Source organism: Ascaphus truei (genome assembly GCF_040206685.1).
Source record: "Ascaphus truei isolate aAscTru1 chromosome 23 unlocalized genomic scaffold, aAscTru1.hap1 SUPER_23_unloc_2, whole genome shotgun sequence".
In the NCBI taxonomy this organism is placed as follows: domain Eukaryota; kingdom Metazoa; phylum Chordata; class Amphibia; order Anura; family Ascaphidae; genus Ascaphus; species Ascaphus truei.
Window position 1 is genome coordinate 489,247 of NW_027453863.1, and position 144,179 is coordinate 633,425.

Here is a 144,179-nt window from a genome sequence, read left to right on the forward strand (position 1 = left end):
TTGTCCCATTTCCCCCACCTCTCCCACACCTCCCACACCTCTCCCACTCCTCTTCCACCTCTCCCACTCCTCTTCCATCTGTCCCATTTTTCCACCTCTCCCACACCTCTTCCACATCTCCCACACCTCTCCCACACCTCTTCCACACCTCCCACACCTCTCCCACTCCTCTTCCACACGTCCCCCACCTCTCCCACACCTCTTCCACCTGTCCCATTTATCCCACCTCTCCCACTCCTCTCCCACTCCTCTCCCACACCTCCCACACCTCTTCCACTCCTCTCTCCCCTCTCCCACTCACTCCTATCACTTCTCTAGACACGAGCGCAGCAGGGTGGGGACAATGTCTTGTGCTTTAGGTCACTGTATAAAATGTGTTATGGAGGGTTTGCTGGTTCAAAATAGTTCTTAATGGGAGGGGATGGCCTGGGAATGAAATATATATATATATACCCCTGTAGGGATATGTGCTGAGTTACTGTATGAGGGCTGACTGCAGCTTTAATAGTTCCAACTTCCCTCATCCAAGAGACCTGAGGAAGGAGAGGTCATGTTAAAAAGAACCCCCCCCCCCCATCCTTTCCTTTCAGCTGCTGGCAGACTGGGCTGTGGCACCAGTACATCATCCTCGTGTGTGACAAGGGTTCTCTGTCAAAAGCTGCACCTCAACAGTTACAGCTTCATGGGTTCAGACTATTGAACCGCTAAGTCTGCACAGAACAGCACAGGGGGTCCCATGTCACCCTAAAACAGCCTTGGTCAGGTGGCATGCAAAAACGTGGGGTCTTCCTCTGCCAGGTCATTTCAACCGGTTGTGTCAAAAGGTCACCGGGGTGAGTCACATAAATAAGTCTCGGGGATGGGGGGAGAAGGGTGCTGCTGGTGGGGGTGCTGCTGGTGGGGGTGCTGCGGGGGGGGGGTATTAATCCTTCCCCTGCTCCTTGTTCATTTTCTTCATTTTCATCCTGCGGTTCTGGAACCAGATCTTCACCTGCCTCTCGCTCAGGTTCAGTAGCCGGGCCACCTCGTGCCTGCGGTCCCGCGTCAGGTACATGTTGAAGAGAAACTCCTTCTCCAGCTCCAGGGTCTGGTACTTGGTGTAAGGGCAGCGCTTCTTCCTGGAGGAGCGCGCATGGAGCCAGCTGGCCGAGGGGTTGGCTGGGAAAAGAGTAACAGAGGAACAAGTGACCCCAACTTCAGTGCAATGCGTCACACCCACAGCAACGCGTCACACCCACAGCAACGCGTCACACCCACAGCAACGCGTCACACCCACAGCAACGCGTCACACCCACAGCAACGCGTCACACCCACAGCAACGCGTCACATCCACAGCAACGCGTCTCACCCACAACAATGCGTCACACCCACAGCAATGCGTCACACCCACAGCAACGCGTCACACCCACAGCAACGCGTCACACCCACAGCAACGCGTCACACCCACAGCAACGTGTCATACCCACAGCAATGCGTCACACCCACAGCAACGCGTCATACCCACAGCAACGCGTCACACCCACAGCAATGCGTCAAACCCACAGCAACGCGTCACACCCACAGCAACGCGTCACACCCACAGCAACGCGTCACACCCACAGCAACGCGTCACACCCACATCAACGCGTCACACCCACAGCAACGCGTCACACCCACAGCAACGCGTCACACCCACAGCAACGCGTCACACCCACAGCAACGCGTCACACCCACAGCAACGCGTCACACCCACAACAACGCGTCACACCCACAGCAACGCGTCACACCCACAGCAACGCGTCACACCCACAGCAACGCGTCACACCCACAACAACACGTCACACCCACAGCAACGCGTCACACCCACAGCAACGCGTCACACCCACAACAACGCGTCACACCCACAGCAACGCGTCACATCAACAACAATGCGTCACACCCACAACAATGCGTCACACCCACAACAATGCGTCACACCCACAACAATGCGTCACACCCACAGCAATGCGTCACACCCACAGCAACGCGTCACACCCACAGCAACGCGTCACACCCACAGCAACGCGTCACACCCACAACAACGCGTCACACCCACAACAATGCGTCACACCCACAACAATGCGTCACACCCACAGCAATGCGTCACACCCACAGCAATGCGTCACACCCACAACAATGCGTCACACCCACAGCAATGCGTCACACCCACAACAATGCGTCACACCCACAACAATGCGTCACACCCACAACAATGCATCACATCCACAACAATGCGTCACATCCACAATGCGTCACACCCACAACAATGTAGCACTTACACAACAATGCAGCACATCCACAACAATGCGTCACATCCACAACAATGCAGCACTCTACACTGAATGCCAAGGTGGTGTAAGCTGGACATGTCACTTGCACCCTTCCAGGTGACACCCACACAGTCTAGGGTGGTGTTTTTCAACCTAGGTTCCCCGGGGCACCCCTAAAGTGACCCCTGCAATTATCTGGTCATTTGAAAATTGTATCAAATACAGAAGAATTTACAATGCATCTGATCTCAGACGCGCTATTAGAGAGGGTCGGGGTTCCTTACAATGCCTCTGATCTCAGACGCGCTATTAGAGAGGGTCGGGGTTCCTTACAATGCATCTGATCTCAGACGCGCTATTAGAGAGGGTCGGGGTTCCTTACAATGCATCAGATCTCAGACGCGCTATTAGAGAGGGTCGGGGTTCCTTACAATGCGTCTGATCTCAGACGCGCTATTAGAGAGGGTCGGGGTTCCTTACAATGCGTCTGATCTCAGACGCGCTATTAGTGAGGGTCGGGGTTCCTTACAATGCGTCTGATCTCAGACGCGCTATTAGAGAGGGCCGGGGTTCCTTACAATGCCTCTGATCTCAGACGCGCTATTAGTGAGGGTCGGGGTTCCTTACAATGCGTCTGATCTCAGACGCGCTGTTAGAGAGGGTCGGGGTTCCTTACAATGCGTCTGATCTCAGACGCGCTATTAGAGAGGGTCGGGGTTCCTTACAATGCGTCTGATCTCAGACGCGCTATTAGAGAGGGTCGGGGTTCCTTACAATGCGTCTGATCTCAGACGCGCTATTAGAGAGGTTCGGGGTTCCTTACAATGCGTCTGATCTCAGACGCACTATTAGAGAGGGTCGGGGTTCCTTACAATGCGTCTGATCTCAGACGCGCTATTAGAGAGGGTCGGGGTTCCTTACATTGCGTCTGATCTCAAACGCGCTATTAGAGAGGGTCGGGGTTCCTTACTATGCGTCTGATCTCAGGCGCGCTATTAGAGAGGGTTGGGGTTCCTTACATTGCATCTGATCTCAGACGCGCTATTAGAGTGGGTTGGGGTTCCTTACATTGCATCTGATCTCAGACGCGCTATTAGAGAGGGTTGGGGTTCCTTACAATGTATCTGATCTCAGACGCGCTATTAGAGAGGGTTGGGGTTCCTTACTATGCATCTGATCTCAGACGCGCTATTAGAGAGGGTTGGGGTTCCTTACTATGCATCTGATCTCAGACGCGCTATTAGAGAGGGTTGGGGTTCCTTACTATGCATCTGATCTCAGACGCGCTATTAGAGAGGGTTGGGGTTCCTTACTATGCATCTGATCTCAGACGCGCTATTAGAGAGGGTTGGGGTTCCTTACTATGCATCTGATCTCAGACGCGCTATTAGATAGGGTTGGGGTCCCTTACACTGCATCTGATTTCAGAGTTGATATTAGAGAGGGTTGGGGGGTTCCTTACACTGCATCTGATTTCAGAGTTGATATTAGAGAGGGTTGGGGGGTTCCTTACAATTTCACCCCAAAACCGGTTGGACACCCCTGTTCTAGCTATTTCCCTGAAATGACATCCTGTAGTGTGGACTTTTCCTTGATATGTCTGTGTATTTGGGGCCACAATCTGTTTCCCGATTACCCATAAATCTGCAGCTTGGGGTCATTGTCCCTGAGGAGGATTTCCCGGTAACCGGACACAATATTTATCCCGGGGGAGGGTTTGTTGTGTACATTAAATATACATTTTTTTAAATATACATTTAATACGTGGTAAAAAAAATGCCCCTTTTTACAGTGCCCGGCGGTCACAGACAGGGTGAGGGGGCAGTTTTGCTAGGATGGGGGGGCATTTACTCCCTGAGACCGCACTCAATTACCCGGCTATGAATTCCTAAATACCCAACCTGGGGCAGAAGCGAATTAATTATTTGTCTGCGCGATTAAAGCGTCAGTGTGGCTACAAATTGCGCTGATGAAAGATGATTGCACAGGTCTGTCACTGTGTGCACATCTCGCAATGTGTAAGTGCCATTAAATATTAATAATCAGCAGTTAATAATTAATACTGTTAATACGGCTGCTTATCAGCCCTGACACGCGGGTTTATTTCCACGGGACCGGAGTGGGGATAATTCCTTAATAAACACGAGGTTGGCTGGGAATTGCCTGGCTGATTAATGTCAGTAAGTAGCACAGATAGCGTCTGGTTGTTAGCGGGGCTGGGGCGCTGTATATCACCGCTAATGCCAGCTCGGCCATCGGGATATATCGCACCCTGCCGGAATTACTCACATCTGTGTCATATATCACGATAGAAATGTGCTCGGAGGTTCCCCTTTGGGTTTCCCATGTACACATAAAGGAGGCGTTAGATATTGTTTAGCGCGGCGCAATCTCCGGGTCACGCTAACTTGCTGCTTGTGTCAATGTACAGGGGTATTAAGTATAATGCAGCCGGCACACTTCACTTTCTCCAGCCTTCGTGGTGGTGCCGGTTCTGGGTCCCAGCCCAGTTCAGTATCCCGGTGTAATAGCGCTGTGAAAGTACTTTAATTTGCATGCACCGTACCCCCATACCCCCCATACCCCCATACCCCCATACCCCCATACCCCCCCATACCCCCCATACCCCCATACCCCCATACCCCTATACCCCCCTGTATACTGTTACTACCGATCATTGCACACTGCTTAATACTTAGTGTAGGGTGGGAGCCGGGTGCAGTGTGTAATACACACACATATACACACACACACACACACACACACACACACACACACACACACACACACATATACACACACACACATATACACACACACACACACACATATACACACACACACACACATATACACACACACACATATACACAAATATATACACACACACATCACACACACACATATACACAAATATATACACACACACACATCACACACACACATATACACTGCAAGAGAATATTATTATTATTATTAGTATTATTATTATTACTATTATTATTACTATTATTAATATTATTATTAGTATTAGTATTATTATCTGTCCCCTGCCTGCATCACGTGGAGAGACAGCACTAGAAGAACATGCTATGCAGGGCAGCAGCTGGAACATGCTACATGTGTTGCTGTCACCTTGCCTGTAAAGTTCATGTGTTAGTATGTGAGGTGCCTCACACAGAGAGGGGAGCACCCCCACCCCCACCCCCACCCCCACCCCCTCCCCAGCTGGGTGCTCTGTGCCGGACAGCAGCCGGACACACACAGAGAGGGGAGCACACCCACCCCGCACCCCCTCCCCAGCTGGGTGCTCGGTGCTGGACAGCAGCCGGACACACACAGAGAGGGGAGCACCCCGCACCCCCACCCCCTCCCCCTCCCCAGCTGGGTGCTCGGTGCTGGACAGCAGCCGGACACACACAGAGAGGGGAGCACCCCCACCCCACCCCCTCCCCAGCTGGGTGCTCGGTGCTGGACAGCAGCCGGACACACACAGAGAGGGGAGCACCCCGCACCCCCACCCCCTCCCCCTCCCCAGCTGGGTGCTCGGTGCTGGACAGCAGCCGGACACACACAGAGAGGGGAGCACCCCGCACCCCCCTCCCCAGCTGGGTGCTCGGTGCTGGACAGCAGCCGGACACACATAGAGAGGGGAGCACCCCCACCCCCCTCCCCAGCTGGGTGCTCGGTGCTGGACAGCAGCCGGACACACACATGCCCCTGCTGCTGCCGCTGCTGCTGTGTCCGGTCTCCGGCCGTGTGCTGGTCACTTCCTCACTTACTTGGATCTGGCCTGGTGCTGCTGCCTTTGTCCTCGCTGCCGGCACCCCCTTTACTCTCCGGGAAGCTGGGCCTGGGGCCGGTTCCGGCTCCGTCTCTTCCCGCAGAACTTTCTGTGCTGTACTCTGGGCTCCCCAGCTGCGGCTCAGCCTTCACTGCCCCCTGCCCCGGGGGGGGTCCACTCTCTGCCCGGGGCAAGGGCTCCAGCCAGCCCCGTAAGTACCTGCCCTCTGAAGTGGGGGCGCCCTGCTGGATGTAAGGGTGATACACAGAGGGCAGAGGAGCAGCAGGGGGAGCAGCAGCAGTGTGGGGGTTCAGGGGAGCCCACGTCGCGCTGAACACAGGAGCTTTGGGCTGGAAGCTGCAGGAAGGGAAGTCCAGGTGGTCAGTGTGTCCGGGCGGCCGGGGGCTGGGGTACTGGCCGGAGAAGACCTTGGCTGCAGGAGACTCGTCGCTCTCATGGCTTATTATAGAGTCCACATAGTAGTTAGTGAGGGTAGCAGATATGGCCATGCTGAGGCATCATACAAAGCGGAGCTGCGAGGCAGGCAGGAGGAGAGGAGGAAGAGGAGGAAGAGGAGGAAGAGTGGGGGGCTCACCCGGCCCCAACTTCCCAGCCAGCAAAGTGCAGGCGGGTGTGAGCTCCCTGGCAGAGTGATTGGTCAAACTTTCTCTCCCTGAGCTGGATAAGGCGCCAGTGAGAAGTAAATCAGCCAGGAAAGGGGCAGCCCAACCTGTCACCCCCTCATTCAGATCAGGGGGGGCTTTGTTTTATGCTCCCCCCTCTCACACCCCGTGCTAATAACCAGTGTGCAACACACACTCACCCCCAGCTTCTATTCTCACAGGGAGTCACAATGAGTTCAACACTTAGTGCACACAGGGGTGGGGGGGCTGGGGGAGAGGGGGGGCTGGGGAGAGGGGAGGGGTGGGGGGGGGGAGAGGGGAGGGGGTGCACTGTGTGTTACCAGAAATGGCTTATTAGTCCAGCCTTTCACACAGTAATATTCGCAGGCTCTATAACAGGAGCGGTCCGGCGCAGGGTGCGAGGGTATGGGATCCGGAACCGGTTTAAGAATGGAAGTGTTCCCGGCTTGCAGTATATTAATCAGGTCCTGTTTTAGTATTGGGGGTCTGATGGTGTTACCTGCCTGCAGTATATTAATCAGGTCCTGTTTTAGTATTGGGGTCTGACAGTGTTACCTGCCTGCAGTATATTAATCAGGTCCTGTTTTAGTATTGGGGTCTGACTGTGTTACCTGCCTGCAGTATATTAATCAGGTCCTGTTTTAGTATTGGGGTCTGACAGTGTTACCTGCCTGCAGTATATTAATCAGGTCCTGTTTTAGTATTGGGGTCTGACAGTGTTACCTGCCTGCAGTATATTAATCAGGTCCTGTTTTAGTATTGGGGTCTGACAGTGTTACCTGCCTGCAGTATATTAAGCCGGTCCTGTTTTAGTAGGGTAGCTGCTTGGGGTTTGGAAGTGGGACCTGGCAAATCTTTCCCTTATCCTCTTCATATCTGAAGCTCTTCCAGTAAACCCTATATACCCTAACCCTAATCCTAACCATATATACCCTAACCCTAACCCTATATACCCTAACCCTAACCTTATATACCCTAACCCTAACCCTATATACCCTAACCCTAACCCTATATACCCTAATCCTAACCCTATATACCCTAACCCTAACCTTATATACCCTAACCCTAACCCTATATACCCTAACCCTAACCCTATATACCCTAATCCTAACCCTATATACCCTAACCCTAATCCTATATACCCTAACCCTAATCCACACTGATCCCCACATATTACTGCATTTTTTTTAAGGGCGAAATAGTGGGACAGAACCGGTCCTGTTAGATGTCAGGGCTGCATTCCTCACTGCTGGAGATAGACAAGGCTCCGCCTGCAGGTTTTATCATTCTCTCTCTATAATAAATCTGGGGTCAGGATTAAAACCCGGAGGAACAGGGAATAAAAACTTCAGGCACCGGATGAATGGGATCCGTCATCTGCACTTTATATCTAAATACGTGATGAGTTTATTAGTATCAGCTCCCAGTGTAACCAGGACTGTCCCACACAGGCACATGTAACCAGGACTGTCCCACACAGGCACATGTAACCAGGACTGTCCCACACAGGCACATGTAACCAGGACTGTCCCACACAGGCACAGGTTGTAACCAGGACTGTCCCACACAGGCACAGGTTGTAACCAGGACTGTCCCACACAGGCACAGGTTGTAACCAGGACTGTCCCACACAGGCACATGTTGTAACCAGGACTGTCCCACACAGGCACATGTAACCAGGACTGTCCCACACAGGCACATGTTGTAACCAGGACTGTCCCACACAGGCACAGGTTGTAACCAGGACTGTCCCACACAGGCACATGTTGTAACCAGGACTGTCCCACACAGGCACATGTTGTAACCAGGACTGTCCCACACAGGCACATGTAACCAGGACTGTCCCACACAGGCACATGTAACCAGGACTGTCCCACACAGGCACAGGTTGTAACCAGGACTGTCCCACACAGGCACAGGTTGTAACCAGGACTGTCCCACACAGGCACAGGTTGTAACCAGGACTGTCCCACACAGGCACATGTAACCAGGACTGTCCCACACAGGCACATGTAACCAGGACTGTCCCACACAGGCACAGGTTGTAACCAGGACTGTCCCACACAGGCACAGGTTGTAACCAAGACTGTCCCACACAGGCACATGTAACCAGGACTGTCCCACACAGGCACAGGTTGCATTAATAGCTGTTATTCAGGACACACACTCTGCAGGGACAGAGGCATGGACATGTTACAGACACGTGACAGGTTGTTATTATTATTATTATTATATTATCTGTGTGATGCAGAACTGCTGCAAGCATTGGAAATAAGGGGGGGGGCTAAGGGGGGGACACTGGTAATCACTTTCCCTAATTTCTTTATCTGTCAAACGGTCTTTAAACGTTAAAAACAATATTTGCAGTGAATAAATAGTGTGATTAGATTTAACCATTCGAAATATTCCCAGTAAATAATATTAATTCTCTTATTAGTGTTAGTAATTAAATCACAGCATCATATCCATTCTCCTTTTAGTAATAGTTAATACATCCCAGCATAATATTAATTATTCTATTAGTGATAGTGAATTCATTCCATCATAATATTAATTCTCATATTGGTATTAGTGAATTAATTCAATCATACTATTAATTCTCCCATTAGTCATATTTAATACATCCCAGCATAATATTAATTCTATTAGTATTAGTAATTGCACCCGAGCATAATAGTAATTATAGTATTAGTAATTACATCCCAGCATAATATGAAATCTCCTATTAGTATTAGTTAATACACCCCAACATAATATTATTTCTCCTATTAGTATTAGTTAATACACCCCAGCATAATATTATTTATCCTATTAGTATTAGTTAATACACCCCAGCATAATATTATTTATCCTATTAGTATTAGTTAATACACCCCAACATAATATTATTTATCCTATTAGTATTAGTTAATACACCCCAGCATAATATTATTTATCCTATTAGTATTAGTTAATACACCCCAGCATAATATTCATTCTGTTATTAGAATTAGTAATTACATCCCGGCATAATATTCATTCTCCTAATAGTAATTGCAAATCAGCATAATATTCATTATTATATTAGAATTAATTAATACATCCCAGCATAATATTAATTATCCTACTAGTATTAGTTAATAAATCCCAGCATAATATTAATTATCCTATTAGTATTAGTAATTACATCCTAGCATAATATTAATTATCCTATTAGTATTAGTAATTACATCCTAGCATTATATTACTTATTTTATTAGTATTGGTTAATTGCCAATCCTTTTATAACATGAATGGCTTGAAAGTCACCAGCGAAACCTAAAAGATTTCCGTACTGTGTTTGGGGGGGGCGTCTCTACTCACCCCAAATTCTGCCTCAAACTTTCATATTTTTTATCTTGCCTTAAAAGCAAAAAAAAAAAAAACAATCAATAAATATTGTTCGAAGTTTGGACTTTTGTCCTTGAAAACACATTTTATATTCCGTGAAATATATATATATTATTTTTTTTTCTAAAAACGCATTTTTGGGATCTAAAGAATAACTTTTAGGTATCAAAGCAGTGAGTGCCCCAGAATTATATATATTTATCAGAGTAACAGGCGGAGACCTGGCAAGGGTGTGAGGGTTTTCTGTCCCACTTTGGTTTTGAAGCATTAAGGCCAATATATATATGTATATATATAAGACAGGAGTTTGGGATGTGTTTAATTCAGGACAGGGGGCAAAGGGCAGAGGGCAGGGGGCAGGGGACACGGATAGGGGGCAGGGGGGCATTATAAACCGGAGTCATGTTTGTGGGGATGAGACAGGAAGATTTAGGGCTGAAAGTTACTTTTGACGCTTAAACGACCCAAAGTGGAGATGACAATGTCAGGTTTCCATGCAGATAATCAGATTGTCACACACACAGAGATGGGTTTGGGTTGTGTTTACAAGCACACAAGTTTGTGTTTGCCAGAATTGGTGGAAACCGTTTCCACACCAGGTCCTGAAACAGACACAATCCGGTGTGTTCCTCAGTGTGTGTGTAACCTGCCCATGTAATATACTCACATTATATACACAGCAGCGGTATATACTCACATTATATACACAGCAGCGGTATATACTCACATTATATACACAGCACCGGTATATACTCACATTATATACACAGCAGCGGTATATACTCACATTATATACACAGCACCGGTATATACTCACATTATATACACAGCACCGGTATATACTCACATTATATACACAGCACCGGTATATACTCGCATTATATACACAGCAGCGGTATATACTCACATTATATACACAGCAGCGGTATATACTCACATTATATACACAGCAGCGGTATATACTCACATTATATACACAGCAGCGGTATATACTCACATTATATACACAGCAGCGGTATATACTCACATTATATACACAGCAGCGGTATATACTCACATTATATACACAGCACCGGTATATACTCACATTATATACACAGCAGCGGTATATACTCACATTATATACACAGCACCGGTATATACTCACATTATATACACAGCACCGGTATATACTCACATTATATACACAGCACCGGTATATTCCCAGAGCCACGCTCACTTTAAGATATGTCATTAATTACTAAAGTTACTTATCCAGAGGAAACCAAAACTCTCACCCCTGTCACTGCTCATTAACCCCTTACTCCCAGTAATTAGGGCGCTTACATGTCGTTTCATGGGCTGCGATAGTCACACATTTGGGATATCAATTATTTCTGATCTCAAGAAACCAAAACAAAAAATAACAATATTACCTTTTCCTAATTGTTGTGCCCAAAATTCAGATTTTTCACACCAGGAACGGATCGGGGAATAAGTTTCCGCAGCCCCAGGTCACTTATTATATTTAATACAATGCTGCTTTGTTGACACTTCTTCTTTTTTATTATTATTATTATTATTATTAAATAAAACGTAATATCTGTAAATGTGGAGTTTTGTGCGTTTAGGAAGTAAATTGAGGGTAACACGAGGGGATATAGGGCAGGAGAAAGGGATATAACTCCGGGGTGTTTCTATTTCCACATCCCCCCAGTTTCCTACCCATGCACAGGACATATTACATACAGTCTCTGGCGCCTAAACATATTATGTAGGCGCCAGAGACACAGTCATTGTAGCCCATGTGTTACAGGAATAAATTCCAGCACCGCGATATGTGCCAAAATGTGTGAGTCCTGAGGGGAATAATGTATATTTGCTATTTTTGCTATATTTGGTATATTTGCTATTTTTGCTATTTTTGCTATTTTGCTATATTTGCTATATTTGCTATATTTGCTATATTTGCTATTTTTGCTATATTTGCTATATTTGCTATATTTGCTATTTTTGCTATTTTTGCTATATATACTATTTTTGTTATTTTGCTATTTTTGCTATATTTGCTATATTTGCTATTTTTGCTGTATTTGCTTTCAGTGGTTGTGGTATAACAGAATGACTCGGTCCCAGGCTGGGATCCCCCTGCGATCACACGCATCCAGTGGTTGTGGTATAACAGAATGACTCGGTCCCAGGCTGGGATCCCCCTGCGATCACACGCATCCAGTGGTTGTGGTATAACAGAATGACTCGATCCCAGGCTGGGATCCCCCTGCGATCACACGCATCCAGTGGTTGTGGTATAACAGAATGACTCGGTCCCAGGCTGGGATCCCCCTGCGATCACACGCATCCAGTGGTTGTGGTATAACAGAATGACTCGGTCCCAGGCTGGGATCCCCATGCTGGGATCCCCCTGCGATCACACGCATCCAGTGGTTGTGGTATAACAGAATGACTCGGTCCCAGTCTGGGATCCCCATGCTGGGATCCCCCTGCGATCACAGCATCTGTTGCTTCGGACAAGTAACAGAATAATACAGATTAGAGGTGTGGACAGATCAGGTTATCAGCACTTTGCACATGGAAATATTCCCTGTATTTTCTCTTCACATTCTCAGGTGGGGAACACACTATTATTACACGTTAAGCAGCACAATGGCACAAAGACTTGTGTGCTTCGGGTTATACAACAATATGGGTATAAATACGGCTGCTAATAATTGTGCACCCACTTTATCTGTTTACATTATTCACACAGGACCAGCAGATAATTGTCTTTCCAGTTGTTTCCCAGGCGAGGAAACGTTTTGTTGCAGTGAGATAAATAAGTGGGTTTTATATTCAGACCCAGAAATACTTTGCTTTGTGGTTTATACATGTATAAATGTAACAATGTAACAATGTGTAAATGTAACAATGTATCACTGTATCAGTGTATCAGTGTATCAATGTATCAATGTATCAATGTATCACTGTATCAGTGTATCAGTGTATCGATGTATCAATGTATAAATGTATCAATGTATCAATGTATACAGTATAAATGTATACATGTATAAATGTATCAATGTATCAATGTATAAATGTATCAATGTATAACTGTATAAATGTATAACTGTATAACTGTATAACTGTATAACTGTATAACTGTATACAGTATTTCCACTTTCTTATACAAATCCTTTTTAGAAAGGGACAATCTTTCCCAAACCAAACTCAGAGAGATTCCCATTCATACTCACACAGCCCCTTCTTATCTCAACCACTTGTAGGCTGCTATGTCCCCTTTCAGGATAAGGAACATATCCCAATATTTAATTGTCTCCTTTCAGGATAAGGAAAATATCAGTATATTTAATTGTCTCCTTTCAGGATAAGGAAAATATCAGTTTATTTAATTGTCACCTTTCAGGATAAGGAAAATATCAGTATATTTAATTGTCACCTTTCAGGATAAAATATCAGTATATTTAATGGTCCCCTTTCAGGATAAGGAAAATATCCGAATATTTAATTGTCACCTTTCAGGATAAAATATCAGTATATTTAATGGTCCCCTTTCAGGATAAGGAAAATATCAGTATATTTAATTGTCACCTTTCAGGATAAGGAAAATATCCGAATATTTAATTGTCACCTTTCAGGATAAGGAAAATATCCGAATATTTAATTGTCACCTTTCAGGATAAGGAAAATATCCGAATATTTAATTGTCTCCTTTCAGGATAAAATATCAGTATATTTAATTGTCACCTTTCAGGATAAGGAAAATATCCCAATATTTAATTGTCACCTTTCAGGATAAGGAAAATATCCGAATATTTAATTGTCTCCTTTCAGGATAAGGACAATATCAGTATATTTAATTGTCACCTTTCAGGATAAAATATCAGTATATTTAATTGCCCCCTTTCAGGATAAGGAAAATATCAGTATATTTAATGGTCCCCTTTCAGGATAAGGAAAATATCCGAATATTTAATTGTCTCCTTTCAGGATAAAATATCAGTATATTTAATTGCCCCCTTTCAGGATAAGGAAAATATCAGTATATTTAATTGTCTCCTTTCAGGATAAGGAAAATATCAGTATATTTAATTGTCTCCTTTCAGGATAAAATATCAGTATATTTAATGGTCCCCTTTCAGGATAAAATATCAGTATATTTAATTGTCTCCTTTCAGGATAAAATATCAGTATATTTAATGGTCCCCTTTCAGGATAAAATATCAGTATATTTAATGGTCCCCTTTCAGGATAAAGACAATATCAGTATATTTAATGGTCTCCTTTCAGGATAAAGACAATATCAGTATATTTAATTGTCTCCTTTCAGGATAAAATATCAGTATATTTAATGGTCTCCTTTCAGGATAAAGACAATATCAGTATATTTAATTGTCTCCTTTCAGGATAAAATATCAGTATATTTAATGGTCTCCTTTCAGGATAAGGACAATATCAGTATATTTAATTGTCTCCTTTCAGGATAAGGACAATATCAGTATATTTAATGGTCCCCTTTCAGGATAAAATATCAGTATATTTAATTGTCTCCTTTCAGGATAAAGACAATATCAGTATATTTAATTGTCTCCTTTCAGGATAAAATATCAGTATATTTAATGGTCTCCTTTCAGGATAAAGACAATATCAGTATATTTAATGGTCCCCTTTCAGGATAAAATATCAGTATATTTAATTGTCTCCTTTCAGGATAAAATATCAGTATATTTAATGGTCTCCTTTCAGGAAGGCAGTGTTTGCAACGTGTTCTCTGGGGGAAATAAAGTGTTTTCTGGGAATACAGGGGAAGTTTCCCCTCAGCCCGAGGAACATTGTAGGGAATGAAGTCAACAGGAGAACAACAGCTGGAAACCACAATGCAATTAAATACAACCCTGGCAGAGACCCCCGGCTGCAAAACGGGGGCAAAAATACTGCCCAGTGGAGGATCCATTTGGTGACTTGCTTAGTAAAATTGGGGCATTTTTTAAACTTTGGCAAGTAAAATCCAAGTGTTTGTCTGAAACCGCGTATGATTATGTCAGGGATCCGGGTTCATTACCAGATGTGTCCTTGCAAAGTTTGTATTTAGGATTCCGTTAGAGAAGGTCAGACAATAACCCCACCATATTAGGGGTTAGGCTGGTGTGACTAATTAACCCAGCACTGTCCTGCTCACAATGAAACCCATATCTGGTGTGAAGGATAGTTATATCTGAGTTATATGCTGAGTCTGGAAGTAATATCAGGTATTAATATTCCCATTTACTGCTGAGATATATAGTGTGGTGTGAGAACTCAGACAGCCGCTAGAGGGAGCCCGTTATTCAGATACATTCACGTGGTGCCCAGTGCAGTGTGAGCCTGAAACCCATCTGTCAGTGACATGAATCCGGTGCAAGAGGGAGGATGGCACAGAGGGGGACCCTATTATAAGGTGGGAGAGGAGGGGGACACTATTATAAGGTGGGAGAGGAGGGGGACCCTATTATAAGGTGGGAGAGGAGGGGGACCCTATTATAAGGTGGGAGAGGAGGGGGACCCTATTATAAGGTGGGAGAGGAGGGGGACACTATTATAAGGTGGGAGAGGAGGGGGACCCTATTATAAGGTGGGAGAGGAGGGGGACCCTATTATAAGGTGGGAGAGGAGGGGGACACTATAATAAGGTGGGAGAGGAGGGGGACACTATTATAAGGTGAGAGAGGAGGGGGGCCTATTATAAGGTGGGAGGGGACCTTATTATAAGGTGGGAGAGGAGAGGGACCCTATTATAAGGTGGGAGGGGAGGGGGACACTATTATAAGGTGGGAGAGAAGGGGGACCCTATTATAAGGTGGGAGAGGAGGGGGACCCAATTATAAGGTGGGAGAGGAGGGGGACCCTATTATAAGGTGGGAGAGGAGGGGGACCCTATTATAAGGTGGGAGAGGAGGGGGACACTATAATAAGGTGGGAGAGGAGGGGGACACTATTATAAGGTGAGAGAGGAGGGGGCCCTATTATAAGGTGGGAGGGGACCCTATTATAAGGTGGGAGAGGAGAGGGACCCTATTATAAGGTGGGAGGGGACGGGGACACTATTATAAGGTGAGAGAGGAGGGGGCCCTATTATAAGGTGGGAGGGGACCCTATTATAAGGTGGGAGAGGAGAGGGACCCTATTATAAGGTGGGAGGGGAGGGGGACACTATTATAAGGTGGGAGAGGAGGGGGACACTATTATAAGGTGAGAGAGGAGGGGGACCCTATTATAAGGTGGGAGAGGAGAGCGACCCTATTATAAGGTGGGAGGGGACCCTATTATAAGGTGGGAGGGGACCCTATTATAAGGTGGGAGAGGAGAGGACCCTATTATAAGGTGGGAGAGGAGAGGGACCCTATTATAAGGTGGGAGAGGAGGGGGACCCTATTATAAGGTGGGAGAGGAGGGGGCCCTATTATAAGGTGGGAGAGGAGGGGGACACTATTATAAGGTGGGAGGGTAGGGGGACACTATTATAAGGTGAGAGAGGAGGGGGCCCTATTATAAGGTGGGAGAGGAGGGGGACCCTATTATAAGGTGGGAGAGGAGGGGGACACTATTATAAGGTGGGAGGGTAGGGGGACACTATTATAAGGTGGGAGAGAAGGGGGACACTATAATAAGGTGGGAGAGGAGGGGGACACTATTATAAGGTGGGAGGGGAGGGGGACACTATTATAAGGTGGGAGGGTAGGGGGACACTATTATAAGGTGGGAGAGAAGGGGGACACTATTATAAGGTGGGAGGGGAGGGGGACACTATTATAAGGTGGGAGGGGAGGGGGACACTATTATAAGGTGGGAGGGTAGGGGGACACTATTATAAGGTGGGAGAGAAGGGGGACACTATAATAAGGTGGGAGAGGAGGGGGACACTATTATAAGGTGGGAGGGGAGGGGGACACTATTATAAGGTGGGAGGGTAGGGGGACACTATTATAAGGTGGGAGAGAAGGGGGACACTATTATAAGGTGGGAGGGGAGGGGGACACTATTATAAGGTGGGAGGGGAGGGGGACACTATTATAAGGTGGGAGGGTAGGGGGACACTATAATAAGGTGGGAGAGAAGGGGGACACTATAATAAGGTGGGAGAGGAGGGGGACACTATTATAAGGTGAGAGAGGAGGGGGACCCTATTATAAGGTGGGAGAGGAGGGGGACCATATTATAAGGTGGGAGGGGACACTATTATAAGGTGGGAGGGGAGGGGGACACTATTATAAGGTGGGAGGGTAGGGGGACACTATAATAAGGTGGGAGAGAAGGGGGACACTATAATAAGGTGGGAGAGGAGGGGGACACTATTATAAGGTGAGAGAGGAGGGGGACCCTATTATAAGGTGGGAGAGGAGGGGGACCCTATTATAAGGTGGGAGGGGACCCTATTATAAGGTGGGAGGGTAGGGGGACACTATTAAAAGGTGGGAGAGAAGGGGGACCCTATTATAAGGTGGGAGAGGTGGGGGACCCTATTATAAGGTGGGAGGGGACCCTATTATAAGGTGGGAGAGGAGGGGACCCTATTATAAGGTGGGAGAGGAGGGGGACCCTATTATAAGGTGGGAGAGGAGGGGGCCCTATTATAAGGTGGGAGAGGAGGGGGACACTATTATAAGGTGGGAGAGGAGGGGGACCCTATTATAAGGTGGGAGAGGAGGGGGGCCCTATTATAAGGTGGGAGGGGGACATTATTATAAGGTGAGAGAGAAGGGGGACCCTATTATAAGGTGAGAGAGGAGGGGGACCCTATTATAAGGTGGGAGAGGAGGGGGACCCTATTATTAGGTGGGAGAGGAGGGGGACCCTATTATTAGGTGGGAGAGGAGGGGGACCCTATTATAAGGTGAGAGAGGAGGGGGACCCTATTATAAGGTGGGAGAGGAGGGGGACCCTATTATTAGGTGGGAGAGGAGGGGGACCCTATTATTAGGTGGGAGAGGAGGGGGACCCTATTATTAGGTGGGAGAGGAGGGGGCCCTAACCCAATCAGACAGGATGTGCTTTCTCTTTCTCACAGTGCTGCTGGGCTGTTTCTTGTGGTCGAAACGCAGCTTATTCTCCTCAGGTGACCGAAACAATGTCACATTATTACCATCATTTATTTATGTAATTTACAATAATTATTTATATGTCTGCATATTTTTATTCATTTATTTAATGTGTTACCCGGATGTAATACAGTGAGAGTTACCCCTCGTTCTCACGCGTGTCCTGGGCACAGAGTTACGGTGACAAATAATACATATGCAGCTCGCGGCTTCCCTGCGGGAGCAGGCACCAGACTTGTTAAGAAGGTATGGTAGTCTGTTCATGGACAAGTCGGGACGGGCTCACCTCACTGGTCATCCGGTCAACACTGGTGAGCCGAGGCCCCTTTGTAAGTACCGTCCCGAGTGTCTGTGTAGGGAAAGCGGAGCACGAAGAAGGTGATTGTGGAGATGTTGGCGATGGGGGTGATCTCCAGGTCGCATAGTCCATCGGCCTCGCCAGTGGTCTTTGTCCCCAAAAAGAACCACCCGGTTCTGGGTGGACTACCGGCAGTTAAATGCCCAGACAGCGTCAGGTGCTTATCCCGTGCCCCGGATGGATGAGCTGTTAGGCGAGCTCGCCAGGGCAAGGTATCTGACCACCATGGATCTGAGCCGTGAGGACCTGGCAGATCCCATTGACCCAGGAGGCGCGGGACAAGTCGGCCTTCATCACCCGAGTGGCTTGTACAAATTTTCAGTCATGCCATTTGGGATGAAGAACGCACCGGCTACCTTCCAGCGTCTGGTCAACCGTCTGCTGGCCAGAATGCAGGTGTATTCCCGGTCGTACTTGGACGACTTAGCGGTGTTTAGTAATTCCTGGGCTGACCATCTTACCCACGTAGCGGCAGTCCTAGCCCGCATCCAGGAGGCCGGGCCCACGCTAAAGCTGGCCAAGTGCCAGATAGGGATGGCAGAGGGTGTGTTCCTCAGTCACAGGGTAGGCGGGGGGCATCTCAAGCCTGAGCCCGCCAAGGTGGAATCCATTGTGGGGGGCCGGTTCCCAAGACCAAGAAGCAGGTGCTAGCCTTTGTGGGGACTGACAGGTATTAGCACAAATTTGCACCCCACTACAGTGCCGTGGCCAAACCCTTGACCGGCCTGGCTAAGAAACGGCTCCCTCGCACGGTAACCTGGTCACCGGAGTGTGAGGGTGCTTTCTCAGCTCTGAAGGCTGCCCTGGCAAGCGCTCCGATCCTGGCAGCTCCCGACTTTGACAAGCGGTTCCTGATTCAGACTGATGCCTCGATCTTTGGTATCGGTGCCGTGCTGAGTCAGGTGGGGGCCGGTGGGGTTGAACACCCCATCGTGTCCCTGAGCCGCAAGTTATTAGAGCGGGTGGCTGCTTAAGCCACAAATGAGAAGGAGTGCCTGGCTATAGTCTCGGCCCTCCGGAAACTCCAGCCGTATGTGTATGGCCAAGCTTTTACGGCCATTACGGACCATAATCCCCTGAGCTGGTTGCAGCGGGTCTCTGTGGATAACGCCAATCTGCTGCGGTGGAGTCTGGTCGGAGAGGAGAATTACTTCACCGTACAGCACAAGAAAGGGAGTGAGCATGGCAATGCCGATGGACTTTCCCGGCAAGAAAACCCGGGGACGGCTAAACTCTGACCTTCAAGCGCCACGCTTGGGGATGAGCCCGTTGTGGTCGCTACCCCAGAGCTCCCCGCTTAAGGGGGAGGTGTGACGGTAGGGGTAAATGTGACGGCTTTTAATAAAGGTCAAGCCTGCCATTACCCCTACGGGTCAGTAATACATCTGTATTATGGTTGTGTCATGATAATGTCATGGGATATCGGGGTTAATGAGCTACAGTCTGAGTTTGTGACAAGCCTAGGCTGGTCACAGGTGGGTGCTGGGCTTCCAGAGAGGAGGGGTACCGATGGGTGCTGGGCTTCCAGAGAGGAGGGGGACCGATGGGTGCTGGGCTTCCAGAGAGGAGGGGGACCGATGGGTGCTGGGCTTCCAGAGAGGAGGGGGACCGATGGGTGCTGGGCTTCCAGGGAGGAGGGGGACCGATGGGTGCTGGGCTTCCAGAGAGGAGGGGGACCGATGGGTGCTGGGCTTCCAGAGAGGAGGGGTACCGATGGGTGCTGGGCTTCCAGAGAGGAGGGGTACCGATGGGTGCTGGGCTTCCAGAGAGGAGGGGGACCGATGGGTGCTGGGCTTCCAGAGAGGAGGGGGACCGATGGGTGCTGGGCTTCCAGAGAGGAGGGGGACCGATGGGTGCTGGGCTTCCAGGGAGGAGGGGGACCGATGGGTGCTGGGCTTCCAGAGAGGAGGGGGACCGATGGGTGCTGGGCTTCCAGAGAGGAGGGGGACCGATGGGTGCTGGGCTTCCAGAGAGGAGGGGTACCAATGGGTGCTGGGCTTCCAGAGAGGAGGGGGACCGATGGGTGCTGGGCTTCCAGAGAGGAGGGGTACCGATGGGTGCTGGGCTTCCAGAGAGGAGGGGGATCGATGGGTGCTGGGCTTCCAGAGAGGAGGGGTACCGATGGGTGCTGGGCTTCCAGAGAGGAGGGGGATCGATGGGTGCTGGGCTTCCAGAGAGGAGGGGTACCGATGGGTGCTGGGCTTCCAGAGAGGAGGGGTACCGATGGGTGCTGGGCTTCCAGAGAGGAGGGGGATCAATGGGTGCTGGGCTTCCAGAGGAGGGGGACCGATGGGTGCTGGGCTTCCAGAGAGGAGGGGGACCGATGGGTGCTGGGCTTCCAGAGAGGAGGGGTACCGATGGGTGCTGGGCTTCCAGAGAGGAGGGGGATCGATGGGTGCTGGGCTTCCAGAGAGGAGGGGTACCGATGGGTGCTGGGCTTCCAGAGAGGAGGGGGATCGATGGGTGCTGGGCTTCCAGAGAGGAGGGGTACCGATGGGTGCTGGGCTTCCAGAGAGTAGGGGGACCGATGGGTGCTGGGCTTCCAGAGAGGAGGGGGATCGATGGGTGCTGGACTTCCAGGCCCGATGGGTTGTATATGGCTGATAGAGTGGAGATAAGGGCCGTGTCTGGAAACGTGGGTGTAAAATATGGCCGCCCTGTGACAAGGGTCTGTAACATGGGGGTTTCTCAGCTAATGAGGCTCAACCTAATCATTATCAAAGATTTCCTCCTCACAGTCTGGACAAAACTGAAGTGTGTGACTCTCACTATACTCAGGTACTCTGACTGACACAAGTTATATATGTGTGTGTTACTGTGTGTTACTGTGTGTTACTCTCACTATACTCAAGTACTCTGACTGACACAAGTTATATATGTGTGTGTGTTGCTGTGTGTTACTGTGTTACTCTCACTATACTCAGGTACTCTGACTGACACAAGTTATATATGTGTGTGTTACTGTGTGTTCCTCTCACTATACTCAGGTACTCTGACTGACACAAGTTATATATGTGTGTGTTACTGTGTGTTACTGTGTGTGACTCTCACTATACTCAGGTACTCTGACTGACACAAGTTATATATGTGTGTGTTACTGTGTGACTCTCACTATACTCAGGTACTCTGACTGACACAAGTTATATATGTGTGTGTTACTGTGTGTTACTGTGTGACTCTCACTATACTCAGGTACTCTGACTGACACAAGTTATATATGTGTGTGTTACTGTGTGTTACTCTCACTATACTCAGGTACTCTGACTGACACAAGTTATATATGTGTGTGTTACTGTGTGTTACTGTGTGACTCTCACTATACTCAGGTACTCTGACTGACACAAGTTATATATGTGTGTGTTACTGTGTGTTACTGTGTATTACTCTCACTATACTCAGGTACTCTGACTGACACAAGTTATATATGTGTGTGTTACTGTGTGTTACTGTGTGTTACTCTCACTATACTCAAGTACTCTGACTGACACAAGTTATATATGTGTGTGTTACTGTGTGTTACTGTGTTACTCTCACTATACTCAGGTACTCTGACTGACACAAGTTATATATGTGTGTGTTACTGTGTGTTACTTTGTGTGACTCTCACTATACTCAGGTACTCTGACTAACACAAGTTATATATGTGTGTGTTACTGTGTGTTATTGTGTTAATCTCACTATACTCAGGTACTCTGACTGACACAAGTTATATATGTGTGTGTTACTGTGTGTTACTGTGTGTGACTCTCACTATACTCAGGTACCCTGACTGACACAAGTTATATATGTGTGTGTTACTGTGTGTTACTGTGTTACTCTCACTATACTCAGGTACCCTGACTGACACAAGTTATATATGTGTGTGTTACTGTGTGTTATTGTGTTACTCTCACTATACTCAGGTACTCTGACTGACACAAGTTATATATGTGTGTGTTACTGTGTTACTCTCACTATACTCAGGTACTCTGACTGACACAAGTTATATATGTGTGTGTTACTGTGTGTTACTGTGTGACTCTCACTATACTCAGGTACTCTGACTGACACAAGTTATATATGTGTGTGTTACTGTGTGTTACTCTCACTATACTCAGGTACTCTGACTGACACAAGTTATATATGTGTGTGTTACTGTGTGTTACTGTGTGACTCTCACTATACTCAGGTACTCTGACTGACACAAGTTATATATGTGTGTGTTACTGTGTGTTACTGTGTATTACTCTCACTATACTCAGGTACTCTGACTGACACAAGTTATATATGTGTGTGTTACTGTGTGTTACTGTGTGTTACTCTCACTATACTCAAGTACTCTGACTGACACAAGTTATATATGTGTGTGTTACTGTGTGTTACTGTGTTACTCTCACTATACTCAGGTACTCTGACTGACACAAGTTATATATGTGTGTGTTACTGTGTGTTACTTTGTGTGACTCTCACTATACTCAGGTACTCTGACTAACACAAGTTATATATGTGTGTGTTACTGTGTGTTATTGTGTTAATCTCACTATACTCAGGTACTCTGACTGACACAAGTTATATATGTGTGTGTTACTGTGTGTTACTGTGTGTGACTCTCACTATACTCAGGTACCCTGACTGACACAAGTTATATATGTGTGTGTTACTGTGTGTTACTGTGTTACTCTCACTATACTCAGGTACCCTGACTGACACAAGTTATATATGTGTGTGTTACTGTGTGTTATTGTGTTACTCTCACTATACTCAGGTACTCTGACTGACACAAGTTATATATGTGTGTGTTACTGTGTTACTCTCACTATACTCAGGTACTCTGACTGACACAAGTTATATATGTGTGTGTTACTGTGTGTTACTCTCACTATACTCAGGTACTCTGACTGACACAAGTTATATATGTGTGTGTTACTGTGTGTTATTGTGTTACTCTCACTATACTCAGGTACTCTGACTGACACAAGTTATATATGTGTGTGTTACTGTGTTACTCTCACTATACTCAGGTACTCTGACTGACACAAGTTATATATGTGTGTGTTACTGTGTGTTACTGTGTGTTATTGTGTTACTCTCACTATACTCAGGTACTCTGACTGACACAAGTTATATATGTGTGTGTTACTGTGTTACTCTCACTATACTCAGGTACTCTGACTGACACAAGTTCACACAAGCGCGCGCGCACGCACGGCCGCACACACTATAGAACGGCCCTTACAGGGAGTAAAACTGGGAGGTCACGTGGGGGTCTCCTGATAAGTGGGCGGTGCTTGTGACGTCAGAGGACGGTGCTTCCTCATTTCTGACAGTGAAGGAGCAGCAGCAGCAGCGTGACGTATGCACTGTGTGTATATAACTACTGTGTGTGCACTGTGTGTATATATATATATATATATATATATATATATATATATATATCTACTGTATGTCTGTATATACTGTGTGTGTATATATATATATATATATATATATATATAACTACTGTGTGTCTGTATATACTGTGTGTGCACTGTGTGTATATATATATATATAACTACTGTGTGTCTGTATATACTGTGTGTGTACTGTGTGTGTATATAACTACTGTATGCCTGTATATACTGTGTGTATATATATATATATATAACTACTGTGTGTCTGTATATACTGTGTGTGTACTGTGTGTGTATATAACTACTGTATGTCTGTATATACTGTGTGTGTATATAACTACTGTATGTCTGTATATACTGTGTGTGCACTGTGTGTATAACTACTGTATGTCTGTATATACTGTGTGTGCACTGTGTATATAACTACTGTATGTCTGTATATACTGTGTGTGTATATAACTACTGTATGTCTGTATATACTGTGTGTGCACTGTGTGTATAACTACTGTATGTCTGTATATACTGTGTGTGTATATATAACTACTGTATGTCTGTATATACTGTGTGTGTATATATATATATATATATATATATATAACTACTGTATGTCTGTATATACTGTGTGTGCACTGTGTGTATAACTACTGTATGTCTGTATATACTGTGTGTGTGTGTATAACTACTGTATGTCTGTATATACTGTGTGTGTATATATAACTACTGTATGTCTGTATATACTGTGTGTGTATATATATATATATAACTACTGTATGTCTGTATATACTGTGTGTGCACTGTGTGTATAACTACTGTATGTCTGTATATACTGTGTGTGTATATATATATATATAACTACTGTATGTCTGTATATACTGTATGTGCACTGTGTATATATAACTACTGTATGCCTGTATATACTGTGTGTGTGTATATAACTACTGTATGTCTGTATATACTGTGTGTGTATATAACTACTGTATGTCTGTATATACTGTGTGTGTATATATATATAACTACTGTATGTCTGTATATACTGTGTGTGTGTATATAACTACTGTATGTCTGTATATACTGTGTGTGCACTGTGTGTATATAACTACTGTATGTCTGTATATACTGTGTGTGTATATAACTACTGTATGTCTGTATATACTGTGTGTGCACTGTGTGTATATAACTACTGTATGTCTGTATATACTGTGTGTGTATATAACTACTGTATGTCTGTATATACTGTGTGTGCACTGTGTGTATAACTACTGTATGTCTGTATATACTGTGTGTGTATATATAACTACTGTATGTCTGTATATACTGTGTGTGTGTATATAACTACTGTATACTGTATATACTGTGTGTGTATATATATATATAACTACTGTATGTCTGTATATACTGTATGTGCACTGTGTATATATAACTACAGTATGTCTGTATATACTGTGTGTGCACTGTGTGTGTATATATATATATAACTACTGTATGTCTGTATATACTGTATGTGCACTGTGTATATATAACTATTGTATGCCTGTATATACTGTGTGTGTATATATAACTACTGTATGTCTGTATATACTGTGTGTGTATATATATATAACTACTGTATGTCTGTATATACTGTATGTGCACTGTGTATATATAACTACTTTATGTCTGTATATACTGTGTGTGTATATAACTACTGTATGTCTGTAGATACTGTGTGTGCACTGTGTGTATATAACTACTGTATGTCTGTATATACTGTGTGTATATATAACTACTGTATGTCTGTATATACTGTGTGTGTGTATATAACTACTGTATGTCTGTATATACTGTGTGTGTATATAACTACTGTATGTCTGTATATACTGTGTGTGTATAACTACTGTATGTCTGTATATACTGTGTGTGTATAACTACTGTATGTCTGTATATACTGTGTGTATATAACTACTGTATGTCTGTATATACTGTGTGTATATAACTACTGTATGTCTGTATATACTGTGTGTGTATATAACTACTGTATGTCTGTATATACTGTGTGTGTATATAACTACTGTATGTCTGTATATACTGTGTGCGCACTGTGTATATAACTACTGTATGTCTGTATATACTGTGTGTATATATATAACTACAGTATGTCTGTATATACTGTGTGTGTATAACTACTGTATGTCTGTATATACTGTGTGTGCACTGTGTGTATATATAACTACTGTATGTCTGTATATACTGTGTGTGCACTGTGTGTATATATAACTACTGTATGTCTGTATATACTGTGTGTGCACTGTGTGTGTATATAACTACTGTATGTCTGTATATACTGTGTGTGTATATAACTACTGTATGTCTGTATATACTGTGTGTGCACTGTGTGTGTATATAACTACTGTATGTCTGTATATACTGTGTGTGTATATAACTACTGTATGTCTGTATATACTGTGTGTGCACTGTGTGTGTATATAACTACTGTATGTCTGTATATACTGTGTGTGCACTGTGTATATAACTACTGTATGTCTGTATATACTGTGTGTATATAACTACTGTATGTCTGTATATACTGTGTGTGTATATAACTACTGTATGTCTGTATATACTGTGTGTATATATAACTACTTTATGTCTGTATATACTGTGTGTGCACTGTGTATATAACTACTGTATGTCTGTATATACTGTGTGTATATAACTACTGTATGTCTGTATATACTGTGTGTGCACTGTGTGTGTATATAACTACTGTATGTCTGTATATACTGTGTGTGCACTGTGTGTGTATATAACTACTGTATGTCTGTATATACTGTGTGTGCACTGTGTGTGTATATAACTACTGTATGTCTGTATATACTGTGTGTGCACTGTGTGTGTATATAACTACTGTATGTCTGTATATACTGTGTGTGTATATAACTACTGTATGTCTGTATATACTGTGTGTGCACTGTGTGTGTATATAACTACTGTATGTCTGTATATACTGTGTGTGCACTGTGTGTGTATATAACTACTGTATGTCTGTATATACTGTGTGTGTATATAACTACTGTATGTCTGTATATACTGTGTGTGCACTGTGTGTGTATATAACTACTGTATGTCTGTATATACTGTGTGTGCACTGTGTGTATATATAACTACTGTATGTCTGTATATACTGTGTGTGCACTGTGTGTGTATATAACTACTGTATGTCTGTATATACTGTGTGTGCACTGTGTGTATATATAACTACTGTATGTCTGTATATACTGTGTGTGCACTGTGTGTGTATATAACTACTGTATGTCTGTATATACTGTGTGTGTATAACTACTGTATGTCTGTATATACTGTGTGTGCACTGTGTGTATATATAACTACTGTATGTCTGTATATACTGTGTGTGTATAACTACTGTATGTCTGTATATACTGTGTGTGCACTGTGTGTGTATATAACTACTGTATGTCTGTATATACTGTGTGTGTATATAACTACTGTATGTCTGTATATACTGTGTGTGTATATAACTACTGTATGTCTGTATATACTGTGTGTGTATATAACTACTGTATGTCTGTATATACTGTGTGCGCACTGTGTATATAACTACTGTATGTCTGTATATACTGTGTGTATATATATAACTACAGTATGTCTGTATATACTGTGTGTGCACTGTGTGTATATAACTACTGTATGTCTGTATATACTGTGTGTGCACTGTGTATATAACTACTGTATGTCTGTATATACTGTGTGTGTATATAACTACTGTATGTCTGTATATACTGTGTGTGTATATAACTACTGTATGTCTGTATATACTGTGTGTGCACTGTGTGTGTATATAACTACTGTATGTCTGTATATACTGTGTGTGCACTGTGTGTGTATATAACTACTGTATGTCTGTATATACTGTGTGTGTGTGTATATAACTACTGTATGTCTGTATATACTGTGTGTGTATATAACTACTGTATGTCTGTATATACTGTGTGTGTATATAACTACTGTATGTCTGTATATACTGTGTGTGCACTGTGTGTGTATATAACTACTGTATGTCTGTATATACTGTGTGTGCACTGTGTATATAACTACTGTATGTCTGTATATACTGTGTGTGCACTGTGTGTATATAACTACTGTATGTCTGTATATACTGTGTGTGTATATAACTACTGTATGTCTGTATATACTGTGTGTGTATATAACTACTGTATGTCTGTATATACTGTGTGTGCACTGTGTGTGTATATAACTACTGTATGTCTGTATATACTGTGTGTGCACTGTGTATATAACTACTGTATGTCTGTATATACTGTGTGTGCACTGTGTGTATATAACTACTGTATGTCTGTATATACTGTGTGTGTATATAACTACTGTATGTCTGTATATACTGTGTGTGTATATAACTACTGTATGTCTGTATATACTGTGTGTGCACTGTGTGTATATAACTACTGTATGTCTGTATATACTGTGTGTGCACTGTGTGTGTATATAACTACTGTATGTCTGTATATACTGTGTGTGCACTGTGTATATAACTACTGTATGTCTGTATATACTGTGTGTGCACTGTGTGTATATAACTACTGTATGTCTGTATATACTGTGTGTGTATATAACTACTGTATGTCTGTATATACTGTGTGTGTATATAACTACTGTATGTCTGTATATACTGTGTGTGCACTGTGTGTATATAACTACTGTATGTCTGTATATACTGTGTGTGCACTGTGTGTGTATATAACTACTGTATGTCTGTATATACTGTGTGTGCACTGTGTATATAACTACTGTATGTCTGTATATACTGTGTGTGCACTGTGTATATAACTACTGTATGTCTGTATATACTGTGTGTGTACTGTGTGTATATAACTACTGTATGTCTGTATATACTGTGTGTGTATATAACTACTGTATGTCTGTATATACTGTGTGTGTATATAACTACTGTATGTCTGTATATACTGTGTGTGCACTGTGTGTATATAACTACTGTATGTCTGTATATACTGTGTGTGTATATAACTACTGTATGTCTGTATATACTGTGTGTGTATATAACTACTGTATGTCTGTGTGTGCGCGCTGTGTATATAACTACTGTATGTCTGTATATACTGTGTGTGTATATAACTACTGTATGTCTGTATATACTGTGTGTGCACTGTGTGTGTATATAACTACTGTATGTCTGTATATACTGTGTGTGTATATAACTACTGTATGTCTGTATATACTGTGTGTGTATATAACTACTGTATGTCTGTATATACTGTGTGTGCACTGTGTGTATATATAACTACTGTATGTCTGTATATACTGTGTGTGTATATAACTACTGTATGTCTGTATATACTGTGTGTGTATATAACTACTGTATGTCTGTATATACTGTGTGTGCACTGTGTGTATATAACTACTGTATGTCTGTATATACTGTGTGTGCACTGTGTGTATATAACTACTGTATGTCTGTATATACTGTGTGTGTATATAACTACTGTATGTCTGTATATACTGTGTGTGTGTATATAACTACTGTATGTCTGTATATACTGTGTGTGTGTGTATATAACTACTGTATGTCTGTATATACTGTGTGTGTATATAACTACTGTATGTCTGTATATACTGTGTGTGCACTGTGTGTATATAACTACTGTATGTCTGTATATACTGTGTGTGCACTGTGTGTATATAACTACTGTATGTCTGTATATACTGTGTGTGTGTATATAACTACTGTATGTCTGTATATACTGTGTGTGTATATAACTACTGTATGTCTGTATATACTGTGTGTGTATATAACTACTGTATGTCTGTATATACTGTGTGTGTATATAACTACTGTATGTCTGTATATACTGTATCTCTCCCTCCTCTCACGTACATGTCTGTGTCTCCCCTCTCTCCCCCCTCTCACGTACATGTCTGTGTCTCCCCTCTCTCCCTCCTCTCACGTACATGCCTGTGTCTCCCCTCTCTCCCCCTCTCACGTACATGCCTGTGTCTCCCCTCTCTCCCCCCTCTCACGTACATGTCTGTGTCTCCCCTCTCTCCCTCCTCTCACGTACATGCCTGTGTCTCCCCTCTCTCCCTCCTCTCACGTACATGTCTGTGTCTCCCCTCTCTCCCTCCCCTCACGTACATGTCTGTGTCTCCCCTCTCTCCCTCCTCTCACGTACATGTCTGTGTCTCCCCTCTCTCCCTCCTCTCACGTACATGTCTGTGTCTCCCCTCTCTCCCTCCTCTCACGTACATGTGTGTCTCCCCTCTCTCCCTCCCCTCACGTACATGCCTGTGTCTCCCCTCTCTCCCTCCTCTCACGTACATGCCTGTGTCTCCCCTCTCTCCCTCCTCTCACGTACATGCCTGTGTCTCCCCTCTCTCCCTCCTCTCACGTACATGTCTGTGTCTCCCCTCTCTCCCTCCTCTCACGTACATGTCTGTGTCTCCCCTCTCTCCCTCCTCTCACGTACATGTCTGTGTCTCCCCTCTCTCCCTCCTCTCACGTACATGTCTGTGTCTCCCCTCTCTCCCTCCTCTCACGTACATGTCTGTGTCTCCCCTCTCTCCCTCCTCTCACGTACATGCCTGTGTCTCCCCTCTCTCCCTCCTCTCACGTACATGTCTGTGTCTCCCCTCTCTCCCTCCTCTCACGTACATGTCTGTGTCTCCCCTCTCTCCCTCCTCTCACGTACATGTCTGTGTCTCCCCTCTCTCCCTCCTCTCACGTACATGCCTGTGTCTCCCCTCTCTCCCTCCTCTCACGTACATGCCTGTGTCTCCCCTCTCTCCCCCTCTCACGTACATGTCTGTGTCTCCCCTCTCTCCCTCCTCTCACGTACATGTCTGTGTCTCCCCTCTCTCCCCCCTCTCACGTACATGTCTGTGTCTCCCCTCTCTCCCCCCTCTCACGTACATGTCTGTGTCTCCCCTCTCTCCCTCCTCTCACGTACATGTCTGTGTCTCCCCTCTCTCCCTCCTCTCACGTACATGTGTGTCTCCCCTCTCTCCCTCCTCTCACGTACATGTCTGTGTCTCCCCTCTCTCCCTCCTCTCACGTACATGTCTGTGTCTCCCCTCTCTCCCTCCTCTCACGTACATGTGTGTTTCTCCCCTCTTTCCCTCCTCTCACGTACATGTGTGTTTCTCCCCTCTCTCCCTCCTCTCACGTACATGTCTGTGTCTCCCCTCTCCCTCCTCTCACGTACATGTGTCTCCCCTCTCTCCCTCCTCTCACGTACATGTCTGTGTCTCCCCTCTCTCCCCCCTCTCACGTACATGTCTGTGTCTCCCCTCTCTCCCTCCTCTCACGTACATGCCTGTGTCTCCCCTCTCTCCCTCCTCTCACGTACATGCCTGTGTCTCCCCTCTCTCCCCCCTCTCACGTACATGTCTGTGTCTCCCCTCTCTCCCCCCTCTCACGTACATGTCTGTGTCTCCCCTCTCTCCCTCCTCTCACGTACATGCCTGTGTCTCCCCTCTCTCCCTCCTCTCACGTACATGTCTGTGTCTCCCCTCTCTCCCTCCCCTCACGTACATGTGTGTGTCTCCCCTCTCTCCCTCCTCTCACGTACATGTCTGTGTCTCCCCTCTCTCCCTCCTCTCACGTACATGTCTGTGTTTCTCCCCCCTCTCCCTATATACTGCGCATGCTTCAGGTCCCTGGATAGAGGGTGACAGTGACGGTTGTCATTGTGTGAGTGCTGGGCCTCTCGCAGCATGGATCCCGTGTCACACAACCTGTCCGACTGCCCCCCGACCTCTGCCACCCTGCCGGAAATCGGCAACTTCTCCCAGGTAACCTTCGATAGAGTGAGAAAGTTCCACGAGCCTGGGACCGATGTGACCTGTTACTTCACCCTGAGCCACCTCTTCCAGCCCCGGAAGAATGACTGGCTCGGTATCTTCAAGGTGAGTTACTCACCGGGACACGGCTAGTGCACGGATAGTCACGTGACCCGCGCTGTGTGTATATACCGCCTGACCGTTAGCCATGTGACCCGCGCTGTGTGTATATACCGCCTGACCGTTAGCCATGTGACCCGCGCTGTGTGTATATACCGCCTGACCGTTAGCCATGTGACCCGCGCTGTGTGTATATACCGCCTGACCGTTAGCCATGTGACCCGCGCTGTGTGTATATACCGCCTGACTGTTAGCCATGTGACCCGCGCTGTGTGTATATAGCGCCTGACCGTTAGCCATGTGACCCGCGCTGTGTGTATATACCGCCTGACCGTTAGCCTGGTGACCCGCGCTGTGTGTATATACCGCCTGACCGTTAGCCATGTGACCCGCGCTGTGTGTATATAGCGCTTGACCGTTAGCCACGTGACACGCGCTGTGTGTATATACCGCCTGACCGTTAGCCACGTGACCCGCGCTGTGTGTATATACCGCCTGACCGTTAGCCATGTGACCCGCGCTGTGTGTATATACCGCCTGACCGTTAGCCACGTGACCCGCGCTGTGTGTATATACCGCCTGACCGTTAGCCACGTGACCCGCGCTGTGTGTATATACCGCCTGACCGTTAGCCATGTGACCTGCGCTGTGTGTATATACCGCCTGACCGTTAGCCATGTGACCCGCGCTGTGTGTATATACCTATATCTGCGCTTTTCTCTCCTCCTGAGGTGGGCTGGAAAACGACCCGTGAGTATTTCACCTTCATGTGGACGCCGGCGCCGAGCGAAGACGGGAACGCCGAGAAGCAAATCCAGTTCAAAGGTCAGTGTCTGCAGTATAATGTCCCATCCAGTGACCCAGAGCCGCAGGGACTGACCCCGTGTCTGTGTGTGGGAGGGGGGGGCGCTGTGATTAGTACATTAGTGGGACGGTGAGATCAGACTGACCCCGTGTCTATGTGTGGGAGGGGGCGCTGTGATTAATACATTAGTGGGACGGTGAGATCAGACTGACCCCGTGTCTGTGTGTGGGGGGGGGCGCTGTAATTAGTACATTAGTGGGACGGTGAGATCAGACTGACCCCGTGTCTGTGTGTGGGGGGGGGCGCTGTGATTGATACATTAGTGGGACGGTGAGATCAGACTGACCCCGTGTCTGTGTGTGGGAGGGGGCGCTGTGATTAATACATTAGTGGGACGGTGAGATCAGACTGACCCCGTGTCTGTGTGTGGGAGGGGGGGGGCGCTGTGATTAGTACATTAGTGGGGCGGTGAGATCAGACTGACCCCGTGTCTGTGTGTGGGAGGGGGCGCTGTGATTAGTACATTAGTGGGGCGGTGAGATCAGACTGACCCCGTGTCTGTGTGTGGGAGGGGGCGCTGTGATTAGTACATTAGTGGGGCGGTGAGATCAGACTGACCCCGTGTCTGTGTGTGTGGGGGGAGGGGGCGCTGTGATTAATACATTAGTGGGGCGGTGAGATCAGACTGACCCCGTGTCTGTGTGTGGGAGGGGGCGCTGTGATTAATACATTAGTGGGGCGGTGAGATCAGACTGACCCCGTGTCTGTGTGTGGGAGGGGGGCGCTGTGATTAGTACATTAGTGGGGCGGTGAGATCAGACTGACCCCGTGTCTGTGTGTGGGGGGGGTGCGCTGTGATTAGTACATTAGTGGGGCGGTGAGATCAGACTGACCCCGTGTCTGTGTGTGGGAGGGGGGCGCTGTGATTAATACATTAGTGGGACGGTGAGATCAGACTGACCCCGTGTCTGTGTGTGGGAGGGGGCGCTGTGATTAGTACATTAGTGGGGCGGTGAGATCAGACTGACCCCGTGTCTGTGTGTGGGAGGGGGCGCTGTGATTAATACATTAGTGGGGCGGTGAGATCAGACTGACCCCGTGTCTGTGTGTGTGGGGGGGGGGGGGGCGCTGTGATTGATACATTAGTGGGGCGGTGAGATCAGACTGACCCAGTGTCTGTGTGTGGGAGGGGGCGCTGTGATTAATACATTAGTGGGGCGGTGAGATCAGACTGACCCCGTGTCTGTGTGTGGGAGGGGGCGCTGTGATTAATACATTAGTGGGGCGGTGAGATCAGACTGACCCCGTGTCTGTGTGTGGGAGGGGGGCGCTGTGATTAGTACATTAGTGGGGCGGTGAGATCAGACTGACCCCGTGTCTGTGTGTGGGGGGGGGGCGCTGTGATTAGTACATTAGTGGGGCGGTGAGATCAGACTGACCCCGTGTCTGTGTGTGGGAGGGGGCGCTGTGATTAGTACATTAGTGGGGCGGTGAGATCAGACTGACCCCGTGTCTGTGTGTGGGAGGGGGCGCTGTGATTAGTACATTAGTGGGGCGGTGAGATCAGACTGACCCCGTGTCTGTGTGTGGGGGGGGGGGCGCTGTGATTAGTACATTAGTGGGGCGGTGAGATCAGACTGACCCCGTGTCTGTGTGTGGGAGGTTGGGGGCGCTGTGATTAATACGTTAGTGGGGCGGTGAGATCAGACTGACCCCGTGTCTGTGTGGGAGGGGGGTGCTGTGATTAGTACATTAGTGGGACGGTGAGATCAGACTGACCCCGTGTCTGTGTGGGAGGGGGGTGCTGTGATTAGTACATTAGTGGGGCGGTGAGATCAGACTGACCCCGTGTCTGTGTGTGGGAGGGGGCGCTGTGATTAATACATTAGTGGGGCGGTGAGATCAGACTGACCCCGTGTCTGTGTGTGGGAGGGGGGGGGGGCGCTGTGATTAGTACATTAGTGGGGCGGTGAGATCAGACTGACCCCGTGTCTGTGTGTGTGGGGGGGGGGCGCTGTGATTAATACATTAGTGGGACGGTGAGATCAGACTGACCCCGTGTCTGTGTGTGGGAGGGGGCGCTGTGATTAGTACATTAGTGGGGCGGTGAGATCAGACTGACCCCGTGTCTGTGTGTGGGAGGGGGGTGCTGTGATTAATACATTAGTGGGGCGGTGAGATCAGACTGACCCCGTGTCTGTGTGTGGGGGGGGGGGGGGGGCGCTGTGATTAGTACATTAGTGGGGCGGTGAGATCAGACTGACCCCGTGTCTGTGTGTGGGAGGGGGGCGCTGTGATTAATACATTAGTGGGGCGGTGAGATCTGAGTGGATGGGTGGGACACACACGTACAGTTTGGGGTCTTACTAAGTGCACAGACCCCACACAGGCTCAGGACCGCGCTATAATGGGAGCTGCCATTACATATGTTTTTTTGGCTAACCCCTTGGTGACCCCTCACAAACCCCCTTATTGGGAACCCCGGTGGTGCCCCCTTGTGTTGGTAGGCAGTAATACACTCTCCAGCCCCTTGACCGCGGACGGGTTGGCTGAGCTCGGACCCGTCTCCCGCCGGCGGCCGCCGGGGTAACTGTGTAACGTCATATCTTGCAGCTTACTATCTGCCCAAGGACAAGGAAGACTATTACCAGTTCTGCTACGTGGACCAGGACGGCGTGGTGCGGGGCGCCAGCATCCCTTTCCAGTTCTGCCGTGAGATGGAGGAGATGGAGGAGGAGGAGGACATCCTGGTGGTGACAACTGAGGTCTTCTTCTGTCCCTAGTCCTCTTGGCTTCCGCACTGGGGAGAAAGCCCGGTGTGTCTCGCCCGAGTCCTATGACCAGTCGTCTCTCTCTCGTTGTCACAGGAGGAAGCGAGGAAAACCAAAGAGCAGAGTAAGAAGTTGGTGGAAGAGAAACTCGAGTTGAAGGTCAGAGTCCCAATGTGGGGGGCTCCCTCTGTACCCCAGACTTTAGGCTCTGGAAGGCTGTTTCACTTGTAGGCTCCGGTTGACTGTTTCACTTGCAGGCGAAGGTGCTGGCGCTGGAAGGGGACCTGAGTAGACTCCAAGACCAGGTTTCTTCACTGCAGAAGGACCGGGCGTATCACACGGGGAAGGTGGAGGCCCTCCATGCAAAGCTGCTGGCCAGTGAGGAGCATCACCGGAGGCTGGAGCAGGAGAACAAGGTAACGCCACAGGAGAGGCAGGAGAACAAGGTAACGCCACAGGAGAGGCAGGAGAACAAGGTAACGCCACAGGAGAGGCAGGAGAACAAGGTAACGCCACAGGAGAGGCAGGAGAACAAGGTAACGCCACAGGAGAGGCAGGAGAACAAGGTAACGCCACAGGAGAGGCAGGAGAACAAGGTAACGCCACAGGAGAGGCAGGAGAACAAGGTAACGCCACAGGAGAGGCAGGAGAACAAGGTAACGCCACAGGAGAGGCAGGAGAACAAGGTAACGCCACAGGAGAGGCAGGAGAACAAGGTAACGCCACAGGAGAGGCAGGAGAACAAGGTAACGCCACAGGAGAGGCAGGAGAACAAGGTAACGCCACAGGAGAGGCAGGAGAACAAGGTAACGCCACAGGAGAGGCAGGAGAACAAGGTAACGCCACAGGAGAGGCAGGAGAACAAGGTAACGCCACAGGAGAGGCAGGAGAACAAGGTAACGCCACAGGAGAGGCAGGAGAACAAGGTAACGCCACAGGAGAGGCAGGAGAACAAGGTAACGCCACAGGAGAGGCAGGAGAACAAGGTAACGCCACAGGAGAGGCAGGAGAACAAGGTAACGCCACAGGAGAGGCAGGAGAACAAGGTAACGCCACAGGAGAGGCAGGAGAACAAGGTAACGCCACAGGAGAGGCAGGAGAACAAGGTAACGCCACAGGAGAGGCAGGAGAACAAGGTAACGCCACAGGAGAGGCAGGAGAACAAGGTAATGCCGCAGGAGAACAAGGTAACGCCACAGGAGAGGCAGGAGAACAAGGTAACGCCACAGGAGAGGCAGGAGAACAAGGTAACGCCACAGGAGAGACAGGAGAACAAGGTAACGCCACAGGAGAGGCAGGAGAACAAGGTAACGCCACAGGAGAGGCAGGAGAACAAGGTAACGCCACCCGTACCCGCCCCATACCCGCAGCCTCCCCCTGCCACCCGTACCCGCCCTATACCCGCAGCCTCCCCCTGCCACCCGTGCTCGCCCTATACCCGCAGCCTCCCCCTGCCACCCGTACTCGCCCTATACCCGCAGCCTCCCCCTGCCACCCGTACCCACCCTATACCCGCAGCCTCCCCCTGCCACCCGTACCCGCCCTATACCCGCAGCCTCCCCCTGCCACCCGTACCCGCCCTATACCCGCCGCCTCCCCCTGCCACCCGTACCCGCCCTATACCCGCCGCCTCCCCCTGCCACCCGTACCCGCCCTATACCCGCAGCCTCCCCCTGCCACCCGTGCTCGCCCTATACCCGCAGCCTCCCCCTGCCACCCGTACCCGCCCTATACCCGCCGCCTCCCCCTGCCACCCGTACCCGCCCTATACCCGCCGCCTCCCCCTGCCACCCGTACCCGCCCTATACCCGCCGCCTCCCCCTGCCACCCGTACCCGCCCTATACCCGCAGCCTCCCCCTGCCACCCGTGCTCGCCCTATACCCGCAGCCTCCCCCTGCCACCCGTACTCGCCCTATACCCGCAGCCTCCCCCTGCCACCCGTACCCGCCCTATACCCGCAGCCTCCCCCTGCCACCCGTACCCGCCCTATACCCGCAGCCTCCCCCTGCCACCCGTACCCGCCCTATACCCGCCGCCTCCCCTTGCCACCCGTACCCGCCCTATACCCGCAGCCTCCCCCTGCCACCCGTACCCGCCCTATATTCACGTTGTACTCCCCGCTCTCCTGCATAAGGTGGAGCTGGAGAAGCAGGCGCCGGTGTCTGAGCAGCTGCAGCGCGTGACGGAGGAGAACGAACAGTTACACAGTTCCCTGGCTGCACAGGTGAGTCACATCCTGACCGCACTCCCGCGCGGCCGCACTCCCGCACTCCCGCACTCCCGCACTCCCGCACTCCCGCGTGGCCGCACTCCCGCACTCCCGCGCGGCCGCACTCCCGCGTGGCTGCACTCCCGCACTCCCGCACTCCCGCGTGGCTGCACTCCCGCGCTCCCGCACTCCCGCGCTCCCGCACTCCCGCGTGGCCGCGCTCCCGCACTCCCGCGTGGCTGCACTCCCGCACTCCCGCGCGGCCGCACTCCCGCGTGGCCGCACTCCCGCACTCCCGCACTCCCGCGTGGCTGCACTCCCGCGCTCCCGCACTCCCGCACGGCCGCACTCCCGCACGGCCGCACTCCCGCGTGGCTGCACTCCCGCACTCCCGCGCGGCCGCGCTCCCGCACTCCCGCGTGGCCGCGCTCCCGCACGGCCGCACTCCCGCACGGCCGCACTCCCGCGTGGCTGCACTCCCGCGCTCCCGCACTCCCGCGTGGCCGCACTCCCGCACTCCCGCACTCCCGCACTCCCGCACTCCCGCACTCCCGCGCTCCCGCGCGGCCGCACTCCCGCGTGGCTGCACTCCCGCACTCCCGCACTCCCGCGTGGCTGCACTCCCGCGCTCCCGCGCTCCCGCGCTCCCGCGCTCCCGCACTCCCGCGTGGCTGCACTCCCGCACTCCCGCGCTCCCGCACTCCCGCGTGGCTGCACTCCCGCACTCCCGCACTCCCGCGTGGCCGCACTCCCGCACTCCCGCACTCCCGCGTGGCTGCACTCCCGCGCGGCCGCACTCCCGCACTCCCGCGTGGCCGCACTCCCGCACTCCCGCACTCCCGCGTGGCTGCACTCCCGCGCTCCCGCACTCCCGCGCGGCCGCGCTCCCGCACTCCCGCGCGGCCGCACTCCCGCACTCCCGCGTGGCTGCACTCCCGCGCTCCCGCGTGGCTGCACTCCCGCGTGGCCGCGCTCCCGCACTCCCGCGCGGCCGCACTCCCGCACTCCCCGCGTGGCTGCACTCCCGCACTCCCGCGCTCCCGCGTGGCCGCACTCCCGCGTGGCCGCACTCCCGCACTCCCGCGCGGCCGCACTCCCGCGCTCCCGCACTCCCTCGCTCCCACACTCCCGCACTCCCGCGCGGCCGCACTCCCGCACTCCCGCACTCCCGCACTCCCGCGTGGCTGCACTCCCGCACTCCCGCACTCCCGCGTGGCTGCACTCCCGCACTCCCGCGCTCCCGCACTCCCGCGCTCCCGCGCGGCCCGCACTCCCGCGTGGCCGCACTCCCGCACTCCCGCACTCCCGCGTGGCTGCACTCCCGCGCTCCCGCACTCCCGCACTCCCGCACTCCCGCGTTTCTCTCTCTCCCTGAGACACGGCAGAGTTGGGCCTCGTACCTGTGATCTCCTCCTTTGTGAAGCTCAGGGAAAGTCTGCGTGTTACACGGGTGTGTCACACTCCCGCGCAGGGAAAGTCTGCGTGTTACACGGGTGTGTCACACTCCCGCGCAGGGAAAGTCTGCGTGTTACACGGGTGTGTCACACTCCCGCGCAGGGAAAGTCTGCGTGTTACACGGGTGTGTCACACTCCCGCGCAGGGAAAGTCTGCGTGTTACACGGGTGTGTCACACTCCCGCGCAGGGAAAGTCTGCGTGTTACACGGGTGTGTCACACTCCCGCGCAGGGAAAGTCTGCGTGTTACACGGGTGTGTCACACTCCCGCGCAGGGAAAGTCTGCGTGTTACACGGGTGTGTCACACTCCCGCGCAGGGAAAGTCTGCGTGTTACACGGGTGGGGGGGACGTGTCCTCTTCTCTCTGCAGAAACAGGGAGTGCTGGACATGGAGCAGAGACTGGCGCAGGCGCAGGAACAGCAGCAGTCGGCGCAGGAGCGAGCACTCGCACTACAGCAGCAGCTGGCTCAGCAGCAGGTAACCCTCCGGGACATGAGCTGGTGCCTGCAGGGAGCACGGGGCATGGCGTAGAGACCGAATCCCACAGGGAGGGCCCAGACTGGGCAGCCATTGCTATGAACCTGGGAAAGTCGCTCCCCCCTAGTCACAGGACATAGTGTGAGGGGGAGCCCTTTCTGTAACGCACGCCCTACAGGACATAGTGTGAGGGGAGCCCTTTCTGTAACGCACGCCCTACAGGACATAGTGTGAGGGGAAGCCCTTTCTGTAACGCACGCCCTACAGGACATAGTGTGAGGGGAGCCCTTTCTGTAACGCACGCCCTACAGGACATAGTGTGAGGGGGAGCCCTTTCTGTAACGCACGCCCTACAGGACATAGTGTGAGGGGAGCCCTTTCTGTAACGCACGCCCTACAGGACATAGTGTGAGCGGGAGCCCTTTCTGTAACGCACGCCCTACAGGACATAGTGTGAGGGGGAGCCCTTTCTGTAACGCACGCCCTACAGGACATAGTGTGAGGGGGAGCCCTTTCTGTAACGCACGCCCTACAGGACATAGTGTGAGGGGGAGCCCTTTCTGTAACGCACGCCCTACAGGACATAGTGTGAGGGGAGCCCTTTCTGTAACGCACGCCCTACAGGACATAGTGTGAGGGGAAGCCCTTTCTGTAACGCACGCCCTACAGGACATAGTGTGAGGGGGAGCCCTTTCTGTAACGCACGCCCTACAGGACATAGTGTGAGGGGGAGCCCTTTCTGTAACGCACACCCTACAGGACATAGTGTGAGGGGGAGCCCTTTCTGTAACGCACACCCTACAGGACATAGTGTGAGGGGGAGCCCTTTCTGTAACGCGCGCCCTACAGGACATAGTGTGAGGGGGAGCCCTTTCTGTAACGCACGCCCTACAGTACATAGTGTGAGGGGGAGCCCTTTCTGTAGCGCACACCCTACAGGACATAGTGTGAGGGGGAGCCCTTTCTGTAACGCACACCCTACAGGACATAGTGTGAGGGGGAGCCCTTTCTGTAACGCACGCCCTACAGGACATAGTGTGAGGGGGAGCCCTTTCTGTAACGCACGCCCTACAGGACATAGTGTGAGGGGAAGCCCTTTCTGTAACGCACGCCCTACAGGACATAGTGTGAGGGGAAGCCCTTTCTGTAACGCACGCCCTACAGGACATAGTGTGAGGGGGAGCCCTTTCTGTAACGCACGCCCTACAGGACATAGTGTGAGGGGAAGCCCTTTCTGTAACGCACGCCCTACAGGACATAGTGTGAGGGGGAGCCCTTTCTGTAACGCACGCCCTACAGGACACAGTGTGAGGGGGAGCCCTTTCTGTAACGCACGCCCTACAGGACATAGTGTGAGGGGGAGCCCTTTCTGTAACGCACGCCCTACAGGACATAGTGTGAGGGGGAGCCCTTTCTGTAACGCACGCCCTACAGGACATAGTGTGAGGGGGAGCCCTTTCTGTAACGCACGCCCTACAGGACATAGTGTGAGGGGGAGCCCTTTCTGTAACGCACGCCCTACAGGACATAGTGTGAGGGGGAGCCCTATCTGTAACGCACGCCCTACAGGACATAGTGTGAGGGGGAGCCCTTTCTGTAACGCACGCCCTACAGGACATAGTGTGAGGGGGAGCCCTTTCTGTAACGCACGCCCTACAGGACATAGTGTGAGGGGGAGCCCTTTCTGTAACGCACGCCCTACAGGACATAGTGTGAGGGGGAGCCCTTTCTGTAACGCACGCCCTACAGGACATAGTGTGAGGGGAAGCCCTTTCTGTAACGCACGCCCTACAGGACATAGTGTGAGGGGAAGCCCTTTCTGTAACGCACGCCCTACAGGGCACAGTGTGAGGGGAGCCCTTTCTGTAACGCACGCCCTACAGGACATAGTGTGAGGGGGAGCCCTTTCTGTAACGCACGCCCTACAGGACATAGTGTGAGGGGAGCCCTTTCTGTAACGCACGCCCTACAGGACATAGTGTGAGGGGGAGCCCTTTCTGTAACGCACGCCCTACAGGACATAGTGTGAGGGGGAGCCCTTTCTGTAACGCACGCCCTACAGGACATAGTGTGAGGGGGAGCCCTTTCTGTAACGCACGCCCTACAGGACATAGTGTGAGGGGGAGTCCTTTCTGTAACGCACGCCCTACAAGACACAGTGTGAGGGGGAGCCCTTTCTGTAACGCACGCCCTACAGGACATAGTGTGAGGGGAAGCCCTTTCTGTAACGCACGCCCTACAGGACATAGTGTGAGGGGAAGCCCTTTCTGTAACGCACGCCCTACAGGACATAGTGTGAGGGGGAGCCCTTTCTGTAACGCACGCCCTACAGGACATAGTGTGAGGGGAGCCCTTTCTGTAACGCACGCCCTACAGGACATAGTGTGAGGGGAGCCCTTTCTGTAACGCACGCCCTACAGGACATAGTGTGAGGGGAAGCCCTTTCTGTAACGCACGCCCTACAGGACATAGTGTGAGGGGAAGCCCTTTCTGTAACGCACGCCCTACAGGACATAGTGTGAGGGGAAGCCCTTTCTGTAACGCACGCCCTACAGGACATAGTGTGAGGGGGAGCCCTTTCTGTAACGCACGCCCTACAGGACATAGTGTGAGGGGGAGCCCTTTCTGTAACGCACGCCCTACAGGACATAGTGTGAGGGGGAGCCCTTTCTGTAACGCACGCCCTACAGGACATAGTGTGAGGGGGAGCCCTTTCTGTAACGCACGCCCTACAGTGCTGACGCAGGGATATCCTGGACACCTGACCTGTTGATTGGCCGCCCCTGGCCTCGGGAATAAAACGTGTCCGGATATCGCTTTCCTGCAGAAAGAAAACCTGCTCCTGCTGCGGAGACTGGAGACGGGAAATCACAGCGTTATCGTGCGGAGCATGGAGCTCGACGACCTGAGAGCGGAATGTCAGGTAAATAGCGCGCGTCTCGCCGCAGCGGATACAGCGCCGGCCCCCGGGAAAGGGCCGATCCTTTCTCTGCGCGTCTCGCCGCAGCGGATTCAGCGCCGCCTCACCCCGGGGAAAGGGCCGATCCCTTCTCTGCGCGTCTCGCCGCAGCGGATACAGCGCCGGCCCCCCGGGAAAGGGCCGATCCCTTCTCTGCGCGTCTCGCCGCAGCGGATTCAGCGCCGCCTCACCCCGGGGAAAGGGCCGATCCCTTCTCTGCGCGTCTCGCCGCAGCGGATACAGCGCCGCCTCACCCCGGGGAAAGGGCCGATCCCTTCTCTGCGCGTCTCGCCGCAGCGGATACAGCGCCGCCTCACCCCGGGGAAAGGGCCGATCCCTTCTCTGCGCGTCTCGCCGCAGCGGATACAGCGCCGCCTCACCCCGGGGAAAGGGCCGATCCTTTCTCTGCGCGTCTCGCCGCAGCGGATTCAGCGCCGCCGGCCCCCGGGAAAGGGCCGATCCCTTCTCTGCGCGTCTCGCCGCAGCGGATTCAGCGCCGCCGGCCCCCGGGAAAGGGCCGATCCTTTCTCTGCGCGTCTCGCCGCATCGGATACAGCGCCGCCTCACCCCGGGAAAGGGCCGATCCCTTCTCTGTGCGTCTCGCCGCAGCGGATACAGCGCCGGCCCCCGGGAAAGGGCCGATCCCTTCTCTGCGCGTCTCGCCGCAGCGGATACAGCGCCGGCCCCCGGGAAAGGGCCGATCCCTTCTCTGTGCGTCTCGCCGCAGCGGATACAGCGCCGCCTCACCCCGGGGAAAGGGCCGATCCCTTCTCTGTGCGTCTCGCCGCATCGGATACAGCGCCGCCTCACCCCGGGGAAAGGGCCGATCCTTTCTCTGCGCGTCTCGCCGCAGCGGATTCAGCGCCGCCGGCCCCCGGGGAAAGGGCCGATCCTTTCTCTGCGCGTCTCGCCGCAGCGGATTCAGCGCCGCCTGACCCCGGGGAAAGGGCCGATCCCTTCTCTGCGCGTCTCGCCGCATCGGATTCAGCGCCGCCGGCCCCCGGGGAAAGGGCCGATCCCTTCTCTGTGCGTCTCGCCGCAGCGGATACAGCGCCGCCTCACCCCGGGGAAAGGGCCCGATCCTTTCTCTGCGCGTCTCGCCGCAGCGGATACAGCGCCGCCGGCCCCCGGGAAAGGGCCGATCCCTTCTCTGCGCGTCTCGCCGCAGCGGATACAGCGCCGGCCCCCGGGGAAAGGGCCGATCCTTTCTCTGCGCGTCTCGCCGCAGCGGATACAGCGCCGCCGGCCCCCGGGGAAAGGGCCGATCCCTTCTCTGCGCGTCTCGCCGCAGCGGATACAGCGCCGGCCCCCGGGAAAGGGCCGATCCCTTCTCTGCGCGTCTCGCCGCAGCGGATACAGCGCCGGCCCCCGGGAAAGGGCCGATCCCTTCTCTGTGCGTCTCGCCGCAGCGGATACAGCGCCGCCTCACCCCGGGGAAAGGGCCGATCCCTTCTCTGTGCGTCTCGCCGCATCGGATACAGCGCCGCCTCACCCCGGGGAAAGGGCCGATCCTTTCTCTGCGCGTCTCGCCGCAGCGGATTCAGCGCCGCCGGCCCCCGGGGAAAGGGCCGATCCCTTCTCTGCGCGTCTCGCCGCAGCGGATTCAGCGCCGCCGGCCCCCGGGGAAAGGGCCGATCCCTTCTCTGTGCGTCTCGCCGCAGCGGATTCAGCGCCGCCTCACCCCAGGGAAAGGGCCGATCCTTTCTCTGCGCGTCTCGCCGCAGCGGATACAGCGCCGGCCCCCGGGGAAAGGGCCGATCCTTTCTCTGCGCGTCTCGCCGCAGCGGATACAGCGCCGCCGGCCCCCGGGGAAAGGGCCGATCCTTTCTCTGCGCGTCTCGCCGCAGCGGATTCAGCGCCGCCTCACCCCGGGGAAAGGGCCGATCCCTTCTCTGCGCGTCTCGCCGCAGCGGATACAGCGCCGCCTCACCCCGGGGGAAAGGGCCGATCCCTTCTCTGCGCGTCTCGCCGCAGCGGATACAGCGCCGCCTCACCCCGGGGAAAGGGCCGATCCCTTCTCTGTGCGTCTCGCCGCAGCGGATACAGCGCCGCCTCACCCCGGGGAAAGGGCCGATCCCTTCTCTGCGCGTCTCGCCGCAGCGGATACAGCGCCGGCCCCCGGGAAAGGGCCGATCCCTTCTCTGTGCGTCTCGCCGCAGCGGATACAGCGCCGCCTCACCCCGGGGAAAGGGCCGATCCCTTCTCTGTGCGTCTCGCCGCATCGGATACAGCGCCGCCTCACCCCGGGGAAAGGGCCGATCCTTTCTCTGCGCGTCTCGCCGCAGCGGATTCAGCGCCGCCGGCCCCCGGGGAAAGGGCCGATCCCTTCTCTGCGCGTCTCGCCGCAGCGGATTCAGCGCCGCCGGCCCCCGGGGAAAGGGCCGATCCCTTCTCTGTGCGTCTCGCCGCAGCGGATTCAGCGCCGCCTCACCCCAGGGAAAGGGCCGATCCTTTCTCTGCGCGTCTCGCCGCAGCGGATACAGCGCCGCCTCACCCCGGGGAAAGGGCCCGATCCTTTCTCTGCGCGTCTCGCCGCAGCGGATACAGCGCCGCCGGCCCCCGGGAAAGGGCCGATCCCTTCTCTGCGCGTCTCGCCGCAGCGGATACAGCGCCGGCCCCCGGGGAAAGGGCCGTTCCTTTCTCTGCGCGTCTCGCCGCAGCGGATACAGCGCCGCCGGCCCCCGGGGAAAGGGCCGATCCTTTCTCTGCGCGTCTCGCCGCAGCGGATTCAGCGCCGCCTCACCCCGGGGAAAGGGCCGATCCCTTCTCTGCGCGTCTCGCCGCAGCGGATACAGCGCCGCCTCACCCCGGGGGAAAGGGCCGATCCCTTCTCTGCGCGTCTCGCCGCAGCGGATACAGCGCCGCCTCACCCCGGGGAAAGGGCCGATCCCTTCTCTGTGCGTCTCGCCGCAGCGGATACAGCGCCGCCTCACCCCGGGGAAAGGGCCGATCCCTTCTCTGTGCGTCTCGCCGCAGCGGATACAGCGCCGCCTCACCCCGGGGAAAGGGCCGATCCCTTCTCTGCGCGTCTCGCCGCAGCGGATACAGCGCCGCCGGCCCCCGGGGAAAGGGCCGATCCCTTCTCTGCGCGTCTCGCCGCAGCAGATACAGCGCCGGCCCCCGGGAAAGGGCCGATCCCTTCTCTGCGCGTCTCGCCGCAGCGGATACAGCGCCGCCTCACCCCGGGGAAAGGGCCGATCCCTTCTCTGTGCGTCTCGCCGCAGCGGATACAGCGCCGCCGGCCCCCGGGAAAGGGCCGATCCCTTCTCTGCGCGTCTCGCCGCAGCGGATACAGCGCCGCCTCACCCCGGGGAAAGGGCCGATCCTTTCTCTGTGCGTCTCGCCGCAGCGGATACAGCGCCGCCGGCCCCCGGGAAAGGGCCGATCCCTTCTCTGTGCGTCTCGCCGCAGCGGATACAGCGCCGGCCCCCGGGGAAAGGGCCGATCCCTTCTCTGCGCGTCTCGCCGCAGCGGATTCAGCGCCGCCTCACCCCGGGGAAAGGGCCCGATCCCTTCTCTGTGCGTCTCGCCGCAGCGGATACAGCGCCGCCGGCCCCCGGGGAAAGGGCCGATCCCTTCTCTGCGCGTCTCGCCGCATCGGATACAGCGCCGCCGGCCCCCAGGAAAAGGGCCGATCCCTTCTCTGCGCGTCTCGCCGCATCGGATACAGCGCCGGCCCCCGGGAAAGGGCCGATCCTTTCTCTGCGCGTTTCGCCGCAGCGGATTCAGCGCCGCCTCACCCCGGGAAAGGGCCGATCCCTTCTCTGCGCGTCTCGCCGCAGCGGATACAGCGCCGCCTCACCCCGGGAAAGGGCCGATCCCTTCTCTGCGCGTCTCGCCGCAGCGGATACAGCGCCGCCTCACCCCGGGAAAGGGCCGATCCTTTCTCTGCGCGTCTCGCCGCAGCGGATTCAGCGCCGCCGGCCCCCAGGGAAAGGGCCGATCCCTTCTCTGCGCGTCTCGCCGCAGCGGATACAGCGCCGGCCCCCGGGAAAGGGCCGATCCTTTCTCTGCGCGTCTCGCCGCAGCGGATACAGCGCCGGCCCCCGGGAAAGGGCCGATCGCTTCTCTGCGCGTCTCGCCGCAGCGGATACAGCGCCGCCTCACCCCGGGGAAAGGGCCGATCCCTTCTCTGCGCGTCTCGCCGCAGCAGATACAGCGCCGCCTCACCCCGGGGAAAGGGCCGATCCCTTCTCTGTGCGTCTCGCCGCAGCGGATACAGCGCCGCCTCACCCCGGGGAAAGGGCCGATCCCTTCTCTGCGCGTCTCGCCGCAGCGGATACAGCGCCGCCTCACCCCGGGGAAAGGGCCGATCCCTTCTCTGTGCGTCTCGCCGCAGCGGATACAGCGCCGCCGGCCCCCGGGAAAGGGCCGATCCTTTCTCTGCGCGTCTCGCCGCTGCAGATTCAGCGCCGCCTCACCCCGGGGAAAGGGCCCGATCCCTTCTCTGTGCGTCTCGCCGCAGCGGATACAGCGCCGCCTCACCCCGGGGAAAGGGCCGATCCCTTCTCTGCGCGTCTCGCCGCAACGGATACAGCGCCGCCGGCCCCCGGGAAAGGGCCGATCCTTTCTCTGCGCGTCTCGCCGCTGCAGATTCAGCGCCGCCTCACCCCGGGGAAAGGGCCCGATCCCTTCTCTGTGCGTCTCGCCGCAGCGGATACAGCGCCGCCTCACCCCGGGGAAAGGGCCGATCCCTTCTCTGCGCGTCTCGCCGCAGCAGATACAGCGCCGCCTCACCCCGGGGAAAGGGCCGATCCCTTCTCTGCGCGTCTCGCCGCAGCGGATACAGCGCCGCCGGCCCCCGGGAAAGGGCCGATCCTTTCTCTGTGCGTCTCGCCGCAGCAGATACAGCGCCGCCGGCCCCCAGGAAAAGGGCCCGATCCCTTCTCTGCGCGTCTCGCCGCAGCGGATACAGCGCCGCCGGCCCCCGGGGAAAGGGCCGATCCTTTCTCTGCGCGTCTCGCCGCAGCGGATACAGCGCCGCCTCACCCCCGGGAAAGGGCCGATCCCTTCTCTGTGCGTCTCGCCGCAGCGGATACAGCGCCGGCCCCCGGGAAAGGGCCGATCCCTTCTCTGTGCGTCTCGCCGCAGCGGATACAGCGCCGCCTCACCCCGGGGAAAGGGCCAATCCCTTCTCTGTGCGTCTCGCCGCAGCGGATACAGCGCCGCCGGCCCCCAGGAAAAGGGCCCGATCCCTTCTCTGCGCGTCTCGCCGCAGCAGATACAGCGCCGCCTCACCCCGGGGAAAGGGCCGATCCCTTCTCTGTGCGTCTCGCCGCAGCGGATTCAGCGCCGCCTCACCCCGGGGAAAGGGCCCGATCCCTTCTCTGTGCGTCTCGCCGCATCGGATACAGCGCCGCCGGCCCCCAGGAAAAGGGCCCGATCCCTTCTCTGCGCGTCTCGACGCAGCAGATACAGCGCCGCCGGCCCCCGGGAAAGGGCCGATCCCTTCTCTGCGCGTCTCGCCGCAGCGGATACAGCGCCGCCGGCCCCCGGGGAAAGGGCCGATCCTTTCTCTGTGCGTCTCGCCGCAGCAGATACAGCGCCGCCTCACCCCGGGGAAAGGGCCGATCCCTTCTCTGCGCGTCTCGCCGCAGCGGATACAGCGCCGCCGGCCCCCGGGGAAAGGGCCGATCCTTTCTCTGCGCGTCTCGCCGCAGCGGATACAGCGCCGCCTCACCCCGGGGAAAGGGCCGATCCCTTCTCTGCGCGTCTCGCCGCAGCGGATACAGCGCCGCCTCACCCCGGGGAAAGGGCCCGATCCCTTCTCTGCGTGTCTCGCCGCAGCAGATACAGCGCCGCCTCACCCCGGGGAAAGGGCCGATCCCTTCTCTGCGTGTCTCGCCGCAGCAGATACAGCGCCGCCTCACCCCGGGGAAAGGGCCGATCAAACAATCATTTCTCTGTCTCTGTAATAATAATAATACTTTTAATTCATATAGCGCTGTTCTCCCAATGGGACTCAGTGTCACAATGACAGTATAGCGCGCGGTGCGCAGCACGTAGGATTGTTACAGGCACGGTCCCTGCCCCGCAGAGCTTACACTCTGTTTCTGGTGCCTGAGGCACAGGGAGATAAAGTGACTTGCCCAAGATCACAAGGAGCCGACACCGGGAATTGCACCAGGTTCCCTGATTAACACTCATTGTCGTTATCAGAATCAGTGAGCAGCGCCTTCCCCCTGAGTGTATGGGTGCGTGTGCAGATATGCATTTGGGGAATGGGTATACTGTCGGTTAGAAAGAAGGCGCAGGTGTGTAACACAATACTGTTTACTGAAATATTTTATTTATTTATAAAATGTGTTACCAGGAAGTAATACATTGAGAGTTACCTCTCGTTTTCACGTATGTCCTGGGCACAGAGTTATGATGATAAATACATAGTTACATTACGTAAAAAGGGTTATTATACATTATATACAAGACATTGCATGCTCAGTAAGAGATAATACAGCTGAACCCAGTTATAACGCGGTGCTTGGGGTCCACATAATGCGACCGCGTTATAACCGGGATCGCGCGGGGGTGGGGGGGAAATGGCCACCGCGATCAGGGGTTCGCCGGAGGGGGAGAGCTGGGATAACTCTCCTCGCTGTTTCTGAACCCGGCGTCTCAGCGGCAGCATTTACCCAGCGCAGAAGCTCATCCGTGTGCACGGAACTTATCCAATCTTCCCAGGGAATGGAATATCTGCTAGGTATGGCTTCAGGTGTGTAATTTTCTTTTAAATATAGTATTATTCTTTGGTATTATTATTATTATTATTACTTAGTATATATCAATCTCTTGCTGGCTCACATGAACCTGTCCTGATTGAGCCTCCCAGATACGTGGCAGCTTTACCTTTTGTAATAACATTCACTTTACCATCGGAGAGTGGCGCTGCAGCAGGCGCTGCCTTCTGAAGCCCTTGCAGCACCCGGAGGGAATTGCTTAAGTCAATTATGTTCTGCGTATTTCCTCAATAGCTCAGAGTGCGATATGAGCACCGCTGTGACACGCAGATTACTGCAACATCAAGACCCTGCAGCAAGAAGCCAGGGCAACCAGGGGTTAACTCCACTGATGGCGGTGTGACAGCCAAACGTTTGTAAAGGTGCGGGGGTTCACGTTATAAAAAAGAACTGATCTCCCTATTCCTGCTGTTGCAGGACTGATATAATTCATCTTGTAAAAAGAGGGGGCGGGGACCCGTACCCCTTTTATTTACCAGGGTGCTGCTTTTCTGAATGGGGGCACTTTAGTGCTTATTCTTTGGCTGTCGAAGCTTTGTGACCAAGCAAAAAAAATAAAACAGGGAAGGGTCATCAGGCGGTCTGTGCTCCTGTACGTAACCGTGAGCCATAAAAGGGATATCAGGCGGTCTGTGCTCCTGTACGTAACCGTGAGCCATAAAAGGGATATCAGGCGGTCTGTGCTCCTGTACGTAACCGTGAGCCATAAAAGGGATATCAGGCGGTCTGTGCTCCTGTACGTAACCGTGAGCCATAAAAGGGATATCAGGCGGTCTGTGCTCCTGTACGTAACCGTGAGCCATAAAAGGGATATCAGGCGGTCTGTGCTCCTGTACGTAACCGTGAGCCATAAAAGGGATATCAGGCGGTCTGTGCTCCTGTACGTAACCGTGAGCCATAAAAGAGATATCAGGCGGTCTGTGCTCCTGTACGTAACCGTGAGCCATAAAAGGGATATCAGGCGGTCTGTGCTCCTGTACGTAACCGTGAGCCATAAAAGAGATATCAGGCGGTCTGTGCTCCTGTACGTTACCGTGAGCCATAAAAGGGATATCAGGCGGGTCTGTGCTCCTGTACGTAACCGTGAGCCATAAAAGGGATATCAGGCGGTCTGTGCTCCTGTACGTAACCGTGAGCCATAAAAGGGATATCAGGCGGTCTGTGCTCCTGTACGTAACCGTGAGCCATAAAAGGGATATCAGGCGGTCTGTGCTCCTGTACGTAACCGTGAGCCATAAAAGGGATATCAGGCGGTCTGTGCTCCTGTACGTAACCGTGAGCCATAAAAGGGTTATCAGGCGGTCTGTGCTCCTGTACGTAACCATGAGCCATAAAAGGGATATCAGGCGGTCTGTGCTCCTGTACGTAACCATGAGCCATAAAAGGGATATCAGGCGGTCTGTGCTCCTGTACGTAACCGTGAGCCATAAAAGGGATATCAGGCGGTCTGTGCTCCTGTAAGTAACCGTGAGCCATAAAAGGGTTATCAGGCGGTCTGTGCTCCTGTACGTAACCGTGAGCCATAAAAGGGACATCAGGCGGTCTGTGCTCCTGTACGTAACCGTGAGCCATAAAAGGGATATCAGGCGGTCTGTGCTGTACGTAACCGTGAGCCATAAAAGGGTTATCAGGCGGTCTGTGCTCCTGTACGTAACCGTGAGCCATAAAAGGGATATCAGGCGGTCTGTGCTCCTGTACGTAACCGTGAGCCATAAAAGGGTTATCAGGCGGTCTGTGCTCCTGTACGTAACCGTGAGCCATAAAAGGGATATCAGGCGGTCTGTGCTCCTGTACGTAACCGTGAGCCATAAAAGGGATATCAGGCGGTCTGTGCTCCTGTACGTAACAGTGAGCCATAAAAGGGATATCAGGCGGTCTGTGCTCCTGTACGTAACCATGAGCCATAAGAGGGATATCAGGCGGTCTGTGCTCCTGTACGTAACCATTAGCCATAAAAGGGACATCAGGCGGTCTGTTCTCCTGTACGTAACCGTGAGCCATAAAAGAGATATCAGGTGGTCTGTGCTCCTGTACGTAACCATGAGCCATAAAAGGGACATCAGGCGGTCTGTGCTCCTGTACGTAACCATGAGCCATAAATTCGTCTCCCTATGACCGGCTGTGTTGTAGCTATGGAGGATGGGCCCCCCACCTCCCCGATGGAGGGCAGTAAGTGTGTATGTAAGAGGTGGGTCTCGGTGACTTGTGACTCTGATTGTGTTTACGGAGCACAGACGCCTCATGCCACGAGCACTGCAAAGAGATCACGCTCAAACTTAGCAAGAGGCAAGCAGAGAAAAACAGTGTGTGTGTGTGTGTCTCTCTGTCTCCGTGCGTGTCCGTCAGCAATAAAGCATCGAATAGATTTGAAAAAAAAACATTGCAGATGTTCTAAATCGGGAGCCAAGCTCAAATCGCGCTATAACGGGGTTGAGCTGTATATGTTATAGGCGTATGTAACAGTTACAGATAATATATGTTATAGGCGTATGTAACAGTTACAGATAATATATATTATAGGCGTATGTAACAGTTACAGATAATATATGTTATAGGCGTATGTAACAGTTACAGATAATATATGTTATAGGCGTATGTAACAGTTACAGATAATATATGTTATAGGCGTATGTAACAGTTACAGATAATATATATTATAGGCGTATGTAACAGTTACAGATAATATATATTATAGGCGTATGTAACAGTTACAGATAATATATGTTATAGGCGTATGTAACAGTTACAGATAATATATATTATAGGCGTATGTAACAGTTACAGATAATATATATTATAGGCGTATGTAACAGTTACAGATAATATATGTTATAGGCGTATGTAACAGTTACAGATAATATATGTTATAGGCGTATGTAACAGTTACAGATAATATATGTTATAGGCGTATGTAACAATTACAGATAATATATGTTATAGGCGTATGTAACAGTTACAGATAATATATATTATAGGCGTATATAACAGTTACAGATAATATATGTTATAGGCGTATGTAACAGTTACAGATAATATATGTTATAGGCGTATGTAACAGTTACAGATAATATATATTATAGGCGTATGTAACAGTTACAGATAATATATGTTATAGGCGTATGTAACAGTTACAGATAATATATGTTATAGGCGTATGTAACACTTACAGATAATATATATTATAGGCGTATGTAACAGTTACAGATAATATATATTATAGGCGTATGTAACAGTTACAGATAATATATGTTACACGCGTATGTAACAGTTACAGATAATATATATTATAGGCGTATGTAACAGTTACATACGCCTATAATATATATATTATATGTAACTGTTACATACGCCTATAATATATATATTATATGTAACAGTTACAGAGAATATGTTATAGGCGTATGTAACAGTTACCGATAATATATGTTATAGGCGTATGTAACAATTACAGATAATATATGTTATAGGCGTATGTAACAGTTACAGATAATATATGTTATAGGCGTATGTAACAGTTACAGATAATATATATAGATAGGTGTATGTAACAGTTACAGATAATATATGTTATAGGCGTATGTAACAGTTACAGACCAGATTAAACTGTGAGACAGCTTTAGTTATGAAAGAACTTAGACTGGAGGTGGATGTGAGAGTCTCTGGTAGGTTGTTCCAGTTTTGGGGTGCACGGTAGGAGAAGGAGGAACGGCCGGATACTTTGTTGAGTCTTGGGACCGTGAACAGTCTTTTGGAGTCTGATCTCAGGTGATAGGTGCTGCGTGTGGTAGGGGTGAGGAGCTTGTTCAGGTAGCTGGGTAGCTTGCCCAGAAAGTATTTGAGGGTGAGACAGGAAAGGTGAACTTTGCGCCTAGGCTCGATTGATGACCAATCTAGTTCTTTGAGCATTTCGCAGTGATGTGTGTTGTAGTTGCATTGGAGAACAAAGCGGCATATTGAATTGTAGAGGGTGTCACGTATAGAATGGATGCATAGAGCAGAGGTGAATACAGCTTAGGAATGTAACAGTGCATGTGGGATATATATATATATATATATATACGCATGCTGGACATGTCACGGGGATCATTGTTCGGGTCTCTTATTCTCTGTAGAGAAAGAAGGAAGAAATTGATGAACTTCACAGTCTCCTTTCTGAAAAACAATTGTCAGCTCCTGGGTCACAGAACACACAGCTGTACTTCCCCAACCCGTACCGTGGTATGTACTCCCCCCGCCCCCCTTCCAACCCGTACCGTGGTATTTACTCTCCCTCCTCCTTGTGACGGGAGCTTTGTGACAGGCTATGAATAATACACCACCAAATATATAACTGGGTTGAACCGGACGAGACTTAGATATGATAAAATATAATTTATTCCTTGAAAAAGGTGAACACATGAGATATACAAATAACAGGCAAAATATGGACACTTACTTAAAGGTTAGGACAAGAAAAGCCATCAGGATACAGTATGGGCCATTTCTTCCATAATTCAGATGTTGGCATCGCAGCAATACATGAAGATCATGCATGAAGACATTTGAGTAAGGGATGACTCTGACTTATATACCATTTCAACCCTTCTCTTGCACTCAAGGCGCTGAGCTGTCTAGCAAAAATCTCTTTGAAGGAGATTTTGGCTTCCCTGTAAGTGTGAAGACCGACACTTAAAAACAATCAGCCCCTTTGTTCTTGCCCTTAGCATAAACAATCAGGACAGTTAGCTTTTGATCACCGGGCTATGTTAATTCCTCAGGATGCCCTTCCTGCCTGATTTAACATAGCAGATGGAGTCTGCATTTTTTAGAGCAGATCCAAAACCCCATATACATTTTAATACCTACACATATTAAAATACCCGGTTCTGGTAGGTCCAGCGGGTCCAAACTTTCCAGATCTTAATGCCAGAAGTGGTACACTATAGGGTCCAAATTTCAGCCCGCTACGACCTTCGGAACCGGAGTTATACAAATATCACATAAACCGTTTCATATTTTATTATAAAAATCTCCGCTAAAAAGAAATCTCAGCGTTTCACTAAATCCCCATTGAAAACAACGGGCTCCGCCGCCGTGGCTTTCAATGGAGCAACTCCGCCGTTGTAGTCAAAGGAGTTTCCCGCCATAGACTTTCAATGGAGGAACCGCCGCCATTGAAGTCTATGAGAAAATCCACAGATCTTTACCTTCATCCATACTCCGTCTGGTTGGTCTGAGGGAGCTGGGAAGGGGCATGCATTAAAGCTGGAACCTTGGCTCTATGCCACCCAAATCCCATCCCTCTGGTCATTCCAGAACCGGAGATATGGACTTACACTTTTCAACATTTTACACTTAGTCGTTTTTTCGCCATGCGGCTTTTCCCCATTGGAATCAATGGCCGGCACCGCCATTGACAATGCATGGCGCCCGCCGCCATTAGATTCAATGGTGCGACCCTCCTCCGCTCGACCCTTTACGGGGGTCCCTCATTCCCGGACCCGGTGTGGATCGTGTGTGGGGGTTCCTAGGGGTTAGGGACAAAAAGAACTTTATTCCCAGGGGCCCTAGAACCCAAGATTCCCACGCCAATTGTCGTTGAACTTGACCGTAGCGATTAAACTCTCTTAAAAGACATTGTATCCGCTTTTGCGGGCTGCGGTTTGGATGGCTGCCAACCTGTTCCTCGAGGCCGGCGTCGAGGAATCTCCATTGAAGTCAATGAGCCCATTGACTTACAATGGGAAACCGCCGCTCCTCCTCTCGGACGCCACCTGCTGGTCGTCGCTGGAAAACAGGTCCAAAACCGCTACTTCTGCCATTAGAATGCATGGAGGCTCAATGGCGACCTATGGACGGCTGCAAAATGGAGCCTGAAAAGGCGGGAAAATTACACAAAGGGCTATAATCACTATTTTTTAACATTAACCTCTTCCCTCCCGCATCAACCCTAGTGTATGTGTGAGTGCAAACACCAGGATGACACGATACATTTACACAGGGGAATAAACATTTGGATATTGAAGCGAGGCAAAACACATTACTGGACCTCAGTCCAGTTAACCCCTTGCTTCCCAGGTGAGAGTAGAGGGTGGCCAAATGGGGTGTAACCCCTTTAATCCCGGGCCAAATCCTCTCTATCTTGACACTCCTTCCAACCCGTACCGTGGCACAAATTATTTCCACCACTCCACGGCATAGCTGGCTACAGTAATGCGTGGGATTTCCTAGCCACGAGTCCGTGCCACGGAGACAATCTTCCCAATGTGTAATGTTACTGTAGTAATATATTCTATTTTACATCCTGACCAATGAGAAGCCGGCGTTATCCGCGTCAATGCTGTGGTGTTTAATGTGGCTCTGTCTGTGTCTTATTCTAGAACATCGACCCAGTTACCCCGACAGTGAGGTGAGCGCGTCGCAGAGATCGCGCAGTGAGGAGAGCGTGGCGCAGAGATCGCGCAGTGGGGAGCGCGGCGCAGAGATCGCGCAGTGGGGAGAGCGCCCGTCCACACACAGAGCGCAAGCCTCCCTCCACAGCGTGCTCCCCCCCGCCCCTCCACAGCGTGCTCCGCCCCTCCACAGCGTGCTCCCCCCCGCCCCTCCACAGCGCGCACGCTCCCAAACAGAGCGCGCCGCCCCTCCACAAAGCACTTCCCCCAGATCCCCACAGAGCACTCCCCCTGCCCCCACAGAGCGCGCGTGCTCCCCCTCACCCCCCCACAGAGCGCTTCCCCAACCACAGAGCGCTTCCTCTCACCCCCCACAGAGCGCTCCCCCTGCCCCCACAGAGCGCGCGTGCTCCCCCTCACACCCCGACAGAGCGCTTCCCCAACCACAGAGCGCTTCCTCTCACCCCCCACAGAGCGCTCCCCCTTGCACCCCCACAGAGCACTTCCCCCCCCCCCACAGAGCACGCGTGCTCTCCCCCGCCCCTCCACCCCACAGAGCGCTCTCCCCCCCCCCACAGAGCACGCGTGCTCTCCCCCCCCCCCCACAGAGCGTGTGCACACGGCACGCCTGCACCTTTCATGCATTGTCCTGTCCCCTCGTTACCTGCAGGAACATCAGGGACCAGGAAGCAGCAGCAGCGGCAGCTCCCGTTCTCCCGGGACCCGCGAGTGTCCTCAGTGTGGGCAGCTGTTCCCCGAGCGTGACCTGCAAGTGTTCAACGATCACCTCTTGTGCCACGAACTGGACTCCGACGCCCCGCCGCTGTCACGTCCGTGATCCCTGCCCGGTGCTCTCTGGCCGCCCGCCCGCCGACGGCTCCGAGATGTGTCGTCTCCTCCTGTCTCCTGCACTATGGTTAATGGTTTTATTTACCTCTGGGAATGTGACTTTGTTTTCAGTTGTAGATATTATAACGTTCATTGGGACCACCAGCTTATCCTAATCACTACGGGGAGGGTCCTAACCCTAACCAGCTTATCCTAATCACTACGGGGAGGGTCCTAACCCTAACCAGCTTATCCTAATCACTACGGGGAGGGTCCTAACCCTAACCAGCTTATCCTAATCACTACGGGGAGGGTCCTAACCCTAACCAGCTTATCCTAATCACTACGGGGAGGGTCCTAACCCTAACCAGCTTATCCTAATCACTACGGGGAGGGTCCTAACCCTAACCAGCTTATCCTAATCACTACGGGGAGGGTCCTAACCCTAACCAGCTTATCCTAATCACTACGGGGAGGGTCCTAACCCTAACCAGCTTATCCTAATCACTACGGGGAGGGTCCTAACCCTAACCAGCTTATCCTAATCACTACGGGGAGGGTCCTAACCCTAACCAGCTTATCCTAATCACTACAGGGAGGGTCCTAACCCTAACCAGCTTATCCTAATCACTACGGGGAGGGTCCTAACCCTAACCAGCTTATCCTAATCACTACGGGGAGGGTCCTAACCCTAACCAGCTTATCCTAATCACTACGGGGAGGGTCCTAACCCTAACCAGCTTATCCTAATCACTACGGGGAGGGTCCTAACCCTAACCAGCTTATCCTAATCATTACACGTTCGCTATAAATACGTACGGAAGAATGTACACCTTTTGTAATTAAATAAATATATTTTATCCCAATCGCTTTGGGCTGAGATTAGACTGATCACTTATAGAAATGTGGTTGAGACTAATGTGTGTGTGTGTGTGTTTGTGTGTGTGTGTGTGTGTGTGTGTGTGTGTGTTTGTGTGTGTATCCGCTACACCAATCACGTGGTGCAATATGGAATAACACACTATCACTAATCTGCCTGGCAACACACGACAGGAGATATGAGATTGGATAAGAGAAACAGATACAATGTTGAAACAAAGTGTCAGATTGAGAGACACAGAGAGAGTCCTACTGCCACTCTGAGACAGAGAGACAGGCAGCCCAGGTGACAGTGAGGCAACAAAGAGACAGCCTGCCACACTCACCGATGGTGAAAGAGGAAACTTGTATAAGACTGCTAGCCAAGGACAAAGAGAGTGAGAGACAGCAGCAGGAACACATTTTCTACACACACAGAGAGACAGAGAGACACACACACACAGAGAGACAGACACACACACAGAGAGAGAGAAGAGCCCAGAGTAAGAGAGACACAGAGAGAGACAGAGACACACATAGAGAGAGAGAAGAGCCCAGAGTAAGAGACACAGAGAGAGAGAGAGAAAGACACACAGAGAGAGACACACACACACAGAGAGAGAGAAGAGCCCAGAGTAAGAGAGACACAGAGAGAGAGAGAGAGAGAGAGAGAGAGAGAGACACACAGAGAGAGACACACACACACAGCCCAGAGTAAGAGAGATCCAGAGAGACACACACAGAGAGAGAGAGAGAGACACAGAGAGAGAGAGAAAGACACACACACACACAGCCCAGAGTAAGAGAGATCCAGATGTTTGCTCGGCTGTAAAGGCACCACGGGATAACCGACAGCCGGGAGACCTGTTCCTCGCCAATATACCACCCTAACCCGCCTGCAACGTGACTACCCACCGGCTTCCAGTAAGAGCTCCAGGGCCGGGCCGCCATTTTGGTTGCTACATTGGACACTGGGACTATATAAGGGACAATAGTGCAGCGTCCTCCTCTTGTGTATTATCTATTGTGTTAAGGTGCGAGGGCTTTCTCTAAGAGTAGGGGCCACGGGCCACGGTTACACCGAACCATAAAGCACTTCTTAATGTATAAGTCTGGTTCCTGTGGTCTGGAGGATCTGAGTATGGGGCATTAAGGGAGGATGGAATCAGCTCCCCTCCCCCCCCCACTACACACCCTGATACAGGGAACCCCCCCACACCCTTATACAGGGAAAAACACACCCACATCCTGATACAGGGAACCCCCCCCCCCCACCCTGATAACCCAGGGAAAAACACACCCTGATACAGGGAACCCCCCCACATCCTGATACAGAGAACCCCCCCACACACAACACCCTGATACAGGGAACCCCCCCACACCCTGATACAGGGAACCCCCCCACACCCTGATACAGAGAACCCCCCCACACACCACACCCTGATACAGGGACCCCCACCACACCCTGATACAGGGAACCTCCCCCCCACATCCTGATACAGGGAACCTCCCCCCCACACACACACACACCCTGATACAGGGAACCCCGCCCCCCCACACACACACATCCTGATACAGGGAACCCCCCCACAACCTGATACAGAGAACCCCCACCCACACCCTGATACAGGGAACCCCCCACACACACACCCTGATAACCCAGGGAAAAACACACACCCTGATACAGGGAACCTGCCACACACACCCTGATACAGGGAACCTCTTCCCCCCCCCCCCCCCACACACACACACACACACCCTGATACAGGGAATCTCCCCCCCACACACACACACACCCTGATACAGGGAACCTCCCCCCCCCCACACACACACACCCTGATACAGGGAACCTCCCCCCCCACACACACACCCGGATACAGGGAACCTCCCCCCCCACACACACACACCCTGATGCAGGGAACCTTCCCCCCCCCACACCCTGATACAGAAAACCCTCCCCCCCCCACACCCAGAGAACCCTCCCGCCACACCTGGACACGGAACCTCCCCCCACACCCTGATACAAGGAACCCCCCACCCGCTGATACACGGAACACGCCTGTGACGATAGCCTCCACAGGTGCATTAATATTACACAAAAATAACTGGGTTTGAACTGAACGAGGCTTAAGATATAATAAAGTGAGTTTATTCCTTAGGATAGGTAAACACACGAATAATACTGTAACAGTCAAGAAGTACACTTACTTAGGGGTTGGGGAATGAGAAGTTTAATGTAGCATTTCTCTTCAGCAATCAGGTAATCATCAGATGATAAATTGAAGACTAACCACGAACAACTAAGGATATGTGGGGAACAGCGGTTTATATATCTTTTGTCCCTCTATCCTTAACCTTAAGTACCTGTGATTGGTTTCCCATTATCTCCAGCCAATCTTTGATGGGGGAACACATTTTAGGACAGGCCCCCCTGCTAGCTGGCACATGCGCAGTAGAACTCTGGGGTCTCATTTCTGTAACCCCCCATAGGCAAATGGAATGCCAGCCAGTCTACCCATCTGGATCTCTAGCAAGATAACCTTTGTTGGAAGGTGATAACTGGGACACTTGGAGACTGCTCTGGTTTGAGCCTCCTCCGCCCTTAAATCATCAGGGAGGGTGACAAGACCCTTTGCACAACACTTAAATCCCAGACATTGGGGCGCCTCTTGGGCCATCTGCTATCCTGGTGGACAAAGGAATTGCCTCTGAGTCTTTGTCCATACCTTTGGACACAGTGTAAAACATAAAACATAAACGTATTAAAATATCCGGTTCTATTGGGTCTAGCAGAACCAAACCTCCCAGTTCTCATGGCCGGAACTGGGACACCATATGATCCAAAAAGCGACTTGCTACGACCTACGGAACCGGAGTTACACAAATGCACATTAAATAATTTTTCATTTTAATACAAAAATCTCCGCTAAAAAAGAAATCTCAGCTTTTCACTAAATCCCCATTGAAAACAACGGGCTTCTCCGCCATAGACTTTCAATGGTAAATTGCCGCCATTGAGGTCAATGGGGTTTTTCCGCCATTGAAGTCTATGGGAAAAGTCCCGAACTTTCAAGGGGGTCCACACCCCGTCGGGTTGGTCCAGGCGGGTCAAGGATGGTTCTGCAGTGATGCCGGAACAGTGACTGCAGACACCCCAAACCTTGATCCGCTGGGCCCTCCGGAACCGGAGATATGGAGTACCAAAATACAGCATTTCACACTTAGTCATTTTTCTGAGCCGTTTCTGCCGCCGCCGGCAAAGCCTATGGCGCGACCCGTTCTTCTCGGTTCGACCCTTATCGGGGGTCCAGGATTTGGGGACCCGGTTGTGGTCGAGTGGGGGGATGCCTAGGGACTAGGGACAAAAAGAATTTTATTCCTAGGGGCCCCTAGAACTGTTTATTCTCACGCCACTTGACGTTGACCTTGACTTGTAAGTGATCAAAGCTCTCCTATTGAAAATGTATCCGCTTTGCGGTTTGCGGTCTGGACGGCAGCCAACTTGTTCTTCGAAAGTTACCTCGAGGAACCTCCATTGAAATCGATGGGCCCATTGACTTTCAATGGGAAACCGCCGCTCTCCCTCTCGGACGCCACCTGCTGGTCTTTACAGGAAACAGGACTAAAACAGCAAGATTCTCCATTAGAATGCATGGAGCCCTAATGGCGGCCAATGGGGACCTGCAAAATGGTGCCTGAAAAGGCGGGAAAACTTCACAAAGAGCTATAATCATTAAAGGACTATTAATCCTTGTGCTCCCGGATGGATCCCAGTGTGTGTGTGATGCAGACACTGATTAAACCAGACATTACAGGGGAACAGGGAAATACACATGCACATGTCATTACAGGGGTTAAATCATTGTTCAGGGTCTTAGCCCAGTTAACCCTTTGACTCCCGGGTGAGGTCAGGGGATCGCCAAATGGGGTGTAACCCCTTTAATCCCGGGCCACCCCCTTTCTCCCTCTACACCCCCCACACCCTGATACAGGGAAAAACACCCCCACACCCTCATACAGGGAACCCCCTCACACACACACACACCCTGATACAGGGAACCCCCCCACACCCTGATACAGGGAACCCCCCCCCCACACACACACACACACCCTGATTACCCAGGGAAAAACACACACCCTGACACAGGGAACCCCCCCACACCCTGATACAGGGAACCTCCCACACACCCTGATACAGGGAACCTCCCCCCCCCCCACACACACACCCGGATACAGGGAACCCCCCCCCCCACAACGCTGATACAGAGAACCCCCCCCCCCCCCACACCCTGATACAGAGAACCTCCCCGCCCCCCCCCCCTCCACACCCTGATACAGAGAACCTCCCCGCCCCCCCACACCCTGATACAGAGAACCTCCCCGCCCCGCCCCGCCCCCCCCAACACCTTGATACAGGGGAATGAGGGGTTATATTTGTAATACGAACGCGGCTCTGGAAATGAAGACATTGCAGCAAGTTGTTGGTGCGATTTGTCTCTAAGCCGGTGACAACCAAATGTACCTCTCATCCCGTGACCTCTCCCCCTCTCCGTGTCACCAACCGTGTCTCTGCAATCTCCTCCTCCATGTCTCCCCGCTACCTGAGGCTCAGGCTGAGTCTGCGCTAGCGCTGAGTGCCGGGTGTCCTGCTTGTACGCGCGTGGGGAGGGGGGCGGGCATTGCGGGTAGCTGAGCGCGCGGGTAAGTATAGGTTTTTTGTTTACCTAAGCGCTGGTCGCAGGTGAGCGGGGACTTACATATATCTATAGGTGAGAAAACAAGAAAGAGAAGCCCAGAGAGCAGCTCTCCGTATACCATATGGCAATATCAAAATGTATTTATTGAATGTCACAGAAAGATAAAATCGCGGCGTTGTTCCCCTGCGCGCAGCCAGAGGCCATCTGCTGACCGCTGCGCCGAACAGAACAATTGGGAACAGCGAATGAAGCCAGGGATTAGGTGACAAATATCCCTGGGCACAGGTAAATGTCCTGAGGGAACTGCTCATGGGTATACACTGACGCAGTATCCCTGACCGGCTACAAGCAAATATCCCCCACACACGGGATAAATACGCAAGGGCTGAAATCCTAACAAGGATATAAAGTCTCCGCCGCCCCGGGAGACTTGTGCTTTCTTGGTACAGTGAACACAAGAAAAAAACCTCAATAGCAATAGTTTCCGGTCACAGTCATGTGTAGACATAATATGAGCGAAGTCCAGATCCTAATACACACAGTGCAGGGTGTGTAATGAACACAATGAGCCGTCCTGTAAGCATGAATAGGAGAATCAAAAGGCACATATAGCAGCAGTGTCAGCAGGCACATATAGCAGCAGTGTCAGCAGGCACATATAGCAGCTGTGTCAGCAGGCACATATAGCAGCAGTGTCAGCAGGCACATATAGCAGCAGTGTCAGCAGGCACATATAGCAGCAGTGTCAGCAGGCACATATAGCAGCAGTGTCAGCAGGCACATATAGCAGCAGTGTCAGCAGGCACATATAGCAGCAGTGTCAGCAGGCACATATAGCAGCAGTGTCAGCAGGCACATATAGCAGCAGTGTCAGCAGGCACATATAGCAGCAGTGTCAGCAGGCACATTACACGTCCCAAGAGGGGGGAAACCAGGGTATCCTGCCCAACTCCCCCACTCCTACGCATTTCGGCACCGAGCCTCCACCTGGGGATGCTGGGGTATGCAGGGTAGTAAGCACTGTTTACAAGGCAGGAATTTCATGCCAAACAATCAATGCACACCTGATAATTTAGACCTTGTACATACCTCCTCAGTAGTAGCTGGGGACGCTATGTAACACCCCCTAACATCCTCACCCCCAAACCTTAATGCAATCAGCTGTGTGGCTGTACCAATCCCCACGCTGTGTAACACCCCCTAACATCCTCACCCCCAAACCTTAATGGGACCAGCTGTGCGGCTGTACCAATCCCCACGCTATGTAACACCCCCTAACATCCTCACCCCCAAACCTTAATGGGACCAGCTGTGCGGCTTTACCAATCCCCACGCTATGTAACACCCCCTAACATCCACACCCCCAAACCTTAATGGGATCAGCTGCGCGGCTGTACCAATCCCACACTGTGTAACACCCCCTAACATCCACACCCCCAAACCTTAATGGGATCAGCTGTGCGGCTGCACCAATCCCCACGCTGTGTAACACCCCCTAACATCCCCAACCCTAAACCTTAATGGGACCAGCTGTGCGGCTGCACCAATCCCCACGCTGTGTAACACCCCTAACATCCCCACCCCCAAACCTTAATGCAATCAGCTGTGTGGCTGTACCAATCCCCACGCTGTGTAACACCCCCTAACATCCTCACCCCCAAACCTTAATGGGATCAGCTGTGCGGCTTTACCAATCCCCACGCTATGTAACACCCCCTAACATCCCCACCCCCAAACCTTAATGGGACCAGCTGTGCGGCTGTACCAATCCCCACGCTATGTAACACCCCCTAACATCCTCACCCCCAAACCTTAATGGGACCAGCTGTGCGGCTGCACCAATCCCACACTATGTAACACCCCCTAACATCCTCACCCCCAAACCTTAATGGGACCAGCTGTGCGGCTGTACCAATCCCACACTGTGTAACACCCCCTAACATCCCCACCCCCAAACCTTAATGGGATCAGCTGTGCGGTTGTACCAATCCCACACTATGTAACACCCCTAACATCCCCACCCCCAAACCTTAATGGGATCAGCTGTGCGGCTGTACATATCCCACACTATGTAACACCCCCTAATATCCCCACCCCCAAACCTTAATGGGACCAGCTGTGCGGCTGGACCAGTCCCCACGCTATGTAACACCCCCTAACATCCTCACCCCCAAACCTTAATGGGACCAGCTGTGCGGCTGCACAAATCCCCACGCTATGTAACACCCCCTAACATCCGCACCCCCAAACCTTAATGGGACCAGCTGTGCGGCTGTACCAATCCCCACGCTAACACCCCCTAACATCCTCACCCCCAAACCTTAATGGGACCAGCTGTGCGGCTGTACCAATCCCCACGCTATGTAACACCCCCTAACATCCGCACCCCCAAACCTGTCACTCTGTACATGGGGTGTCACTCTGTATATGGGGGGGTCACTGTACATGCGGGGGTCACTCTGTACATGGTGGGGTCACTCTGTACATGGGGGGGTCACTATGTAAATGGGGGGTCACTGTACATGGGAGTCACTGTGTACATGGGGGTCACTGTGTACATGGGGGGTCACTGTACATGTGGGGGTTACTCTGTACATGGGGGGGTCACTATGTACATGGGGGGTCACTGTAAATGGGGGTCACTGTGTACATGGGGGGTCACTGTACATGTGGGGGTCACTCTGTACATGGGGGGGTCACTATGTACATGGGGGTCACTGTGTACATGGGGGGTCACTGTGTACATGGGGGGGTCCCCTCACACATGGGGAGGCGGCTTTTCTGGGTCCCAAGCATCCACTGAGATAATGCAGTACGAGTCTGACCCCTGCTGGCAGCTTCTGGGAAATGCAGCTCTGACTTCCCATCATTTACACAAAATGAAAAAGAAAAGTCACGTTTTGGTTCATTTATTGAGCACAAAAATGTCTTTCCCCTGGAGACTCTGCTGGCGAGCACTGCCTGACATTGTGTGACACTACCTGACATTGTGTGACACTACCTGACACTGTGTGACACTATCTGACATTGTGTGACACTACCTGACACTGTGTGACACTATCTGACATTGTGTGATTCTATCTGACACTGTGATACTGTGTGACACTGTGTGACACTATCTGACATTGTGTGATTCTATCTGACACTGTGATACTGTGTGACACTGTGTGACACTGTGTGACACTATCTGACATTGTGTGATATTATCTGACACTGTGTGATACTGTGTGACACTATCTGACACTGTGATACTATGTGACACTGTGTGACACTATCTGACACTGTGATACTGTGTGACACTACCTGACACTGTGTGACACTGCCTGACACTGAGTGACACTGCCTGACATTGTGTGACACTATCTGACATTGTGTGATTCTATCTGACACTGTGATACTGTGTGACACTGTGTGACACTACCTGACACTGTGTGACACTACCTGACACTGTGTGACACTGCCTGACATTGTGTGACACTACCTGACACTGTGTGACACTGCCTGACATTGTGTGACACTGTGTGACACTATCTGACACTGTGTGACACTGCCTGACACTGTGTGACACTGTGTGACAATATCTGACACTGTGATACTGTGTGACACTGCCTGACATTGTGTGATATTGTGTGACACTGCCTGACATTGTGTGACACTACCTGACACTGTGTGACACTGCCTGACACTGTGTGACACTGCCTGACATTGTGTGACACTACCTGACACTGTGTGACACTGCCTGACATTGTGTGACACTGCCTGACACTGTGTGACACTGCCTGACATTGTGTGACACTACCTGACACTGTGTGACACTGCCTGACACTGTGTGACACTGCCTGACATTGTGTGACACTACCTGACACTGTGTGACACTGCCTGACATTGTGTGACACTGCCTGACACTGTGTGACACTGCCTGACATTGTGTGACACTGCCTGACACTGTGTGACACTGCCTGACACTGTGTGACACTGCCTGACACTGGTGACACTGCCTGACACTGTGTGACACTACCTGACACTGTGTGACACTACCTGACACTGTGTGACACTGCCTGACACTACCTGACACTGTGTGACACTGCCTGACACTGTGTGACACTGCCTGACACTGTGTGACACTACCTGACACTGTGTGACACTACCTGACACTGTGTGACACTGCCTGACACTGTGTGACACTGCCTGACACTACCTGACACTACCTGACACTGTGTGACACTACCTGACACTGTGTGACACTGCCTGACACTGTGTGACACTGCCTGACACTGTGTGACACTACCTGACAATGTGTGACACTACCTGACACTGTGTGACACTGCCTGACACTGTGTGACACTGCCTGACACTACCTGACACTACCTGACACTACCTGACACTGTGTGACACTGCCTGACACTGTGTGACACTACCTGACACTGTGTGACACTGCCTGACATTGTGTGACACTACCTGACACTGTGTGACACTGCCTGACACTGTGTGACACTGCCTGACACTACCTGACACTGTGTGACACTACCTGACACTGTGTGACACTGCCTGACACTGTGTGACACTGCCTGACACTACCTGACACTACCTGACACTACCTGACACTGTGTGACACTGCCTGACACTACCTGACACTACCTGACACTGTGTGACACTGCCTGACACTGTGTGACACTACCTGACACTGTGTGACACTGCCTGACACTGTGTGACACTGCCTGACACTGTGTGACACTACCTGACACTGTGTGACACTACCTGACACTGTGTGACACTGCCTGACACTGTGTGACACTACCTGACACTGTGTGACACTGCCTGACACTGTGTGACACTGCCTGACACTACCTGACACTACCTGACACTACCTGACACTGTGTGACACTGCCTGACATTGTGTGACACTACCTGACACTGTGTGACACTACCTGACACTGTGTGACACTGCCTGACACTGTGTGACACTGCCTGACACTGTGTGACACTACCTGACACTGTGTGACACTACCTGACACTGTGTGACACTACCTGACACTGTGTGACACTGCCTGACACTGTGTGACACTGCCTGACACTACCTGACACTACCTGACACTACCTGACACTGTGTGACACTGCCTGACACTGTGTGACACTGCCTGACACTACCTGACACTGTGTGACACTACCTGACACTGTGTGACACTACCTGACACTGTGTGACACTGCCTGACACTGTGTGACACTGCCTGACACTACCTGACACTGTGTGACACTACCTGACACTGTGTGACACTACCTGACACTGTGTGACACTGCCTGACACTGTGTGACACTATCTGACACTGGGACACTGTGAGACACTATCTGCCGAGGTGTGACACTACCTGACACTGTGTGACACTGCCTGACACTGTGAGACACTATCTGCCGAGGTGTGACACTACCTGACACTGTGTGACACTACCTGACACTGTGTGACACTGCCTGACACTGTGTGACACTATCTGTCACTGGGACACTGTGAGACACTATCTGCCGAGGTGTGACACTATATGACACTGTGACACTAGCTAACACTGTGTGACACTATCTGATGCTGTGTGATACTATCTGACACGGGATGGCACTATGTGACGTGGTGAGTATGACACCATAGTGCTGAGTGACGCTGTGTGACGCTGTGTATAACGCTATGCCCCCCAGGCGCCGCACCCTCTCCCGTGGCGCTGTGTCTCACACGGTACAGACACGGGGACGCTCTGGCCGGCACTGCTCTCTATGGCTCTGTTATGTTCCCCGGACTGATCGGCAGCTTCCGGCTTCCAGCGGAAGTAAACAGACGCTCTGGCCGGAGCCTCTATGGCCGCGGGCGGTTCTGTGTCCCGGAAGTGAGTGCGCAGCGGAATGGCGGAGAGTCCGGCTGCCGGGGCCTCCTTACCGGGCGCAGGCGGGGTCCCCTTACCGGGCGCGACCCCCGGGGAGAGCTCCGCGCTGGGGGGAGCGCCGCCTCTCAGCGGCCTGCAGGCGCCCCTCCCCCCCGCCACCTCCTCCTCCGTGTGGGACCCGACAGCCAGTGCGGACTGGGACCGGGAGCGGGCGTCAGCGCAGTGCGTGCTGCGGATCAAGCGGTGAGACCCCCGGGACACCCCAACACTACCCCTCCCCCCTACTCCAGGTCACCCCCAACCCTACCCCGGGACCCCCCTCCCCTACTCCAGGTCACCCCCAACCCTACCCCGGGACCCCCCTCCCCTACTCCAGGTCACCCCCAACCCTACCCCGGGACCCCCCTCCCCTACTCCAGGTCACCCCCAACCCTACCCCGGGACCCCCCTCCCCTACTCCAGGTCATCCCCAACCCTACCCCGGGACCCCCCTCCCCTACTCCAGGTCACCCCCAACCCTACCCCGGGACCCCCCTCCCCTACTCCAGGTCACCCCCAACCCTACCCCGGGACCCCCACCCCCCTACTCCAGGTCACCCCCAACCCTACCCCGGGACCCCCCCCCTACTCCAGGTCACCCCCAACCCTACCCCGGGACCCCCCCTACTCCAGGTCACCCCCAACCCTACCCCGGGACCACCCCCCTACTCCAGGTCACCCCCAACCCTACCCTGGGACCCCCACCCCCTACTCCAGGTCACCCCCTACCCCGGGACCCCCACCCCCTACTCCAGGTCACCCCCAACCCTACCCCGGGACGAACACCCATCATACACCGGGACCCCCCCTTATACTGGGGGCATCAGCGCAGTGCGTGCTGCGGATCATGCGGTGAGATCTACAGTACCCGCAACCCCGGGACCCCCATCATATACCGGGACACCCCCCTAACCCCAGGACCCGCCTACCCTAGGACCCCCCCTTCTCCCCGGGAACCCCCCTACTCCCTGGGACCCCCATCATACACAGGCACCCAACGCGTCGCCCCCCTGCACCCAACGCGTCGCCCCCACACACTGTTGGATTCAAACCCATTTCAGTTTGTATCGGTTTTCTGCTGTTTCTAGTTCAATCTTTGGCTGATTTGTGCTTTTTCACAGGGATATTATGTCCATTTATAAGGAGCCTCCTCCTGGGATGTTTGTGGTGCCAGATCCCCATGACATGACAAAGGTAGAGGGGACACTGTGATAATCTGAGACAATGTGCAATGTGAGGTGTGTACCTGATGACTATCAGGGAGGGAGGGGTGTGTGGGACCGGTTTGGGTGAGATAGATTACCACAGAATGTGTGAGACGGCTGTGGGGAGATTGTCATTGGGGGGGAACGGGTTGTGCGTGTTTGGAACATTCGGGTGGTGAGGATTAGACAGCAGGAACATGGTGACTCGGGGTATGTTTCGGTCCTGGTAATACCGGCTGTGGTGGGGATTGGACGGCGGTGACTTTGGGTGTGTCGGTCGGTCCTGGTAATGCTGGCTGTGGTGGGGATTGTAGGAACGCTGTGACTCGGGGTGTGTGTCGGTCGATCCTGGTAATACTGGCTGTGGTAGGGATCGGGGTGTGCGTCAGTCAGTCCTGGTAATACCGGCTGTGGTAGGGATTGGGGTGTGCGTCAGTCAGTCCTGGTAATACCGGCTGTGGTGGGGATTGTAGGAACGCTGTGACTCGGGGTGTGTGTCGGTCGATCCTGGTAATACTGGCTGTGGTGGGGATCGGGGTGTGCGTCAGTCGGTCCTGTTAATACTGGCTGTGGTGTTTATTGGACGGCGGTGACTCGGGGCGTGTGTCGGTCGGTCCTGGTAATACTAGCTGTGGTGGGGATCGGGGGGGGGTGTCGGTCGGTCCTGGTAATGCTGGCTGTGGTGGGCATTGGACGGCGGTGACTCGGGGCGTGTGTCGGTCGGTCCTGGTAATACCGGCTGTGGTGGGGATCGGGTCGTGCGTCGGTCAGTCCTGGTAATACCGGCTGTGGTGGGGATCGGGGGGGGGGGTGTCGGTCGGTCCTGGTAATGCTGGCTGTGGTGAGGATTGGACGGCGGTGACTCGGGGCGTGTGTCGGTCGGTCCTGGTAATACTGGCTGTGGTGGGGATCGGGGCGTGTGTCGGTCGGTCCTGGTAATACTAGCTGTGGTGGGGATCGGGGGGGGGGGGGGTCGGTCGGTCCTGGTAATACTGGCTGTGGTAGGGATCGGGGTGTGCGTCAGTCAGTCCTGGTAATACCGGCTGTGGTAGGGATCGCGGTGTGCGTCAGTCCTGGTAATACCGGCTGTGGTGGGGATTGTAGGAACGCTGTGACTCGGGGTGTGTGTCGGTCGGTCCTGGTAATACCGGCTGTGGTGGGGATCGGGGCGTGCGTCGGTCAGTCCTGGTAATACCGGCTGTGGGGGGGATCGGGGGGGGGGGTGTCGGTTGGTCCTGGTAATGCTGGCTGTGGTGGGGATTGGACGGCGGTGACTCGGGGTGTGTGTCGGTCGGTCCTGGTAATACCGGCTGTGGTGGGGATCGGGGCGTGCGTCAGTCAGTCCTGGTAATACCGGCTGTGGTGGGGATCGGGGGGGGGGTGTCGGTCGGTCCTGGTAATGCTGGCTGTGGTGGGGATTGGACGGCGGTGACTCGGGGCGTGTGTCGGTCGGTCCTGGTAATACCGGCTGTGGTGGGGATTGGGGCGTGCGTGTGTCGGTCGGTCCTGGTAATACCGGCTGTGGTGGGGATTGGGGCGTCGGTCGGTCCTGGTAATACCGGGGAGATGTGTTGCTGTCCCGCACCCTGTTGGTTCTTTTCAGTAGCGAGGCTCCTGTTTTGCAGATTCACGCGCTCATCACCGGCCCGTTCGATACGCCATACGAAGGAGGCTTCTTCTTGTTCCTGTTTCGCTGTCCTCCAGATTATCCAATCCACCCGCCTCGCGTCAAACTGATGACAACCGGGAACAATACTGTGAGATTTAATCCCAATTTCTACCGTAATGGCAAAGTCTGCCTGAGTATTCTAGGGTAAGCTCCTGCCGTGCGCGTGGCAGCGTCTCTGCGTCTCCGCGTCTCCGCGTCTCTCTCACTGTGTCACTTGCGTTTGTGTTCCTGGGCCGCGCCAGAGACGGCTGCTGCTGCGGTTCTGCTGTTGCACAATGGCAGCTGCATCTTCTCCTACACACAAGACTGGGGGTGTGGGCCCCCGGCCCCTGGTTACCCGGCCCCTGGTTACCCAGCCCCTGGTTACCCTGTCTGGCCAGCGATATCATTGTGTTTCTTTGGGGTTGTAGGACTTGGACTGGACCTGCGTGGAGTCCGGCTCAGAGCCTGTCCTCAGTGCTTATCTCCATCCAGTCCCTGATGACGGAGAATCCTTACCACAACGAGCCCGGCTTTGAGCAGGTAACGAGCCTCGTTGTGTTGGGGGGTTCCTCGCTGCTGTGTGTCTGCACATTGTATCGCTTGCCTTATTGGTGCTTGTTGTTGTTGTGTTTTTTTTGAAGGAAAGACATTCGGGGGACAGCAAGAACTACAACGAGTGCATTCGTCACGAGACCATTAGAGTGGCCGTGTGTGACATGTTAGAGGGGAAGTGTCAGTGTCCCGAGACCTTACGGTATGTGGGGATACGCACGGTCGGGTTGTGGCGCTGTCGGATGGGGGGATCCTGGAAATCCCAAAGTAGAAACGGACCCTCTCCTGGGAAGACTTTCTTTTCATCCAGTCCCGAAGCTGAGCCCTAAAGACCTCAAGTCTGTCTCCCCAAGACATGATTAGGGCGGCGGGGGAATAATGACGTCTGCGCCCCGATAACCCATATTCTACTCATTGAGTACTGACACTAGCAGTGAGTGTGTTGGACAGCGCCCAGTGTGTGGCGTGCGGCGGGCGGCTAAGAACAGGGACAGGGCTGGTATTGTCAGACGGTGTTTGGTGGAGCTGGGGGAATGAAACTCATCAATATGGGGGACGAGAGGACACACTAGGAAGGTTAGAGTAAGGAACGCTGCTTGTGTTATCTAAGGAGCTTTAAATGCTGCGGTTTCATTTCTCTCTCTCTGTTGCAGGAGCGTTATGGAGAAATCCTTTATGGAATATTATGATTTTTATGAAGTTGTTTGCAAGGACAGATTTCACCTCCAAGGACAAAATATGCAGGTAAATGTTCTGTGCCGGGCTGTACGTGGGGATTACAGACTGAAAGCCCCTCCCTGGGAGTTCCTGTAATGTTCTGTGCCGGGCTGTACGTGGGGATTACAGACTGAAAGCCCCTCCCTGGGGGTCCCTGTAATGTTCTGTGCCAGGCTGTACGTGGGGGTTACAGACTGAAAGCCCCTCCCTGGGAGTTCCTGTAATGTTCTGTGCCGGGCTGTACGTGGGGATTACAGACTGAAAGCCCCTCCCTGGGGGTCCCTGTAATGTTCTGTGCCGGGCTGTACGTGGGGATTACAGACTGAAAGCCCCTCCCTGGGGGTTCCTGTAATGTTCTGTGCCGGGCTGTACGTGGGGGTTATAGACTGAAAGCCCCTCCCTGGGGGTTCCTGTAATGTTCTGTGCCGGGCTGTACGTGGGGATTACAGACTGAAAGCCCCTCCCTGGGGGTCCCTGTAATGTTCTGTGCCGGGCTGTACGTGGGGGTTACAGACTGAAAGCCCCTCCCTGGGGGTCCCTGTAATGTTCTGTGCCGGGCTGTATTTGGGGGTTATAGACTGAAAGCCCCTCCCTGGGGGTCCCTGTAATGTTCTGTGCCGGGCTGTACGTGGGGATTACAGACTGCCCCTCCCTGGGAGTTCCTGTAATGTTCTGTGCCGGGCTGTACGTGGGGATTACAGACTGAAAGCCCCTCCCTGGGGGTCCCTGTAATGTTCTGTGCCGGGCTGTACGTGGGGGTTACAGACTGAAAGCCCCTCCCTGGGGGTTCCTGTAATGTTCTGTGCCGGGCTGTACGTGGGGGTTATAGACTGAAAGCCCCTCCCTGGGGGTCCCTGTAATGTTCTTTAACAGACTGTACGTGGGGGTTACAGACTGAAAGCCCCTCCCTGGGGGTCCCTGTAATGTTCTGTGCCGGGCTGTACGTGGGGGTTATAGACTGAAAGCCCCTCCCTGGGGGTTCCTGTAATGTTCTGTGCCGGGCTGTACGTGGGGATTACAGACTGAAAGCCCCTCCCTGGGGGTTCCTGTAATGTTCTGTACCGGGCTGTACGTGGGGATTACAGACTGAAAGCCCCTCCCTGGGGGTTCCTGTAATGTTCTGTGCCGGGCTGTACGTGGGGGTTATAGACTGAAAGCCCCTCCCTGGGGGTTCCTGTAATGTTCTGTGCCGGGCTGTACGTGGGGGTTACAGACTGAAAGCCTCTCCCTGGGGGTCCCTGTAATGTTCTGTGCCGGGCTGTACGTGGGGGTTATAGACTGAAAGCCCCTCCCTGGGGGTTCCTGTAATGTTCTGTACCGGGCTGTATGTGGGGATTACAGACTGAAAGCCTCTCCCTGGGGGTCCCTGTAATGTTCTGTGCCGGGCTGTACGTGGGGGTTACAGACTGAAAGCCCCTCCCTGGGGGTCCCTGTAATGTTCTGTGCCGGGCTGTATTTGGGGGTTATAGACTGAAAGCCCCTCCCTGGGGGTCCCTGTAATGTTCTGTGCCGGGCTGTACGTGGGGATTACAGACTGAAAGCCCCTCCCTGGGGGTCCCTGTAATGTTCTGTGCCGGGCTGTACGTGGGGGTTACAGACTGAAAGCCCCTCCCTGGGGGTCCCTGTAATGTTCTGTGCCGGGCTGTATTTGGGGGTTATAGACTGAAAGCCCCTCCCTGGGGGTCCCTGTAATGTTCTGTGCCGGGCTGTACGTGGGGATTACAGACTGAAAGCCCCTCCCTGGGGGTCCCTGTAATGTTCTGTGCCGGGCTGTACGTGGGGGTTACAGACTGAAAGCCCCTCCCTGGGGGTCCCTGTAATGTTCTGTGCCGGGCTGTATTTGGGGGTTATAGACTGAAAGCCCCTCCCTGGGGGTCCCTGTAATGTTCTGTGCCGGGCTGTACGTGGGGATTACAGACTGCCCCTCCCTGGGAGTTCCTGTAATGTTCTGTGCCGGGCTGTACGTGGGGATTACAGACTGAAAGCCCCTCCCTGGGGGTCCCTGTAATGTTCTGTGCCGGGCTGTACGTGGGGGTTACAGACTGAAAGCCCCTCCCTGGGGGTTCCTGTAATGTTCTGTGCCGGGCTGTACGTGGGGGTTATAGACTGAAAGCCCCTCCCTGGGGGTCCCTGTAATGTTCTTTAACAGACTGTACGTGGGGGTTACAGACTGAAAGCCCCTCCCTGGGGGTCCCTGTAATGTTCTGTGCCGGGCTGTACGTGGGGGTTATAGACTGAAAGCCCCTCCCTGGGGGTTCCTGTAATGTTCTGTGCCGGGCTGTACGTGGGGATTACAGACTGAAAGCCCCTTCCTGGGGGTTCCTGTAATGTTCTGTACCGGGCTGTACGTGGGGATTACAGACTGAAAGCCCCTCCCTGGGGGTTCCTGTAATGTTCTGTGCCGGGCTGTACGTGGGGGTTATAGACTGAAAGCCCCTCCCTGGGGGTCCCTGTAATGTTCTGTGCCGGGCTGTACGTGGGGGTTACAGACTGAAAGCCCCTCCCTGGGAGTTCCTGTAATGTTCTGTGCCGGGCTGTACGTGGGGATTACAGACTGAAAGCCCCTCCCTGGGGGTCCCTGTAATGTTCTGTGCCGGGCTGTACGTGGGGGTTACAGACTGAAAGCCCCTCCCTGGGGGTCCCTGTAATGTTCTGTACCGGGCTGTACGTGGGGGTTACAGACTGAAAGCCCCTCCCTGGGGGTCCCTGTAATGTTCTGTACCGGGCTGTACGTGGGGATTACAGACTGAAAGCCCCTCCCTGGGGGTCCCTGTAATGTTCTGTGCCGGGCTGTACGTGGGGATTACAGACTGAAAGCCCCTCCCTGGGGGTCCCTGTAATGTTCTGTACCGGGCTGTATGTGGGGATTACAGACTGAAAGCCCCTCCCTGGGAGTTCCTGTAATGTTCTGTGCCGGGCTGTACGTGGGGATTACAGACTGAAAGCCTCTCCCTGGGAGTTCCTGTAATGTTCTGTGCCGGGCTGTACGTGGGGGTTACAGACTGAAAGCCCCTCCCTGGGGGTCCCTGTAATGTTCTGTACCGGGCTGTATGTGGGGATTACAGACTGAAAGCCCCTCCCTGGGAGTTCCTGTAATGTTCTGTGCCGGGCTGTATGTGGGGATTACAGACTGAAAGCCCCTCCCTGGGGGTCCCTGTAATGTTCTGTGCCGGGCTGTACGTGGGGATTACAGACTGAAAGCCCCTCCCTGGGGGTCCCTGTAATGTTCTGTGCCGGGCTGTACGTGGGGGTTACAGACTGAAAGCCCCTCCCTGGGGGTCCCTGTAATGTTCTGTGCCGGGCTGTACGTGGGGGTTACAGACTGAAAGCCCCTCCCTGGGGGTCCCTGTAATGTTCTGTGCCGGGCTGTACGTGGGGATTATAGACTGAAAGCCCCTCCCTGGGGGTTCCTGTAATGTTCTGTGCCGGGCTGTACGTGGGGGTTACAGACTGAAAGCCCCTCCCTGGGGGTCCCTGTAATGTTCTGTACCGGGCTGTACGTGGGGATTACAGACTGAAAGCCCCTCCCTGGGGGTTCCTGTAATGTTCTGTGCCGGGCTGTACGTGGGGGTTATAGACTGAAAGCCCCTCCCTGGGGGTCCCTGTAATGTTCTGTGCCGGGCTGTACGTGGGGATTACAGACTGAAAGCCCCTCCCTGGGGGTCCCTGTAATGTTCTGTGCCGGGCTGTACGTGGGGGTTACAGACTGAAAGCCCCTCCCTGGGGGTCCCTGTAATGTTCTGTGCCGGGCTGTACGTGGGGGTTATAGACTGAAAGCCCCTCCCTGGGGGTCCCTGTAATGTTCTGTGCCGGGCTGTACGTGGGGATTACAGACTGAAAGCCCCTCCCTGGGGGTCCCTGTAATGTTCTGTGCCGGGCTGTACGTGGGGATTACAGACTGAAAGCCCCTCCCTGGGGGTCCCTGTAATGTTCTGTGCCGGGCTGTACGTGGGGATTACAGACTGAAAGCCCCTCCCTGGGTGTCTCATCCCGAGACCCCGTAATGTTCTGTGCCGGGCTGTACGTGGGGGTTACAGACTGAAAGCCCCTCCCTGGGGGCCTCATCCCGAGACCCCGTAATGTTCTGTGCCGGGCTGTACGTGGGGGTTACAGACTGAAAGCCCCTGTAATCCCTCTGCGGGTGACTGTTGTTATACAGAGGGAATGCTCCTGTGATCCCCCTGCGGGTGACTGTTGGTATACAGAGGGAATGCTCCTGTGATCCCCCTGCGGGTGACTGTTGGTATACAGAGGGAACACGGCAGGCTAAGCATATTCCTTTCTTTTAGTCTGGGAGAGTTGGTGACACTCGCTATTACTATACAGTGCTGCACGTCTCTGCCGCTCGTTTCTATCTGGATAGAAATCCCGTAATGAATACAATGCTCCTCTCCTGATTACAGCTCCCATTCCCCGCGGGCTCCGATACCTTTTTAATGACCAGCGTGTGATGGGACCCGCGCTCTCGGAGAGTGGGAAGCCTGTTTCCGAGCGTCTCCTGTTGGTCCATACAGAGGTGTCGGAGCCTGCAGGAGAGTGCGCCGCGCTCCCGGGTATAGAGCGTTGCGGATAGATACATCGCCGGCGGCGCAGCTCCTGGCATTCACGGCTTGTTGTGTTTTTCAGGACCCCTTTGGGGAGAAGCGGGGACACTTTGACTATCGGTCTTTGCTCAGCCGCCTGCAGATCATTCAGCAGAAAGTGCGCGAGAAACACCAGCGGGAGAACGTGGTCGTAGATTCGGACTCGAGCTCCTCGGAGACAGAACCAGACACACAGGGAAACTCCAAGCCCTGAACGTCCCACGGGAACGGCGCGTAGTCTTCAGCCCCGCTACGTCGGACACAGCGCTAGATCAGGGGGAGCCGAGTACCACGGGCTGTGCTGAACACAGACAGACTTTGTGTTACACAAAGCCACTTTGCGTTGGCTGCTGTGTGGAGGATGTGCGCTCCGCTCGCTGCTCACCGCCCTGCCAAGAACGGAGGAGACGCCAGCATCTTCTAACCGTGAGGCAGACGCACACGGCCGCCTGAACCCCGGCGCTCGGCACCTAGCGCGGGGGCGGCACTTTCTGACTCCATTCCTGATCTCTGAGGGATGATCATTTATTGGCCCAGACAAACCAAAGATTTTCGTCCTGGCAGACGGCAAAGCGTTACCCCACGAGAGCCCCAGTGTGTGTGCGAGACCTGACAGCAGATACAACCTTTTTAATTGACATTTTCCACCCCACAAAACGCACTTTGTCCTTTAACGCCCGGGCTTTGTCTGTTTAGGAATTATACACGTTCGCTGCAGGAATAAATCAAGGCTTCGAAGTCATTTGTTTCTTAACATTGGCCTGGCTCTGGTGCATGGTGTCTCTAGTTACTGCACGGCGCCAGCATGAGTCACGCCGCCACGTACGGCAGCAGCATACGTCACGCCGCCACGTACGGCAGCAGCATACGTCACGCCGCCACGTACGGCAGCAGCATGAGTCACGCTGGCAGCAGCATGTCACGCCGCCACGTACGGCAGCAGCATACGTCACGCCGCCACATACGGCAGCAGCATACGTCACGCCGCCACGTACGGCAGCAGCATGAGTCACGCCGCCATGTGGACACATGGTCCATGGTTCTTCCGGGCTGGAGAACTGGTGCTGTCCAGCAGAACTCCCAGCCGTGTCTAAGGTTGTGAATGAAACGTTAACCCCGGCTCCGCCAGACACTTGCCCCTATGGGAAGTTGCTTTCAGTGTGTGGTGGCTGTGGAGATCTGGGCTGTAACGTGAGCTACTTTCCCCTAATTAAACAAGCACACGGCTTATAACTGAGGTTCTCTTAGCACCCGGTGTCATGAGATTACACTCACCCTCCTACTATCCCCCACAGCAGGGTGACGCGGTGACGGGTAACACCCGCTTTCTGCACACACTATGTAAGAAGCGTTTGTGAAATCTAGAGAGACTTTTTTTTGTATCTTTATTCCCACAGGATAACAGACATTGACCGTCTCTGAAGCTGCTTCCCGCAGCCGGAGAAGACGTTAGTCCCCTTGGTTTAAACTGAGCCGATATCTCCTCCAGCCTGGGAAATGGTGTGCAGTATAGCGCGTGTATATTGGATCAGGACCAGTGGGGGGGGGGGGGAGGTACGTTCTGCTGTTTAACAGCTTTATGAATATTTGTTTGTTTGTTTTTAGCACTGGTGATATTTTCCATTACGGACACGGCTGTCCCTGCTTGTAGGTCTCCGTGAGGGCGGGGGTTACGGAATAGGTCTCTGCCGTGAGCGCGGGGGTTACGGAATAGGTCTCTGCCGTGAGCGCGGGGGTTACGGAATAGGTCTCCGCCGTGAGCGCGGGGGTTACGGAATCGCCGCCATTGCCTCCTCGGGAGTAATTTGTTGAGAGTAAAGTTCAGTAAAGAGCGCGGGGAGCCAGTAGTGCGCGTCGCCGGCTGTCTGCGTGTCCAGCCACGCCAAACCTTCCTTCAGTAAGTGTTCCTGAGTGGGGGGTAGGGGGAGAGAGAGGTCACTAATCGCAGTATCAGTACCCGGATCCCACGTGCCGTACTAACCCAGGGGCCGGTGCTGTTCTGCAAAACAGCCACGGATTACAAAGTAAGTGAGATAGTATTGGGAACTCTTATCCCGAGGAGGGCGAGACTGGGTAAGCTTTATACACAGGAAGGGCATCGTTATTACAGAGGTTGTGTATATTGCAGTGTGAGATTATTCTCTGTGGCCCTGCGCACAGACTAAACAGTATTGCAATGTGTGATCCTATACACCACAATCTGGGTGCCACTTACAGCACGGTCTTATACCCCGGAGACTCAGAATCTGGGTGTTCCTATATACCGGAGACTCAGAATCTGGGTGTTCCTATATACCGCAGACTCAGAATCTGGGTGTTCCTATATACCGCAGACTCAGAATCTGGGTGTTCCTATATACCGGAGACTCAGAATCTGGGTGTTCCTATACCCCGGAGACTCAGAATCTGGGTGTTCCTATATACCGGAGACTCAGAATCTGGGTGTTCCTATATACCGGAGACTCAGAATCTGGGTGTTCCTATATACCGGAGACTCGGAATCTGGGTGTTCCTATATACCGGAGACTCGGAATCTGGGTGTTCCTATATACCGGAGACTCGGAATCTGAGTGTTCCTATATACCGGAGACTCGGAATCTGGGTGTTCCTATATACCGGAGACTCGGAATCTGGGTGTTCCTATATACCGGAGACTCGGAATCTGGGTGTTCCTATATACCGGAGACTCAGAATCTGGGTGTTCCTATATACCGCAGACTCGGAATCTGGGTGTTCCTATATACCGGAGACTCGGAATCTGGGTGTTCCTATATACCGGAGACTCGGAATCTGGGTGTTCCTATATACCGGAGACTCGGAATCTGGGTGTTCCTATATACCGGAGACTCGGAATCTGGGTGTTCCTATATACCGGAGACTCGGAATCTGGGTGTTCCTATATACCGCAGACTCGGAATCTGGGTGTTCCTATATACCGCAGACTCGGAATCTGGGTGTTCCTATATACCGGAGACTCAGAATCTGGGTGTTCCTATATACCGGAGACTCAGAATCTGGGTGTTCCTATATACCGCAGACTCAGAATCTGGGTGTTCCTATATACCGCAGACTCGGGGTGTTCCTATATACCGCAGAATCTGGGTGTTCCTATATACCGCAGACTCTGGGTGTTCCTATATACCGCAGAATCTGGGTGTTCCTATATACCGCAGAATCTGGGTGTTCCTATATACCGCAGACTCGGGGTGTTCCTATATACCGCAGAATCTGGGTGTTCCTATATACCGCAGACTCGGGGTGTTCCTATATACCGCATAATCTGGGTGTTCCTATATACCGCAGACTCGGGGTGTTCCTATATACCGCAGAATCTGGGTGTTCCTATATACCGCAGACTCGGGGTGTTCCTATATACCGCAGACTCTGGGTGTTCCTATATACCGCAGACTCTGGGTGTTCCTATATACCGCAGAATCTGGGTGTTCCTATATACCGCAGACTCGGGGTGTTCCTATATACCGCAGAATCTGGGTGTTCCTATATACCGCAGAATCTGGGTGTTCCTATATACCGCAGACTCGGGGTGTTCCTATATACCGCATAATCTGGGTGTTCCTATATACCGCAGACTCGGGGTGTTCCTATATACCGCAGAATCTGGGTGTTCCTATATACCGCAGACTCGGGGTGTTCCTATATACCGCAGAATCTGGGTGTTCCTATATACCGGAGACTCAGAATCTGGGTGTTCCTATACACCGCAGACTCAGAATCTGGGTGTTCCTATATACCGCAGACTCAGAATCTGGGTGTTCCTATATACCGCAGACTCAGAATCTGGGTGTTCCTATATACCGGAGACTCGGAATCTGGGTGTTCCTATATACCGGAGACTCAGAATCTGGGTGTTCCTATATACCGGAGACTCGGAATCTGGGTGTTCCTATACACCGCAGACTCGGAATCTGGGTGTTCCTATACACCGCAGACTCGGAATCTGGGTGTTCCTATATACCGCAGACTCAGAATCTGGGTGTTCCTATATACCGCAGACTCGGAATCTGGGTGTTCCTATACACCGCAGACTCGGAATCTGGGTGTTCCTATACACCGCAGACTCGGAATCTGGGTGTTCCTATAAACCGCAGACTCGGAATCTGGGTGTTCCTATATACTGGAGACTCGGAATCTGGGTGTTCCTATACCCCGGAGACTCGGAATCTGGGTGTTCCTATATACCGGAGACTCAGAATCTGGGTGTTCCTATACACCGCAGACTCGGAATCTGGGTGTTCCTATATACTGGAGACTCGGAATCTGGGTGTTCCTATACCCCGGAGACTCGGAATCTGGGTGTTCCTATATACCGGAGACTCAGAATCTGGGTGTTCCTATACACCGCAGACTCGGAATCTGGGTGTTCCTATACACCGCAGACTCGGAATCTGGGTGTTCCTATACACCGCAGACTCGGAATCTGGGTGTTCCTATATACCGGAGACTCGGAATCTGGGTGTTCCTATATACCGCAGACTCGGAATCTGGGTGTTCCTATATACCGGAGACTCGGAATCTGGGTGTTCCTATATACCGGAGACTCGGAATCTGGGTGTTCCTATATACCGGAGACTCGGAATCTGGGTGTTCCTATATACCGGAGACTCGGAATCTGGGTGTTCCTATATACCGGAGACTCGGAATCTGGGTGTTCCTATATACCGCAGACTCGGAATCTGGGTGTTCCTATATACCGCAGACTCGGAATCTGGGTGTTCCTATATACCGGAGACTCAGAATCTGGGTGTTCCTATATACCGGAGACTCAGAATCTGGGTGTTCCTATATACCGCAGACTCAGAATCTGGGTGTTCCTATATACCGCAGACTCGGGGTGTTCCTATATACCGCAGAATCTGGGTGTTCCTATATACCGCAGACTCTGGGTGTTCCTATATACCGCAGAATCTGGGTGTTCCTATATACCGCAGAATCTGGGTGTTCCTATATACCGCAGACTCGGGGTGTTCCTATATACCGCAGAATCTGGGTGTTCCTATATACCGCAGAATCTGGGTGTTCCTATATACCGCAGACTCGGGGTGTTCCTATATACCGCATAATCTGGGTGTTCCTATATACCGCAGACTCGGGGTGTTCCTATATACCGCAGAATCTGGGTGTTCCTATATACCGCAGACTCGGGGTGTTCCTATATACCGCAGACTCTGGGTGTTCCTATATACCGCAGAATCTGGGTGTTCCTATATACCGCAGACTCGGGGTGTTCCTATATACCGCAGAATCTGGGTGTTCCTATATACCGCAGAATCTGGGTGTTCCTATATACCGCAGACTCGGGGTGTTCCTATATACCGCATAATCTGGGTGTTCCTATATACCGCAGACTCGGGGTGTTCCTATATACCGCAGAATCTGGGTGTTCCTATATACCGCAGACTCGGGGTGTTCCTATATACCGCAGACTCGGGGTGTTCCTATATACCGCAGAATCTGGGTGTTCCTATATACCGCAGACTCGGGGTGTTCCTATATACCGCAGAATCTGGGTGTTCCTATATACCGGAGACTCAGAATCTGGGTGTTCCTATATACCGCAGACTCAGAATCTGGGTGTTCCTATATACCGCAGACTCAGAATCTGGGTGTTCCTATATACCGGAGACTCGGAATCTGGGTGTTCCTATATACCGGAGACTCAGAATCTGGGTGTTCCTATATACCGGAGACTCGGAATCTGGGTGTTCCTATACACCGCAGACTCAGAATCTGGGTGTTCCTATACACCGCAGACTCAGAATCTGGGTGTTCCTATATACCGCAGACTCAGAATCTGGGTGTTCCTATATACCGCAGACTCGGAATCTGGGTGTTCCTATACACCGGAGACTCGGAATCTGGGTGTTCCTATACACCGCAGACTCGGAATCTGGGTGTTCCTATACACCGCAGACTCGGAATCTGGGTGTTCCTATACACCGCAGACTCGGAATCTGGGTGTTCCTATAAACCGCAGACTCGGAATCTGGGTGTTCCTATATACTGGAGACTCGGAATCTGGGTGTTCCTATACCCCGGAGACTCGGAATCTGGGTGTTCCTATATACCGGAGACTCAGAATCTGGGTGTTCCTATACACCGCAGACTCGGAATCTGGGTGTTCCTATATACTGGAGACTCGGAATCTGGGTGTTCCTATACCCCGGAGACTCGGAATCTGGGTGTTCCTATATACCGGAGACTCAGAATCTGGGTGTTCCTATACACCGCAGACTCGGAATCTGGGTGTTCCTATACACCGCAGACTCGGAATCTGGGTGTTCCTATACACCGCAGACTCTGGGTGCTACTTACCAGTACGTGTTTGGCTCGTTCTGTCTCCCAGTTTAAACTTGATTTAATTTCACTGACTGTCACAAATCCTTTTTTCTGTGGAAAAAAATATATATATATTTTGCAGCTGAGATGAGCGGAGTCCTGGCGCCCGCTACAAGTAATCTAAATAACCGCGCAAAGACGCCGCGAGCGGGGGACGCGAGACGCCGCGAGCGGGGGACGCGAGACGCCGCGAGCGGGGGACGCGAGACGCCGCGAGCGGGGTCCAGGCGGCCGCTACAAGTAATCTAAATAACCGCGCAAAGGACTCTACGCACAGGTTTTATTTGCAGTATTCCCTAGGGGGGTAACGCCGCGAGCGGGGGGCGCGAGACGCCGCGAGCGGGGGGCGCGAGACGCCGCGAGCGGGGGGCGCGAGACGCCGCGAGCGGGGGGCGCGAGACGCCGCGAGCGGGGGGCGCGAGACGCCGCGAGACGCCGCGAGCGGGGGGCGCGAGACGCCGCGAGCGGGGGACGCGAGACGCCGCGAGCGGGGGACGCGAGACGCCGCGAGCGGGGGGCGCGAGACGCCGCGAGACGCCGCGAGCGGGGGACGCCGCGAGCGGGGGACGCGAGACGCCGCGAGCGGGGGCCGCGAGACGCCGCGAGCGGGGGGCGCGAGACGCCGCGAGCGGGGGCGCTGCACGGATCGGGGTTGTTCTGTCTGCACACGCCCTTTACCTACCTCTGCCAGCTGTAAGACGACGGTGTGGTCCATGTTCAGCTCGGCCGGAACGGACTGGACCAGGTAAGAACCTCCGACAGGAATAATACCAAACCCATTTCCCAGAACCTTTAACTTCTTAATCGCTCGAATGACATCGTCCCTGAAACAGCACAAATGTGTCAGCGTCTGTTCAGAGCGCAAGTACTTCTCCCATTAACCCCGCGGACTGACCGCTCCCCGCGGACACTCAGTGACCGCTCCCCGCGGACACTCAGTGACCGCTCCCCGCGGACACTCAGTGACCGCTCCCCGCGGACACTCAGTGACCGCTCCCCGCGGACACTCAGTGACCGCTCCCCGCGGACACTCAGTGACCGCTCCCCGCGGACACTCAGTGACCGCTCCCCGCGGACACTCAGTGACCGCTCCCCGCGGACACTCAGTGACCGCTCCCCGCGGACACTCAGTGACCGCTCCCCGCGGACACTCAGTGACCGCTCCCCGCGGACACTCAGTGACCGCTCCCCGCGGACACTCAGTGACCGCTCCCCGCGGACACTCAGTGACCGCTCCCCGCGGACACTCAGTGACCGCTCCCCGCGGACACTCAGTGACCGCTCCCCGCGGACATTCCGTGACCGCTCCCCGTGACCCCGCGGACATTCCGTGACCGCTCCCCGTAACCCCGCGGACATTCCTTGACCGCTCCCCGTGACCCCGCGGACATTCCTTGACCGCTCCCCGTGACCCCGCGGACATTCCGTGACTGCTCCCCGTGACCCCGCGGACATTCCTTGACTGCTCCCCGTGACCCCGCGGATATTCCGTGACTGCTCCCCGTGACCCCGCGGATATTCCTTGACTGCTCCCCGTGACCCCGCGGATACTCACTGACTCACGTCCTGAGCGAGCTTCCCTCTCCCCTTCAGGACCTGCTGATGGAGCTCAGTCAGGGTGATGAGGCCTGCAGGGAGGAGGCACGGTAAAGCCCGGGCTCAGCGTTACCTGCATGTTGCAGAGTTGTACAGCCTTTCCTATTCGTGTAAAATCACACAGGAAAGTAACGAGTGGCCTGCTTCCCCCCAGCCTTCCTGTGAGGACAGAGGGGTGTGTGTGTGTGTGTGTGTCTCCCCCCCCTCAGGCTGCACAGGACCCACCCAGGTTTTGTTCCTCGTACAAGACTCGCACTATTTCTGTCACACAATTGTCCCCACTTTTCCTTTCAGATCGTATACATGTCAAGCCCCCAATATTCAATGTCTGAGAACTCAAAATCAATGAAGATACACACACACACACACACAACTGCCCTTATTTCACTCACCTCCGTTGCGGTGTTTCAGAGCCAGACACACTTCTATTATCTGAACCCCCAGCTCATAATAAAAGTCCCCCACTCCGAGCATTTCTGACCAGAATCCTTTCCCAGCTGAAAAAGAACAGGACGCAGAAGCCTTCATCAGCATCAAAGTCTACAGAGGTGTGAAAATGGCGTCCTTGTGTCGGCTATCGTAACCACCCTCCCCAGCTATGCAATCACCTTGCAAGGTGAAATTCAAAGCAATAATGTTCCTTGTGTAAAAGGACAGAGAAAATAGATGGTGTAAACTGCTTACTGATTCACACAAGATGCTAGATAAACAACGGAGGACCCCCTCGCCTCCCAGAACAGCTCGGACTCCCAGCTGAGCAGGCGCCTGGGAGAGATTCAGTGCGTATGGGATACTGCTCAACTGAGCAGAGTCAGTGTCGTCCTGGTGTAAACACCTAATGCTTCATTTATCTAGCAGCTTGTGTGATTCATTTACTATCTATGCGTGGTTATCAGTACGCAGTTTACACCGTCTTTTCCGTGTGTCCTTTTACACAAGGAACACTAGGTGCTTTGAGTTTCGCCGTGGAAGGTGTTCTTATGGCTGGGCGGGGTGGTTACAATAACCTCCACTGGAATACGTGTGTGCCTCTGTGATATCAGTACCGGGCGGAGGAGACGGATAGCAACATTCCCCGCAGGGTATGGATTGTCACTCTTATTGACAGAGTATCTTTTGTGCTCTAGTTAGTGTTTATAGCATCCTCCTCAGTCATTCTAACTATGTAGTTTGGGTCTTTAAAGGACTTGTAAACTAATTTGATTAAAGCTTGTTATTAACCATGTAGGAGTCAGGACAAACTCTGCAGTCACGTGCTTAAAATGCAGCATTTGCTTAGCTGTGATCTGTACAATCTTGCCATGTTCTCCCCATACAACCAGAGACGCAAATGTACAGTGCAAAAAAAAGGTGAGACTATTACTCCAGATCTCCCGAGAGAACGCACACACGGCAACGTTTATAATCACACAACCCACGTGTATATATAGTGAGAAGCACCGGAGGTGCGGTCACAGATTCAACGGTGTTACTCTGTGTATGCCACCCCAAGAAGTGAGGGGTTCAGGTAGGAAGTGAATACATTCCCTACCAATTAGATTGTAAGCTCTTCGGAGCAGGAACGCCTTTTCCACAGTGTTACTTTTATGTCTGATGCACTTATTCCCATGATGTGTTATTTATATGACTGTTGTGTGTATTACTGCTGTGAAGTGCTGTGTACATTAATGGCGCTATATAAATAAAGATATACATACATACACCTGTTTAACACCAATACTCTAACCACAGCGCCTAACGGCAGTGAATGTCATATGGAGCTTACACGCCAGCGGATCCACGCCAATCGTTGCGCACATGTCTTGAAACTGGACCCGGAACTGGGGATTTTTGCGAATTTCTTGCTTATGTTTACTGGCAAACTCTTCCAGATTGGTCTTGAACATCTCCAGCTGCCTGGACATCTGAAACAGAAAGGGGGAACCCAGGAGGTGTCTCTCCCTGACCACACAGGGCAGCGGGTACAATACAAACATTTAAAGGGTGTGACGGGCACGGTGTGGCTTCATGTGGGGGCCTGGTTCTTGGGGAAACTACATGAGCGACAGGGCTAAGCAACACTTGTTGAATGCAATGAAGCGGAAGAGGAGACGGGGAGGATATTACACATCCCACAATTAGTCTCCGGCTAATGAAAGAGAGTATAGAAATGCGCACAGAATTGGGAGGCTGTTAAAGTGAAAAGATGGTGGATTCTGCTCACCTGAACCAGCTGATCCTCAGCCAGGACTGTCCCGCGCTCCTTGTACTTAGCCTGGAATAAAAAGGACAGACATGTCCCTGAACTGGGAGAGGAGGGGTCCTACATGTCCCTGAACTGGGAGAGGAGGGAGGAGGGGTCCTACATGTCCCTGAACTGGGAGAGGAGGGGTCCTACATGTCCCTGAACTGGGAGAGGAGGGGTCCTACATGTCCCTGAACTGGGAGAGGAGGGGTCCTACATGTCCCTGAGCCCCACCAACATTTAGCATATACAACAGAAACACTCTGTGGTATAAATCAAACCTAATATATGGGTTAGGGCATGACGGGAAATAGAGGTCAGGGCTGGGGAGAGATTGGGGGTCAGGGCTGGGGACAGATTGGGGGTCAGGGCTGGGGACAGATTGGGGGTCAGGGCTGGGGAGAGATTGGGGGTCAGGGCTGGGGAGAGATTGGGGGGTCAGGGCTGGGGAGAGATTGGGGGTCAGGGCTGGGGAGAGATTGGGGGTCAGGGCTGGGGAGAGATTGGGGGTCAGGGCTGGGGAGAGATTGGGGGTCAGGGCTGGGGAGAGATTGGGGGTCAGGGCTGGGGAGAGATTGGGGGTCAGGGCTGGGGAGAGATTGGGGGTCAGGGCTGGGGAGAGATTGGGGGTCAGGGCTGGGGAGAGATTGGGGTCAGGGCTGGGGAGAGATTGGGGTCAGGGCTGGGGAGAGATTGGGGGGGGCAGAGGTCAGGGCTGGGGAGAGATTGGGGGGGGGGCAGAGGTTAGGGCTGGGGAGAGATTGGGGGGGGCAGAGGTCAGGGCTGGGGAGAGATTGGGGGGGGCAGAGGTCAGGGCTGGGGAGAGATTGGGGGGGGGCAGAGGTCAGGGCTGGGGAGAGATTGGGGGGGGCAGAGGTCAGGGCTGGGGAGAGATTGGGGGGCAGAGGTCAGGGCTGGGGAAAGATTGGGGGGGGCAGAGGTCAGGGCTGGGGAGAGATTGGGGGGGGCAGAGGTCAGGGCTGGGGAGAGATTGGGGGGGCAGAGGTCAGGGCTGGGGGAAGATTGGGGGGGGGCAGAGGTCAGGGCTGGGGAGAGATTGGGGGTGCAGAGGTCAGGGCTGGGGAGAGATTGGGGGTGCAGAGGTCAGGGCTGGGGAGAGATTGGGGGTGCTGGGGAGAGATTTGGGGGGAGAGGTCAGGGCTGGGAAGATTGGGGGGCAGGGCTCAGCCCCGGGTACACGGGCCGCTCACCTCTGCCAGCTTCTTTTTGGCGATCGCACCCGCACCGACCCCTCTCCGGTGCATGGCGGCGCCCGGTAGCTGAGCACAGCCAGGTACTTCCGCGATATGACGTCACCAACGTGCGACACTGACGTCTCCGCGCGCGCCTACAGTATTACGCGTCACTTCCGGAAGTAGCGCCCTCCATCTTTCATTCGGGTAAGACTGGCGGAAAAGGTTGATGACGTGGTGACGTCACCATAAAGGGACCGGTTATCTGAGTCTACACCCCTTGTACTATATCCATGTAACACCCACCCCAAAATCTATCCATCCCCATCCATCTATCCATTCAACCACCCACCCCCATATCTATCCCACCCCCATATCTATCCCCACCCCCCCATTCCCATCTATCACCCACCCCCATATCCATTATCTATCCATCCCCACCCATCTATCCATTCCCCACCCAACCCCATATCTATCTATCCCCACCCCCCATTCCCATCTATCACCCACCCCCATATCCATTATCCATCCCCACCCATCTATCCATTCCCCACCCAACCCCATATCTATCTATCCCCACCCCCCCATTCCCATCTAACACCCACCCCCCCCATTCCCATCTAACACCCACCCCCATATCCATTATCTATCCATCCCCACCCATCTATCCATTCCCCACCCAACCCCATATCTATCCATCCCCATCCATCTATCCATTCAACCACCCACCCCCATATCTATCTATCCCCATCCATCTATCCATTCAACCACCCACCCCCATATCTATCTATCCCCACCCCCATATCTATCCCCACCCCCCATTCCCATCTATCACCCATCCCCCATTCCCATCCATCTATCCATTCTTCAACCAACCCCATATCTATCCCCACCCCCCCATTCCCATCTAACACCCACCCCCCATTCCCATCTAACACCCACCCCCATATCCATTATCTATCCATCCCCATCCATCTATCCATTCCCCACCCACCCCCATATCTATCCCCACCCCCCCATTCCCATCTATCACCCACCCCCATATCCATTATCTATCCATCCCCATCCATCTATCCATTCCTCACCCAACCCCATATCTATCTATCCCCACCCCCCCATTCCCATCTAACACCCACCCCCCCATTCCCATCTAACACCCACTCCCCCATTCCCATCTAACACCCACCCCCCATTCCCATCTAACACCCACCCCCATATCCATTATCTATCCATCCCCATCCATCTATCCATTCCCCACCCACCCCCATATCTATCCCCACCCCCCCATTCCCATCTAACACCCACCCCCATATCCATTATCTATCCATCCCCATCCATCTATCCATTCCTCACCCAACCCCATATCTATCTATCCCCACACCCCCATTCCCATCTAACACCCACCCCCCATTCCCATCTAACACCCACCCCCCATTCCCATCTAACACCCACCCCCCATTCCCATCTAACACCCACCCCCATATCCATTATCTATCCATCCCCATCCATCTATCCATTCCCCACCCACCCCCATATCTATCTATCCCCACCCCCCCATTCCCATCTAACACCCACCCCCCATTCCCATCTAACACCCACCCCCCATTCCCATCTAACACCCACCCCCATATCCATTCCCCACCCACCCCCATATCTATCTATCCCCACCCCCCATTCCCATCTAACACCCACCCCCATATCCATTATCTATCCATCCCCATCCATCTATCCATTCCCCACCCACCCCATATATATCTATCCCCACCCCCCCATTCCCATCTATCACCCACCCCCCCATTCCCATCTAACACCCACCCCCATATCCATTATCTATCCATTCCCACCCATCTATCCATTCCCCACTCAACCCCATATCTATCCCCCCCCATATCTATCCCCACCCCCCCATTCCCATCTATCACCCACCCCCCCTTCCCATCTAACACCCACCCCCATATCCAAAATCTATCCATCCCCATCCATCTATCCATTCAATCACCCACCCCCATATCTATCCCCACCCCCCATTCCCATCTATCACCCCCCCCCCATTCCCATCTAACACCCACCCCCATATCCAAAATCTATCCATCCCCATCCATCTATCCATTCAACCACCCACCCCATATCTATCTATCCCCCCCATTCCCATCTAACACCCACCCCCATATCCATTATCTATCCATCCCCACCCATCTATCAGTTCCCCACCCACCCCATAATGATCTATCCCCACCCCCCATATCTACCTCACCCCCATTCCAATCTATCCATTCCCCACCCATCTATCCCCAACCCGTCCATCCCCACCCATATCTATCCACCCCGTCCATCTATCCATCCCCACCCACCCTTTCCCATCTATCCCCAATCCATCTCTACCCATACCCATCTATCCATCCCCATACATCTATCCCCAACCCGTCCATCCCCATCCATATCTATACACTCCCATCCCCACCCACCCGCACCCATATCTATCCACACCCATCCATCATCACCCACCCATCTATCTATCCCCACCCATATCTATCCACCCCCGTCCATCTATCCACCCCCACCCACCCATTCCCATCTATCCCCACCCATTCCCATCTATCCTCACTCATCTCTACCCATACCCATCCATCCCCATACATCTATCCCCAACCCGTCCATCCCCATACATCTATCCATCATCACCCACCCCCACCCATATCTATCCACTCCCATCCATCACCACCCCACCCATCTATCCATCCTTACCCACCCATCCTCACCCATATCTATCCGTTCCCATCCACAACCCACCCATCTATCCATCCCCACCCATTCCCATCTCTTCATCCCCACCCATCTATCCATTACCACCCATCCCCACCCAACCATTCCCATCTAACCACTCTCATCTATCCATCCCCACCCCACCCACCCCACCCATCTATCTATCCATCCACTCCCATCAATGTATCCATCACCACCCACCCATCTATCCCCACCTACCCCCACCCATATCTATCCACTCCCATCCATCCCCACCTACCCCCACCCATATCTATCCACTCCCATCCATCCCCACCCATATCTATCCATCCTTACCCATCCATCCTCACCCATATCTATCCATTCCCATCTATCCATCCCCACCCACCCATTCCCATCTATCCTCACCCATTCCCATCTATCCTCACCCATTCCCATCTATCCTCACCCATTCCCATCTATCCTCACCCATTCCCATCTATCCCTAACCCACCCATCTATCCATCCCCACCCACCCATTCCCATCTATCCCCACCCATTCCCATCTATCCATCCCCACCCATCTATCCATTGCCACCCTTCCCCACCCATATCTATCCATCCCCACCCATCAATCCATCCCCACCCACCCATTCCCATCTATCCATCCCCACCCATCTATCCATTGCCACCCTTCCACACCCATATCTATCCATCCCCACCCATCAATCCATCCCCACCCACCCATTCCCATCTATCCATCCCCACCCATCTATCCATTGCCACCCTTCCCCACCCATATCTATCCATCCCCACACATCAATCCATCCCCACCCAACCATTCCCATCTATCCATCCCCACCCATCTATCCATCCCCACCCATTCCCATCTATCCCCACCCATTCCCATCTACCCCCACCCATTCCCATCTATCCCCACCCATTCCCATCTCTTCATCCCCACCCATCTATCCATTACCACCCTTCCCCATCCATCAATCCATCCCCACCCAACCATTCCCATCTATCCATCCACTCCCATCCATTTATCCATCACCACCCACCCATCTATCCCCACCTACCCCCACCCATATCTATCCACTCCCATCCATCCCCACCTACCCCCACCCATATCTATCCATCCCCACCCACCCATTCCCATCTATCCCCACCCATTCCCATCTATCCTCACCCATTCCCATCTATCCATCCCTACCCATCTATCCCCAACCCACACATCACCCCCCACCCATATCTATCCACTACCATCCCCACCCATCTATCCATTCCCATCCATCCCCACCCATCGATCTATCCCCACCCATCTAACCATCCCCACCCATCTATTTAAACCGACCCATCTATCCATCCCCACCCATCTATCCATCCCCACCCATCTATCCATCCCCACCCATCTATCCATCCTCACCCATCTATCCATCCCGACCTATAGACCGACCCATCTATCCATCCCCACCCATGTATCCATCCCCACCCATGTATCCATCCCCACCCATGTATCCATCCCCACCCATGTATCCATCCCCCACCCATGTATCCATCCCCACCCATGTATCCATCCCCACCCATGTATCCATCCCCACCCATGTATCCATCCCCACCCATGTATCCATCCCCACCCATCTATCCATCCCCCCCCATCCATCCCCACCCATGTATCCATCCCCACCCATGTATCCATCCCCACCCATGTATCCATCCCCACCCATGTATCCATCCCCACCCATCTATCCATCCCCACCCACCTATCTATCCCTACCCATCCATCCCCACCCATGTATCCATCCCAACTCATCGTTCCTCACCCATCTATCCATCTCCACCCATCTATCCATCCCCGACCTATAAACCGACCCATCTATCCATCCCCTCCCATCTATCCATCCCCTCCCATCTATCCATCCCCTCCCATCTATCCCTACCCATCCATCCCCCTCCCATCTATCCATCCCCTCCCATCTATCCATCCCCTGCCATCTATCCATCCCCTCCCATCTATCCATCCCCTCCCATCTATCCATCCTCACCCATCTATCCCCACCCATCTATCCATCCCCACCCATCTATCCATCCCCACCCATGTATCCATCCCCACTCATCGTTCTCCACCCATCTATCCATCCCCACCATCTATCCATCCCCACCATCTATCCATCCCCACCCGTCTATCCATTCCCCACCCATCTATCCATTCCCACCCATCTATCATTCCCCATCCGTCTATCCATCCCCACCCGTCTATCCATTCCCCACCCATGTATCCATTCCCCACCCGTCTATCCATTCCCCACCCGTCTATCCATTCTCCACCCGTCTATCCATTCCCCACCCGTGTATCCATTCCCCATCCGTCTATCCATCCCCACCCGTCTATCCATTCCCCACCCATGTATCCATTCCCCACCCGTCTATCCATTCCCCACCCGTCTATCCATTCCCCACCCGTCTATCCATTCCCCACCCGTCTATCCATTCCCCACCCGTCTATCCATCCCCCGCCCGTCTATCCATCCCCACCCGTCTATCCATCCCCCACCCGTCTATCTATTCCCCACCCGTCTATCCATCCCCCACCCGTCTATCCATCCCCCACCCGTCTATCCATCCCCCACCCATGTATCCATTCCCCACCCATCTATCCACCCCCACACACTGTTCAACTCTCTACTCCCTCTCTCCTCCCCATGTCACTGCTCCCACTCCCTCTTTCCCCTCATCTCACTGCTCCCGCCCATGTCTCCCAACCCCCTCTCCTCCTCCCCCTTTCTGCCTCCCCCATCTCCCTCTCCCCACCCCCTTCAGCCTCCTCCTCCCCACCTTCCCCCCCCCCTCCTCCTCCTGTCCCCCTCTGCTCCCCCTACCCCTGTCTCTCTCCTCCCCCTCCCTGTTCCCCTCTCTCCTCCCCCCCTCTCCTCTCATCCCCCTGTTTGTCCCCCGCCCCCCCCATCCTCAACCCCCCCGCCCCCCCCATCCTCATCCCCCCCCGCCCCCCCCCATCCTCATCCCCCCCCCGCCCCACCCCATCCTCATCCCCCCCCCCGTCCTCATTCCCCCCCCCTGTCCTCATTCACCCCCCCACCGTCCTCATTCCCCCCCCCCCCTGTGCTTTAGGGAGACATATCGTTACTTTATACAGAGAAGCCAGAGATGGGAATTTGAAACTGCAGATATTTTATTTATTTGACACTGTAAACACGTTACATCAGAGCGTCAGCGTCAGGCGTCCGTCTGCAATGGCGCAGGTCCGGGGATCGCTGGAGGAGCCGGTGGTCACGGGAACCTGCGGAAACAAACCATTCGTTTTTACGTAAGGTGCCACGTCTCCCACACTGTCCCACGTGAAGCAGGTTCCATATGTTACACTTTCACACTAAAACGTGGCTTCATATCAAAAAGAAGACTGGGTGGCAATCTAAGCGCGCGTGCGGAGAAATGATGCTTAAAACTCATGTCAGTTTGCACCATTCTGTGGCCATCAGCAGATCCGGTAACTCCTGACACACCGCGGCCTTCGTATCGGACTGGAAGCTGCGCGGTGATATGTAACAATCAATCCCTCCCAATACAGTCAGAGCGCCGCTTATCTGTGCGTGTGCGTGTGCGGGCAGCCGGAAACTAGCGGCGCGAGCGTGGCAGCGTCACTGGGGATTTGTACAGTACACAGAGAAACTACTCGTCTCGTTCTCTGTATAGCAACACAAAAACACGGCGAGTAACGCACCAAGCTCAAAGCGTGGGACTGACTAGGATTCAGGAGTGACCTAGAACAGATCCAACTTTGGAAATCATTGAAAATTCAGAAGTATGCGGTGTGTGTGTGTGTGACTATGTGTGTGTGACTGTGTGTGTCAGTCTGTCTGTGTTTGTCTGCGTCTGTGTGTGTGCGTGACTGTGGTGTTTGTCTGCGTACGTGTCTGTGTGTGTGTGTGTATGTGTGTCAATCTGTCTGTGTTTGTGTATGTGTGTGTGTCAGTCTGTCTGTGTCTCTCGTTGTGTGTGTGTTTGTGTCATTTGATCCATTTACCTTTTTCTTTGCTTGTTTTTCAGAAGCCAGGTGAAGAAGTTCCTATTTCCGTCAGTTTCTTCTGGAACATTGCTATCCTGCCGGCTGAAGTCTGGGCCCTGGAGAGCTGCCTCTCTCTTCGTTACGTCAGATGTATTTCTGCGTGAGAATATTATTTATGTATGTTTTTATTTTTACAGCGCCATTAATGTACACAGCGCTTCACCGCAGTAATACACGCGACAATCATATAAATAACCAATAATACAAATAACACATAATGGGAATAAGCGCTTCAGTCATAAAAGTAACATTTAGGAAGAGGAGTCCCTGCTCCGAGGAGCTTACAATCTAATTGGTAGGTAGGGAGAACGTACAGAGACAGTAGGAGGGCGTTCAGGTAAGTGCGTCTGCAGGGGGCCAAGCTTTATGTATCGTGTATAGTATTATCCACGGAGATACTCATATGCTTCCTTAAGCAGGTGGGTCTTTAAAGGTGGATAGTGAGGGTGCTAGTCGGGTACTGAGGGGAAGGGCATTCCAGAGGTGTGGGGCAGTCAGTGAGAGTTTTAAGGCGGGAGAGGGCTTTAGATACAAAGGGGGTAGAAAGAAGACATCCCTCAGCAGAACGCAAGAGTCTGGATGGTGCATAGTGAGAAATTAGGGATGAGATGTAAGGAGGGGCAGAGGAGGGTATAGTGAGATGTAAGGAGGGGCAGAGGAGGGTATAGTGAGATATTAGGGTGAGATGTAAGGAGGGGCAGAGGAGGGTATAGTGAGATGTAAGGAGGGGCAGAGGAGGGTATAGTGAGATATTAGGGGGAGATGTAAGGAGGGGCAGAGGAGGGTATAGTGAGATGTAAGGAGGGGCAGAGGAGGGTATAGTGAGATGTAAGGAGGAGCAGAGGGGGGTATAGTGAGATATTAGGGTATGATGTAAGGAGGGGCAGAAGGGGGTATAGTGAGATATTAGGGTGAGATGTAAGGAGGAGCAGAGGAGGGTATGGTGAGATATTAGGGTGAGATATAAGGAGGGGCAGAGGGGGATATAGTGAGATGTAAGGAGGGGCAGAGGGGGGTATAGTGAGATGTAAGGAGGGGCAGAGGAGGGTATAGTAAGATATTAGGGATGAGATGTAAGGAGGGGCAGAGGGGGGTATAGTGAGATGTAAGGAGGGGCAGAGGAGTGTAAAGCTGTAAAAGTGAGGAGAAGAATGGAGTGTGAGATGCGGGACTTGATCGGAAGCCAGGAGAGGGATTTCATGAGGGGAGACGCGGGGACAGATTTAGGAAAGAGTAGAGTGATTCTGGCAGCAGTTATCATGGTACTATCGGCACAGAGATGTGATATATCTGCGTGTGTTATCATGGTACTATCGGCACAGAGATGTGATATATCTGCGTGTGTTATCATGGTACTATCGGCACAGAGATGTGATATATCTGCGTGTGTTATCATGGTACTATCGGCACAGATGTGATATATCTGCGTGTGTTATCATGGTACTATCGGCACAGAGATGTGATATATCTGCGTGTGTTATCATGGTACTATCGGCACAGAGATGTGATATATCTGCGTGTGTTATCATGGTACTATCGGCACAGAGATGTGATATATCTGCGTGTGTTATCATGGTACTATCGGCACAGATGTGATATATCTGCGTGTGTTATCATGGTACTATCGGCACAGAGATGTGATATATCTGCGTGTGTTATCATGGTACTATCGGCACAGAGATGTGATATATCTGTGTGAGTATGTTATCATGGTACTATCGGCACAGAGATGTGATATATCTGCGTGAGTTATCATGGAACTATCGGCACAGAGATGTGATATATCTGCGTGTGTTATCATGGTACTATCGGCACAGAGATGTGATATATCTGCGTGTGTTATCATGGTACTATCGGCACAGAGATGTGATATATCTGCGTGTGTTATCATGGTACTATCGGCACAGAGATGTGATATATCTGCGTGTGTTATCATGGTACTATCGGCACAGAGATGTGATATATCTGCGTGTGTTATCATGGTACTATCGGCACAGGGATGTGATATATCTGCGTGTGTTATCATGGTACTATCGGCACAGAGATGTGATATATCTGCGTGTGTTATCATGGTACTATCGGCACAGAGATGTGATATATCTGTGTGAGTATGTTATCATGGTACTATCGGCACAGAGATGTGATATATCTGCGTGTGTTATCATGGTACTATCGGCACAGAGATGTGATATATCTGCGTGAGTTATCATGGAACTATCGGCACAGAGATGTGATATATCTGCGTGTGTTATCATGGTACTATCGGCACAGAGATGTGATATATCTGCGTGTGTTATCATGGAACTATCGGCACAGAGATGTGATATATCTGCGTGTGTTATCATGGTACTATCGGCACAGAGATGTAATATATCTGTGTATGTTATCATGGTACTATCGGCACAGAGATGTGATATATCTGCGTGAGTATGTTATCATGGTACTATCGGCACAGAGATGTGATATATCTGCGTGAGTTATCATGGAACTATCGGCACAGAGATGTGATATATCTGCGTGTGTTATCATGGTACTATCGGCACAGAGATGTGATATATCTGCGTGTGTTATCATGGTACTATCGGCACAGAGATGTGATATATCTGCGTGAGTTATCATGGAACTATCGGCACAGAGATGTGATATATCTGCGTGTGTTATCATGGTACTATCGGCACAGAGATGTGATATATCTGCGTGAGTATGTTATCATGGTACTATCGGCACAGAGATGTGATATATCTGCGTGTGTATGTTATCATGGTACTATCGGCACAGAGATGTGATATATCTGTGTGAGTATGTTATCATGGTACTATCGGCACAGAGATGTGATATATCTGTGTGAGTTATCATGGTACTATCGGCACAGAGATGTGATATATCTGCGTGTGTTATCATGGTACTATCGGCACAGAGATGTGATATATCTGCGTGTGTTATCATGGTACTATCGGCACAGAGATGTGATATATCTGCGTGTGTTATCATGGTACTATCGGCACAGAGATGTGATATATCTGCGTGTGTTATCATGGTACTATCGGCACAGAGATGTGATATATCTGCGTGTGTTATCATGGTACTATCGGCACAGAGATGTGATATATCTGCGTGTGTTATCATGGTACTATCGGCACAGAGATGTGATATATCTGCGTGTGTTATCATGGTACTATCGGCACAGAGATGTGATATATCTGCGTGTGTTATCATGGTACTATCGGCACAGAGATGTGATATATCTGCGTGTGTTATCATGGTACTATCGGCACAGAGATGTGATATATCTGCGTGTGTTATCATGGTACTATCGGCACAGAGATGTGATATATCTGCGTGTGTTATCATGGTACTATCGGCACAGAGATGTGATATATCTGCGTGTGTTATCATGGTACTATCGGCACAGAGATGTGATATATCTGCGTGTGTTATCATGGTACTATCGGCACAGAGATGTGATATATCTGCGTGAGTTATCATGGTACTATCGGCACAGAGATGTGATATATCTGCGTGTGTTATCATGGTACTATCGGCACAGAGATGTGATATATCTGCGTGTGTTATCATGGTACTATCGGCACAGAGATGTGATATATCTGCGTGTGTTATCATGGTACTATCGGCACAGAGATGTGATATATCTGCGTGTGTTATCATGGTACTATCGGCACAGAGATGTGATATATCTGCGTGTGTTATCATGGTACTATCGGCACAGAGATGTGATATATCTCCGTGAGTATGTTATCATGGTACTATCGGCACAGAGATGTGATATATCTGCGTGTGTTATCATGGTACTATCGGCACAGAGATGTGATATATCTCCGTGAGTATGTTATCATGGTACTATCGGCACAGAGATGTGATATATCTGTGTGAGTATGTTATCATGGTACTATCGGCACAGAGATGTGATATATCTGCGTGTGTTATCATGGTACTATCGGCACAGAGATGTGATATATCTGCGTGTGTTATCATGGTACTATCGGCACAGAGATGTGATATATCTGCGTGTGTTATCATGGTACTATCGGCACAGAGATGTGATATATCTCCGTGAGTATGTTATCATGGTACTATCGGCACAGAGATGTGATATATCTGCGTGTGTTATCATGGTACTATCGGCACAGAGATGTGATATATCTCCGTGAGTATGTTATCATGGTACTATCGGCACAGAGATGTGATATATCTGTGTGAGTATGTTATCATGGTACTATCGGCACAGAGATGTGATATATCTCCGTGAGTATGATATCATGGTACTATCGGCACAGAGATGTGATATATCTGCGTGTGTTATCATGGTACTATCGGCACAGAGATGTGATATATCTGCGTGTGTTATCATGGTACTATCGGCACAGAGATGTGATATATCTGCGTGTGTTATCATGGTACTATCGGCACAGAGATGTGATATATCTGCGTGTGTTATCATGGTACTATCGGCACAGAGATGTGATATATCTGCGTGTGTTATCATGGTACTATCGGCACAGAGATGTGATATATCTGTGTGAGTATGTTATCATGGTACTATCGGCACAGAGATGTGATATATCTGTGTGAGTATGTTATCATGGTACTATCGGCACAGAGATGTGATATATCTGCGTGTGTTATCATGGTACTATCGGCACAGAGATGTGATATATCGGGATATGCATTGACAGACTCACTCGCTTTTCTTCTCTCTTCTGGCCAATAACCAATCTACAAAGTTCTTCTTCAGCATGTTGTCCACGTTCCTGCTGTAGTCACTGGCCAGGATGGCCTCGGAGTAGCGTTTCTGTAGGGACTGGTCACTATAGCTCCCTATAGCCCTGTAAGAGAAGTGACGGTGTTTATCGGTGAGGCCGGCATCGCGTCGCGCTTGGCGGCGTGTCGCTTAATGCTCGGGTACCTTCGCGTGTTTTCTTCTCCGCGGGTAACGTGGAAGAGTATAAAGGTGAGTAGGATCGGCAGGTACCCAGGGGCCATCGTCTCCTCGGGGCTGAGCGTGTCTGAGAGAGACAGGAACACGGGGAACCGTTGCAATGCAGTAACATTGGGAGTATCATTTAGTACTTGTGAGATTACTCTGGTGACTTGTACATTATAATACGAAATCGGGGGGTGGGGGGGGCAATTTATAGTTAATGTGTTCACCTTTAGCCCAGGGGGCTCAACTCCAGTCCTCAAGCACCCCAACAGCTCAGGTTTTCAGGATATCCCTGCTTCAGCACAGGTGGCTCAGTCAGAGGCTCTGACCTGTGGGGGGGGGGGAGGGCTTGAGGACTGGAATTGAGCATTGTGGGGTTCAGTACTGCTCCTCCATAGCAGAGACCCCACGCAGGGGCCGCGCCCCTAAATCAATAGCCCAATTAATATCTTTTGTGGAATTTTTTTGATTCTTTTTTGGGGGGTCCCAAACCCCTTACGGTTTGGTCGTCTTCATTTGTGCTCTTGGCACAGAATGGGGTTCCCAGAGGGGAGAGGTTTGGGGGGAGGTGAGGTGTGAGGGGGGGGAGGAGGAGGGGGGAGGGGGAGAGAGTTTGGGGGGAGGTGGGAGGTGAGGGGGGGAGAGATTTGGGGGGAGGTGATGGGGGAAGAGAGTTTGGGTGAGGTGGGAGGTGAGGGGGGGAGGCGAGGTGTAAGGGGGGGAACGGGGAGAGGGGAAATTGGTTGTGAAATACTGTTTATGTTTCATTAAAGGAAACTATAAGTGCTGTAAACATGCTACTGACGGGGTAAACATGCTAATAACGGGGTAAACATGCTAATAACGGGGGAAACATGCTACTGACGGGGGAAACATGCTACTGACGGGGAAACATGCTACTGACGGGGAAACATGCTACTGACGGGGAAACATACTAATGACGGGGGAAACATGCTACTGACGGGGGAAACATGCTACTGACGGGGAAACATACTAGTGACGGGGAAACATGCTACTGACGGGGGAAACATGCTACTGACGGGGAAACATGCTACTGACAGGGAAACATACTAATGACGGGGTAACATGCTACTGACGGGGAAACATGCTACTGACGGGAAACATGCTACTGACGGGGAAACATGCTACTGACGGGAAACATGCTACTGACGGGGGAAACATGCTACTGACGGGGGAAACATGCTACTGACGGGGAAAACATGCTACTGACGGGGAAAACATGCTACTGACGGGGAAAACATACTAGTGACGGGAGAAACATGCTACTGACGGGGAAACATGCTAATGACGGGGAAAACATGCTACTGACGGGGAAAACATACTAGTGACGGGAGAAACATGCTACTGATAGGGAAACATGCTAATGACGGGGAAACATGGTGCTGACGGGGGAAACATGCTACTGACAGGGGAAACATGCTACTGACGGGAAACATGCTACTGACGGGGGAAACATGCTACTGACGGGGGGAACATGCTACTGACGGGAGAAACATGCTACTGACGGGAGAAACATGCTACTGACGTGGGAAACATGCTACTGACGGGGGAACATACTACTGACGGGGGTAACATTCTACTGACGGGGTAACATGCTACTGAGAGGTAACATGCTACTGACGGGGGAAACATGCTACTGACGGGGTAACATGCTACTGACGGGGTAACATGCTACTGAGAGGTAACATGCTACTGACGGGGGAAACATGCTACTGACGGGGTAACATGCTACTGACGGGGTAACATGCTACTGACGGGGAAACATGCTACTGACAGGGAAACATACTAGTGACGGGGAAACATACTACTGACAGTGGGTAACATGCTACTGACGGGGGAAACATACTAGTGACGGGGGGAACATACTACTGACAGGGAAACATATTAGTGACGGGGAAACATACTACTGACAGGGGGAAACATATTAGTGACGGGGGAAACATGCTACTGACGGGGGGAACATACTACTGACGGGGAAACATACTACTGACAGGGGGGAACATACTACTGACAGGGGGAAACATACTAGTGACGGGGGAAACATGCTACTGACAGGGGAAACATACTAATGACGGGGGAACATGCTACTGACAGGGGGAAACATACTAGTGACGGGGGAAACATGCTACTGACGGGGGGAACATACTACTGACAGGGAAACATACTAGTGACGGGGAAACATACTACTGACAGGGGGGAACATACTACTGACAGGGGGAAACATACTAGTGACAGGGGAAACATGCTACTGACAGGGGAAACATACTAGTGACGGGGGAACATGCTACTGACGGGGGAAACATACTAGTGACGGGGGAACATGCTACTGACGGGGGAAACATACTAGTGACGGGGGAACATGCTACTGACGGGGGAACATGCTACTGACGGGGAACACATGCTACTTACATAGAGCAGCTACCTGTGAGCCTGAGTATGACGGAGCCGGTAAGACGTGTAACATATATACACACGGTTACTCCTTCCTATTGGCTGTGAGCACACGCCCCCCGGGCCCCGGCTAGCTGACACGCGCTCTCTGCTCCATTAGGGCCCAGTGACCGGGAAGCGTGTTTGCCGTGCGGTGATTATCCGGTGACTTATTAAACAGACCTGAGATTAATAGCAGTAATGGGTTTATTGCCCGGGCATTACAGGCCGGCTTATAGAGGCGAGGCGCCTAATGTCACGTCCCTATCTGCCCCGTATCTTAATGGGACCTCGTTATAAGGCTCTCCTAATCCTACCCGCGCTCGGATCAGCGCAGCAGGACGCCCCCGCCCTGTGCTCCGGGGCGCAGCGCGTCACGCGGGGGACTTTCCAGCGCGAATCCGAGCGGGGCGCTGCTGCTCCTAATCCTACCCGCGCTCGGATCAGCGCAGCAGGACGCCCCCGCCCTGTGCTCCGGGAGCAGCGCGTCACGCGGGGGACTTTCCAGCGCGAATCCCAGCGGGGCGCTACTGCTCCTAATCCTACCCGCGCTCGGATCAGCGCAGCAGGACGCCCCCGCCCTGTGCTCCGGGCGCAGCGCGTCACGCGGGGGACTTTCCAGCGCGAATCCGAGCGGGGCGCTGCTGCTCCTAATCCTACCCGCGCTCGGATCAGCGCAGCAGGACGCCCCCGCCCTGTGCTCCGGGGCGCAGCGTGTCACGCGGGGGACTTTCCAGCGCGAATCCGAGCGGGGCGCTGCTGCTCCTAATCCTACCCGCGCTCGGATCAGCGCAGCAGGACGCCCCCGCCCTGTGCTCCGGGGCGCAGCGCGTCACGCGGGGGACTTTCCAGCGCGAATCCCAGCGGGGCGCTGCTGCTCCTAATCCTACCCGCGCTCGGATCAGCGCAGCAGGACGCCCCCGCCCTGTGCTCCGGGGCGCAGCGCGTCACGCGGGGGACTTTCCAGCGCGAATCCGAGCGGGGCGCTGCTGCTCCTTATTATTATTATTTTAACTTAAGATTGAAGCAGGGGGTCTCCGGGGGTGAACCCCGTTCATTTGAGCTCGGGGACCCCCTGCTTGCGGAGATACTTACCTCCACAGTCGGTGCCGGGGGGCGCTCCACTGGCTGGGGTTCACATAATGGCCGCTTCACAAAGGTCCTGCAGGCCAATAGGAAGCTGTGAGGTCTCCCGGTGCGGCTTCCCATTGGCTCGCGTGACGCGGGATCCTTAACCTGCAGGAGATACCGGCACCCGCATCGGGGGGGGGGGGGGTATCTCGGGGGGTCCCCTGAGCTGAAATTAATGGGGTTCCGGTCTAGAGACCCCCTGCTTCAAACCTAACAAGCCCCCTGCGTGTGCTGCTCCTGTACAGAGCGCCCTGCGTGTGCTGCTCCTGTACAGAGCCCCTTGCGTGTGCTGCTCCTGTACAGAGCACCTTGCGTGTGCTGCTCCTGTACAGAGATCCCTTGCGTGTGCTGCTCCTGTGCAGAGCGCATTGCGTGTGCTGCTCCTGTGCAGAGCGCCTTGTGTGTGCTGCTCCTGTACAGAGCGCCTTGCGTGTGCTGCTCCAGTGCAGAGCGCCTTGCGTGTGCTGCTCCTGTACAGAGCGCCTTGCGTGTACTGCTCCTGTACAGAGCGCGTTGCGTGTGCTGCTCCTGTACAGAGCCCCTTGCGTGTGCTGCTCCTGTACAGAGCGCCTTGCATGTGCTGCTCCTGTGCAGTGCCCCTTGCGTGTGCTGCTCCAGTACAGAGCGCATTGCGTGTGCTGCTCCTGTGCAGAGCCCCTTGCGTGTGCTGCTCCTGTACAGAGCGCCTTGCGTGTGCTGCTCCAGTGCAGAGCGCCTTGCGTGTGCTGCTCCTGTACAGAGCGCCTTGCGTGTACTGCTCCTGTACAGAGCGCGTTGCGTGTGCTGCTCCTGTACAGAGCCCCTTGCGTGTGCTGCTCCTGTACAGAGCGCCTTGCGTGTGCTGCTCCTGTGCAGAGCCCCTTGCGTGTGCTGCTCCAGTACAGAGCGCATTGCGTGTGCTGCTCCTGTGCAGAGCGCCTTGCGTGTGCTGCTCCTGTGCAGAGCCCCTTGCGTGTGCTGCTCCAGTACAGAGCGCATTGCGTGTGCTGCTCCTGTACAGAGCCCCTTGCGTGTGCTGCTCCTGTACAGAGCGCCTTGCGTGTGCTGCTCCAGTACAGAGCGCCTTGCGTGTGCTGCTCCTGTACAGAGCGCCTTGCGTGTGCTGCTCCTGTGCAGAGCGCCTTGCGTGTGCTGCTCCTGTACAGAGCGCCTTGCGTGTGCTGCTCCAGTACAGAGCGCCTTGCGTGTGCTGCTCCAGTACAGAGCGCCTTGCGTGTGCTGCTCCTGTGCAGAGCGCCTTGCGTGTGCTGCTCCTGTGCAGAGCGCCTTGCGTGTGCTGCTCCTGTACAGAGCGCCTTGCGTGTGCTGCTCCTGTGCAGAGCGCCTTGCGTGTGCTGCTCCAGTACAGAGCGCATTGCGTGTGCTGCTCCAGTGCAGAGCGCCTTGCGTGTGCTGCTCCAGTGCAGAGCGCCTTGCGTGTGCTGCTCCAGTGCAGAGCGCCTTGCGTGTGCTGCTCCAGTGCAGAGCGCCTTGCGTGTGCTGCTCCAGTACAGAGCGCATTGCGTGTGCTGCTCCAGTGCAGAGCGCCTTGCGTGTGCTGCTCCAGTACAGAGCGCCTTGCGTGTGCTGCTCCTGTGCAGAGCGCCTTGCGTGTGCTGCTCCTGTACAGAGCGCCTTGCGTGTGCTGCTCCTGTGCAGAGCGCCTTGCGTGTGCTGCTCCAGTACAGAGCGCATTGCGTGTGCTGCTCCAGTGCAGAGCGCCTTGCGTGTGCTGCTCCAGTGCAGAGCGCATTGCGTGTGCTGCTCCTGTACAGAGCGCCTTGCGTATGCTGCTCCTGTGCAGAGCGCCTTGCGATTAGGGAGAGAGAGTCAGACACAGAATTGGGAGAGAGAGGGACAGACACAGAATGGGGAGAGAGAGTCAGACAGACACACAGAATGGGAAGAGAGAGGCAGAGACACAAAATGGGGAGAGAGACAGACACACATAATGGGGAGAGAGGCAGACAGACACACAGAATGGGGAGAGAGAGGCAGACAGACACACAGAATGGGGAGAGAGAGGCAGACAGACACACAGAATGGGGAGAGAGAGGCAGAGACACACAGAATGGGGAGAGAGACAGACACACAGAATGGGGAGAGAGAGGCAGACACACATAATGGGGAGAGAGAGGCAGACACACAGAATGGGGAGAGAGAGACAGACACACAGAATGGGGAGAGAGAGGCAGACAGACAGAATGGGGAGAGAGGCAGAGACACACAGAATGGGGAGAGAGAGGCAGAGACACACAGAATGGGGAGAGAGAGGCAGAGACACACAGAATGGGGAGAGAGAGGCAGAGACACACAGAATGGGGAGAGAGAGGCAGACAGACACACAGAATGGGGAGAGAGAGGCAGAGACACAGAATGGGGAGAGAGAGAGAGACAGACACAGAATGGGGAGAGAGAGGCAGACACACAGAATGGGGAGAGAGAGGCAGACAGACACAGAATGGGAAGAGAGAGGCAGAGACACAGAATGGGGAGAGAGAGAGACAGACACAGAATGGGGAGAGAGAGGCAGACAGACACACAGAATGGGGAGAGAGAGGCAGACAGACACAGAATGGGAAGAGAGAGGCAGAGACACACAGAATGGGAAGAGAGAGAGACAGACACAGAATGGGGAGAGAGGCAGAGACACACAGAATGGGGAGAGAGAGTCAGACAGACACACAGAATGGAGAGAGGGGCAGACACACAGAATGGGGAGAGAGACAGACACAGAATGGGGAGAGAGAGGCAGACACACAGAATGGGGAGAGAGAGAGACAGACACACAGAATGGGGAGAGAGAGTCAGAGACACACAGAATGGGGAGAGAGAGGCAGAGACACACAGAATGGGGAGAGAGAGGCAGAGACACACAGAATGGGGAGAGAGAGACAGACACACAGAATGGGGAGAGAGGCCGACAGACACACAGAATGGGGTGAGAGGCAGACTGACACACAGAATGGAGAGAGAGAGAGACAGACACAGAATGGGGAGAGAGGCAGACAGACACACAGAATGGAGAGAGAGAGACAGACACACAGAATGGGGAGAGAGAGGCAGACACACAGAATGGGGAGAGAGATAGACACAGAATGGGGAGAGAGGCAGACAGACACACAGAATGGGGAGAGAGAGAGAGAGACACACAGAATGGGAAGAGAGAGGCAGAGACACAGAATGGGGAGAGAGAGGCAGACAGACACAGAATGGGGAGAGAGGCAGACAGACACAGAATGGGGAGAGAGAGGCAGACAGACACACAGAATGGAGAGAGAGACAGAGACAGACAGACAGACAGACACACAGAATGGGGAGAGAGAGGCAGAGACACACAGAATGGGGAGAGAGAGGCAGAGACACAGAATGGGGAGAGAGAGGCAGACACACAGAATGGGGAGAGAGAGACAGAGACACACAGAATGGGGAGAGAGAGGCAGACAGACACAGAATGGGGAGAGAGAGGCAGACACACAGAATGGGGAGAGAGAGGCAGACAGACACAGAATGGGGAGAGAGGCAGAGACACACAGAATGGGGAGAGAGAGGCAGAGACACACAGAATGGGGAGAGAGAGGCAGACACACAGAATGGGGAGAGAGAGGCAGACACACAGAATGGGGAGAGAGAGACAGACACACAGAATGGGGAGAGAGAGGCAGACAGACAGAATGGGGAGAGAGGCAGAGACACACAGAATGGGGAGAGAGAGGCAGAGACACACAGAATGGGGAGAGAGAGGCAGAGACACAGAATGGGGAGAGAGAGGCAGAGACACACAGAATGGGGAGAGAGAGGCAGACAGACACAGAATGGGGAGAGAGAGGCAGAGACACACAGAATGGGGAGAGAGAGGCAGAGACACACAGAATGGGGAGAGAGAGGCAGACAGACACAGAATGGGAAGAGAGAGGCAGACACACAGAATGGGGAGAGAGAGAGACAGACACAGAATGGGGAGAGAGAGGCAGACAGACACACAGAATGGGGAGAGAGAGGCAGACAGACACAGAATGGGAAGAGAGAGGCAGAGACACACAGAATGAGAAGAGAGAGAGACAGACACAGAATGGGGAGAGAGAGTCAGACAGACACACAGAATGGGGAGAGAGAGACACAGAATGGGGAGAGAGGGGCAGACACACAGAATGGGGAGAGAGACAGACACAGAATGGGGAGAGAGAGGCAGACACACAGAATGGGGAGAGAGAGAGACAGACACACAGAATGGGGAGATAGAGTCAGAGACACACAGAATGGGGAGAGAGAGGCAGAGACACACAGAATGGGGAGAGAGAGGCAGAGACACACAGAATGGGGAGAGAGAGGCAGAGACACACAGAATGGGGAGAGAGAGACAGACACACAGAATGGGGAGAGAGGCAGACAGACACACAGAATGGGGTGAGAGGCAGACAGACACACAGAATGGAGAGAGAGAGAGAGAGACAGACACACAGAATGGGGAGAGAGAGGCAGACACACAGAATGGGGAGAGAGATAGACACAGAATGGGGAGAGAGGCAGAGACACAGAATGGGGAGAGAGAGAGAGAGACACACAGAATGGGAAGAGAGAGGCAGAGACACAGAATGGGGAGAGAGAGGCAGACAGACACAGAATGGGGAGAGAGGCAGACAGACACAGAATGGGGAGAGAGAGGCAGACAGACACACAGAATGGAGAGAGAGAGACAGAGACAGACAGACAGACAGACACACAGAATGGGGAGAGAGAGTCAGACACACAGAATGGGGAGAGAGGCAGACAGACAGAATGGGGAGAGAGAGGCAGACAGACACACAGAATGGGGAGAGAGAGAGAGACAGACACACAGAATGGGGAGAGAGAGACAGACACAGAATGGGGAGAGAGGCAGACAGACAGAATGGGGAGAGAGAGGCAGACACACAGAATGGGGAGAGAGGCAGACAGACAGAATGGGGGGAGAGAGAGGCAGACAGACACACAGAATGGGGAGAGAGAGACAGGCACAGAATGGGGAGAGAGAGGCAGACAGACACACAGAATGGGGAGAGAGAGACAGACACAGAATGGGGAGAGAGAGGCAGAGACACAGAATGGGGAGAGAGAGGCAGACACACAGAATGGGGAGAGAGAGAGAGAGACACACAGAATGGGAAGAGAGAGGCAGAGACACAGAATGGGGAGAGAGAGGCAGACAGACACAGAATGGGGAGAGAGGCAGACAGACACAGAATGGGGAGAGAGAGGCAGACAGACACACAGAATGGAGAGAGAGACAGAGACAGACAGACAGACAGACACACAGAATGGGGAGAGAGAGGCAGAGACACACAGAATGGGGAGAGAGAGTCAGACACACAGAATGGGGAGAGAGGCAGACAGACAGAATGGGGAGAGAGAGGCAGACAGACACACAGAATGGGGAGAGAGAGAGAGACAGACACACAGAATGGGGAGAGAGAGACAGACACAGAATGGGGAGAGAGGCAGACAGACAGAATGGGGAGAGAGAGGCAGACAGACAGAATGGGGGGAGAGAGAGGCAGACAGACACACAGAATGGGGAGAGAGAGACAGGCACAGAATGGGGAGAGAGAGGCAGACAGACACACAGAATGGGGAGAGAGAGACAGACACAGAATGGGGAGAGAGAGGCAGAGACACACAGAATGGGGAGAGAGAGGCAGACACACAGAATGGGGCGAGAGAGGCAGACAACACACAGAATGGGGAGAGAGAGACAGACACAGAATGGGAAGAGAGAGAGACAGACACACAGAATGGGGAGAGAGAGGCAGAGACACACAGAATGGGGAGAGAGAGACAGACACACACAGAATGGGGGAGAGAGAGAGAGAGACAAAGACACACAGAATGGGGAGAGAGAGGCAGACAGACACAGAATGGGGAGAGAGACAGACACACAGAATGGGGAGAGAGAGACAGACACACAGAATGGGGAGAGAGAGACAGACACACAGAATGGGGAGAGAGAGACAGACACACAGAATGGGGAGAGAGAGACAGACACACAGAATGGGGAGAGAGAGACAGAGACACAGAATGGGGAGAGAGAGGCAGAGACACACAGAATGGGGAGAGAGGCAGAGACACACAGAATGGGGAGAGAGGCAGAGACACACAGAATGGGGAGAGAGAGGCAGACACACAGAATGGGGAGAGAGAGACAGACACAGAATGGGGAGAGAGAGGCAGACACACAGAATGGGGAGAGAGACAGACACACAGAATGGGGAGAGAGGCAGAGACACACAGAATGGGGAGAGAGAGGCAGACAGACACACAGAATGGGGAGAGAGGCAGAGACACACAGAATGGGGAGAGAGGCAGAGACACACAGAATGGGGAGAGAGGCAGAGACACACAGAATGGGGAGAGAGAGGCAGACAGACACACAGAATGGGGAGAGAGGCAGACAGACACACAGAATGGGGAGAGAGAGGCAGAGACACACAGAATGGGGAGAGAGGCAGACAGACACACAGAATGGGGAGAGAGAGGCAGACAGACACACAGAATGGGGAGAGAGAGGCAGACAGACACACAGAATGGGGAGAGAGAGACAGAGACACACAGAATGGGGAGAGAGAGGCAGAGACACAGAATGGGGAGAGAGAGGCAGACACACAGAATGGGGAGAGAGAGAGACAGAGACACACAGAATGGGGAGAGAGAGGCAGAGACACAGAATGGGGAGAGAGAGGCAGACACACAGAATGGGGAGAGAGAGAGACAGAGACACACAGAATGGGGAGAGAGAGGCAGACAGACACAGAATGGGGAGAGAGAGGCAGACACACAGAATGGGGAGAGAGAGGCAGAGACACACAGAATGGGGAGAGAGAGGCAGACACACAGAATGGGGAGAGAGAGGCAGACAGACACAGAATGGGGAGAGAGGCAGAGACACACAGAATGGGGAGAGAGAGGCAGAGACACATAGAATGGGGAGAGAGAGGCAGACACACAGAATGGGGAGAGAGAGGCAGGGACACATAGAATGGGGAGAGAGAGGCAGAGACACACAGAATGGGGAGAGAGACAGACACACAGAATGGGGAGAGAGAGGCAGACACACAGAATGGGGAGAGAGAGGCAGACACACAGAATGGGGAGAGAGAGACAGACACACAGAATGGGGAGAGAGAGGCAGACAGACAGAATGGGGAGAGAGGCAGAGACACACAGAATGGGAAGAGAGAGGCAGACAGACACAGAATGGGGAGAGAGAGGCAGAGACACACAGAATGGGGAGAGAGAGAGAGACAGACACAGAATGGGGAGAGAGAGGCAGGGACACACAGAATGGGGAGAGAGAGGCAGACACACAGAATGGGGAGAGAGAGGCAGACACACAGAATGGGGAGAGAGAGGCAGAGACACACAGAATGGGGAGAGAGAGGCAGAGACACACAGAATGGGGAGAGAGAGGCAGACAGACACAGAATGGGAAGAGAGAGGCAGACACACAGAATGGGGAGAGAGAGAGACAGACACAGAATGGGGAGAGAGAGGCAGACAGACACACAGAATGGGGAGAGAGAGGCAGACAGACACAGAATGGGAAGAGAGAGGCAGAGACACACAGAATGAGAAGAGAGAGAGACAGACACAGAATGGGGAGAGAGAGTCAGACAGACACACAGAATGGGGAGAGAGAGACACAGAATGGGGAGAGAGGGGCAGACACACAGAATGGGGAGAGAGACAGACACAGAATGGGGAGAGAGAGGCAGACACACAGAATGGGGAGAGAGAGAGACAGACACACAGAATGGGGAGATAGAGTCAGAGACACACAGAATGGGGAGAGAGAGGCAGAGACACACAGAATGGGGAGAGAGAGGCAGAGACACACAGAATGGGGAGAGAGAGGCAGAGACACACAGAATGGGGAGAGAGAGACAGACACACAGAATGGGGAGAGAGGCAGACAGACACACAGAATGGGGTGAGAGGCAGACAGACACACAGAATGGAGAGAGAGAGAGAGAGACAGACACACAGAATGGGGAGAGAGAGGCAGACACACAGAATGGGGAGAGAGATAGACACAGAATGGGGAGAGAGGCAGAGACACAGAATGGGGAGAGAGAGAGAGAGAGAGAGACACACAGAATGGGAAGAGAGAGGCAGAGACACAGAATGGGGAGAGAGAGGCAGACAGACACAGAATGGGGAGAGAGGCAGACAGACACAGAATGGGGAGAGAGAGGCAGACAGACAGAATGGGGAGAGAGGCAGACAGACAGAATGGGGAGAGAGAGGCAGACAGACACACAGAATGGGGAGAGAGAGAGAGACAGACACACAGAATGGGGAGAGAGAGACAGACACAGAATGGGGAGAGAGGCAGACAGACAGAATGGGGAGAGAGAGGCAGACACACAGAATGGGGAGAGAGGCAGACAGACAGAATGGGGGGAGAGAGAGGCAGACAGACACACAGAATGGGGAGAGAGAGAGAGACAGACACACAGAATGGGGAGAGAGAGACAGACACAGAATGGGGAGAGAGGCAGACAGACAGAATGGGGAGAGAGAGGCAGACACACAGAATGGGGAGAGAGGCAGACAGACAGAATGGGGGGAGAGAGAGGCAGACAGACACACAGAATGGGGGGAGAGAGAGGCAGACAGACACACAGAATGGGGAGAGAGAGACAGGCACAGAATGGGGAGAGAGAGGCAGACAGACACACAGAATGGGGAGAGAGAGACAGACACAGAATGGGGAGAGAGAGGCAGAGACACAGAATGGGGAGAGAGAGGCAGACACACAGAATGGGGCGAGAGAGGCAGACAGACACACAGAATGGGGAGAGAGAGACAGACACAGAATGGGAAGAGAGAGAGACAGACACACAGAATGGGGAGAGAGAGGCAGAGACACACAGAATGGGGAGAGAGAGACAGACACACACAGAATGGGGGAGAGAGAGAGAGAGACACAGACACACAGAATGGGGAGAGAGAGGCAGACAGACACAGAATGGGGAGAGAGACAGACACACAGAATGGGAAGAGAGAGACAGACACACAGAATGGGGAGAGAGAGACAGACACACAGAATGGGGGGAGAGAGACAGAGACACAGAATGGGGAGAGAGAGGCAGAGACACACAGAATGGGGAGAGAGGCAGAGACACACAGAATGGGGAGAGAGAGGCAGACACACAGAATGGGGAGAGAGAGACAGACACAGAATGGGGAGAGAGAGGCAGACACACAGAATGGGGAGAGAGACAGACACACAGAATGGGGAGAGAGGCAGAGACACACAGAATGGGGAGAGAGAGGCAGAGACACACAGAATGGGGAGAGAGAGGCAGAGACACACAGAATGGGGAGAGAGAGGCAGAGACACATAGAATGGGGAGAGAGAGGCAGACACACAGAATGGGGAGAGAGAGGCAGGGACACACAGAATGGGGAGAGAGAGACAGAGACACAGAATGGGGAGAGAGAGGCAGACACACAGAATGGGGAGAGAGAGACAGGGACACAGAATGGGGAGAGAGGCAGACACACAGAATGGGGAGAGAGAGACAGACACAGAATGGGGAGAGAGAGGCAGACAGACACAGAATGGGGAGAGAGAGGCAGAGACACAGAATGGGGAGAGAGAGACAGACACAGAATGGGGAGAGAGAGGCAGACAGACACAGAATGGGGAGAGAGAGGCAGACACACAGAATGGGGAGAGAGAGACAGACACAGAATGGGGAGAGAGAGGCAGACAGACACAGAATGGGGAGAGAGAGAGACAGACACACAGAATGGGGAGAGAGAGACAGACAGACACAGAATGGGGAGAGAGAGAGACAGACACACAGAATGGGGAGAGAGAGACAGACAGACACAGAATGGGGAGAGAGAGAGACAGACACACAGAATGGGGAGAGAGAGACAGACAGACACAGAATGGGGAGAGAGAGACAGACACACAGAATGGGGAGAGAGACAGTATTGGATGAGCAGAGAGGGAATTGATGGATGGGGGGGAAGGAGAGTATGGAGGGAATGGGGGGAGTGTGAGAATGGAGGGACACAGACACACACACACGGACAGACACACACACACACACACACGTGCGTTCCGTCACACAAGATGGCGACTTCTTCAGAGGTAATGAAAGGACGTATCACGGAGTTTAAATCGCCTGTCAGTGCCCAGCAACAAATGATAGCAATTATAGGGTAATAACCCTTCGTGTGCTGGACTCGCAGCAATAAAGCGGAAGTATAAATAAGCTCGTACATGGGATGTAGAACGCAGCTAATGAGCCGATTTTATTCACTCGCGAGGCACTTATAGTCATTTATCACTTCACACATTGATTGCGTAACACGTTGTGTTTTGGGTTTGCCGCGCGTGTCTCTCGTCACACTGACAGGGGCACACGCGTCACACTGACACGGGCACACGCGTCACACTGACACGGGCACACGCGTCACACTGACACGGGCACACGCGTCACACTGACACGGGCAGACGCGTCACACTGACACGGGCAGACGCGTCACACACTGACACGGGCAGACGCGTCACACTGACACGGGCAGACGCGTCACACTGACACGGGCAGACGCGTCACACTGACACGGGCAGACGCGTCACACACTGACACGAGCAGACGCGTCACACACTGACACGGGCAGACGCGTCACACTGACACGGGCAGACGCGTCACACTGACACGGGCAGACGGGTCACACTGACACGGGCAGACGGGTCACACTGACACGGGCAGACGCGTCACACTGACACGGGCAGACGCTTCACACTGACACGGGCAGACGGGTCACACTGACACGGGCACACGCGTCACACTGACACGGGCAGACGCGCCACACTGACACGGCAGACGCGTCACACTGACACGGGCAGACGGGTCACACTGACACGGGCAGACGCGTCACACTGACACGGGCAGACGCGTCACACTGACACGGGCAGACGCGTCACACTGACACGGGCAGACGCGTCACACTGACACGGGCAGACGCGTCACACTGACACGGGCAGACGCGGCACACTGACACGGGCAGACGGGTCACACTGACACGGGCAGACGCGTCACACTGACACGGGCAGACGCGTCACACTGACACGGGCAGACGCGTCACACTGACACGGGCAGACGCGTCACACTGACACGGGCAGACGCGTCACACTGACACGGGCAGACGCGTCACACACTGACACGGGCAGACGGGTCACACTGACACGGGCAGACGGGTCACACACTGACACGGGCAGACGCGTCACACTGACACGGGCAGACGCGTCACACTGACACGGGCAGACGGGTCACACACTGACACGGGCAGACGGGTCACACACTGACACGGGCAGACGCGTCACACACTGACACGGGCAGACGGGTCACACTGACACGGGCAGACGCGTCACACACTGACACGGGCAGACGCGTCACACACTGACACGGGCAGACGCGTCACACTGACACGGGCAGACGCGTCACACTGACACGGGCTGACGCGTCACACTGACACGGGCAGACGCGTCACACTTACACGGGCAGACGCGTCACACTGACACGGGCAGACGCGTCACACTGACACGGGCAGACGCGTCACACTGACACGGGCAGACGCTTCACAATGACACGGGCAGACGCTTCACAATGACACGGGGAGACGCGTCACACTGACACGGGCAGACGCGTCACACTGACACGGGCAGACGCGGCACACTGACACGAGCAGACGCGTCACACTGACACGGGCAGACGGGTCACACACTGACACGGGCAGACGCTTCACACTGACACGGGCAGACGCGTCACACTGACACGGGCAGACGCGTCACACTGACAAGGGCAGACGGGTCACACTGACACGGGCAGACGCGTCACACTGACACGAGCAGACGCGTCACACTGACACGGGCAGACGCGTCACACTGACACGGGCAGACGGGTCACACACTGACACGGGCAGACGGGTCACACACTGACACGGGCAGACGCTTCACACTGACACGGGCAGACGCGTCACACTGACACGGGCAGACGCGTCACACTGACACGGGCAGACGGGTCACACTGACACGGGCAGACGGGTCACACTGACACGGGCAGACGCGTCACACTGACACGGGCAGACGGGTCACACTGACACGGGCAGACGCGTCACACTGACACGGGCAGACGCGTCACACTGACACGGGCAGACGGGTCACACTGACACGGGCAGACGCGTCACACTGACACGGGCAGACGCGTCACACTGACACGGGCAGACGCGTCACACTGACACGGGCAGACGCGTCACACACTGACACGGGCAGACGCGTCACACACTGACACGGGCAGACGCGTCACACTGACACGGGCAGACGCGTCACACTGACACGGGCAGACGGGTCACACTGACACGGGCAGACGGGTCACACTGACACGGGCAGACGGGTCACACTGACACGGGCAGACGCGTCACACTGACACGGGCAGACGCGTCACACTGACACGGGCAGACGCGTCACACTGACACGGCAGACGCGTCACACTGACACGGGCAGACGGGTCACACTGACACGGGCAGACGGGTCACACTGACACGGGCAGACGCGTCACACTGACACGGGCAGACGCTTCACACTGACACGGGCAGACGGGTCACACTGACACGGGCAGACGGGTCACACTGACACGGGCAGACGCGTCACACTGACACGGGCAGACGCGTCACACTGACACGGGCAGACGCGTCACACTGACACGGGCAGACGCGTCACACTGACACGGGCAGACGGGTCACACTGACACGGGCAGACGCGTCACACTGACACGGGCTGACGCGTCACACTGACACGGGCAGACGCGTCACACTTACACGGGCAGACGCGTCACACTGACACGGGCAGACGCGTCACACTGACACGGGCAGACGCGTCACACTGACACGGGCAGACGCGTCACACTGACACGGGCAGACGCTTCACAATGACACGGGCAGACGCTTCACAATGACACGGGGAGACGCGTCACACTGACACGGGCAGACGCGTCACACTGACACGGGCAGACGCGTCACACTGACACGGGCAGACGCGTCACACTGACACGGGCAGACGCGTCACACTGACACGGGCAGACGCGTCACACTGACACGGGCAGACGGGTCACACTGACACGGGGAGACGCTTCACACTGACACGGGGAGACGCGTCACACTGACACGGGCAGACGCGTCACACTGACACGGGCAGACGCGTCACACTGACACGGGCAGACGCGGCACACTGACACGGGCAGACGCGTCACACTGACACGGGCAGACGCGTCACACTGACACGGGCAGACGCGTCACACTGACACGGCAGACGCGTCACACTGACACGGGCAGACGGGTCACACTGACACGGGCAGACGCGTCACACTGACACGGGCAGACGCGTCACACTGACACGGGCAGACGCGTCACACTGACACGGGCAGACGCGTCACACTGACACGGGCAGACGCGTCACACTGACACGGGCAGACGCGTCACACTGACACGGGCAGACGCGTCACACTGACACGGGCAGACGCGTCACACTGACACGGGCAGACGCGTCACACTGACACGGGCAGACGCGTCACACTGACACGGGCAGACGGGTCACACTGACACGGGCAGACGCTTCACACTGACACGGGGAGACGCGTCACACTGACACGGGCAGACGCGTCACACTGACACGAGCAGACGCGTCACACTGACACGGGCAGACGCGTCACACTGACACGGGGAGACGCGTCACACTGACACGGGCAGACGCGTCACACTGACACGAGCAGACGCGTCACACTGACACGGGCAGACGGGTCACACACTGACACGGGCAGACGCTTCACACTGACACGGGCAGACGCGTCACACTGACACGGGCAGACGGGTCACACTGACACGGGCAGACGGGTCACACTGACACGGGCAGACGGGTCACACTGACACGGGCAGACGCGTCACACTGACACGGGCAGACGGGTCACACTGACACGGGCAGACGCGTCACACTGACACGGGCTGACGCGTCACACTGACACGGGCAGACGCGTCACACTTACACGGGCAGACGCGTCACACTGACACCGGCAGACGCGTCACACTGACACGGGCAGACGCGTCACACTGACACGGGCAGACGCGTCACACTGACACGGGCAGACGCTTCACACTGACACGGGCAGACGCTTCACAATGACACGGGCAGACGCTTCACAATGACACGGGGAGACGCGTCACACTGACACGGGCAGACGCGTCACACTGACACGGGCACACGCGTCACACTGACACGGGCAGACGCGTCACACTGACACGGGCAGACGCGTCACACTGACACGGGCAGACGCGTCACACTGACACGGGCAGACGGGTCACACTGACACGGGCAGACGCGTCACACTGACACGGGCTGACGCGTCACACTGACACGGGCAGACGCGTCACACTGACACGGGCAGACGCGTCACACTGACACCGGCAGACGCGTCACACTGACACGGGCAGACGCGTCACACTGACACGGGCAGACGCGTCACACTGACACGGGCAGACGCTTCACAATGACACGGGCAGACGCTTCACAATGACACGGGCAGACGCTTCACACTGACACGGGCAGACGCTTCACAATGACACGGGGAGACGCGTCACACTGACACGGGCAGACGCGTCACACTGACACGGGCAGACGCGTCACACTGACACGGGCAGATGCGTCACACTGACACGGGCAGACGGGTCACACTGACACGGGAAGACGCTTCACACTGACACGGGGAGACGCGTCACACTGACACGGGGAGACGCGTCACACTGACACGGGCAGACGCGTCACACTGACACGGGCAGACGCGTCACACTGACACGGGCAGACGCGGCACACTGACACGGGCAGACGCGTCACACTGACACGGGCAGACGCGTCACACTGACACGGGCAGACGCGTCACACTGACACGGCAGACGCGTCACACTGACACGGGCAGACGGGTCACACTGACACGGGCAGACGCGTCACACTGACACGGGCAGACGCGTCACACTGACACGGGCAGACGCGTCACACTGACACGGGCAGACGCGTCACACTGACACGGGCAGACGCGTCACACTGACACGGGCAGACGCGTCACACTGACACGGGCGGACGCGTCACACTGACACGGGCGGACGCGTCACACTGACAAGGGCGGACGGGTCACACTGACACGGGCGGACGCTTCACACTGACACGGGGAGACGCGTCACACTGACACGGGCAGACGCGTCACACTGACACGAGCAGACGCGTCACACTGACACGGGCAGACGGGTCACACACTGACACGGGCAGACGCGTCACACTGACACGGGCAGACGGGTCACACTGACACGGGCAGACGGGTCACACTGACACGGGCAGACGGGTCACACTGACACGGGCAGACGGGTCACACTGACACGGGCAGACGCGTCACACTGACACGGGCAGACGGGTCACACTGACACGGGCAGACGCGTCACACTGACACGGGCAGACGCGTCACACTGACACGGGCAGACGGGTCACACTGACACGGGCAGACGCGTCACACTGACACGGGCAGACGCGTCACACTGACACGGGCAGACGGGTCACACTGACACGGGCAGACGCGTCACACTGACACGGGCAGACGCGTCACACTGACACGGGCAGACGCGTCTCACAAGAAAAATAAAACATCGCTATGTTGTTGCAGGAACTTGATACATTACAAGAAAATTTTCTTTTAGGACAAAATGCTTCCCTCATGTTACCCCGGGGGGGGGGGGGGGGGAGAAGAGATCTAACACATCTATTGGTTACAGGGCGCAGAATACAGCCGCACACGCATGTTCCACGACCTCCTGTGATCTGAATGAAGCCGCCCGGATCTCCCTCACGTTCTGCATGAAACATAGAACACGGCTCTTCCGTGTGACACAAGCAGACACCGGATCTGTGTATTAAAGCAAAGCGGTGTGAGGTGAAATACACAGAGCAGCCGTCCCCGGATCAGGACCGGTGTCACTTCTATATCACCAGCGACGATCAAACCTCATCCCCCGGCATTAGCATGCACATGTACCATGAGGCCGGCGGCGCGTGGAACCGCAGAACTGGGTTACTGGATCAGCACCTTGTGACGATAGTTTATCACAGGTTGTAATTTACACCAAATAACTGGGTTTGAACTGAACGAGGCTTAGATATAATAAAGTATATTTATTCCTTTGGATAGGGGAACACACGAAATAATACAGTAACAGACAAGAAGTACACTTACTTTGGGGATGGGGGATGAGAAGTATGTAGCATAGCAATTCTCTCGCAATCAGGTACAATCAAGATGGTATCAGAAGACAAAGGATAAAGGGTGGACAACAGTTTATAAACCTTTTGTAACCCTATCCTTAACATTGAGTACAGGTGATTGGTCTTCAATTACCTCTAGCCACTCATAAACGTGGGAACACATTTTGATACATGCCCCCCAGCTAGTTGGCACAGGCGCAGTTGGCCTCTGGGGTCTCATTTCTGTAGCCCCACATTTGCATCAGGGATGCCAGCCAGTCTATGAAATGGAATTCCTGGCAGGATACTCTTTGTTGTGAGGTGTGTAATGGGACACTTACAGACTGCTCTGGTTTGAGCCGTGTCCGCCCTCAGGTAAACAGTGAGGGTGACAAAATCCTTTGAACAATACATAAGTCCTAGACATTGGGTCGCCTCTCTGGCCATATGCTACCCTGGTATGCAAAGGAATTTCCTCTGGGTTTTATCCCTGCTTTGGGACACAGTATTAAAGATAAAATACAAACATATTAAAATATCCGGTTCCGTTGGGTCCAGCAGGTCCAAACTTCCCAGTTCTCAATGCCGGAACAGGGAAACCCTAGGGTCCAATTTGCGACCTGCTACGACCCTCGGAACCGGAGTTACACAAATACACTTAAAACCGTTTCTCATTTTAATACAAAAAATCTCCGCTGTAAATTAAATCACGTTTTTTCACTAAATCCCCATTGAAAACAACGGGCTCCGCTGCCATAGACTTTCAATGGCAAACCGCCATCGTTGGCGGCTATGGGAATCCACCGCCATAGACTTTCAATGGGGCTGCGCTGCCGTTGAAGTCAATGGGGGTTTTCCGCCACAGCCGGTCAACAGAGATTGGCCGCCATTGGAGTCTATGGGAAAAGTCCCGAACTTTCAAGGGGGTCCATACTCCGTCGGGTTGGTCCAAGAGGGTCAGGGATGGTTCTGCAGCGATGCCGGAGCAGTGACTACAGTTACCCCAAACCCTGGCCCTCTGGACCCTCCGAAACCGGAGGTATGGATTCCTAAATTTCAGCTTTTCACACTTAGCTGTTTCTGCCGCCACTATTGGAACCTATGGCGCGACCCGCTCTTCTCGGTTCGACCCTTATCGGGGGTCCAGGATTCGGGGACCCGGTGGTGGTCGAGTGGGGGGAGGTCTAGGAACTAGGGGCAAAAAGAATTTTATTTCTATGTGCTCTAGAACTGTTTATTCCCACGCCACTTGTCGTTGAACTTGACTGCTAAGTGATCAAAGATCTCTTATTGAAAATGTATCCGCTTTGCGGTTTTGCGGTTTGGACGGCAGCCAACTCGTTCCTGGAAAGCTCCTTCGAGGAATCTCCATTGAAGTCAATGGGCCCATTGACTTACAATGGGAAACCGCCGCTCCTCCTCTCGGACGCCACCTGCTGGTCTTCACAGGAAACAGGACCAAAACAGGAAGATTCGCCATTGAAACACATGGAGCCCCCATGGCGGCCTACGGGACCCAGCACAATGGTGCCTGAAAAGGCGGGGAAATTACACAAAGGGCTATAATCACTAAACAACTATTAACCCTTGTGCTCCCGGATGGATTCTAGTGTGTGTGTGATGCAGACACTGATTAAACCAGATATTACAATAAAGCATGGGAACAGGGGAATACACATTTTCATGTCATAAGGGTTAAATCACATTTCTGGACCTCAGCCCAGTTAACCCCTTGTCTCCCTGGTGAGGTCAGGGGATGGCCAAATGGGGTGCAACCCCTTTAATCCCGGGCCACCCCCTTTCTCCCTCTACACACCTCTAATCCCTAATTTATTCCCAATATAAATGAGGGAAGCGCTGTGGTTCAGTCAGTGAGAGAGAAGGGTTACAAGAGTCCGGCGGTCACTCGTATGAGGGAGAGTATTTTATTTATTTATAACGCGTGTTACCAGGAAGTAACACACTGAGCGTTACCAGGAAGTAATACACTGAGAGTTACCGCTCGTTTTCTCGTATGTCCTGGGCACAGAGTTAGGACAATACACGGTTACATTAAGTGAGCAAGGTTACACATTATATACAAGACATTGCATGCGCAGTTATATACACCTATAATATATATTATCTGTAACAGTTACAGACCAGATTAAAATGTGAGACAGCCTTAGATTTGAAAGAACTTAGACTGATGGTGGATGTGAGAGTCTCTGGTAGGTTGTTCCAGTTTTGGGGTGCACGGTAAGAGGAGGAGGAGCGGCCGGATACTTTGTTGAGCCTTGGGACCATGAACAGTCTTTTGGAGTCTGATCTCAGGTGATAGGTGCTGCATGTGGTAGGGGTGAGGAGCTTGTTCAGGTAGCTGGGTAGGCTGTGGTAATAAAAAGCCCTCCGATTACATGCACTCGCTGGTAGAAATAAAACTCGGGCTGTGGGCCAGGTGTGTACACACACACACACACACACACATCCCAGATGCGTATTGTACAGTCTATGACATTATTCACAATGTTAAAAAATACTTTATTGGGGATTAATAAATAAAATATAGGGACATTACAAAACGACTTGGTATCACAGTAATATTCGGGGAGCGCCGTATCCACAAGCTCTGGTTACAGCAGCTATCAGAAAGAGCGCCATGTCTGGCTATGTCGCAGGGGCTGCTGCTCTATATAGTAACACCAGTGATAGCAACCATTAGTAATCAATAGGTATATGCAAGTGAGGCAGTGAAACTGCCCATAGCTGTGCCACAAGCGGGTACGTGTATGGCTAAGCCGCCGTGGCTACTAGCGTTGGGGAGAACATCGGTAATTGTGGCCACTGGTAATCATGGGTCAGAAATGCTGCCGGCTTTGCCTCACCGCCGGCTTTGCCTCGGTGTAACTGCATTACCTGACGTGACTGACCAGTCACAGGTTCAAATCCCCACATTTTCCTACCTATTCTGACCGGTTAATAATCGCAAATTAGGGACACACACGAGCGCCTCACATTGTCCTCTCACTAAGGTGTTATTATATAACGAGATGTGTGACCGTCTTCCCAGGGAGCTCAGAGGTATAAATGCATGTTACCCGCAGTGTAGGGATTGCTGGGTTGTGGGCTCAAATCCCCTCATTTTCCTATGATAATTAGTATTTTAGTGCCTAATGTGCACAGACACGTTATAGGAATCCCGGGAACATGTCTCCTGTGTGAGGTGCTGGTGGCTCATGGGGCAGAGCAGCAGGTCACAGTGTGTGAGGCTCAGGGGTCTAATCCTGGGACAGGTACTGAGGGGGTTCTAATCCTGGGGCAGTTACTGAGAGGAGGTGGAAAAGAGACATTAATGTAACACAGGGGTGTTGGGGTTATTTTTACCCACCCTGGAGTGGGCACAGGCTGGATATTTTTATGTTCTGCAAAGGAATATTGCAGTTAGGTATGAATTCCTGTTTTTGAAAGGAAAGTGGAGGGGTCAGGGCCCCCCGGGGCAGGTCTGTGCCAGTCCAATGCTAAGTGAGGCCTCAATGCCACACTCGGGGCATTAATCCTCCTCACTTAGAGCTTGGACTGGTACTGACTGGAGATTAGAAAAAAAAAACAACATGATGCTGATTTCCACACATTTTTGGCACTAATATGAGGTGTAAATCAGAAAGCACATTCCCCAACTCCCAATGCATTACAGGAGGGAACCAGCACGGGCACCAAACACCCTTATATCAGGAGGGAACCAGCACGGGCGCCAAACACCCTTATATCAGGAGGGAACCAGCACGGGCGCCAAACACCCTTATATCAGGAGGGAACCAGCACATTCCCCAAACTCCCTTATATCAGGAGGGAACCAGCACGGGCGCCAAACTCCCTTATATCAGGAAGGAACCAGCACGGGCACCAAACACCCTTATATCAGGAGGGAACCTGCACATTCCCCAAACTCCCTTATATCAGGAGGGAACTAGCACGGGCGCCAAACACCCTTATATCAGGAGGGAACCAGAACGGGCGCCAAACACCCTTATATCAGGAGGGAACCTGCACGAGTGCCAAACTCCCTTATATCAGGAGGGAACCTGCACGGGCGCCAAACACCCTTATATCAGGAGGGAACCAGCACGGGCTCCAAACTCCCTTATATCAGGAGGGAACCTGCACGGGCGCCAAACTCCCTTATATCAGGAGGGAACCAGCACGGCGCCAAACTTATATCCATCACCTCTGTCTTCAGACTCATGTCCTGGAGCCCACTGACAGACAGGGACTGTCTCACTGAGGGAGAGACTCCCAGCATGCAGTATGATGAAATGTCTCTCTCTATTCTTCACCAGTACCTCAGTCCGGCCCTTCACAGTATTATTTTTAATCAATCACAAAACCCTCCAACAAATAAAACATTGTGAGCTCATTCACATGTTGCAGCCCTTCCCCATTATCTCTTCTGCTCCTACTGCAGCCAGGGATTCTGGGTAACGACATGCAAAGGAGCACTTTTTCTGCTGTATAGTTTATTACCCCCATTTTAGCTCGTGATGAGAAGAAACAATGGCCCATGATGCTTTGCTGCACTCATTTGCATAGTGAGAATATAGGAACCCAGGTAGCACAGAGCAGTTTGAGCACGTAAGGCGTCCCATACACCCTGTAACTATACTGAATACGACAAGCTAAGGAAACACAATGATCGCCTCTCCCCGAGGTGCCATGTGTTATAAACACAGAGCGTGTGACCATGTTCCCGGGCGGCTCAGGGGGGTGAACGCTTCTGATGATGGGAAACGGCTGATGGATTTGTGGGTTCTAATCCCCCCCACATCTTCCTATTATTATTTTAGTGCCTAATGTGCACAGACACGTTATAGGAATCCCGGGAACTCATCCCCTGTGTGAGGTGCTGGCGGCTCATGGGGCAGAGCAGCAGGTCACAGTGTGTGAGGCCCAGGGGTCTAATCCTGGGGCAGGTACTGAGAGGGGGGTAATCCTGGGGCAGGTACTGAGAGGGGGGTAATCCTGGGGCAGGGGCAGGGACTGAGAGGGGGTAATATTTTTTTGCAGTGAAATACAGATTTTTGTTTTTGAAAGGAAAGTGGAGGGGTCAGAGGCCCCCCGGGGCGGGTCTGTGCCACTCCAATGCTAAGTGGGCCCTCAATCCTCACTTAGAAACCCCAGCCAGTTATTTTAGTGATACAATAGAGGGATACATAGGACTCACACAAGCCTGGCATTGTATAACCTGTCGGTGGCGTGTGGGCTGGTGCAGCGTCTCTCAGTGCGTGAGGTGCAGGGTTTGAATCCCTGACACAGCAGGTAAGTGTGATGCAGGTAAGTGTGATGCAGGTAAGTGTGATGCAGGTAAGTGTGATGCAGGTAAGTGTGATGCAGGTAAGTGTGATGCAGGCCAGACCCAGCAGGTAAGTAGAACGGAATAAGACCCGGCAGGCCTTTGGTGAGACAGAGATCAGAGAAAGGGCTTTTTATTTTGCAGGAAAGCCTAGAGAGAAATGTAACAGTTGTGGGAAAGGAAAGGTGAGCGGGCAGGGCCCTCCGGGACAGGCCTGTAACAGGCCAAGCTCTAAGTGGGGCGTAAGTCTCCCATACACGGGGTAAATGTGTATGGGAGACTTGGGCCCCACTTAGAGCTTGGCCTGGCCTGGCCTGTTACAGGCCGGGGGGGGGGGGGGGGGAATCTCCGCCGTCCCATACTCAGGCCCTGGGGGGAGAAAGAAAAGACAATTACTTCAAGTGACACATTAACCCCTCATGCTCCAAGGGTGCTGAGTGGAAGATAAAGACGCCGTGCACACAACTGTCGCCCACCAGCTGATACTTCATACTGATGTATGAATAGAGAAATATGCTGATTTGGATACATTTTTTGCCAATTATTTGCATTTAATATGAGCTACAACTCAGAAAGTGTGTGTGTGTGTGTGTGTGTGTGTGTGTGTGTGTGTGTGTGTGTGTGTGTGTGTGTGTGTGTGTGTGTGTGTGTGTGTGTGTGTGTGTGTGTGTGTGTGTGTGTGTGTGTGTGTGTGTGTGTGTGTGTGTGTGTGTGTGTGTGTGTACATTTTAAGTTATGGTGGGTGAAAAAGGCAACAAGAAACCTCCACCGTTCGCATATAGCAAATAAAAAGATCACGTGTGGGCACATTCACGTCTTAGGCTGCGTCCATGGTACCTCAGACCGCGCGGACGCACGCTGAGCAAACAGACTGCTTAAGGCAGTGTTCGCGTACATGTGGGCGCGCCGAGGCAGGAGGGGGCGCGCCGAGGCAGGAGGGGGCGCGTCGAGGCAGGAGGGGGCGCGCCGAGGCAGGAGGGGGAGTGCCGAGGCAGGAGGGGGCGCGCCGAGGCAGGAGGGGGCGCGTCGAGGCAGGAGGGGGCGCGTCGAGGCAGGAGGGGGCGCGCCGAGGCAGCGCGCCGAGGCAGGAGGGGGAGCGCCGAGGCAGGAGGGGGCGCGCCGAGGCAGGAGGGGGAGCGCCGAGGCAGGAGGGGGAGCGCCGAGGCAGGAGGGGGCGCGCCGAGGCAGGAGGGGGAGCACGATGCGCGAGAAATCAGTTAAAACTGATTTCTCGCGCGACAGGGCGGTCACGTGAGCGGTTCGCCCAATGAGGCTCTGTGATGTCACTAGGAACGCCCCCCACGGCCCGAGTACTATGGCCAGGGAAAGCACCATGTTCGCAGCCTTAGACAGGTCTGCAACCCTACCCTCCCCCATTATCACCCAGCATACAGCGCTCCCACTGCAGCAAGGGATTCTGGGAAATGCTCATTTGCATGTAATTTCCCAGAATCCCTTGCTGCAGTTGAAGCGCTGTATGCTGGGGGATAATGGTGAAAAGCAGGAGGTTGCAGACCTGTCTAAGGCATTGAATGTGCTCACAAGTGATCTTTTTATTATATATATATATATATATGTGTGTGTGTGTGGCAGGGGGGGGGGGGGTAATAGGACTGGTGGATGTTTTGCTATATGCAGTTGGTGGTAACAAGTCCCTCTCCGAGACCAGCACAATGTTATATGAGGAGATGGGCAGTGGGCAGAACATGTAACCAGCCCAGAAGGGTCCATCACTATCTGACTTAATGCCATGTTTTCCTTTCATATGAAATACTCCTCTCCCCCCCCCCCCCCCTCCAGTACACTAGGGGTTAAGGGGGTAAGAATGTTTCAGCGCTAATGTTAGAAATGCTGCTTTGGTGGCAAAAACCCACCACGTGGGATTGTACAGGACTCATCGGCCAGCCACGGGCTGTTCAGCGCATCACTTATTCTTACTGACAGAGACCAACCCAGTTTCTCAGATATTCTAATGTCTTTGTGATTGCTTAATCTGCCGCCCCCGCCAGCTGCATACAGCCCTTCTCTGTACCTATTAGGGGTCCTCAGTCATCCTGGAACAACCTACCAGAGACTCTCACATCTGCCACCAGTTTAAGTTCTTTCATAACTAAAGCTGTCTCACATTTTAACCTGGTCTGTAACTGTTACATACGCCTATAATATATATTATCTGTAACTGTTACATACGCCTATAATATATATTATCTGTAACTGTTACATACGCCTATAACATATATTATCTGTAACTGTTACATACGCCTATCTATATATATATTATCTGTAACTGTTACATACGCCTATAATATATATTATCTGTAACTGTTACATACGCCTATAACATATTATCTGTAAGTGTGCACGCAATGTCTTGTATATAATGTATACCCTGTTCATTTATGTAACTGTATTTGTAACCATGTATTATTTGTAATTTAACTCAATGCCCAGGACATACGTGAGAACGAGAGGTAACTCTCACTGTATTACTCCCTGGTAACACATTTTATAAAAAAAAAAAATCCCCTACCTGCAAAATGTCCCATTTCTATGGTCTCCCTGAAACCATTGCCCTTCTCCCAATGCACATCAATGGCAGTTTTACTTATTTCTCACTGTATCTCCCTAAAATGAGCTTTCATATCTGGGCTCCCAGCCAACATGGCCCTCGTATATACTTGCATCCGCCCTACTGTACAGACAGCATATACCAGACCAAGACTCACAACCCATCCAGGCACTCAGGGGGTTGAATTAACTTGGGACCCCCATCCCTGCTGAAGGCTTCCTAATTGGCACTCAGACTTACACCAACCCCCCCTATAAGAAAGATTTACCAGGAGAAATCCAGAACGTGACCTCATTCTGCGTCTTACTGTTGTACAGGATTGAGGACAGGGGTCTGATTTATGTGGCTTTGCCGTACTGAGTGAGATTTGGGGGGAACTAGATTAGTGATCTTGGAATAAATGAGTCAGACGCCATTGAAAGTTCAGTGCCCTCCGCAAGGAATGAATGGACCAGTCTCCCAGTGACCCAATAGTATTGGGCTGTGCTGACCACTCTGGGCTTGCATAGGGATTCCATCAGTGACCAGATCATGTTTAATGATGCACTATCCACCTATAATGGCTTAGAATTACCCACTGATTTAGTGTAATAGCTCTGAGGTCAGAGATTAGGTTTATGACCCCATAAAAAAGGGAGAAGGGAACAGTCTCTCTTGTTTGAGATTAACCTGAAGCCCTTTTCATTATTACCCAATGGCTACAGCAAATAAGGGTAATAAACATAACCCAAACCGCTGGTGTGTGAATCTAACCCTTCAGTGTTGCTTCTAGGAAGCGCTACACTGAACAGTATTAACCCTTTACAGCTGCACTCAGAAATGCATTAACCCCCCCATTGTGGCTTTCTGCATAGAGACCATCCTTGGTCTGATTATGGATACAGTGGCACTGTCACACTGCAGTGCTCATTTCATATACACACACACCACCACCCCACCCCCACAGGCCACTGGTGTACACTACAGTAACCACCATCTTTAACCATTCCACTGCCATACAGAGCAACATTTGTAGTCCCTGGCACTAAAACATTTATCCCCACAGCTTCCAAAATAACTCATTGACCATTATGCAATGTGACACTGGTGTATGGATACTACAGATCTAGATGACATTACTCACACTGACATGGTCATTAGAGTAGGTCCATTGAAACCAAGGGCTGGGGAGATTTGGGTAAGTCATCCATCATCCCTAACCCTATGTGTAATAGCCCCAGCTACAGTGTAAGTGCAGAAAACCATCACAACTGAGAAGGAAGAAGCAGAGACCCCAGCATCGCCCACCCCCTCCTCAATAAGCAGACAGGCACCAAGCATGGAGAAGCACCATTTATTTAGGTAACTATGGACCAGGCAGATCTTCTGGGAGCATCACCTGCTTCTTCCTCCTTCAGCAGACAGGAACTCACCATGTCTGCAGGGACCTCCTCACCATCAGCAGGTCCAACGTATGGAGACAGTGACCCAAAGGTTCTTCACAGAGCGGCCCTAACAAAGTGTCACTGCCCCCATCCTGATCCCACCCCCCATTGGGGATATAATCAAAGGAAAGGCCCCTCCGGGTGACAGGATCAGGACAGAGGCAGTGACACAGGCAGAAATCTGCCCCAAAAGACTAAGAATAATGTGTAGGAGAAAGTCACGGCCCAGGAAGCAGGAATCCAGAACTCACCTGTAAGAGAGAGTCAGAAATGTAACAGAGCCAAGCGACTAGTAACACATGGAGCTCAGTAACACCCCCCACCCCCCAATAACACATGGAGCTCAGTAACACCCCCCACCCCCCAATAACACATGGAGCTCAGTAACACCCCCCACCCCCCGATAACACAAGACCCAACGACACATTGATGAACCTAAATGTCTCTGTTAACCACTTACAAGATCATTTTTTTTAAATCCCAACAGGAAAGACATTGAAGTTTGTAATTTAGTATTAAAATGATGCTGCTCATTGTATATTAACCCCTCAAATATGGAAGCAGATTGACAGCAATGTCAAAATAAAGACAGCATCAAAATACACAACACCCACATGCCAATTAGACCCTTACTTAGGAGACTTATTGCAGTGGTGAGGTACAAGCCGGGATCTGTGTCCGCCATTAAACATTATCTAGCACAGACACCGTTCCCTCCTGGTTTATGGCATGCGCAGTGATCACCATCTTTAGATGCCAAATCCAGCCGCCATTTCTCACCCCAAAACAGAGAGTTACCCAGAGACAAAATACATATATAAAAAACAGGTCTATTCAGGCATCATAGAGGCCTGCTTAATGGGGTTCATTTGGGTGTATGGCTGCCCCAGTCTGCAGCTGTGGGGCAGAGAGGGGAGAACACTTCTCCTGCAGGGGCCAGGTAGTCGATTCGAGCTCTAACCCAACAACTGAGCAGAATAAGGAGGACACATTAAAGAGGGAGAAGTTCCTCCTTTTAGCACATATTTGTATTTTTAATAGAGTGGGAACCAGGGGCCTCCCTGAGCCAAACCACTATTTTACCGCTCTAAAGACCAACTGGCTCCAAGATACTTGCCAGGTTAAACTCCCTCAGGGGAAACAAAATGGCTGCCAAATCTCAAGCCAATAGAAAGCAGGAGGCTGTTGCTTCCTAGTGAACAGCCACTTTAAACAACAAGTTAAAGTCACCACAAGTGGAGTTTGCTACACAGCTGACCTAGTTACCCAGAGACAGCACTTTGCCAGTGGGGGAATCCCAATAAGCTTGTGTCCACAGCACCTCCCATTGGATTTAACCATACAAGGAACCAGAGAACACAAGGCAGGCATACGCTGCCCATTACCCCTCAGTTATACACCACAGGGATACAAGGAACCAGAGAACACAAGGCAGGCATAAGCTGCCCATTACACCACAGGGATATACACCACAGGGATACAAGGAACCAGAGAACACAAGGCAGGCATAAGCTGCCCATTACCCCTCAGTTATACACCACAGGGATACAAGGAACCAGACAACACAAGGCAGGCATAAGCTGCCCATTACCCCTCAGTTATACACCACAGGGATACAAGGAACCAGAGAACACAAGGCAGGCATAAGCTGCCCATTACCCCTCAGTTATACACCACAGGGATATACAAGGAAGCCTCAGATATACATATAGACAGTGTGCTGGAGGCCTGACAGCATGGGGACTGGTTTATATCACAGTAACTCACCCAGGCCCCGCAGACACAAGGACCTCTCCCAGTATGATGCGCTCTCCCCTTCAGCCTGTTACAGAAGTGAGCAGAGAACACCATCAACTTCACAATCCCACCCAGCAGCGCCTCTCTGTGCGTGTCAGCGCCTCTCTGTGCGTGTCAGCGCCTCTCTGTGCGTGTCAGCGCCTCTCTGTGCGTGTCAGCGCCTCTCTGTGCGTGTCAGCGCCTCTCTGTGCGTGTCTCAGAGTGTCTGTGCGTGTCTCAGAGTGTCTGTGCGTGTCAGCGTCTCTGCTCCCACTTACCTCCTGCTACAATGGACACCACCACACCGACCTATGTCTGTGCTCTACTGCAGCAAGGCAACCTTTTATACCCAGCACCACCCTCACCTGTGGGTCACATGGGTCTCCTTCCGCCAATAGGAATCCAGCTTTCCACCAATCAGGCTGCATCACAGGTGTATGTAGTATGAGGATAATGTCTGTGAATTCATTGTGAGCTGCTATGGGTCTCACTCTGTCCCCTATACAATACAATGAGAAGCTGGTAACACAGGTAACAATGAGCTGCTATGGGTCTCACTCTGTCCCCTATACAATACAATGAGAAGCTGGTAACACAGGTAACAATGAGCTGCTATGGGTCTCACTCTGTCCCCTATACAATACAATGAGAAGCTGGTAACACAGGTAACAATGAGCTGCTATGGGTCTCACTATGTCCCCTATACAATACAATGAGAAGCTGGTAACACAGGTAACAATGAGCTGCTATGGGTCTCACTCTGTCCCCTATACAATGAGAAGCTGGTAACACAGGTAACAATGAGCTGCTATGGGTCTCACTCTGTCCCCTATACAATACAATGAGAAGCGGGTAACACAGGTAACAATGAGCTGCTATGGGTCTCACTCTGTCCCCTATACAATACAATGAGAAGCTGGTAACACAGGTAACAATGAGCTGCTATGGGTCTCACTCTGTCCCCTATACAATACAATGAGAAGCTGGTAACACAGGTAACAATGAGCTGCTATGGGTCTCACTCTGTCCCCTATACAATGAGAAGCTGGTAACACAGGTAACAATGAGCTGCTATGGGTCTCACTCTGTCCCCTATACAATGAGAAGCGGGTAACACAGGTAACAATGAGCTGCTATGGGTCTCACTCTGTCCCCTATACAATACAATGAGAAGCTGGTAACACAGGTAACAATGAGCTGCTATGGGTCTCACTCTGTCCCCTATACAATACAATGAGAAGCTGGTAACACAGGTAACAATGAGCTGCTATGGGTCTCACTCTGTCCCCTATACAATGAGAAGCTGGTAACACAGGTAACAATGAGCTGCTATGGGTCTCACTCTGTCCCCTATACAATGAGAAGCGGGTAACACAGGTAACAATGAGCTGCTATGGGTCTCACTCTGTCCCCTATACAATACAATGAGAAGCTGGTAACACAGGTAACAATGAGCTGCTATGGGTCTCACTCTGTCCCCTATACAATACAATGAGAAGCTGGTAACACAGGTAACAATGAGCTGCTATGGGTCTCACTCTGTCCCCTATACAATACAATGAGAAGCTGGTAACACAGGTAACAATGAGCTGCTATGGGTCTCACTCTGTCCCCTATACAATACAATGAGAAGCTGGTAACACAGGTAACAATGAGCTGCTATGGGTCTCACTCTGTCCCCTATACAATGAGAAGCTGGTAACACAGGTAACAATGAGCTGCTATGGGTCTCACTCTGTCCCCTATACAATGAGAAGCGGGTAACACAGGTAACAATGAGCTGCTATGGGTCTCACTCTGTCCCCTATACAATACAATGAGAAGCTGGTAACACAGGTAACAATGAGCTGCTATGGGTCTCACTCTGTCCCCTATACAATACAATGAGAAGCTGGTAACACAGGTAACAATGAGCTGCTATGGGTCTCACTCTGTCCCCTATACAATGAGAAGCTGGTAACACAGGTAACAATGAGCTGCTATGGGTCTCACTCTGTCCCCTATACAATGAGAAGCGGGTAACACAGGTAACAATGAGCTGCTATGGGTCTCACTCTGTCCCCTATACAATACAATGAGAAGCTGGTAACACAGGTAACAATGAGCTGCTATGGGTCTCACTCTGTCCCCTATACAATACAATGAGAAGCTGGTAACACAGGTAACAATGAGCTGCTATGGGTCTCACTCTGTCCCCTATACAATACAATGAGAAGCTGGTAACACAGGTAACAATGAGCTGCTATGGGTCTCACTCTGTCCCCTATACAATACAATGAGAAGCTGGTAACACAGGTAACAATTAGCTGCTATGGGTCTCACTCTGTCCCCTATACAATGAGAAGCTGGTAACACAGGTAACAATGAGCTGCTATGGGTCTCACTCTGTCCCCTATACAATGAGAAGCGGGTAACACAGGTAACAATGAGCTGCTATGGGTCTCACTCTGTCCCCTATACAATACAATGAGAAGCTGGTAGCACAGGTAACAATGAGCTGCTATGGGTCTCACTCTGTCCCCTATACAATACAATGAGAAGCTGGTAACACAGGTAACAATGAGCTGCTATGGGTCTCACTCTGTCCCCTATACAATGAGAAGCTGGTAACACAGGTAACAATGAGCTGCTATGGGTCTCACTCTGTCCCCTATACAATGAGAAGCGGGTAACACAGGTAACAATGAGCTGCTATGGGTCTCACTCTGTCCCCTATACAATGCAATGAGAAGCTGGTAACACAGGTAACAATGAGCTGCTATGGGTCTCACTCTGTCCCCTATACAATACAATGAGAAGCTGGTAACACAGGTAACAATGAGCTGCTATGGGTCTCACTCTGTCCCCTATACAATACAATGAGAAGCTGGTAACACAGGTAACAATGAGCTGCTAGGGGTCTCACTCTGTCCCCTATACAATACAATGAGAAGCTGGTAACACAGGTAACAATGAGCTGCTAGGGGTCTCACTCTGTCCCCCATACAATGCAATGAGAAGCTGGTAACACAGGTAACAATTAGCTGCTATGGGTCTCACTCTGTCCCCTATACAATGAGAAGCTGGTAACACAGGTAACAATGAGCTGCTATGGGTCTCACTCGGTCCCCTATACAATGCAATGAGAAGCTGGTAACACAGGTAACAATGAGCTGCTATGGGTCTCACTCTGTCCCCTATACAATGAGAAGCGGGTAACACAGGTAACAATGAGCTGCTAGGGGTCTCACTCTGTCCCCTATACAATGAGAAGCTGGTAACAGATAACAATGAGCTGCTAGGGGTCTCACTCTGTCCCCTATACAATGCGAAGCTGGTAACACAGGTAACAATGAGCTGCTATGGGTCTCACTCTGTCCCCTATACAATGCAATGAGAAGCGGGTAACACAGGTAACAATGAGCTGCTAGGGGTCTCACTCTGTCCCCTATACAATGCAATGAGAAGCTGGTAACACAGATAACAATGGCTCAGCTTCTCTTGCCATGAATGAAAGTTTGTGCATCACTCCCTGTGCATTACTGAACATCTCACTGTATTCATTGGAGGAGGGCTGGGCACTATATTCTGTATTATTAGGGCCTGTTCTCCCATCACTCCCTGTGCATTACTGAACATCTCACTGTATTCATTGGAGGAGGGCTGGGCACTATATTCTGTATTATTAGGGCCTGTTATCACATCACTCCCTGTGCGTTACTGAACATCTCACTGTATTCATTGGAGGAGGGCTGGGCACTATATCCTGTATTATTAGGGCCTGTTATCACATCACTCCCTGTGCATTACTGAACATCTCACTGTATTCATTGGAGGAGGGCTGGGCACTATATCCTGTATTATTAGGGCCTGTTATCACATCACTCCCTGTGCGTTACTGAACATCTCACTGTATTCATTGGAGGAGGGCTGGGCACTATATCCTGTATTATTAGGGCCTGTTATCACATCACTCCCTGTGCATTACTGAACATCTCACTGTATTCATTGGAGGAGGGCTGGGCACTATATCCTGTATTATTAGGGTCTGTTCTCCCATCACTCCCTGTGCATTACTGAACATCTCACTGTATTCATTGGAGGAGGGCTGGGCACTATATCCTGTATTATTAGGGCCTGTTATCACATCACTCCCTGTGCATTACTGAACATCTCACTGTATTCATTGGAGGAGGGCTGGGCACTATATTCTGTATTATTAGGGCCTGTTCTCCCATCACTCCCTGTGCATTACTGAACATCTCACTGTATTCATTGGAGGAGGGCTGGGCACTTTATCCTGTATTATTAGGGCCTGTTATCACATCACTCCCTGTGCGTTACTGAACATCTCACTGTATTCATTGGAGGAGGGCTGGGCACTATATTCTGTATTATATGGGCCTGTTATCACATCACTCCTTGTGCATTACTGAACATCTCACTGTATTCATTGGAGGAGGGCTAGGCACTATATCCTGTATTATTAGGGCCTGTTATCACATCACTCCCTGTGCGTTACTGAACATCTCACTGTATTCATTGGAGGAGGGCTGGGCACTATATCCTGTATTATTAGGGCCTGTTATCACATCACTCCCTGTGCATTACTGAACATCTCACTGTATTCATTGGAGGAGGGCTGGGCACTATATTCTGTATTATTAGGGTCTGTTCTCCCATCACTCCCTGTGCATTACTGAACATCTCACTGTATTCATTGGAGGAGGGCTGGGCACTATATTCTGTATTATTAGGGCCTGTTATCACATAACTCCCTGTGCATTACTGAACATCTCACTGTATTCATTGGAGGAAGGCTGGGCACTATATTCTGTATTATTTGGGCCTGTTATCACATCACTCACTGTGCATTACTGGTATCACATCATGTACATCACACCCATTACACTGAATAGAAATGAGAAAGTGTTTTATAATAGGATTAATTCTCAAGCTGCATTGAGCCCTAAGCAAAGGGGCCATGACCAGAGGCACAGGCTCCCCTTACCTCTTTGGTTCTTCCTGGCCTATCTCCCCCCTCCCCATGCCTTTGTGTGTGATGGGGTGATGTGGTCAGAGGGGGGGGGGGGGGGGGTAGAGATGAAGGTAAGTAGTGCATCACAGCAGTAATACACGTGACAATCATATAAATAACAAATAATATAAATAACACATAATGGGAAGAGGCGCTTCAGGCATAAAAGTAACATGTAGGTCTGTGCTTGTTACAGTTGAAGTTTTATTTAAAAGAAAAACAAAATAAATACGAGAATAAGAACTGAATTTCCTTGAAGGACGGGAGGTACGTTTCTGTTACCCCTACGGGGACAAAGTGTCGTGGCGTTCTTGCATCTGTCGAGGGGCAGTTGGGGGGTTACGTGTCCTTATCCTTGCCAGACGAGGCGCCATGCCGGGTAAAGCCCAGTGTGGCGAGTCTCATTTAAACGTGAGCCCACTCGCGTCAATGGCCGGGTCACAGGTCATCGGTTCAAGGACCTTTAACCCTTTGAGCGAGCACACTGGCAGGGGGTGGCACTTACCAAATGGTTTGTTTAAATAAACAAAAAGCCGCGGGTTCTTCCAGACCTCGTCTTGTCATTATTTGTGTGTTATTTGTGTGGGGTTCTGGGTAATTTGTGTGGGGTTCTGGGTTATTTGTGTGTTATGTGTGTGGGGTTCTGGGTTATTTGTGTGTTATTTGTGTGGGGTTCTGGGTAATTTGTGTGTTATTTGGGTGGGGTTCTGGGTTATTTGTGTGTTATTTGTGTGGGGTTCTGGGTTATTTGTGTGTTATTTGTGTGGGGTTCTGGGTTATTTGTGTGTTATTTGTGTGGGGTTCTGGGTTATTTGTGTGTTATTTGTGTGGGGTTCTGGGTTATTTGTGTGTTATTTGTGTGGGGTTCTGGGTTGTGTGTTATTTGTGTGGGGTTCTGGGTAATTTGTGTGTTATTTGTGTGGGGTTCTGGGTTATTTGTGTGGGGTTCTGGGTTATTTGTGTGTTATTTGTGTGGGGTTCTGGGTTATTTGTGTGTTATTTGTGTGGGGTTCTGGGTAATTTGTGTGTTATTTGTGTGGGGTTCTGGGTAATTTGTGTGTTATTTGTGTGGGGTTCTGGGTAATTTGTGTTATTTGTGTGGGGTTCTGGGTAATTTGTGTTATTTGTGTGGGGTTCTGGGTAATTTGTGTTATTTGTGTGGGGTTCTGGGTAATTTGTGTGTTATTTGTGTGGGGTTCTGGGTTGTGTGTTATTTGTGTGGGGTTCTGGGTTATTTGTGTGGGGTTCTGGGTTATTTGTGTGTTATTTGTGTGGGGTTCTGGGTTATTTGTGTGTTATTTGTGTGGGGTTCTGGGTTATTTGTGTGTTATTTGTGTGGGGTTCTGGGTAATTTGTGTGGGGTTCTGGGTAATTTGTGTGTTATTTGTGTGGGGTTCTGGGTAATTTGTGTTATTTGTGTGGGGTTCTGGGTAATTTGTGTGTTATTTGTGTGGGGTTCTGGGTTATTTGTGTTATTTTTGTGGGGTTCTGGGTTATTTGTGTGTTATTTGTGTGGGGTTCTGGGTAATTTGTGTGTTATTTGTGTGGGGTTCTGGGTAATTTGTGTGTTATTTGTGTGGGGTTCTGGGTTATTTGGGGTAGAGGGGATCTCTCTCGCAGTCTCCCGGGCCATGGTACAAATAAGAGAAGGGGGCTGAGTTTAGTATTTTAATGTACCCCAGTATTTGAGTGAAACCCTCCCACCCGGAGAGACCCCTCTCTGGGGAAGCGACCCCAGGAGCTGACACTTCTTTCTGTCGGCCATTGATGTTTCATCCTCAGAGGATATTGATGTGCGATACCAAATACGTGAAGGTTGTATGTGAAAACCCGTAACTATTTAATATCCTCTATTTCCATTCTGACATTTGTTCACGTGTGACACTATAAACAGGACTGGAATTAGGGCACAAACAAACCAAATCATTCGTGATCAGGTTAGAACAAGCTCCTTCATTTAGTTCCATAATCATTATTATTTCATTCAAACGTCAGTGTTTTACCCCAGAAACTCCACATTTGTTAAATGTAATTAATATTCTATTTGTGTCTACGCAGATACTAATAATAATAAAGTTTAATTCAAGTAATAACCAAAGTGAACCTAAAATAAAGTCCTTTATTCATGGTGACACACGACTTGTTGTGTACCTTCTGCAGTGGCCCCTGTGCCCTCCGGGATTGTTCACACTAAGAATTCAAGATCGTGCGAGAAACATCGCAAACTGTATTTTTATCGAAACGCTTTTGGGAATATCCTGGACAGGACCTGATTGGCTGATATGTAAAGGCACTGATTGGATAACTCTGGTTAAGGCTGCGGCCATGGCGACTCCAGCCGTGCGGAGGCGGAGGGAACGCGGGTGCTTTCCCTGGCCATGGTACGCGCGCCCTCCGTGGGCGTGTCTAGGGGCGGGCCAGTGACGTCACGGAGCTGGTTCGCCCTCATTGGTCGGCCTGTCGCGCCAAGGAATCGGTTTCAACCGATTTCTTGCGCACCGCTCCCCACTCCCGCGCGCCCACTCGCCGTATAGAAGACAGTCTGCTCGCTCAGCGTGCAGACGCGTCCGCGCGGTCTGCCATACCACGGATGCAGACTAAGAGAGGTGGAGATAGGGAAAGAAAGTGAGCACGAGAGACATTCTGGATTTATACCAATGGCTGGAGTGAAGACATTGACATAGAATCCTGCCTAGGATATATAGGACTAGATGCTTCTTTGATGACCTCACAGGGTTATATATATTATATACTGTATAATACAACAAACACTTTGTTCATTCAAAATAATATCTGGAGAATATTGTGCCTTACAAGTAAGGCATTATTAGGTTTGTATTCCCCACTCTCTGAACATATGTGGTATGTGCATGTATGCCTTTTGGAGGGGTAATTTGTTGTTCTGTATCTTGATGTATATTGGACCCTTCAGTGCAAATATACACCCTATATCCGTACTTACAGTATATTGATCCAGAGGAAGGCGAACACACAACCCCAGTGTCACATTATCTAATAATATCTCATAAGGGGAAACATTCATTCCTTCCTGACTCCAAGAATTGGCAATCGGATTACTCCCTGGATCAGCATCCTTCCCATGTATACTTATTTGGTATATCCCTGTATACCTTTCCTGTCTAAAAAGATGTCCAACCTTTTTTTGAACAAATCTATTGTATCTGCTATCACAAAAGCCAACAGTTCTTTTGAAAGCTCCCTGTACTGTCCCCGAATATATTTGTATATACTTATCATATCCCCCCTTAGACACTTTTTTTGTAACTTAACATTTTATTGGTTTTCAAGACAAAGCATAATTACACAATACTTCCATTGTTTCAATTAACATCCAATTAAAATCATAACAAACATAAATCCATGGGAGATGGGGGGGGGGAGGGGGTCCTTCCCTTGTGCTGCATATCCCCAAATATTGGTTCTATTCCGTGTTCTCACCCCCTGTGCGGCCCGACCCAACTCTACTTCCCGCTCCTGCCCAGCGCATCCTGTGCTAAAGTATTTTACCATCCGTCAACCAAGAACGCACCTAGAACCGCCACCGCAGAATGGCGGTGCCGCTTACGCCTGGGATGTCCGCCGGGGCCAGCCACGGTAGCCAGACTTAGTGGAATCTGACGCCAGTGTCATTAACTAAAACTTGTTCATTTCTCCATCTGGCAGACATACCAAATCCTGGGAACTGCGGGAACTTCTTTCTGTTCCCACAATGCCGCGATCTCGCACCTCGATGCCGTTGCAATACGAGCCACTGATTCGCGCTCTACTCTGGCTAGGCCCATGTCTATTTAGTAGTAACAGCCACAGGTCTCATGGAATTGTGAGGTCCAAGACCCTCTGAAGCCAATCCTTCATATCCTCCCATATGGGGGTGGTCCGAGGGCCAGACCACAGCATACCCACCAGATCCGCTGATTCTCCACATCGGACACAACGAGGAGTATCCTGGGACAAATCTGGATCATTTTAGCGGAGTGTTAATGCAAGATAAGATCTTGTTTGCCTTTGCAGCTACTGCCTGACATTGGGCACTATTGCTAAGCCTGCTGTCTACAAGCACTCCTAAACCCTTCTCCATCAAGGATTCCCTCAATTTATCCCCATTTAATGTGTAAGTCGCCTTTTTATTCTTGCTTCCCAAATGCATAACCTTACATTTATCTGTATTAAACCTCATCTGCCATTTACCTGCCCACGTTTCCAGTCTCTCCAAGTCCTTCTGGAGAGAAATTACATCCTGCTCTGATTCTATTACCTTACACAATTTAGAAGGGTGTACATGTCTCAAGGGGAGGAGGCACACGTCACACGGGGAGGAGGCACACGTCTCAAGGGGAGGAGGCACACGTCTCAGGGGGAGGAGGCACACGTCTCACGGTGAGGAGGCACACGTCTCAAGGGGAGGAGGCACACGTCTCAAGGGGAGGAGGCACACGTCTCAAGGGGAGGAGGCACACGTCACACGGGGAGGAGGCACATGTCACACGGGGAGGAGGTACAGGGGAAGGCGGAGGTAAAGATGTTTGGCAGGGGGTGCACAGACGGCCTTATCCTGCTCTCCCGCGGCTCCCGGCGCGAGGCGCTTGTACCCCCAGCCCGCTCCCCGGGTGCATCATGGGAGATGTCTCCGCCTCTCCCCCCTGCAGCCGGCGGAACGCGATGCGGTCGTACACCCAGCCCCGCTCCCCGGGGTGCATCATGGGAGATGTCTCCGCCACTCCCCCCTGCAGCCGGCGGAACGCGATGCGGTCGTACACCCAGCCCCGCTCCCTGGGTGCATCATGGGAAATGTCTCCGCCTCTTCCCCCTGCAGCCGGCGGAACGCGATGTGGTCGTACCCCCAGCCCCGCTCCCCGGGTGCATCATCGGAGATGTCTCCGCCTCTCCCCTCTGCAGCCGGTGGAACGCGATGCGGTCGTACCCCCAGCCCGCTCCCCGGGTGCATCATGGGAGATGTCTCCGCCTCTCCCCTCTGCAGCCGGTGGAACGCGATGCGGTCGTACACCCAGCCCCGCTCCCCGGGGTGCATCATGGGAGATGTCTCCGCCACTCCCCCCTGCAGCCGGCGGAACGCGATGCGGTCGTACACCCAGCCCCGCTCCCCAGGGTGCATCATGGGAAATGTCTCCGCCTCTCCCCCCTGCAGCCGGCGGAACGCGATGCGGTCGTACACCCAGCCCCGCTCCCCGGGTGCATCATGGGAGATGTCTCCGCCTCTCCCCCCTGCAGCCGGCGGAACGCGATGCGGTCGTACCCCCAGCCCGCTCCCCGGGTGCATCATGGGAGATGTCTCCGCCTCTCCCCCCTGCAGCCGGCGGAACGCGATGCGGTCGTACACCCAGCCCCGCTCCCCGGGGTGCATCATGGGAGATGTCTCCGCCTCTCCCCCCTGCAGCCGGCGGAACGCGATGCGGTCGTACACCCAGCCCCGCTCCCCGGGGTGCATCATGGGAGATGTCTCCGCCTCTCCCCCCTGCAGCCGGCGGAACGCGATGTGGTCGTACCCCCAGCCTGCTCCCCGGGTGCATCATCGGAGATGTCTCCACCTCTCCCCCTTGCGGAACGCGATGCGGTCGTACCCCCAGCCCGCCCCCCGGGGTGCATGTCTCCTCCCCCACCCCCCACGGCTCACGGCGCGAGGCGCTCGTACACCCAGCCCCGTTCCCCGGGGTGCACCATGGGAGATGTCTCCGCCTCTTCCCCCTGCGGCCGGCGGAACGCGATGCGGTCGTGCAGCCGGTTAGTCTGTCCCTGCCAGAACTCCAGGACGGACGGACGGAGCAGGTATCCACCCCTGGGGAGTGAGCAGGAGACCCCATCACCCCCACATAAATACCCCACCTCATAAATACCCTATTACCCAACATCATAAAAACCCCATCACCCAACCTCATAAATACCCCATTACCCCACCTCATAAATACCCCATTACCCCACCTCATAAATACCCCATTACCCAACCTCATAAATACCCCATTACCCCACCTCATAAATACCCCATTACCCCACCTCATAAATACCCCATTACCCCACCTCATAAAAACCCCATTACCCCACCTCATAAAAACCCCATTACCCCACCTCATAAAAACCCCATTACCCCACCTCATAAATACCCCATTACCCCACCTCATAAATACCCCATTACCCCACCTCACAAAAACCCCATTACCCCACCTCATAAAAACCCCATTACCCCACCTCATAAATACCCCATTACCCCACCTCATAAATACCCCATTACCCCACCTCATAAAAACCCCATTACCCCACCTCATAAATACCCCATTACCCCACCTCATAAATACCCCATTACCCCACCTCACAAAAACCCCATTACCCCACCTCATAAAAACCCCATTACCCCACCTCATAAATACCCCATTACCCCACCTCACAAAAACCCCATTACCCCACCTCATAAATACCCCATTACCCCACCTCATAAATACCCCATTACCCCACCTCACAAAAACCCCATTACCCCACCTCATAAAAACCCCATTACCCCACCTCATAAAAACCCCATTACCCCACCTCATAAAAACCCCATTACCCCACCTCATAAAAACCCCATTACCCCACCTCATAAAAACCCCATTACCCCACCTCATAAAAACCCCATTACCCCACCTCATAAATACCCCATTACCCCACCTCATAAATACCCCATTACCCCACCTCATAAAAAAACCATTACCCCACCTCATAAATAAACCATTACCCCACCTCATAAATACCCCATTACCCCACCTCATAAAAACCCCATTACCCCACCTCATAAATACCCCATTACCCCACCTCATAAATACCCCATTACCCCACCTCATAAAAACCCCATTACCCCACCTCATAAAAAAAACATTACCCCACCTCATAAATACCCCATTACCCCACCTCATAAATACCCCATTACCCCACCTCATAAAAACCCCATTACCCCACCTCATAAACAAACCATTACCCCACCTCATAAATACCCCATTACCCACCTCATAAATACCCCATTACCCCACCTCATAAATACCCCATTACCCCACCTCATAAATACCCCATCACCCCACCTCATAAATACCCCATCACCCCTGCCCAGAAATACCCCATCACCCCTGTCCCAGAAATACCCCAGCACCCCTGCCCAGAAATACCCCATCACCCCTGCCCAGAAATACCCCCTCACCCCTGCCCAGAAATACCCCCTCACCCTGCCCAGAAATACCCCCTCACCCTGCCCAGAAATACCCCCTCACCCTGCCCAGAAATACCCCCTCACCCTGCCCAGAAATACCCCCTCACCCTGCCCAGAGGAACCTGAACTCACCAGTCAGGAGGCCGGGGAACCTCTCTGTCTCTGTATTCGTCCTCCAGCTCCGCATTCTTCCTGCGCAGGAACTGCAGGGGCGCGGCAGTGTGAGAGGGGGCAGCGTGTGACAGGGGGCAGCGTGTGACAGGGACGCGGCAGTGTGAGAGGGGGCAGCGTGTGACAGGGACGCGGCAGTGTGACAGGGGGCAGCGTGTGACAGGGGGCAGCGTGTGACAGGGACGCGGCAGTGTGACAGGGGGCAGCGTGTGACAGGGACGCGGCAGTGTGACAGGGGGCAGCGTGTGACAGGGGGCAGCGTGTGACAGGGACGCGGCAGTGTGACAGGGGGCAGCGTGAGACAGGGACGCGGCAGTGTGACAGGGGGCAGCGTGTGACAGGGGGCAGCGTGTGACAGGGGGCAGCGTGTGACAGGGGGCAGCGTGAGACAGGGACGCGGCAGTGTGACAGGGACGCGGCAGTGTGACAGGGACGCGGCAGTGTGACAGGGGGCAGCGTGTGACAGGGGGCAGCGTGTGACAGGGGGCAGCGTGTGACAGGGGGCAGCGTGTGACAGGGGGCAGCGTGTGACAGGGGGCAGCGTGTGACAGGGGGCAGCGTGCGACAGGGGGCAGCGTGTGACAGGGACGCGGCAGTGTGACAGGGACGCGGCAGTGTGACAGGGGGCAGCGTGTGACAGGGGGCAGTGTGACAGGGGGCAGCGTGTGAGAGGGGGCAGCGTGTGAGAGGGGGCAGCGTGTGACAGGGGGCAGTGTGTGACAGGGGGCAGCGTGCGACAGGGGGCAGCGTGTGACAGGGACGCGGCAGTGTGACAGGGACGCGGCAGTGTGACAGGGGGCAGCGTGTGACAGGGACGCGGCAGTGTGACAGGGAGCAGCGTGTGACAGGGGGCAGTGTGTGACAGGGACGCGACAGTGTGACAGGGGGCAGCGTGTGACAGGGGGCAGCGTGTGACAGGGACGCGGCAGTGTGACAGGGGGCAGCGTGTGACAGGGACGCGGCAGTGTGACAGGGGGCAGTGTGTGACAGGGACGCGGCAGTGTGACAGGGGGCAGCGTGTGACAGGGGGCAGCGTGTGACAGGGGGCAGCGTGTGACAGGGACGCGACAGTGTGACAGGGG

General features: G+C 52.5%; 7 protein-coding genes and 1 long non-coding RNA gene across 13 annotated transcripts in view; 2 read left to right on the plus strand and 6 right to left on the minus strand.

Moving 5' to 3' along the window:
- HOXB7 (homeobox B7) overlaps nucleotides 1-9 on the minus strand; it is a 14,939-nt gene extending 14,930 nt beyond the window's left edge. Inside the window, exon 1 of the mRNA XM_075580994.1 lies at nucleotides 1-9. This exon is cut by the window's left edge and continues 109 nt beyond it. Coding sequence (XP_075437109.1) covers nucleotides 1-9 — 9 coding nt within the window.
- A 913-nt stretch (nucleotides 10-922) lies between these two features.
- HOXB9 (homeobox B9) lies at nucleotides 923-6,581 on the minus strand. The gene is made up of 2 exons (XM_075580999.1): nucleotides 6,071-6,581; nucleotides 923-1,158 (listed from the first exon to the last, which is right to left on the minus strand). Exons 1-2 carry the CDS (start codon nucleotides 6,579-6,581, stop codon nucleotides 923-925), a joined length of 747 nt encoding a protein of 248 aa, XP_075437114.1.
- Nucleotides 6,582-23,750: 17,169 nt separating this feature from the next.
- Nucleotides 23,751-57,292, plus strand: CALCOCO2 (calcium binding and coiled-coil domain 2). 5 transcript variants are annotated; one of them, XM_075581009.1, is made up of 12 exons: nucleotides 23,751-23,844; nucleotides 31,564-31,816; nucleotides 32,542-32,635; nucleotides 35,229-35,380; nucleotides 35,483-35,545; nucleotides 35,644-35,802; nucleotides 37,522-37,611; nucleotides 39,422-39,529; nucleotides 42,357-42,452; nucleotides 53,338-53,443; nucleotides 55,585-55,641; nucleotides 56,265-56,569. In XM_075581009.1, exons 2-12 carry the CDS (start codon nucleotides 31,625-31,627, stop codon nucleotides 56,432-56,434), a joined length of 1,287 nt encoding a protein of 428 aa, XP_075437124.1. In that variant the 5' UTR covers nucleotides 23,751-23,844; nucleotides 31,564-31,624; the 3' UTR covers nucleotides 56,435-56,569. The 5 variants fall into 5 exon arrangements, with proteins under 5 accessions (XP_075437124.1, XP_075437125.1, XP_075437122.1 ...); XM_075581010.1 differs by having other exon boundaries at nucleotides 55,585-55,613; nucleotides 56,267-56,569; XM_075581007.1 differs by lacking the exon at nucleotides 53,338-53,443 and having other exon boundaries at nucleotides 55,585-55,613; nucleotides 56,267-57,292.
- A 10,475-nt stretch (nucleotides 57,293-67,767) lies between these two features.
- On the plus strand, nucleotides 67,768-77,347 carry UBE2Z (ubiquitin conjugating enzyme E2 Z). Its single transcript, XM_075581012.1, has 7 exons — nucleotides 67,768-68,089; nucleotides 69,007-69,079; nucleotides 70,716-70,903; nucleotides 71,170-71,281; nucleotides 71,383-71,495; nucleotides 71,947-72,037; nucleotides 76,637-77,347. Exons 1-7 carry the CDS (start codon nucleotides 67,866-67,868, stop codon nucleotides 76,805-76,807), a joined length of 972 nt encoding a protein of 323 aa, XP_075437127.1. The 5' UTR covers nucleotides 67,768-67,865; the 3' UTR covers nucleotides 76,808-77,347.
- Nucleotides 77,348-77,961: 614 nt separating this feature from the next.
- On the minus strand, nucleotides 77,962-88,133 carry SNF8 (SNF8 subunit of ESCRT-II). Of its 2 annotated transcripts, XM_075581013.1 has the most exons (8): nucleotides 87,982-88,132; nucleotides 86,750-86,800; nucleotides 86,312-86,450; nucleotides 84,939-85,043; nucleotides 84,506-84,578; nucleotides 83,633-83,774; nucleotides 82,927-83,001; nucleotides 77,962-78,500 (listed from the first exon to the last, which is right to left on the minus strand). In XM_075581013.1, exons 1-8 carry the CDS (start codon nucleotides 88,033-88,035, stop codon nucleotides 78,363-78,365), a joined length of 777 nt encoding a protein of 258 aa, XP_075437128.1. In that variant the 5' UTR covers nucleotides 88,036-88,132; the 3' UTR covers nucleotides 77,962-78,362. The 2 variants fall into 2 exon arrangements, with proteins under 2 accessions (XP_075437128.1, XP_075437129.1); XM_075581014.1 differs by lacking the exon at nucleotides 82,927-83,001 and having other exon boundaries at nucleotides 87,982-88,133.
- Nucleotides 88,134-93,859: 5,726 nt separating this feature from the next.
- On the minus strand, nucleotides 93,860-102,270 carry GIP (gastric inhibitory polypeptide). Its single transcript, XM_075581000.1, has 5 exons — nucleotides 102,144-102,270; nucleotides 99,696-99,795; nucleotides 99,472-99,615; nucleotides 94,730-94,867; nucleotides 93,860-93,985 (listed from the first exon to the last, which is right to left on the minus strand). Exons 1-5 carry the CDS (start codon nucleotides 102,196-102,198, stop codon nucleotides 93,976-93,978), a joined length of 447 nt encoding a protein of 148 aa, XP_075437115.1. The 5' UTR covers nucleotides 102,199-102,270; the 3' UTR covers nucleotides 93,860-93,975.
- A 26,546-nt stretch (nucleotides 102,271-128,816) lies between these two features.
- Nucleotides 128,817-131,073, minus strand: LOC142474864 (uncharacterized). The gene is made up of 3 exons (XR_012790607.1): nucleotides 130,978-131,073; nucleotides 130,691-130,745; nucleotides 128,817-129,174 (listed from the first exon to the last, which is right to left on the minus strand). It is a non-coding gene; the product is annotated as an uncharacterized LOC142474864 (long non-coding RNA).
- A 6,746-nt stretch (nucleotides 131,074-137,819) lies between these two features.
- Nucleotides 137,820-144,179, minus strand: part of PNPO (pyridoxamine 5'-phosphate oxidase) — a 20,208-nt gene continuing 13,848 nt past the window's right edge. The window contains exons 6-7 of the mRNA XM_075581018.1: nucleotides 143,059-143,129; nucleotides 137,820-141,531 (exon numbers count right to left, since the gene is read on the minus strand). Coding sequence (XP_075437133.1) covers nucleotides 141,366-141,531; nucleotides 143,059-143,129 — 237 coding nt within the window. The 3' untranslated portion in view covers nucleotides 137,820-141,365. The remainder of the gene's footprint in view (nucleotides 141,532-143,058; nucleotides 143,130-144,179) is intronic.

Bases quoted from the DNA above. Each gene is read 5' to 3' on its own strand.
- GIP (XM_075581000.1), bottom strand. From the start codon at position 102,198: ATGTTACACGTCTTACCGGCTCCGTCATACTCAGGCTCACAGGTAGCT. The intron at 99,796-102,143 runs GTAAGTAGCATG...TGTCTCTCTCAG, and splicing joins CTCACAGGTAGCTGCTCTAT to ACACGCTCAGCCCCGAGGAG. The intron at 99,616-99,695 runs GTACCCGAGCAT...CTTCTCTTACAG, and splicing joins GGAGAAGAAAACACGCGAAG to GGCTATAGGGAGCTATAGTG.
- HOXB9 (XM_075580999.1), bottom strand. From the start codon at position 6,581: ATGGCCATATCTGCTACCCTCACTAACTACTATGTGGACTCTATAATA. The intron at 1,159-6,070 runs GTAAGTGAGGAA...CTCTTTTCCCAG, and splicing joins CAGCACCAGGCCAGATCCAA to CCAACCCCTCGGCCAGCTGG.
- CALCOCO2 (XM_075581007.1), top strand. From the start codon at position 31,625: ATGGATCCCGTGTCACACAACCTGTCCGACTGCCCCCCGACCTCTGCC. The intron at 32,636-35,228 runs GTCAGTGTCTGC...CATATCTTGCAG, and splicing joins GAAGCAAATCCAGTTCAAAG to CTTACTATCTGCCCAAGGAC. The intron at 55,614-56,266 runs GTGAGCGCGTCG...CGTTACCTGCAG, and splicing joins CCAGTTACCCCGACAGTGAG to GAACATCAGGGACCAGGAAG.
- SNF8 (XM_075581013.1), bottom strand. From the start codon at position 88,035: ATGCACCGGAGAGGGGTCGGTGCGGGTGCGATCGCCAAAAAGAAGCTG. The intron at 86,451-86,749 runs GTGAGCAGAATC...TTTCTGTTTCAG, and splicing joins CTGAGGATCAGCTGGTTCAG to ATGTCCAGGCAGCTGGAGAT. The intron at 78,501-82,926 runs GTAAGTAGCACC...CCCCCCACTCAG, and splicing joins AACGAGCCAAACACGTACTG to GAACACTTACTGAAGGAAGG.
- UBE2Z (XM_075581012.1), top strand. From the start codon at position 67,866: ATGGCGGAGAGTCCGGCTGCCGGGGCCTCCTTACCGGGCGCAGGCGGG. The intron at 68,090-69,006 runs GTGAGACCCCCG...GCTTTTTCACAG, and splicing joins TGCGTGCTGCGGATCAAGCG to GGATATTATGTCCATTTATA. The intron at 70,904-71,169 runs GTAAGCTCCTGC...TTGGGGTTGTAG, and splicing joins GTCTGCCTGAGTATTCTAGG to GACTTGGACTGGACCTGCGT.